Below are 117,445 nucleotides of genomic sequence, written 5' to 3'. Positions count from 1 at the left end.
ACAAAACGCAAAAAATGGATAACTGGGAAAAATAAAGAGCGTTATGTACTCGGTTCGCCTGACTCGATGTGGTGGGAGGTTTAGCGAACAAAAATGCAACTTCGTTGTTTTCTTTCGTACGTTTTACTAGTTGCGCTCTAAGTATTTTTAGCGCAGCATCTGTGGGGCCTTAAGAAAATTAACGATGTTTTCTCTGTTTCTTATTTCACATCAGTCTGAATATTCTTAGAGTCTCTAGAAACTAAAAACACCTCGAGTGATAAATGCAAACTAAACGTGTATGCACTGTTTGGATTTGCCACTGTATATAATACGTTAATCACCAAACTACAGACAAAGTCGATAACTCCAGCAATCACTCGACATTCTGCTCTGAGGCCAAAGTGTGAGTTGATGTTTGGAATAAGCTTAACATGAAGTGGCCAAGGTGGGATAGCTGTCATTAAAATGTCAGTTAGCTCCAACTTGTTTGGTTGACTGCTCTGAAAGTTGACACAGTGTCATCTAAAGCCGATACCGTTGTCAAACGTGATGAAATATTAAAATATGTTCGCATCCGTTACAGATACAAACACAATAACTACTGACGGCTAAGAAATATATATACTGACACAGATACGATGCTGCTGCATGCTGTAAAGTCAGTATGCTTTGGCGCTTTGAATTAAACCATTCACCCAGTCGCTTTATTTAAAATATAACCTTTTTTTCTTGTTGACTACTGGATTTTCAGTATGAGTGTAAATGCAACCTTGAAATATTGCTGTAATACCTCCTTTGAGTACGACATTGTTACCAAGAAGAGGGCATATATATGTTACATATACATAAACAATATACCAATATCAACCAATATATTCACCAGTCTATACTCATCCGCAAATAATAATATGCGTTTATTGAATATAAAGTCGTCTTTTGAAGGATGACTTTGGGCGGACATTTAGTCTTGAAATGTTTAATATAATTCATGAAAGACAATGGAGTGCTTATGATGTTTCTATTAGTATTCCGGTTTTCAAGAAATTCACCTATAACATATGCCCAAACTCTGGAATGCTGCTTAGTAGCCAAATTTATGATAACGTCGTCTCCTCGGTGTAGGCCTTAATGTTGAGGATAATCCATTGTTTTATATATCCTTAAAACTCAATCAAAACATCTTTTCAAGTCATATTAATAACATCCTAATAATCCTAATCTTAATAACACATTTCGTCCTTGAGAAACTAACACTTTATAAACATGGCATTAGAGGTTGTAAAAGTATTATGTTTTCCCATGTTCTTTTGTGTTGCATCTAACAGTCTGTGTATTAGAATTTATATTAAAGTCACTTTAAATGATTAACACCAGCTGCTTAAACACCTAACGGTCACCTATCGATCACCTGTCGGTCACCTATAGGGCACCTGGTTACCTATCATAAATTAAAAGTGTTATAGAAATCTTAGACTAATAGCAGTGTAATTAAGTAATAAGTGTTCCACATATCACTTATTTACCTGATGGATATATCAGATCATATTTATGTGAATATATGTACAGATATAACACAACGACCTTACAGAAAGGGTAAAAAATCATATTTAACAGTGCACTTAAAAGAAACGCCTATCAAATTGTTTGTAGTATTTCATTGGTAATTTAAAAAAGTTCTATTACGTAATCGCCTGAAGTAACACAAAAATCAATAGGAAAACGAAGACTAACAATCGACCAGAACTAATGTTATTAGAATTCTCGTATTGGATATTTGGGGTTTTCTTCATTATCCTGGCAATATAACAAATGTATTTTATTAGTTGTTCGAATTTCTGACACTATTACGCAATATCAGCCATTACGTTGTTCGAAGTTAGCCTAGTATTGTAGACTTGAAACTTCCTGTAAAGGTGAATATCGATTTCACAAACCAATAAAGATTGACAAAGATGCACACAAAATGCCGTTATTTCTGAATAGATCAGTTTTGTAGCGGCAATTGTGTTGTTCGTAGATGTTACATTGGCTATACACACTAAGACGAGATCAGCTTCTTTCAAATCTGCGCTAAACCCGAAGCTTCGCTATTGTGAGCGTTTCAACAGTTCTTTGAACACTGCAACAAACATTGTTCAACACTGCCCAGTAGATACAATGTTGTATTCTAACGCTTTCACGATGCAGTATACTTGGTAAATTCCTTTTTGTTGTGAATTGAGGAGCCCTTCCTTCAAGAATTCTGCTGTCTTATAGCATGTGTTTGAGGTTGTAACGTTTGCCAGAAGCTTCACTAAGAACTTTTAAAGCACTGAACAGGAATAAATTGGATGCTTTGATTCTGCGAAAACCATTTTGACCTGGTAATGTGACACATTTGAATGTTCAATCTTTCAACTCGTATGATTGATCCTATTGCTTGGCAAAAGAAGGTTTCAGTTTAAATGGATGCGTATCCTCCCAGACTCCACAACGCAGACAACAGCAGACCAACATGTTCATCGAAAAGAAACATAGGTTTGTGGTTATGGTTCAATCCTAAAAAAGAAAACGTTTGTTAATGTTTGTGAGTGTAAAAGTGGCGATTTTAGAAGAGAGGGGAGCGAGCGGGAGGAAATGTAGAGGGAGGAGTATCGCGATTTATTCAAATCGCAATTTATCATTGATAGCAAACTTGAATCTTGCCTTGCAGATTCATGATGACTATAAATCCTGCCCTCGGCTCTTCGATCAGTCTTTTTAAATCACGAATGTTCAATTGACACGTTTAACGCTTCGACACCATTTGACTATTTGTAACGCCCTACAGGCAAATCGCTGGACATCTTTCCCCTCGCCTTTTTGAATTTGAACTGCAATACCTGGAAAGGACATTACATCAAGAGGGCAGTAACATGACATAGCACCAGAGAAGTGCAACGTAGCCTGAGGTACATGTAGCCTAATTATAGATTCAAGAAGTGGTGAGGCACACGTCCGTCACCGAGCTGGTTGCATACCTAGCATATTTTCTGGATTTTGTTGTCGATTGTTGACACGTTGCATAATTTTAAGTACTTCTTAATGGGTCGTTGAAATTTTATGTAATAGATATTCACATTTGAATAAACATTTAAGCCTTAGATACGGAATCACATGGAGTTGATCACTCGGACATAAAAAAAATGCACCGAAAAACGCTTTTACGAGTAGGAAAACTGACATGGAAATCTCATAATTCCGGCATTTACATTCAAAGTTGACACTGATGTCATGTTCGCAACGTACTATATATAACACATTAACAATTTCGCCCAAAAAAATTAACAGCTATTATAAGTCTTCTTATTTCCAGTATATGGATACCAGTATAGGACTATGAAAGCACTTTTACCTAATTGATAAAGAGATGATTTTTTTAAGGAACGAAAAATTATTTATAATAAACAAGCAGAAAGACGAATGTTCAGAGCAACTGTTCGGAGCAACTCTGTGCAATACGTTTAATCGTATCAAACAATACATGCACCTCACTCCCAAAATGAAAAATACCATTGACGGTTGAATCTAACGATATGTCATCATCGAGTATGATGATCTCAAGACAAGAGTATCAGACGAGGTTCCTCTGACTTTGATTACATTTCAAAGTCAACATTAGGGTTCCAGATAAAGTTCATTTGACTCTGACTATATAGGATAGTCAATGATTATGATCTTAACATTAGATTTCTACAAAAGATTCACCCTATTATATGTCAAAGTCAAGTACAAGGATATTAACACCGGAGTGCTGTTACCTAACTACATGAGAGATACTACTTTGCTCTCTTCGGATATAATATGTGTGACAAAGTAATGAATAGATATAAGGTAAACGTTTCATGAAAATACCACATCTCTAGAATTGTCAACGTTTTCATTGGGCTTCGTTAGCCACCTGCGAAGAAGACACTTTAAATGCCCCCTGTGCTTTACCCCCTCTCCATGACTTAACGTTGTGACAAGTAAAGTTACTCTACTATAGACTTGTATAGTGACTCCGTTCTTTTTCCTTTAATCGTATACTCGCCCCCCCCCCTTAGATTTGTACTCGTACTCAGGTATGTGGACATATGTTAAAGGTACAAGTGTATAGCGTATAGCCTTCGAATCTTACTCATACTCATGTTCATATTCATACTCATACACATACTGTTGTACATTACCTCAGTATTAAGCCGAGCAGGCAATCCCGCTTGATCGCCCAACGATTTTTGCAAACCGTTTTGTTTCCCAGTAACCCAATATATATGTATGAACAACCAAGGGAATTTACACTGCCATATTCCGTAAAAGTTATTAAACAACATATAACTATAAGACATATTATGCCATTAACGTTTCTGAAGACATGATGTATAAATTGCGTCATGTCCATCATATAGATACCATCGAAAAGGAAACAAATGAGCACGACGAATCGCTTATTTCTATATGGCAGTTAACTACATCACAAACCTATACAGCTGTTCATACCAATTAACAAAGCACATAAGTTCACTATACACTAAGGTTGAGGCTTCGGTGTTTAAGTGTGGTCCAATAGTTTACGTTAACGTCTGCTGCTATATGCATAGCATCGTCATCTCAGCCGCAAGGAACACGTGTCAACAACTGTATATTCCCGGCTATATAAATAGCAATCGTCCGATCGTACTATCTGTGCAACAAGACACGCGTCACAACAACTTTCCATTCCAGAAAAAAATGGCGTGTGTGTGGGTGAACCTGTGTCTCTTACTGCACTCCCGAAGTAGTTGTATTTTCAACAGCATTGATCTTTGAAATAATTGTAATGGACTGCCGCAGTATACCGAGGGGAGCATTGATCACAATATGGTAACCATAATTCTCTGAATTTGATAATAAAAGGAATTACATGGAGAAAACTAAGAACTAAAATCTCAGAAACCGACAGTTTTGGAGTGAGACCCATACCAACACTAGCAAATGTGAGGAACATACACGTGGTGAAGTAACAATGCAATAGAATCTTGAAGTCTTCATGGAACAGCTTGGTAGGCTGCATCTTCTGCCAACACAGCCAGAGGCAATGCAAAACGAAATTAAAACTCTTATAGGAGCTGTTACGGACATGGCCGAATATGTAGACTTTACGGAAATGGAAGTAGGGCGAGTTAAAGAAATCGTCAAAGCGAAAGCAGAGAATGAAGAGATCGAAACCTTCTGAGGGTGGCTGAGTTATTGAAGGAGAATGGAGAACTTGGAAAATCGGTCCAGAAGACAAATACCATGCGAGTTATTGATTAAACGAGAAGTGTTGAGTGTATTCATGGGATTGAAAGAGGTCATCGGTCTCCGGGTGGTCTCGGTCCCACCAGTACCAGAAGGCCACGGTCCCATCTGTGTAAGTTTTTTGATATAGTGACTGGGAGAACGCGCAGCTCCCTCAAAACTCGAAGATCTTTATATCAGACGATGTAACACCATCAGCTCGCGAAGCTAGGTATGGTGAAGAGGTCAGCTTGCGGAGATCCAACTGAAAACCGATGTAAAATACGCCACAGTGCCTTGGTCGTTACCGGCTTGTATTGGGGTTGTAAGAAACGAAGGGTCAACAGAGAATATGCTTCAGAAATTTTAAGATACTGTACCAAGAAAAGAAATAAATCATTGATGAGTCCCCCCCCCCCAAAAAAAAAAAAAAAAAAAGGAAGAAAGAGAGGCAACCTCGGAATAATGTTCCAAGGTAAAGACAAAACCTGCTTTTACTACCTGAAGTGTTCCTTAAGTCAATGTAAATGAATAATTGAACCAGAAGTGCTGAGCATACTCTTCGATTTTGATGTGATTAGGATCGAAAATGGCCCTTGTCCATAGGTATTTTTGAAAAGACATAGGTCACTTTCTGGGCGTTCCTTAAATTATGGTTATGATAACTCTTGATCAATTACCCAGAGGTATGTCGTGATAACTCTCATTTCGAAGGGAAATAAACCAAGGAATAACTAAACAATTGAAGACCAATTTCTCTTCTCAATGTAACCTACAAGATAGCTTCTTTCTTGAACCGCAAATTGAATACAAATGTACTTCTTTATCGTCTGCAAATCAGAGTGGTTTCCTTAAAAGTCACTACATTGGCGATGGCAAACGTAACATACACGACATTATGTTTAGTTTTTTTTTGTGGGGGGAGGGGGAAGATAAAACCGGCATTCTGTTTGCAATCGATTTCGAAAAAGCTTTTGCCAGTATTTTTCCAGTTTTTAGTAGAAAAATATTATCTATTTTTAATTCTGGTCCATCTTTTCGTACTTGGTTTGACACTTTTTGACAACCAAGCCTTCTTATCAGACCTGGTGAATGGTATCTCACGCAAAGCTTCTCTGTTGAAGGAGGATGCAGCCAAGGTGATCCATCATCACAATATTTGTTTGTCCTATGTGCATCCGATACTCACAGAGAACGCAGTTACTACTGTAAGTTCTGTACCAAATTAAAAATGGATCGTGCAATGAATCGATTACAGTAAGAACTGAGGATATGTGTAATCCCAACAAATCCAGATTGATGCATTTGTTGGAATTACACATATCCTCAGTTCTTACTGTAAACCGAATAGCACATGCTACTGAATTATCTGATTTATCAACACAATCCAATTTTAACTGTGGTACAAAGTTTTAAGATTTACCGTATAGGTACTGTAATCTCTGTGTGAATCGGTTGCTATGGGCGGGGTTGTTACATGTAATCATTTGTAACGTTACTACCATTTGTGGCATTGGAATTGGTGGACTTGAGACTAAACTGGTTCAAAACGCCGACGACACAACCTTTACCAAAGCAGAGGAAGCATCATTTCGTAATCTTCTCCATCAGATTAACTATTTCGGGGTACTTTGTCTGGCTAAAACATGAATGTAGAAAAGTCTTTCTTAGTAGGTATCGTATCTTTGCGAGGAACTTCCATGAAAATTAAAAGTGAGAATAGAATTTGTTGGAACTGCGGTGATGATTTGAAACTATACTAGGCTTTACTTTTAACGTAGATATGTTTAGTATGATGATGATGAGTAAGAATTACGAAAACGCATTAGCAAAAATGAATAAAAAGTATGAAAATTGCTTAATAATAGTTTGTTAAAGCACATTTTAACTGTACTAGGTCATATTACAGCTGTCAAGTCGCTAATTCTACCCTTATTTAAGTATTACCTTCGTACACTACCATTAAAAGGCGACGACTTCATGACAACGATTAACTCCTTTTGAGATTTGTGTGGCGTAATAAATCTGATCATGTATTTCATAATCAGATAATCCAAGATTATACAGAAGGTGGTATTAAAATGGTCGATTTTTTTAGTTACCTCTTCAGACTTAAAACGAAGGTGCTACGCTGTTTTTTCGGAGGTGGGAGGGGAGGGGGGGGGGTTAGTAGGTTTCGCTAGATGTTTATTACATATCTAATCAAAGTTGTTAGCTCTAAAGTAACGAACCCCATCTGGAAACAAATATTTGGGTTAACAATGTGCATGTGCTTGACTCATTAAGTGACACAGAGATTTGCTTAAGTCTTCCTATATGGAACAACATGCTTAATTAGGGTTGGGAATGAGGCAGTTTGCTACAATCATTGGATTGATAAAGGAGTTAATTTTGTTAATGACCTCCTGTCTCATAGTGGTGAATTATTTACGCTCCATGAATTTGTTAATAGATTTCAGGTTCCTGCACTCTTTAGAATATTATGGCATTGTAAATTCGTGGCCAAAGTTACTTCGGAACACATATACATGAATGTGGATGCCGACCCGTTAATTTTGATAAAAAAGTGTTTTTAAAGAGTAATCATCTTATAGCAGCAACTTTTTATACACAAGATTGATAGAACCTTGGAAACACCCAAAATAATCCCATCTAAGTTGGTGCAAAATTAAATTAATTTCAAGCGAGGAATGGTATGTATATTGTCTTATACGTGTTCCATGGATGTGAAACCTTTGTTGCTTCCAGTATCAGCTACTTCTAACGTATACAACTTTTGTCTCCTTCAGGTGCAAATCAATTACACATTTATTTTTTGATTGCTACTATGCACAAAGTATTTGGCGTTTCCTACAAAGTATCACTTAGAGAGCTGGTGTAAATATTAACCGTCCACATGCGTAATTGCTTTAATTGGTGACTTGTCTTGGATTTAGATTTTAATTCTTATTTTAGTAAAAAGAAGTACTACATTTTCTGCTGTAAACGGCAGAATGTTAATCCTTCACTGGCCGGCTTTCTTCAGTTTTTTTCGGGATGATTTTAGTATATCTTTATTGAAAACAAGGATTATGATGTTTGGGCGAGGTATTGGCTTCCCTTTGACTTATAATTTTACTTGCATGTAAGTCCTTTTATTATTGAATGAGTGAGAAATTACTGTAAAACTATTAACTTATTTCTAACTTTATATTGACCTCTAAGAACTGCCGTCAGATAAAGAAAAAGAGCGAATAATAATAATAATAATAATAAAAGCTTTCCAATCCGGCTATATTCAGTACATAGCATCTTCTGATCGTACTATCTAAGCAGTGAGACACGCGTCACAACAACTTCCCATTCCCGGGCTTTTGTTTTGGTGACAGTGAAATATAATATCGTCGAAACATGCGTCGGTCCTTGAGGAACCCCATCGCGCAAGCATTTGGTTCTTGGGGAGAGAACCTTCTAAGCGCTACTCGAAATAATTACCAGGGAGACTCTTTGGCACACTGTCAAGATGTAAAATACGACAGCATTAACTTTTACGGTTTCCCTACTGAGTCCGTCAATGCTCTTTAGGCTTTCTCGTCAGTAAATCTACCACGTATATTACTGTAGTGGACATACCTGTTTATGTGTCGATGCTTGTCTGCGAAAAACGACATACACTACTATATACTATCAACGTGTTTAATGTACGTGTAATTGAAATACCATAATGAGGTACGTTTCTCGAAACAGCTGACCTGATTCGAGAGCGCGGTTTACACTTAAAGTGAACCTGTGCGTTTTGAAAAAAGGAAATACATAAAACTGTTCATTTGCGAAAAAAAAGGCTTAAGCTGCTTATCTGACGATTCATGAAATATGAGAAGTTTTCACCAAGCTAATTTTGCCAAAAGCGTTTCATTAATTAAGAAATTAATGATCGAAAGTATCACAAAAATTATCCGCTGAAGACAAATTTCATGCATGTATTATGTTACGCTGTACGTCTTGATCTGAACAAGCCATTGTAATGCATATTCAGTACCAACGATGCTCTCCTTGCTCGAAGAACAGCTGATGGTCGATGTGATTAGCAGACAGTAATAATTGTGCAAAACCTAGCCTTTGGTCCCGCATAATACTACACTTGTTAACACAGACCTTCGATCATGTTCACAATGTCTCTCTGACTAGACCTAATAGCGTAACATTATCAGAACTAGGTTTCTGATTAGGCTACTGATATTATACTAAGACCTAAGCTTCTACATCTAGTACTACGCCTACTAGCAGTAGCAGTTAGCTCAAGTTCCAACTGACGTTCGATGAAGCTTATCGAAGAAACACTGACTTACCATCTTTATTGTATACTCAATTCAGAAATAATCTCGCTTCTAAAGTCCTATGATATGAAATAGTTGTCCGGGGATAAAACAGAGGGAGAATCAATTCGAGGAGACTACAGCCTAGATCTAAGAGGATTAGCGAGTATTATATGCAGTATATATATTTATCAGTCCAAAATACTGTGGACGGAGATAAATAAATACAGGTCTTTTACGAGCACGAATCTGGGAGAAGCCTCGGAATACATCAATATGTCGGGTGGCTTCCAATTCAACATTTTAATATCAAAGTTGGATTCTAAACCTAAAACTTCTATATCATGCATTTGTGACACCGTCATTGTTTAGTTTGCATTTTCATTACTAAACCCACATCTAGGCGTAGTTTAGCTCTTATAAAGAGAATCGGGGTTTTTTCTTCAAAAATGCTGTCAAATTTAACCGTTTTTATGCCGTTGCCGTTAGTTTTAACAACTATCATTGTCAGTTTCCGTCATCAAATGCCATATTTCATGCATGACCAACACCAGTGGTACATTAAAACATGCAGGTAAACATGACAACATACATGATATTATGTTTCTTCCTTTTTTGAGTACGCACGTAATCACTTTAACATGAGCGATTTCAAATACTTGAAGGCAAGATTTCCTCTTCTTGGAGCTAATTAGTTTATTTATATGGTCGACACTTTGTGGCGTAAAGTTGGTCATTCTACCACTGATAATACTTAGACTAAAATATTATATATAGAAAGTATCAATACTGTCTACCAATAGCTTGGTCTGTACGAAATGGCTTCAACTATCAATGTTACGTTCCACCACCCGATACACACAGAGAACACAGTTACTACTGTAAATCTTGAAGCTTTGTACCAAAGTAAAAACTGGATCGTGCTATAAATCGGTAGCATGTGCTATTATGATTACAGTAAGAACTGAGGATATGTGTAATTCCAACAAATCCAGTTGTTGGAATTTGTTGGGATTACACATATCCTCAGTTCAGAATTAAAGTAGTTACTGTGATATCTGTGTGAATCCGCTGAATCAACAGTAAATGAAGGTTTTCGCGAGTTTCAATCGACACATTAAAAAACCTTTAACGGTAAGTAACTCATCAAGAACGGGTGTTCAATGTCGTTTCACAAAGGACCAGTTTACATAAAGGTGACTAGACAATCTTGTATCTCTAGAACAAAAGAACAAGAACAACAATTGTTGTAACTTGTTTGTGGGGGGGGGGGGTCATTGGGATCAGGGTGCGGATATGTTGAGGACTTATCCAATAAGATATGAATTTTGTGAATTATGACTATATCTTATCGAGAACGGACAATATTTGGAAGAATGTGTGTATATAGTATAGTACAGTTTATCATAACTGCCTAGCTCTGTCTTCAATGTACGTAGCCTACAAGCTGCATTCACGTTTCACTCCAAACTTTCTTCCCGGTGGCTATTAGATATTCCAAGAGTTATTTTTATTGTCCCTTAAAATGTCATTTATGTTCACAATATTATTGTTAATAAACGTGCGCTACCAATGGTAATTTTCTTATCGTATTACTGAAATGAACGTCTCTTTGACACGCAAATGTTCTTAATTAGTAGTTGTTTTGAAAAAGTAGTCCAATGAAATTACTGTTATCAGTTTTTATGACGGTTTTTATCATCAACATTTGAATTCTGTCCCACAACATACGACTCAACATGATGGTTATATCGAATTTCGCTTTCATTTGATATTCGTCTTGCAGAAATCATAAATCATTTCATGGTGACAGTCATATCTTATTTTACCTTCAGGGTTAAACCCTATTAACGATCATCTTAAGAAGACGAACATCTGCATTCTCACATACCAAGAGAAGAGCTTAATTGTTCTACATGTAACGTAAGATATTCATCGCAAAGAATTTCTATCGATCTACCCTCAGTGTATTGGGGAGAGAGCATATTGGCAATAAAAATAAATATTGTAACCCTTAATGCTCACCATGAACAGCCAAAGATTGAATGACAGAAATTACATAAATTTTTGGAGCATGATACGGTATACCTCTAATAACGAGCTACTGTAATAAGAAGGAAGAGGATGGTGAATTCAATTTTTAAAATTAAAGTTTAAACATGTCTGTGTATTCCATAGTCCACTAAATGCATGATACCTTTCGCGTTATTCTTATGCAGTGAACGACAGTCTCGTATATACTTGTACATGTATGTAGTTGGTATGGGAGGAATGGCACAGTGTGTCTCACATAAAGAACAGTTCTTTCAACACAGGAGTGCTGTAAACCAAGAGTGATGGAGCTTCCCGGCGGAGCTATGCTCATAGGGATAATTAAAGACATATTTTTAGTCTTCTTGAGAATTGCAAATAACATACACATGATTGTTGACTTATAGTAAGATGTCATAATGCACTTTTACTCATTCCATATGTTGATAAGCAAGGAAAGGTTTTGAAAAAAAAACTGGAATTGGACCAATGACGTCAGAATAAATTACTTTTGATGCACTATATAGAAAAACTAGAAAATCATTACAACAGATATGAAGTGTAACTTTCCAAAATTTTATGATAGAATTTTATGACTTAACATTTTCCCTTTACATTGGACTAATAGCTAAACATATTTTAACTATGTTGTCAGAGCGAGGACATTTAAGAGATGCCATAAAACTTTAACAGACAATGTCCATGTGGCTCGTGAGCTTCTCTGTGTTGATAATTCAAAAATAAAGAAATAAACTGATATTAATATAAATATTTTAAGCTCATTCCGTACGAATTCGCGCTTTGACGTCATCAGCAGCATCGTTGCTTGAAGGAGTCCATCTTATCGACCCTTAATACTTCAGTTATCCTTGCGCAAGATATATCTTGAAAACACAGATGATAACGGTTTACCATGGTAAACAGTCTCCACAAATATACATATAATCCGTAATTTCCAATTATCGCGATAACTGGCCTGTGGGAATTTCAAATATGATATAAGGTGCGAAGTGGTTGACGTATATTTTGGCCGTAAAGTAACTAATTCCCTGAAGTAAATGATACGGTTAGTTATTTTGTAAATAACATTTTTCAAGAAAAAGAGCTAAATTATCAGACAGTCAAATGGTTCATTCGAAATTAAAGTATATAGTTCATATAACAAACATGCTCATAAAAGTAATCAAATAATGTAAACATTATTCATTAAGAAGTTTTTGCCGTATTGCCGTATGGTTCATGTTATCACGGTGTGAGACGTTTATGTGAAAATGAGTTCAAGACAGCGCACTTTAAAACATATATATACATTTCATTGTTTAAACTCAATGGCAATCAATCTAAACTATGGAGGATACGCATTTAATGTATGTGCAACGTTTGTTAGTTCTTGCGTTTGTTAGTTCTACGCAGAAATAACTACAGTCACATAAATATTTTTTTCTTGGGGTCATCACAATACATTGGACAAACAGTATTTATCAGGAGACAATAAGTCTAGGCCAAAAGGGTAAAAGGCTCTAATTGATTCAAGTTAAAAAACAATATCTTTCAACTGTGCATACACGAAGGAAAGAAATTCTCTTTTCGATAACAAAATTATCATCTGCTTCTTGATTCAATTTGATTTGAGAAAATGAATTCCCTGCAACCATAAAGAGAGTAGAGTCTATTTATATAATGACCTGGGATAACTTTTTCGCCTCATTGTGTTCAAGTTTGACTCAGTGCTTGATATTTTCCTTTGGCCTATAAAATACATTGACCTGTATCATGTCAGTCTAACCAACCCATGTGAAGCAGCATCGGTGTCGACAATGCCCCCAGGTTACATTCAAGAGCGTGCACTACGGACGGTCAATATCATCATGTATAGAATATCGCTCAGTGATATAAGGTCGGACATATTATACTCTGCGTATATGACATCTTATAGGTTTAAACAATCTTTCCGTTATATCTTGACGCTGGAATGATGGATAGAGGAAATATTTAGTTCTTGGGTTATATGGATAATTGTGGTTAAAACATATATGCTTAAATATTTTGATGTGAAGTAAGGTGGTCTTCATAAAAATCAATTCAAAACACATAAAACACAAATTTTATAATATTGAATTTAGCTAATGGTAGTTGGGTTTGTTTCTTCTAAAACAGTTTCGTGTTTGTTTCATAGGAAACAAGCTGCTCAACAAAAAAGGCATTAACGTACCCTAAAAGTAAGGGAAATCATAATAATAACAAAGTTCCCCTCGGCATAGTCATTTTGGTTATTTCGTAATTCCTTAGTACACCACTCTTATCTGCTTCTGTTTACAATGCAGATTATGTAGTATTAGTTCTTATTATATTTGATTTATAATACTATTCAGTGTTTCCAGCGACTTTAGTTACTTATTAACCAATGACAGACATAATCATGTCATTAAAATTAAAAACAACTAGTATTAATGTTAACTATTAAATTGTAAGCTACATTAGATTAATGCGCTTTAGCATCGTCTTCCTAAACTCTGCCAATTCCATTATGAAACTTCATGCGAATCCAATCATTTACATCCGTATGGCTTACCTCGACAAGGGAAAGCTAAAGGCAATCTTCATTATGGAGATTTCCAATCTTGCATATTAACTTATAAACCCATAAAATATCTTTAGATGAGTCCATTGCCTCTTACTTATTAGTTTTAGCTATATTTTACGTTCAGATTGCGGTATCAATTTTCGGTTGTTATTAGCCATATAAATCAAAGTCATGTTTTACGGTCATTTTCCGTGTAATTTCAGTGGTGAGTATGTGGTTTTCTTGTTCTTGTTTTTTGCCCAAAAAAACTGGTCGTTGTAAAGCTTTGATGAGAAGCGACAGCTCATAGGCTAGTACGATATAGACGAACGTGCTCTCTTCCTATTTCTCATCACTGAGGGAGGAACGTTTCTGTAAATATCATAAATTAAAACAATATATCATTAGTCTTTACTTGAATTATATGCGCAACATAATCCGCTCTGCTAGGCAAACAGTATCGTTTCGTATACACTTTATGGAAACTACAAAGGGAAATGGAAATAAGATACGATTTAGAAAACAGTTCCGATAGCTATTGCTAAACCAATCTTGGGGCAAAAGAATATTTTTTCAAAAATGTATATGTTTACTTGACTAGCCTTTCTACATCTAAAAAGTCATAAAGAACCAAAGTAAGAAACTGAATGCAAAGAAAACCTGTTGAAAATGATCGTTTTCTTTCCTTTTATGCACATTTTCGTGGGGTACTTATTCAGCCTAGGGCACCACCGTATACGAATTTGTTTATCTGCCAGACAACCCGATGAGATTAGAAATAGGAGTCTGTGAAAATCGTTTACCAGAAAACGCTTCACAATTTGAAACAAAAACAGACGAAGAGGTGCAGACAAATCCATAATCATGTGGCTTTGAAATAAACTCTCCGTATCGTTTGGATTTACTTACGATTCTAAACCAGTGCGGCTTAGTTATCATTCCATCTCCCTCTTGATGTCATCATAAAATGGAGGAGCAAACATAACCATCCACCTCCCCCTCATTCTGTCCCCCACCACTCTGCGCCTCTGACACCAACTTCGAGGGTCATTATTGTATGTTTATTTGTATGTTTGAATATATGTACGATTTGATTGAAAGGAAAAACAATAGTTTAAATATTAATAATTAGTGAATACTATGACACCGGTAAGATGAATCATATTCTACTTTTCGCATCCTCTTGATATTTTTCGTAACACAAGTTTTTCTAAATTCCCCGTCAAGGTTATTCTTAACGTTTTGTTTGTCGTAAAGCAACTGATATCAATATGAAAAGAACGAATATGATCTTCTTCCGTGTATTAAAGGAAATGAAAAATTCATATGCAATAGAAAATGATTATATATTCAGTCTTTCATTGAACTATTTATTATCCTATAAGTTTTTTAAGGGTTAGCCTAAATTCTCCAGAAAGTGATTTAATTAATAGCACACATACATCTGATAAGGACACAAGATGCCTGTAATGCATCCAACACTGATTAGCTATATGTAGTTCAGAATGCACACTCAAGACGCCGAACATAAGGAACTTCAGCTTTAGGCAATGGTATTGACATAAGTATTCAGTTTCGTTTCTCTACGTTTTGTCAATATATTTACGAAATGCAATCATTTTGATCTATCTTCCTACGGTCTTTGTTAGAATTGTAGAGATAGAGTTTCTAGCCTATACTTAAATTAAAGGTGTAAGTTTTCTCAGTCAAGACAGGGTCGCGTGGTACCGTAATTGGATTGCGAGAGTACTTTAGGCAAATCAATGTAAATTCAACCTTTTAGCTTTCCAGGGACAGTCTGCTATATATGTTGAGAGAGAAAAAAGTGCAGGTTCTTAAAATGTGAGCTTACTTCGTGCGCCTGGCATAATTGTTTTCTCTTTTTGTGTTATAGATCTCGACGAACGCTCAACTCAAGAGCTATAGGCTGTCATTCTGGCCAATTTCTGTCTTTCACTCTGAAACATTTAAGTAGAGCCATGACTGTTGCTCTACATTCTCTTATTGGCTCTGGAATGCAAAAGTGGACGAAACAAAATATATTAGGAACAATTTGTTGCATTGATGTTAAATTGGAACAAGGAATCTCGTGTACTCTTCACATCAAATAAAACAATTAACATATAGGCTAAAGCTGTATAATATATTGCATACGGTATCAAGTTATTATTCTTGTAACCTGATGAGCATATGAAATAATCAGAACAACAATAATGCCAGTTATTTAAACGTTAAGGTTAACAACCCGCTGATTGACCGATTTGGGTGATGAGAGATGCTTCATATAGACAAATATTGGTACAATGAACTATTTTTATTTTTGAAATATTGTGTTCTAATTTCATTTATTAAGATATGTACTGTTTGTGATAATTGGTAAGTTATCCGTTATTTACAGTTATGCGTAGTAGACTGACATGGTGTTTTATATTCATTTGTTATAAAGTCTCTCAACTTTATATTCTAAGTACGATATATTGCACGTTATCCTGATATAGAGTTGATTTTCTGTTGAGAAAATACAATCTATTCCACCTTCTGGTAAATGAAACTTTTCTTTACATTCCATTCCTTAAAACAGCAAATATGCAAATATATATGGAGTAAAAAAGTTCCCGTGTACCCTTTTTCATTAATGATATGAAATAACTATTTAGTTCATAATTTAGTAAAAATAAATGCAAATTTGAGCATATTGCCTACCAGTTCAGTATAATACGCAAGAATTCCAATACATATATTGTATAATGATGTCGAAATCAATCAAATACCGTTATTTGTAGAGATCGTGAAAGATGAGAACGTCATTCAAATACGTTTACTGCTTTTCATTAACATGAACCAAGACGTTCTCAAATGTTCGATGAAACTCGACCAGTTCACTTCACCTCTCAAGGTCCACTCGTTTTATTGGGACCATGGGAATATTACCATTGCTAAATTATTCGAATGATGTATTTCGTAACTCAAAAGTACTAGCTTCTGCTTATGTACTCGTAAATGTTTCTTATACCATAGTGAGGTACTAAGAGGTATGAAATACAACAAAGTGCTTTCACATTTCAGTTATACTTAGCAAATACATAGCATAAAATAATCAGATCATGCGGCAATATGCAATCACATATATAATATGTGAACGTATGTGATACCTGTGTACAACCTGTGAAACCAATGAACACTGAAGAACTGAAGGAAATGTTCAGCTCATTTACGATAATGATAGCATTCGGTCTACTGGTGAACGATACATTATCTGTTTGTACATATATATATATATATATATATATATATATATATATATATATATATATATATATATGTAGATAGGCTAGTCAAGATATACCGCCAATCAATTATAGTAAAATCTCATTTATGTCAGATATAAGGATTAAACTGCTGGACCAGCATTATCGATTAAGAACCTGGCAGAATACATTTATTTGTTTTGCATAACAGGTATATGGATGAGTTAATAGATGGTCTACAACGTACTGTTAATGCTGAAGTTACTATTTGGTGAACAAGGATGGATGTGGTATTATCACGAACGTATGTACAACGTAGTTCGAAATTGAGACCGATAGTTTTGTTGAGACCAACCGTTATGACTATTGCCTAGCACAATTGACTGGGAAGGAGTGGTGGGTAGGATATTTCATTGGCTAGTTCAAAAAAGTAAAATTATGTTTATTAATCGCTTTTAAACACCAGCATTTCTCCACTTATATATTCTTACATTTGTTTTCAAATTAGCAGTGAATAAGTCTAAGGTATAGGTGAGCTTGGACGAAGATCATACGATTTAAATCTTGACAATGAATCTCTTTGTTTATTTAGATAATATTTCCATTATTGTTTTGTCACCTTCTATGTCTCATTGACTTAAACAGATGTTATAGATAACCATATCTCATGGCTGATGTAATGAACCGAAACTGTTTGACATTTTACAAACAAAATTCTATATAGCATATCGGAAAGATGACAGTATATAGAATGATGCGACGATTTCAACTACACAACTGGTTAAGTCACGCGTCATTGCAAATAGTGACTATCAAATTGAGAGTTGATTGAAAAGCTAAGAGACAAGATTAACTGACGAAATGTCCCCCAAGAGTTCAACTAAGAACGACCTTGTAATAGATATATACAGTTACATTAGAAGGGAAGAATGTATACAAAAGCTTCATATACGTTCTTATTAGACTATTGATACTTGAGATTCTATTGCCTTTCTGTGACAAACGTGACCATACCAATATTAAGGATATGTGTACAAGTTTCAAATTTTGAATCGTGGTTTATTTGAGTGACTTTTTTTACACATGTTTTGTCAATCGTGCTTTTGAATTGCGTCTATATATCAAGAACGTTAAATGTGACATGGTCGTATGCTATTGAAGAAAAAAAAATATGAATTGATCTTGCTGTGTATATTGAAACGAAACGTGTTATTAATATGGCTTTATGAAGTTGGATGAAATTAAATATTTTACACTAATGAAATATCTCGACTTTTTTTTTATAGCCTACGTGCTGTTCTATATACACATGATCTGGAAACAAATAGATATTAATTCTCTAACGTGCTTTATCAAATATGAAAGCAATAACACTAAACTCCAGGGATCACATTCACTTGAGCTTTGTAAACTAGAAGGCAAATCGCAAAGTGCTTCTTATACCCCTGGCTATGCCAATTCTCGTCATTGACAGAATGATTAACTAACCAGCCATCGTCACTGGCTTTCCTTCAGCAAGTCCTGAGAACCTTTACCCCGGGGAGACACTTAACAAATGCTTATAGAATGAAGACTGGATCTGGTGTTCCGATTGCATTTTCGTCTCTTAAAACCTTAACTAAGGACACTTCAGTTGTTAGCCTCGCTATATAGTGGTTCTCTCTTTTTAGGCGAATAGGATTCATCTTGGAGTGACTAACTCGTGGTCTTGTTTGAAAACTAATAAAAGGGGTAATAAATAATGTATCAATTTTCCAGTAGGTGAGGTATGATAACCACATGTTGTTTACGTTAGAGGATTCTCTGATATTTATATTTGAAACCTAGAATGCATATCAATTAATCACATGTTTCATAAAGTTTTGTCATTAAGGTAGATGAATCCAACAGCTATATGTACGATATACCAAATGAGGCGGAGTCGACTCTTTGCAGTATTGTTTGTTTACTCTTGTCTTGCTGATGGAAGACAACATAACATTCATTATTCAAACATTAACATTTACGACATAAATTTTCGGAACGATTTACAATACGTAGAAATCATTCATGTATGATTAGTATTTGGATATGAAGAAACAATTTCTGATGAGATATTGGTTGGTACCTCTCAGATGTGTTCTTGAATACATGACAGCCGAGACCGTAAAACACTACAATAATTAATCCACCATGTCCCCCCCCCCCCCTCTCTCTCTCTCTCTAAATCGATTTCCCTTATAATTTACTGGTCTATACTATTCCATTTCCGGAATACTAAAAAGCATTTTGTTTATTGCAGAGACTTTCATGTATAAGCCTCTATAAACAAACACACAAATAACGACATAACATCACCCCTTATATAAATGTCAATTTTTACATAATTATTCAAGGTAAGATAAATATTTGCAACTTAACTGCTCTTATAACTTTTGAAAATAATATTAAATTGAACAAGGAAAAAACCGCAAACAAGCATTTGTTTTTAAATGAAGACAAACACTTCAACAGTAGGAGTTATCGTTCAAAATACGAAACGGAAATATAAATGTTTGTGTTTTGAATTTGTTTTGAACAAGTACCTTTTTGGATGTCTGTTTTTTTATGTTTTGAACAAATGAAGTGAAAAATAATTTAGACAGTATGAGAAAACGTGGAAATATAATTATGTTGCTATGGCAACATACTGTAATTGCTAAGCACGCTATACGGTAACATGAAGTTGGCGAAATTTCACCTTGTGTGTGGACTGTGACGTCAGCTAGAGTAGGACAATAGACAACCTAATTAAAGCGTCAATTAGTGAGAAAAAAAATGTTCTTGAGTTTCGTCACAGTTATGGAATCCTTAAGCATAATCACCAATTGGATTATGTAGCACTAATTGCGTGGCACGTTCACAACGTTCTTCTAGAGAGGAGCACTATATGTGCAGTTGTAATTTACACTAAAGACATTAATGACCATACCCACAAGGTCGGGAGTAAAAGCTGGCTAATATTCCAGCTACAACTCTAAAAGTCATAACATATGATGCCCATGCCGGGCTTCCAATCAATCTCCTTTCCAGTCGTGACAGAAATGTGGGACTTACAATATTTTCGCGGAATTGGTCCGTTATGAATATCAGTCTGATATTTCGTACTGTACTCCTAGTCCTTTAGTGCATGTTTTCATACGGTTTCATACCTGACACGTGATGGCAGATGAGGCGTCCAATGACTTGTTATCACTCACGCAATGAGATTTTGTAATGATGACATTCATGCTGTTTATTACGCAGACACTGATGGATGTATGGTGGGTATTTAAATTGCTAGAATTCCTGTTCCGTTTCTTACTATGTTACTGTAAGAAAAGAGTTTCACTGCAGTACATTGCGTGAAATAACACAGTGCTGACTGCAGTCAAATAAATTCGTTTTGTTGACTTTGTTCACGTTGACGTGAAAGCAATAAAGTTATTGGTCCATCTTAGTTCCACTTTCTAAAAATTCACAAAATATTAATCAAAGCTCAATATGTTTCTTGACCGATATTTTGGTATATTTGTCACTTTATAATCCAAGAAGCAAGTGCGAAACGGGTGTGGCGGATGGAGCATATGCCTCATCAAATGAAAGTTAGGTCAGCCATAGATTAATCTAAACACTCGACGAAAATATTCAACATGAATATAATTCAAAAGCCGCAAAACATAGTACCACTTCGCATCTTAACACCCAGGCTCAATCATATCAATGTGTACCAACGGTAGCGATGAAGAAACGCCTTCCTTTACATGAATCATGTGGACGCAAATCGGTAACGGCCAATTAAGCCCCTCTAAAACGACAATGGATCCACGGTGTCTAGCCCCACCACTCTAAAACGACCATGGATCCACGGTGTCTTGCCCTGCCACTCTAAAACCCTTGAGGAGTCCATGAAACATTCGCTTTTCACCTTCAAAAGTTACTACTACCGTACTCATATTGAATTTTATATATAGCCGAAAATGTAGCTAAGCATAGCTAATTTCTCTCGATGTACATACTGTATGTGTGCGTTTGCAACCACATATCGTCACTCACTTTCACATCAAAATGCGAAGTTTCTTAGTTTAGCAAGACCAACAATATAGCCCTCAAACTTATCTTGGTCGTGTCTAGATTATTTTTGCATTTGTAGTCTGATGCTGTTCTCAGTAATGTTAGTCTTAAGCTTACATATACCGTGGAAAGTTTCATTAATTTATCACAGGCAATGCTAATCCGAGCCTCTCAAAAACTCAGCACGAAGGAGAAAATACACAAATATATTTATTTATATATATAGAAGCAATCATTATTAAACAGCATCATACACATTCTATTCATTCTTTTTCATTCTATTCAAAAACGAGACTTTCTCCCTATTGTCCCTTGCCATGCAGAATGTGTTAAGTTTTGAATCTCACACTACCGTACACGCTGTACTTTGCAGGTTTCTTTCTGAGGACATCATAAAAGCTACTGCGCGTATCGGTGTACAAAACCAAATATTGGATGTTGAATGCACGCTGGACAGAGCCCTCAATCTCTCCGTCAACAGCTCGACTCTTATTCAAGCCTTGCTATTGTGCATGTGTAGACAAACACTTACCGTTACGGGGGATTTGTGTGGAGAACCAAGGCTACAGTAACGTAAATCGAGAGAAATTAGTCGTAGTATACCACTTCTGGAACGGTTGGAAGTTTTAGGACTGTAGAAGCACGGCGAAAATATGGTGAGTGGAAAATATATATTTGTTTGATTTGTAGAGCGTTTAAAGACGATGTTAGATCGTCAGTAAATTCTACGGGAAACGCGACGGAGAGGAAGGTATAGCGTTTGGCTAGTTCAAAACATATATTATTATTCGTTGATAATGAAGGAAGATTATTAGAAGATAAAATGTGTTTTGTTATGAATTTGTCAATGTAAGAACTTGTGTGTGAAAACTTCGAAAGGTTAGAGAGTGAAAGCTAGCTTCGGTTTAATAAATATATAAATCTCTTTTGGTTACATGGCAGGTTATATAACCCATACAGTATAACCATCATTCATGGTGATCGATTATTGCCACACGTATAATACTACGTCTGTTACGTTATTATGAATGTGCTCTGTAAAGCTGGTTTGATATCATTCGAGTAAGAACGTTGAAGAAAACTTTCATGATGTTTCATCTTCGATTAGAAAAATATTTAAAAAAGGGAAGCATTTGAAGTGTTTCATGCGATGTTGCCAGGGCGATTCATAGATATTTCAACATATCTTGATTAAAAGGAAGGTGCAATAATGGAAGGAGATAATCTCCATTCCCTTTGTTAAATCGAAAATAAAAGAACAGAAAATAGTCGTACACTAACGACATAAGGCCTCCATACCCCTCCTGTGTCTACCTCCCTGCTTCCGATGAGGTAATGGTTCCACGATCTAAGCATACAATACGACGCATGCTTTGTTTTTGTTGATGAATCCGGAATACACCTAGTTTAGCATGTTGTAGTTAACCCCAACGCTTGTTTACCAAAGACAAACAGACAAATAAACTCTTCTGTTAATAAGTAAATTTGTTTTAAGTCAAAAGTAAGAAACAACACAGAATATTCTACACTTTACTGAAGAAGGTAGGCTAGTACACAGGATTGACCTTTGACCTTAAAGATAGAAGTGTCAGCTTAGACTTGCAATACTTTAACAAGTCTAGTGCATTTGTCAATCCTATTGGTTCTGTTCTAATCCCTAGCTATGTCTATATTTTCTATTGCCATTATGTTATCTTTTAATGCAAACTTTGAGTAATTAATACTGATAAACGTTATTTCTGAAGTTATTTTTGTTTTTGTGGTTGTTTTTTATTACCATGTTGCCTTAAAGCTTGCGTTGAGTTGATATTTTGTGTCACTCTGACCAAGTAACGTTCATATAATATTTGAATTTATAAACTCCTCGATTAGCTAATGGATCTTCAGTTACAACAATTTCGCTGCTTCAAATACACGACTAAATGGTACACCTATAACGTGTCAAAAATGTGTCCCACACATTTAATATCATATTTTTAAACCTTTGACGTTTCTGTCGGATTTCATCACTTGTGATGTAATTTCTGTAGACTAAAAAAACTTCTCTAGATACAATATGTATCTTTTACCCACTCTGTGTAATTTCCCAGAAGTAGTCAATACAACTGAGACCATTATTGTCGAAAACATTTGGGATATTCCGATCTTCATGTCACTGTATTCATGTATTTTGAACGTTCCGAAAGGTACATATACCTTATATATATAGATTCGTGTCTGGCTGTGCTAGGCAGCTCTACTAAACAGTGAAAGGATACATTCAAGCAAACAGGTCAATTAAGTTAATAATTAGTTTTCATGTCAGACTGTATTTCAATCTACGGTGCGAGCGATTGAATTATATTTATGTAGATGGCTCGCTATGACGTCAAAAAGGATACAAATTTGTTATACCAAAGTATAAAAATGAACTCAATCCACTGTCTGATAATTTAATATGTTTTATTTATCACCTATAAAAAAATTAAGAAGAAACAAAATGTGGAGAAACATTTCACAAAGGGTGCAGACTTCCATTAAACCAGTCCTTCAAATTTTACAAGAATACTTCTCTAGCGATCTACGTGAGAGAAAATCTCATTATTAGTGACAATTTTACGTACAGGGCTTTTTACGAAAGGTGACGGATCCAATTGGAGCAATATCATATATTAACACCAACAAAGAACCGTTGAAGGCCTTTCTGAAACGTGTAATCACCAAACCCGGAGTTATTTAGGCTGTAGTTCCTATAAAATACAAAATTGTCTTTCTATTTGACGAGAAATAATTCACAACCTTGAAGATTCCCGAATTTTCCGCTGTGAAGCTTTACTTGAATATATTTGTCTAATTGACTGCTAAAACATTGTCAGCAACTTCACAAAACATGGTTTGTCGTTGTAGGTTTTTCCTGATCCATTAACAGGACATTTATTTAGAGATTTGCTCAAACATCATCAGCGTCTTCAGAATATTATGATTTTCGTCGTTTGAAGGTCTTCCCTGATTCATTAAAAGAATTGTTATTTAGAGATCTGCTAAAATATTATCAGCGTCTTCAGAATATCATGTTGTTGTCGTTTGTAGGTCTTCCCTGATTCATTAAAAGATTATTTATTTAGAGATCCAATGTCCTACCATTTCTTTGCTGTGCTGGGGTGTAATGCTATAGGTTTGTAGGTAACACAACATGAGATTTAGTAACCACTCTGTTTGTTACAGTTTACGCTCAGGAAGGTCAGTTAATCTTCAGGATCCTTTATTTTATTATTATGCTGCCTCGACCACTCATAGGCACTTATTCCACTACGTATAACGTAAAAATAACCCGTACCAGGCTGGCTTATAAATATTAATTCATGTCAGATAAGATTATAGGGATCCACCGGAACAAAATATGTTTGTGAAGTATATCTTTGATATTTCATCTCAAGTACAACGTCAACATATTTTGGTCGATTAGAATTTTGAATGTATGACCTATTAAATTCGATACTTCACAACCCTCTTCGACGCATCTCTGATACAGAACTTTATCCCTTCAAATTTCAGTAAATAAATCAGCTTCAACCTGGTAAATTATTGTTATGGGTTACAGAATTAGTCGCCTTTGAATCTTAGTGATTTATGAGTAAAAATAATAGTTGGCATTAAATTAAACATGGATTTATATCCGGGCAGGTTTCCAAAACTGACAGAAGCGATCCTGCATGACATGGTTTCCAGCTGTATTTCTGACGGGTTACGTCATAACATGTATTGTCATGTAGATATGTGTAAAGATTTAAACTGGTCATGATTACTTGGGTGAAGTGAACCACTTAACATACACGGTTCCATATCAATCATTTCATGTTCCAAATTGTGTGAGGACTGAAACAGACGGAGGAGGCAAAGGAAGAGGGAAGGCACTATTTTTTTACCATACATGTAGAGTATGCAACAGTATGCAACAGTGTGCAAGAGTATGCAAGGGTATACAAGGGTATGCAAGAGTGTACAAGCGTATGTAAGAGTATGCAAGAGCATGCGAGAGTATGCAAGAGAATGCAAGAGTATCAGTGACAGACCTCAACAGAACTAACCCAACGCTTCAAGTCTGACCTTGCTGATTGGAATAAAAAGATGAGAAAAACTGAATGTTATTTCAGTCATGTCAACAAAACACTGAGTACAACAACAATTCTTAGATATTTGTAGCGAATGGTCCTTAAGCTTCTTTCTTTCTTCAGACGGTTTATAATGTTCAAGGATGCAGTCGATATTTACTGATTCATGGAAATTGATCGTAGAGACATTTATTACTAACATATCTAGGTGGCCAACATGCACTGTCGGTTTCATTTCCAATCAACGCTTCTCTATAGTGTATTATTCATATATTATCATCGCTCACATTGCCAAGGTTGTCTCTCTTTCGCCATACTAATATAGATCTAGATGTTGCTACTCTCTCTCTCTGTCTCTCTGTATATACGCAATCCATATACTGTGTGTATATATACAACCATTGCTTCAGTAAATTTCCTTCATAGTTGAACGTAAACTTTGGCCTTATTTTCTGCGGAGCTGTCTGCCTGATTGCAATTTCCCTCATTTTTTCTAATTCTGTCATTAATATTTTGTTTTATTATCTTTTAATACGTCACCGGAGAAATCTGGTCATTTTATGTAGGTATTAAGGTAAGACTTTAGCAGCGAAGCGGAGCGATTTCAAATTGATTATAGAGTTCCATGACCTTCTTCCCGTCTTGGGAGATTAAAGCAAAGGTGAATCAAGCGAAATCAACGGGCCTTTTTCTGCAAATCTACCTTCAGAAAAAAGTTCAATTAACTAGCTATTTGAAGACCAGAGCAGTAGTGCGAGTCATACAGCGTTATGATTCGTGGTCTGTATTCTTTATATACCAACGTAACAGTTTCGACATAACACACACACGTACTGGTCGAGACGCGACGATGTATATGACATTAATACAAGTTGTCAGTGAGGGAAGTTGAAGATCAGTTCAACCTTAAAATTTAATTTCTGAAACGTCCACTTTAGTGATGGTATAGCTTTTCGGTCTAATAAGAACTGTTGGTAGTTTGCTCCATCAGTCTTAGAAACATTCATATGAGAAAGGTAAATAGGAAAAGACAATCGTTTGTATCTCTTAGAAAGATCCATTCATTTTCTTAGTTTACTCAAGTTTAACAACGAGGTAGGGCTATTCCTTTCCTGTGTGTTCTGAGACAGCGATGACCATTCAACAATTCCGGTTTCTTAGACAAAGTTTAAGATTTCATTTTGTAATATTAGCTTTAATCCACAATAGCTCATGATGTCAGGAGATTAAAGCTATATATATATATATATATATATTATATAAACAGGATATACTTATTATGATTATTATTATACATGACAGTTATGAACATCTTAACATATCACAGAATGAATTTGCTTTTCGTATTACGTTTGCATAAGATGTGCCTGCGCATTTGTAAAACAGCTATTGCTTTAAGACATCTACTGCCTTGACAACAACGTGACATTAACTGATTTACGAAAATAATAACAACCGAAAGTTATCAACAGGTTTCCTTTAATATTACGATATATACGTTTCATAAATGACATTGTCTATTTATTGCCCCGTTCAATTCTTTTATTTGTCTTTCTTCCATATCAAGTGAACTTTAATCAGAGTTTTATTTTCGTTCCGTGTTTGGCATTCATTGTCCGTGAAATTGTTTATTAAATGGTGTGTATATCATTTAAGCTACTGTACGCATTTGTGTCTATATATCACAGAGTGGATCTGTATACAGAATGCAATTTCATTTCTGTATATGACTATAGGCGTATCACTCTTTTGTAGCGTTCACCTGAAGGTTTCTTCGCCTTCTTTTTTGAATATTCAATGGACTAACTGACTGTCGGTGTATAGAAGAACTTAATTTAGACATGTTTATAATATATCTGTTATGTCGTAGCGGCAAAAGGATATTGAGTATAATAAAACTGCTCCGTGCATATTAGAAAAGAATTATCACCTTCTTCAATGGGGATTTTGTTCCAACGCGAGGTTTGTTCCAAGTCGGCAGAGAAAGTACACAACTTACAAAAGCAGTTCTTAGATGAAAAACATCAACAGGATGGCAGTTACTGGCGCTGCAAGGCGTAAGCTGATCAGGTTTCATCTCGGAAAGTCCTATATTCAGCATGAAGACGCCCACCGATGTACTCAGCACAGCTTTATAGAATTGTTACGCAGATTGGGGTGAGATGCAAGTCTCACGTCAAATGTTTGGATAAGGAAATATTTGACAAGGAAAACGGGAAAGCTTAGTTTGTACTAGTCTGCAACATTCCATACTGTATAGTGTGGCACTATATGTGGTTAAACACCAACTTGCAGGGTAAAGCATTCAAATCAATTCGTGAGACAATAAGCATGGACGTGATGTCGCGGTTTTGCAGTCTTCAATACCGCATTGAACTATTTGTGTTCAATTTTAAATTCAAGTTGAAACTTCCAGTACACTGCGCGTGGCATTGTTATTTAGCACAATAACATGTAACATGGAGTCCACATGCAACCACACACGTTGTCATGTGTGTATTGCCCACGAAAACTGTCTTACACTGTATATGTGTGTTCATGCGTGTAAAATTGTTGTTCATCAAAACAAAATGATGGAACGTGAATTCCACACACTGTCATATGTAGAACGTGTACAGATTATCACGAATACTGCATTGGATTGTAAGTGTTCAAACATAAAATTCAAATTAAAACTTGCAATCCAATGCGTAAGACATTGTACAATAGTAATGGAATAAAGGAATCCACTTGCTCATAGCATGTAATTAGCTGCAAAGCCACACCGTAATATGACGAGATGAACTTTCACCTTTAAGGTATTTGCAAAATCTAGTAGAGATTGTTTCTAACTATAGATATGAAATTAATTAACCTTGGGAACGTTGAAATAATATGTCTGCCAATTGGGTTTATTCCTGTGTTTGTTTTACGGGAACATGATCGTCTGGCCTGTTAATATTACAGCAGTGTGTCGAATCATATGTATGCCCTGTGGGGATGATTGGTGTAAATGATCAAGAAGCTTAATGGCTAATAGGGTGATGATGAAACCGACCGAAAATACTAAAAATTTATATTCAGATGAGCTGGTTACAATTGGTTGGCAAATTGCCATCATTTTATCAAAATGATCTACCACGTTACCCCGGGGATCAAAGTTGTTTTCCACATAATTAGCGTTAATTGGTGGTTTATTGATTAGACTAGACTATTCTTACTCTATTTACAACAATTCGTCTTGAAGACGCTTTTCCCAATTATAAGTATGTATCAATGATGTAATTAAATCAAACTCACACGTTGGTGTGATTTTTAAATACCGTTCGGTGACATTCTGCTAAATAGAGAAAAGTCAGACATTTTGTTAAAAACAATCCAATACTCTATTTGATACAGGTGGGATGTCTGAAAAGGTAACCTGAAAAGGAGTGGGTAAGGATTTAAAATAATGTAGGGGTGGGGTCCTATGGTTGTTAACGCCGAGGTTCTGGGAGGATTTTCCCCGTTAAAAAAGCATACAATTCACACATCAAATGTTGCATTTTGACGCATATTTAGATCACACAGTTTTTGTGGGAGGTTTAAAAAAAGGGAGGGGTGGTAACCCCTCTGGATTCGCACCTGCTGGAAATGATAACGAATTGGCGACACGGTTTATACCTATATAATATATGGTAACAGAAACAAGAATATTCCCCTTCGCTTTTGAATAAAACTCGAGTATGAATTAATATATAGTCTGAATGAACCTTTTTTCAACCCATAGTTTTGCGACCTGTCTTTTATGAACAAGCACGTCCTTTGTGTCAATATAGATTATATCAGTAAATGTGTCTTTGTCATTCTCTATTTGCCTCCCAAGTCCGATAATCAATATCATCTGTCAAACCTTTACCAAAACAGTTGTTCTCAGCAGTTTGTTCATTGTCAGCCTAAGAGATGGGAACGAATATATATATATATATATATATATATATATATATATATATATATATATATATATATATATACTACGATTTCAATTATTTATATATATATTCATTAATATATATATATATATATATATATATATATATATATATATCATCATCATCAGCATCAGCATACCCGAATGAAGAATTTCATTGCTTTCCGTAAAATTTTGGAATGAATGAAAACCTGATCAAAACATTTACTTTGTCTACCATATTAGTTTGGGCCCAGGATAGATGTATTTTTTATTATTGAATTACTAAATTTTGCCAGCTGTCTTTATTTAGTATGTACTATGTTTTTTTTCGGTATATGACAAGCCCCTTATCCCTGTAGCTAAAGCAAATAGACAGGAAACAAGATTATTCTAAGCAGCATATAAAATGAGGCCAATGTTCAGTTTTGAAATCTCCAATCGTTACTGGCGTTTACTTTATAGTATACATTTATGTGATGCTTAATTTCAGTGTAAGCATTACAATTCTCTCAACAAAAAAACCCCCGGTTGTTGTAACCATACCGTTATCTTTCGAATAATGAATCTTACAAACTGTTAATAATGATTCTCACTCAACTGTGTCAAAGAAGATTTAAGTCAGTCTCGAGATATAACCTAATCGAAGAAGAATCATTTCGCTTCAGCGATTCGATATTCCGTGTCACGTTGACATATACATATACTTCTCAATTCCTCACTTTTCGCGAGACTGGTTTGACAAATTAACATGATCTTAAAACATTCTAAACTTATACATGTATTCCAGAAAAGTAGGGTAGAACACGTTTTTTTTTGTCGCTTAAAATTATAGGCTGTTTTTCAGTGCAAGTGAATCTATAATTTATTAAGCAAAATGGAAATCACAAGCGTCAGTGTTGGAACTGCCAGACTGGAGTGTCAATATTAAATCAGAAAGCCAATAATAAATGTATTACGTCTTGTCAGTTAGGTACGCATGATATTGACTATGTGCCATGTCTTCAACACAATGTCCAAGCATTTGTACTTCATGGCTCGTGGTTCCATACCGATCAGTTTATAAGGTGGATGAAGTAATATTGGTAAAGAATCCCTTAGTCTTATCCCAACGCGGATTTTGATAGTACATTCACATACATTTGAGTAGAAGATATGCCAGTGAAAGGTGAGATAGTTTCCCTTTATTATTCATCCTGCGTTATACACGGATCAAAGTACCAAAGCAATGTCATAATCTTAATGTGTAATCAACAACGACTTTTCAACCTGTTTAAACTTATTCAATGGTAATCTCGAATGCGCGTCTACTTCACATAACCATATAAGATAAAAGTCACAAGTTTAATAAATACACCTGTGTGCCATATGTGACCTATATAAGTGCTTTCCCGAAGAAGATATAGATAATATATTAAACAGTAAGACTATAGGCCTAATGCTTTCATTTAATGACTCTTACGAAATATGCATAAAAATTGGCCTTGGCGTCATACCCTTGACGTCAGACAATGCTATTTACGACACGAGAGATATTTCAAAGACTGGAAAATGCAAATTTATTTACAGAAAGGTGTAATTCATGAAAGTAGATTTTTTCTTGCATAAATTAAAGTTTTCAAGAATGCTTCGAAATAATGCTCATTTCATCAGTACTTCTGTGATATATGTCATAAAAACATATACGTTATATACATTCTGACTGAGGAACAAAGGAATCCCAAGTCCTCAGACGTCATTTAAAAAAATTCCAATGTCCTCAGAAGAATTATTGTGTTCAGGGGTATTGTTAAGGTTAGGGTACGTGGATTAGAATAATGGAAAAAAGAAGGGTGCATTAGTCTGAATGTAAAAACACACCTGCGTATGTTTGTGTGTGTAATAAGCATACCTATAGTGAGTGGTATGCTATAAACATCTACAACAGTCTGTACCACGCAATGGATTATCATAAAGCACTAGATAACTCTTTCCCTTCCAAAATGACATAGTTCTGTGAGACTCGATTTAATCATTAATAATGTTTCAGATCAAATGCCTCAAGCTTCAAGATATCATCTTTCGTTGCCACAGTTATTATATTTTTCACTTCAGTGTGAACAATACAACATTGGAGATTAATGAAATTACGTTTCTAAAAGAAGTTTTAAACTTTCGACATATGCTAAGATTCTTGCATCTTAACTCAATGTCATTTCTCGTTCGAGTCACTTTTTTTGCAATGTATAGGTTAGTACTGATAACAATTATTAGTAGAAAGATTATGTGTTAGGTTATGAAATATTTCAACAGTGAATAATATTAAACCTTCTCCTATTTTTACTGTTTTGGTTAGACTATATACATAGTATAGTTTATATGGTATGCTTGTCCGCGTATGGATATGTCCCAAACAATCCCACTGTTTACTTGATTGATTTTTATGACTTTCAAAATTTATCATTGCTATTTTTATTCATGATATTCATCGTTTTGAACAAGGTGTGAACTATGGGGACTATAGATATTCGCTAACCACATATATCAGTCACACATGAATGAAATCCTGTTACTCTATATATTAAGCTAGCACTACTCAGACCTAACAAATAAAATATCAGCTTCTTGACTTTTATAAGACAAGTCTTTGATATCATTATCCTACACCAAACTTTATCTGGTTACGTTATATTACCGACATTATATAACACTGATTGCGCATTGCTTCTCAAATCCACTCATTGTTTACGACAAGGTGAAAATATATAGGTTCTTGGCCAAAATAAAATAATCAACTGATGATTAGTCGAAAAATATCAATTAAAAAGACAGCTTTAGCCCAGATTGTCATATTTAAATTAGTCTATTGATCTATATTCTTCAGTTACGATATATGTGTACATAGGCGTCGGTGTCTTCATGTTACCTTCAGTATCTTATAACACGAAAGTAAGAATACCGTTTCCTTTGTCCAGTACTTTCCGGACTTTCTAATTGACTCCTGGCCCCGAGTCTCAATGTCACGACTCCTCCCTACCCCCTGCCCCCCCCTCCCCCCATCCAACACACGCACTCCTCTCGTCAGGCCTGGTCTTAATTCTTAATTTACAACTTGCTTTAGATGTTTTTGGTTTGGAACATCGCAGACTTTCTAGAGGTATTAAATAGTCTGCTGAAATACTGATGAAGGAAACAGACTAGCATCATATATCGAGGTCATTTAAGACAGTTGCTAAGATACTTATTTTGCCTTCCCAAAAACAGAATAATGCAACAGAGATATTTTATAAATGAATCTTTTCCTCACTTCGAGGCTTAGTCATATTGTTTCTACCATCGGTGTATGTGTGAGTGTATGTGTGTGTGTGGGAGGGGAGGGGAGGGGTGGGGGGTCTGTGGGTAGGGCGATTAACGCAGGAACTGAAAAATTAAATGGGCCCTTGGTTGTATATTCTATCACTAGGACGACTTATAAGTAGCCAGCTATGAGTGTTTAGTCGGCTACACGAGCCCTGACTAAAGTACCTCCCAATGTTTTTATGACTCATGACTATATATCATCTTATTAAATCCATTCTTTTTTACTGCTCACTGTTCTACTTTCATACTAGACAAAATCTCGTTTCGTTCAAGATAAGAAACAGGCCCCGTACTGCTACATTGAGTAGGTCAGAGTACTGAATTTGCAAAATACCCGCATTTTGTCTCTAAATTTAAGATCCTGTCACTCTGTGAATGCAGCACTGCGAAGCACACGTAAAAGGAATGTTAATATATAAAGCTGTTTAGGGTATTTTGTTCTAGCGTTGTATAGTCTTAATTTAATTTCCAGCCTACTGAGAAACCTCATTTCACGTAACTATGTATATATATATATATATATATATATATATATATATATATATATATATATATATATATATATATATATATATATATATATATATATATATATATATATATATATATATATATATATATATATATATATATATATATATATATATATATATATATATATATATATATATATATAGCGGAACTGTGACCATATGATCATGTATACGATGATTTCTGTGTCTAGTCAAGTATTTCGATTCTAATATCGGTGACTTTAGGCACAAAATTATTGTTGATATTCTTTTGAAAACACTGTTATATATATTATTACGAAGCAATTAAGATATTTTGGTACATTTTTAAGATGAGTACCTAGGAAACCTTGCAATAAATATAAAGAAACATATCTAGCCGTTACATTTTGTCTGTGTTCTTGAATTATGACAAATAATGACTCAAACTTGGTAAATTCGTCCTTTCAAGGATAGATATTTCAACAAATACTTTTGCGAACAGACCTAGAAATCACCAATGATGACGAGCTGCTTTGGTATTCTACAGTGCATTTGTTGGACGTTGACTGTCAAATTCACAAATAGCAGATACATTCTGTACACAAAGCACTCTACAAAAGAGTCCGGATACAAACCAGGGTAATACAAACAAACAATGTTGACAATAGAACAGACGTGTGTCTTATCATAATTGATCAACTTATCTATAGGATTACAGCAACCATCAAAATACCATCGTTGGCGAACAGGTATAAAAGAATGATTACAGAATCGGACACTCTCTTGTACTCAATTCTGTCGGATTAAGCCTTTAGAATAGGCCTAATTATGGTTGGAAACAGATAATGAAAACATCGTGGTACTATTGTTGGGAGGCGTCATAATACTTCCATAGTGATAAAGTTGGACGTTTCTTTGAAGACCTTGCTTTCAGTTAGGACACTTTTGTGAGTGATGATTCACTGACAAGATGTTAAATTACTCTTCCTCGTCGCCTACCACGAAGAGGCTTATCTAACTAACGTATTGAGAGAAGTTACATCTAAATCTCCTTCATTTCCTTCAAAGTTGATTAGGTTTGACCCCAAAAATGGTAGACAGTGAACCGGTGCGGAGCCGGTTTGGAAGTGGTGTACATGCATCTCCCCACCACCCCCACCCCACCCCTCCCCCTTCAACCTCAAGTGAAACATCCAGAGCGCTTATTGGCACAATATTGCGTTTAGACATTATTAATGCACCATCTGCTGTCGAAATATCATTTGGTGGGGAGGAGGGCTACAGGGAAATACGTTTTAATGACCCCAGGCTCACACCACCTTCTGTCTTAAAGCATAGATCCGACCGAAGTCAATAAAAGAAGCATTGTTAAGCAATGGCCAACCTTCAAGATTTGTTCACCATGAAAGTATATTACCCCGTTATCCTGTCAATTATATTAATTTAATTTACTAATTTAAAGCTCCTCAAATAATGATTGAAGAGAGGGACCAGGAAATTAAGATAAATATTGTTTCCTTCTAGATTTTAACAATTTGTAGCATTCTAAAATTTCTAGTCATCACTAATTTCCCTTTATATCACGTTATTTTGGGTCCTTTAAAATGGGAAGCTATAAATCGCGTTAAAGGTGATGAGAATTTCAGCAAAATAAATAAGAAATAAATATGAAGCCAGAATGGGATTCAAAAACAGTGACCATAGGTTTATATCAAACGTCCAATGAAGGCTGTCTCTGTAGATTCCTTCCCTGAATTAGTTGTTTCAAATGTAAATTAGTTTGATTATTGTTTATAAAAGGCATGCAATGTAATTCGGGTTCTGTTCGGCAATTTTTTCACAAAGACGGGTTCTAATTTTGTCAATCGGTATAGCTCAGTTGGTGTAGTACGGGATATGTTCGAGTTTGTTTTATGGAATTTTAATTACAATTCTAAAAAACTACGCATGTTTTCATGAGATGTATCACAGACTTTTACAGGTAACGACCACGAAATAACTTGACAATTTGAAGAATAATGGATTTTTTTGACTGATATTTTTATTCTTGGTTTTTAACAAACTTTTAGGAGGTTTAATTCCTCCCAACCCACCCCCTACTCCCTTCTGTTACGTAGGGTAACCAGCGGGAATGTAAACATTGCAATATGTTTTTAGCACTACAAAGTTGCAGAAAGATACGAAGTTGTCTCATTTGCGCACGAAGCTCATCGACAATATATCTTTATGTATGCAAATATTGCTCGTGTTGTAATACTTTATGACTTTAAGAAAGTGTCGTAGCTATTTTTAAAGGACCGTTATCTTTTGAAGCAAATTCATCATTCAAATATGATAAATCCTCTAATATTTCAACGTAATTGCGACCTAAATTGCACACCAAAAGTTTAAACGATCATACATCTAGCACATACTACTTCGTTATCAGTCCATGAGTGATTCAAGTGCTATTAAAGATTTAAATGCAAATCTGTTTTTTCTTCAAACACAATTATATTATGTTTTCGATTTCGTCCGACTTGTATCGTCTGTGGTATTTTCACATGCTTTGATAGCTACACCACCAAGTTCGTAGCAGTCATCCCGGTACAGCTTTTACGTTTTGACCTATTCGTAATAAACATACATAATGAATTTGTCAAACACTTGCCATTTCTATATATCCTTTAGGACTCTGAAACTGTTTGTTTTCCACTTAGATCAGCAAAGAACGTTTGCCGAGTTTGTTAAGAGTAGAAGTAGATTGTTTGCTCTCCCTATTGCAAACTCAAAAAAGTCTCAATAGGCCTTCCTTTGTCGACAGAAGAAAAGAAACATCTAAAGATTTACCTCTTAGCGAACATCTTAAACTCCTCTCGTTGCTTTTTTATTGTCAGATTAAAATGGATGTTCTATATAACAGTCGTAAAGGAAACAGCATATTCTGTAAATACATGAAGGATATAAAAATTCTCACGTGAAAGATCTTTAGACAAGTTAAGGTGGAAATAAATTTAGTAACAGTCTGTATGGTATATTATACTATACTGGGATAAAGATATACAATCTGGTTTATGCAATCTAACGCAATATCAAAATTAACATTTAAATTGCAGTTTAACTATCATATTTTAATGTTGAACCATTTACGGAAAAATTATAATTTCAAGTTTTCTATAATAGTATTTCTGATGAGTAAGGCATTGCTTACATAATTCGGATGACGGCGTTTTTCATGTATTTATGCATCAAAGACCGTGAGCTGATATGAATAGTTCATTTGTGATACATTTATGATACAATAGCAGAGAATTGAGAAGACGTTACCAACGTCAATAGCTGCTGGGATAAGGCTCTCCTGAATTTAAACACAACGTAGCGTCTGAAAGATTAACTAAATGAAAGCATAACCTAAAGCACAACGTCCACTTAGATAAACAAGGAGCACGATATCCTTTAGGTATTAACTTTACAGATATTTACAAAGGTAATGAAACAAAACAGTATGACATTTTATTTTATGGGACACAAATTTTACTTGTTATGGAATCAACTGCAGGTAAACGGTAATAAGTTGCCACCAACTGGTAGAACTTGAAAGACTTGTTATAATACGATTAAGGGGTATATACATTAACTTGTGAGGCAAATTACAGTCTTTCTTGGTCCAGATTTGTCCAGCGTGGGGGAGAGGGGGGGGGGTTGTTAAGAAAATAGTTTCTATGGTTCATGGGTACAGTATGACGCTGTACGTATAGTTTCTCACGAAAGTTTTATTAATAAAACGAAACGATTGAGGCATTGAAACGTAAGGCCAAAAAATCTGTGTCATATCATAAAACACGATATATTATTTACGTCATCAATAATGTTCAAACTTGAAGAAATGCATTTCACAGCCACATTCAAATAATTTTGTTTCCTGATGAAATATTTAATTCTTTCATTGATTAATCCTCAGAGTATGTGCATGATACAGAGATTCAGAAGCTCCCAACAATTACTTTCAAAATTAGCTAGCTAAACTTTTGGGGCCACTACTGTTATATTGTCATTCCATATTGTCAAAATGCTGGCATTCTCACTAGTGCTCACGTGATCAACACTAATGAACACATTTTGACAGTATCACATAGGCTAGTTTATTAGTTACGTTAGCAATCTTTGGATACACCAAATATGATATGATTCATATATTCTCACTTTGATCAGTTGTGGCTATACTGTATCAATACTCTCTCATTTTAGTAATATCTCTATAAATCAATCACGTTGCTTGAAATCAAGCCTCGATGTGTTGGTAACCACAGCAAGGCTGACAAATTCCAGTCAGATGTAACAGAGACACCTACAGCTTAAAGTTATCCTCCGGTTCCTTCAAATGAATACCTCGAAAACTTTCCTGGAAATTGTTAGAAAACTGGCGGCTTTCTGTAAGAATAAGATCTATAACAGTTTCATATAAGAATCCCAATATCGGTTTACAATGATGACGCACATGTATTTATGCTATCAGAATTCTGGAAATTATGATGATGATGTCGTTATAGGACTCAGAGTCATAGCAGTCATGCTGTCATGATATTAAAAATTCATTCTTTATCACTCTCTGTGTATATTCATGCGTTAATTTATTTCAGATTGAAGTTTAGTAATGAGCTCGATCGATATCAACAGACTCTTAGGCTGAGTTTGTTGACCGTAAGATTCCACGAACCGCCATTTCCATTTTTCCTTATCCAGGAAATTTATAGGTGTTTATATTCGTTACAAATATATCACCCTCAGTTAAACTCTTCATCGTCATTTGAAAATGTCTAACAGGTAAACCTAATGAGCAGGTCTATTACACTTCTCTTTACTACAATCCTAGAAATGTCTCTATGGATACATATAGATATGTTCCTTCTCGTGAGGTATGATGGTATATCACATGATTCTTTACTATCGTACAAATAGATACATAAAGTACAGCCTAACCTTATATACTCAATATAATACTTTAAGTACCTTTATGTTATAGCCGTTGTCAACGAAATGTCTTTATGGTGCGTACAATTTCATATCCTATACACTAATTGACAAACCCTAATGATTCCTGTTAAATACAGAGAACGTTATGATATAGGCTATGGAAGTTGTGTTAATGAGTGGATATTTTGATGTAACCATGATATGCACCATTTACAATATAGTCACTCCTTAGAAACAGAAACTAACCCTCGTATTTTACACATTTCCTGATAAAATTCATTTAAAAAGGGAAATGTCATCGCCATCTTCAAATTTTACATGTATAGTGAATACTGTCTGTGTTGGAAATGTTGCTTTTATTTTATTCTTTGTCTGGATTTACATTCATCTCATACGTTTTCTGATGTTTGCATGCAATGTATTTTATCATGTATCATTTCTCATGCATATCAAGGATTGTTTTTGTATTCCTACGCAAGGTTAATCATCCATAAGACAACATTCAGCAAGACTGCTAAATTTCAAATCATCCGTCTGCATTGAACAGAATATTTTCATATTAAAAATCTACAGCAATATGGTGTTTGATTAATGGTGGCATCTGCCTATACATCTTAAGAAGAAGAAAAATGTCTAATCACGAAATATTTTATGTGCAACGTCTAATGTTGCAGAAACTGGCGATGAAGTAAAAATAAGCAATCTTAATTTGTGATTAATGATCTCGTAATACAAGATCGGTATGATTGTGCGACATTTAAAGACATCTTAAAAGGGGATTTTTGGGGGGTAAACCTTTCAGGTTTTCCCCCTCTTGTGTTCATTTGTCCAACCTATAAATGTCGTTATATCTTCTTGTTACTTCCCTGATATATTTACCTTTAGTGCTCTAACGTTTACATTTACTAATTTAAATATTGCCCATGGTCGTTGTTTCAGAAATTTTCGAACGACGTTTACTGAAAAGATACTAAGTTTCAAGCGGAATTATACGAAAACGTGATTTTTATAAATAAGATAATAATCTTAGACAAGAAAGAAAGTCTCAAGACTATAGAATTCAACTTTGAAATGTCACATATTAAATATTTATCTTATTCTATATTTTTATTTTTTGTTTTTTGTTACGTTTAATGCCTTTACATTATCTGAAAATGGTCATGGAAAACTCTTTGAAAGTATCAACATGATGACGTCAGTTCTCGGTTTAAGTTGTTACTCTCGCTTCATTTTTTAGTCTCATACTAAGGAATAAAAAGCCGAATTGATATATTCTTATTGTTTGTTTTGTTTTTAATATTCCTTATACCAAAGTCCTGAAGTGCTTACCATGTCTTTGCTCTAGGCTTCTATATAGAATATGGTTCGATGCTGGTAGTTTCTTCATAACTTTGATTTCCCATGATACGCTAACAGAAACGTCCTCAAAGATACAAGGTGTATTGTCCGGAAAGTGCAATAGGTGTGGAAATGAACTGAAAACAATTCTCATTAATCTGCCATATATGTCAAGTTTTGCAAAAGAACCAGTTTTATTATCACATTCAGTAACAGACACAGGTTATCTAAAGATAGAATGGGGGGATTCTAAATTCACCTAACTGATGTAGGCAGGGGCATGGACCTTATGGAAGGGTAAGATGCATGAGGCGGTGTGGCCCTGCCGTCACTGAAGCCAAACTTCATGTAGAGGGATGCGTGGGTTCATTCATCGTAAAATGAAAGTCAACAGAAACAAAATATGAAAGTTCAGACGTCGAATAGTGCATTACGAGGCATAGCCTATATAAACTATAAATTATGTATATAACGATGGTTAGGTTGTGCTTATAATTGTTTTTCAATTATTGTGTGAGGATGAAAATAGGGTACACATCCCAACCGTGTCACTCCGTGGATCCACACCTATAAGGGATGTCATTCATCCCCGACTGAACCCACAAAAGTCCCCAACTGAAGAAAGAGGCTTCCCTGCTGCCCCCCCACACCCTCCATCACACAACCACACTCCCCCGCTCCGCGCCCTGATTTTGAACACAGCATTAATCACATCAGTATTAGGTCCATTAAACATGTTACCAGTATTGATTATTTGGGACTATCTTTGTGAGCCTCCTCCCAATTTGACCGTTATTAATTAGATCTATATTAACTGTTTGTGTTCCCATAGGTCAATCTCCTACCACGGAATGCGATCATTTCGGTTCTTGGCATTTTTAACATACTTCACTTAACAGAGGCTTCTTGGTGCATGATCCTTCATACTATGGCATTTGCTTCTCGGTATTATTAGGATAACTGTTTTGAAATGATTTATTACCCCTGGGAGGGCAAAGCAAGTAAATACGAAGCAGGGAAATATTAAGGTTTATATTACTTTAAAGTAAACTGTGCTCGATGAGGTATAATACTGTTCGAGATAGTCAGAAAAGTCCTAAGATTAAATGATACATTTATACTATTTCTGTTTGCAGTATAGAAGCAAACAGTCTCTCCAAACGTATCAATGTTTGTATTACTCCCAGTATGTCTATAGACTGTTGTTAGAATTTTTAACTAGCATTATTCTCAAAGTATTAGAAATAGGTTTTATTCGTTTCATTTTGATAACTTTATTTGAGTATAATCATTTATGAGGCTGAACGTAGGCCGACTCGCACATATACTTGAGTAAAAATGTGTGTACTCATAGGGTACTCATGGGTATGTACCCGTACTTGTACTAAGCAAAAAAGTCGTGTACTCGTACCCATGGGTATGTACACGTATTTGTACTAAACAAAAGGTCGCGTACTCGTACTCAAAAATATGTACTCTTGTACTAAACAAATAGTCGTGTACTCGTAATCATAGGTATGTACTCATACTTGTACTGTTACTCGTGTTTCAGACTTGTACTCGCAAACTTACATATACTTGTGATGTTATCCTCACGATACAAGTGTAGTGTATTATACAAGAGATGATACAGTGTACAATATGCAGATGCGAACTGAACACATGTGTGATATATGGATTACAAAATATATATATATTATTATCACTCCAAACACGCACCGATTTACATCCGCATGTAAGGCAACTTATCTCGGAATATCTTTATAAATTATCCCTCATATTTATTACATTTATTTTAAGGGACCACGGACAATAAACATCGCACCCTAGCCACATGTGGCGAAGGTGAAAAGACAAAGATATTCTAATGAGGGCAACTTTTCGTCACTTGAGCTAGAAATAAGTTTTTTACCGGTATAGGTAAATCTCCATACGATTTAAGTACCGCTGGCAAGAGGACGTGAACACATACTCACAAACATACAAAAAAAAAATTAAGTCTACATCTCTTACCAAATGGTTTGCCTCAATCCTGCCCCAATAATACTTGAAGTGGCTTCAGACACTAGTGCCGTATAATATAGTAATCATAGAAAACAACTGGTGAAGCAAGTTAGAACGGAAGGAAAAGAACCCAAAACGTGCTTTGCCGTCTTTTTCGTGGAAAATATTGCTTTACATTATGGGTGGAGGGACCTGTCATCAGAATAGCACCTGGTAAATCAAGGAAAGAGTCTGGTTTCAGATTTAAAACACCTTCAAAATCCTGTCTTATAATGACGGATGGAGGGAAAGCATGATAGTAATTAAGATTTCCTAATGACATTTAGCTGATCGCATAGCAGGCGCTGCTCCCAGAAGCCACTTAAAGAGGTATACTAACTTTTGCTAATATTTTAGCAATAGCTCATTATTGAACACGTACCTTTTGCGCGATTTTGGTCACACTGTTATTGCAACGGATGGAACACAATATACTATGTACAGTAAAATCTCAATTACCCAATCCTTTATTATGCGGATTTGGGATTTACAAACCCCTATCAAACCATTAATTAGTGGAAAATGTTAAGTAAATATTTTAGTCTGGAGTTCATGCATTTGTGAGAAAACAATTATAGCGCAAAAGTGGAACTTAAAACAAAGGGGAGGGGTGATGCTGAAATATATTTCGCCTCGCTATATTTCTCATCGAGGGTCAAATTGTCACTTAATTTTGTACTAACATTCGTGTTGGAAGAATTTTGTTTAACGCCTAACCCCGGTCACTCACCCTCCCACCCCCACCCCCAACCCCAACCCTCACTCCCTTCTCAAGCAACGCGACCTCGTAAACTGTATTCAAAATAAATGAATTACATTGGAAAACCTTCATCCTGACAGCAGAAGTTTGAGTATATTTACTTTATCACTTATCAAACTGACCGACATAAAAATTGTCGATTTCATGAAATCTGTAATTGATTTATTGGTTGACATAACATACTGATATAACTGACACGTAGGCCTAATTGCAAATAATATGGAAATACATTTGCAGGTCAAACTTGAAAACGAAACATTAGGGCAAGGTAGAGCAAACTAGTGCGATGTTATTTTAGCGAAGAGGGGTACCACGGCTGGTTATTGTGCTGCCTTTCTTTGGCATGGGGTGAGGGGGGGGGGCTGGTTTGTTATGCTTGGTGTAAGATTCAATAACCTTACCTAAAAAAGGTGTAGTATAACTTAACAATGCTCTACGACCCCGACCAATTCAAAAACCAAAATCCAGAAATGTTAGCCTCTTACTTTCGTCACTGTAAACTTGCTTATATAGGCATAGGAGACGTTTATAAAGGCCTACGTATCGTTAACCCTTTTGGTCACGTTCTTATTTTGACCATAACAATAACAAATTCTCAAATTTGTCATCATTGTTTATCCGCAAATTGACTAAAAACATACTCTTCAGCTTTCTAACATAGCAAATCTATTAGCTATGTGTACCAAACAACCATCAATCACCACTAGTATTCCAACCACAATATACATCCCCTCCACCCCAACCCCCCCCCCCACCCCACCCCTCCCCTCATCATCTCGTCACATTTGTGCCACTTCGATTAATACGTATTAACAGCATCGTTAGTTTTTACATTACATCATCTGTTTTTCTCCATGCTGGGTCTTTTTTTCTATCCTCGTAATCAACATCATTGATGAATATTTATAAGTTTAATCCAACCAATCAAATCAATCAATCAAGTTGTTCAAACGATGTATACCTGGATATTATGATCAACAACCTGCCACAACAATGTTCATCGTGATTGGAACTCTGATCGATAAGGATAGAACCTTCACTGCGACAACTTGTGCTTTGGGGAAAGAAATAAATATATATAATAAAAAAAAAACGAAGAACGAAACTCAATCCAAATTATTGTCCAAATTATAAACATTCTTGAAAATGAAAATGATTAATTATGAAGGCATGTGTGATGATCAATATGTTTAGTAGGACCGACAAGCTTGGGCGAAGAATATTATCTTCCATACGAAATACACCCACACATAACAACTAAATAGAAAAAAAAGTGATAAAAAAATAGAACACTGCAACGGAGTCATCTGTTGTCCAACTAGTTAGTTATAGTATGCACTTACCGCGTCCCGAAAGACTATTAAAACCCTTCTTGTTGCCGAGAAATTTTGACGTCATCATTTTATGACGTCAAAGTCTAACTCCTGTTCTACATCTGTCTCCTCAGAGCTCTTGTCCTTCAGAATTCACCCAGAAATGTGTTTTCTGACTGAAAATCTAATAAGGGATTTCTCTTAAATTAATTAGACTCCTGGAAATGCCGTGGCTTCTTTGGCCTTTACTCCATTATGCATCAGGGAGTCAGGGTTTTATCGATTTCAGCCATAGCTCTGCGTGTATGTAGAACCATCAGGGTAACAATCACCGTGAATTAATGCTCGTTAGTGCAAGCAAGGCAATTGTGATTTCAACGATAAGATTTTTAACAATAAGTACATATATGCGTTTATATATGGAGACACAGGTGCACATACAAATGCTTTAACGATGACAGATTATTTCAGTAATGCCACCTTAGAATATTTCAGTAATGCCACCTTAGAATATATGTAATACAATGGATTGAAATTCACGTTGACCCTCGGAAGGTGACCCTAGAGAGAAAGGTCGGCACATCTAGAGAGTGAACTTATAGAAATACAGAATTCAAATATTGTGATGTTAACTTTTCTCTACATACATACATGATTGCAAAAACGACTGTCATATAAGTCTATTCGTTCCATTTTGCTCAACTTGTACTTTTTTTGGACATGAACGGTAACTCTTCTCGATGTCAGCTTGTATGTTATGAAGTCAGCTTGTATGTTATGAAGTCAGCTTGTATGCTGTGAAGTCAGCTTGCACGTTATGAAGTCAGCTTGTACGTTATGGAGTCAGCTTGAACGTTATGAAGTCAGGTTGTATGTTATGAAGAAATCATGTATGCTATGAAGTCAGCTCGTACGTTATGAAGTCAGCTTGTATGCTGTGAAGTCAGCTTGTATGTTATGAAGTCAGCTTGTATGTTATGAAGTCAGCTGGTATGTTATGAAGTCAGCATGTACGTTATGAAGTAAGCATGTATGCTATGAAGTCAGATTGTACGTTATGAAGTAAGCATGTATGCTATGAAGTCAGCTTGTACGTTATGAAGTCAGCTTGTACGTTATGAAGTCAGCTCGTACGTTATGAAGTCAGCTTGTATGCTGTGAAGTCAGCTTGTACGTTATGAAGTCAGCTTGTACGTTATCAAGTCAGCTTGTATGTTATGAAGTCAGCTTTTATGTTATGAAGTCAGCATATATGCTATGAAGACAGCTTGTATGTTATGAAGTCAACAAATTAAAAGCAGTTAGTTGATATTGTATAGCATCATTTCTCGCAGGTACACGCTGGTCGAAAAATAAGACATTTAAATTTCTTAACCGACTTGAGAAATTCTGTTGGTTTTATTTTATATATCAAACATGAAATAATGTACCATCTTTATACTATATATATCCCTAACAGAAGAGGTACCTGCCTTAAGTTCTTCACATATATGAACCTGGGCTATCTCCGCTAGGACTATCTATATGTTAAGAAAAAATCTTACATCTTACATGACTCTAATAACATAATTGAGTGTAAAGAACCTTTGAATTATGATTGGAACTGTACCATTTCAGTTATACTTGGTAAAACCAAACGTTTTAATGGCGAAATATTGTCTTATACACCTTACAGTAATGCAGAAATAACACAAGACAAAGCTGCAATGTAAAGAAAAGAACATTTATTAGACTGGATGATAAATGATTTGGGCAGTTTTTTTACATCCCATTTCTTTCCGTCTGTATGTCTTCGATAACCAATTCATCGTTCTATTAAACTGGCACAGCATACTCATGATGCATTACATTATTCTTATTCTTTTTTTTTTCTTTTTCTTTTTGCGTAAACCACAAATTGTCTTAGTTAAACAAGAGACCGACCTAGGCAGAACCTTGGTTCTTGGATACTGACATTTGTGGTACAAAATGTTTCCCTCTGTAAACCAATATATAACAGCATGTATCTGAAATTAGTGCATGTTTGGAAATTAGAATAATTAAGAATGTCATCCGAAAGGGACATTTACGCTCTCGTGTGGTTTGAACGTGCATCTAAGTGGAATAACGTTGAGTTTGGACTAGTGAACACATCTCATGCTAGACTGACGTTTGCAAATGTCAACATGAATTTATACGACGTGAGATATGAAATGGAAGCTAACAATTTCTTTGAAAACTCACCCCCTTCACTTGTCAGTTCTAATACCCAGAAATCTTAGACTTAATACTTCAAGATGACTTCACGGTTCAAAAATATTTGATGTATTACTACTGCAGCTACCACCTTACCGGATTGACACACATCTTTGAGATGTTAGCTTGTAGGTCTTATCTATAGTCTAACCAAGATTGCGTTTTAATCAGCAATTTACCAGTAACGCGTGTCAACTTTGAAATGGTCAACAAAAAAACAAAACATATCCTACTACGTAAAACGCCGGTGCGAACCTGTAGTTTGAACATATGTACTTTTATGTGTTCTACATGTGAGATTAGGGAAGAAAGCCAGCGGCACTCGAGACAAAAAGTGGACTGACGCGCGAAGGCTTAACTGTACAAATCAAAAATATAAATCAAGCTTTTTATAGCTTCTACTATCAACAGTTTTTCACCACATAAGCCACGGGCTTCCACGATGACTGGCGAATAATTCATGCTGTCAGCAAGCAGCGGCTGTCGTTATTAGGAGGAGATGTGTAGTTCAAGGCTTAGCTGTCACGGATCGATGAATGAGGTCTCTCCAAAACATGAGAGGTGTTAAATGGTTCCTACTGGGTTCATCTGGGTACGATGGATAAAAATGGCGAATGTGCGGCGTTGCACGTAGCTCTAAATTTTAATATCTTGAGCAGATCGTTTAAGGGGATTTTGAAGGGATCGAGGGGAGAGAATATTTAAGCTTAAGTGGGTTGAATACAACCCCAAAGGGGTCGAATGAATAATTCGGCATTTATGAGTTAGCGTGCGAAAGACACATGGATTTGATCATAGAGGCATGCTATGACGTAAGTACGCAAACCAACTATGTAGCTTGAATACGTGTTGCCTGTTAACAGCTGGCTAAGCGTGTGTAGCCTGGTGCGATGAAACGAAGAAACTAAAATAGGCGGTTTCAGTTGGGAGTTCTTAAATATGACAAAACCAGTAATATATTATACCAGTGGAAACCAGTAATACATAATATATAAGCTTTAATATCTAATTGCTGTATATATATATATATATATATATATATATATATATATATACTGTTACAATACTTATATGAGATGAGTGAAACCTATATAACTTATGGAGAACACAGTAACAATGTACAGCAAATGGTAGGTTTATGGAATTGAATAGGATGGCATAAAGACTGGTTACTTGGCAAACTTAAAACTCCACTATTCGTATGCAGTTGAAATAGCTTGACTTAACGTGATAGTAAAGTAAAACACTAATTATACTTTCTTTAACAACATGTGCGTTACATAGCTCTGATGTCATATCCGTGCTCAGACGTCCTGCTGAATCGCAGTCTATGACATGTAGCTATAAAGCACAACGAGCATCACCAGTCATGCAGTGTGTGCAGAACGTTTCATGTTATATGTTAAACAACAGCTCAACCACTTCCACAAACTATCAAGGAAGACTTAACACCACTATGTATACGATTCAGCAAGACGTCTGAGCACGGATATGACATCAGTGCTATACGTAATGCACATGTTGTTATAAGGAAAGTAGAATTCATGTTTCTAAATCGCCATCAGCAATTATCTAAGAAAGCTTTTGCGTGGGGGGGGGTGGGAGATTCTGGACAGGGATCAATTATTTTGTATACATTTTCTATTGAAAATTCAATATATTTGTCTAATACTACTCCCTAAAATATTTTTTGCTTTAACTCTATCCGAATCAACACATCTGTCATTGACTCGCAGTGATGCAGTAGAAAGGCTAATACAGGGTAGTCTCGTGGAACAGACTAAATTGGTTATTTATGCATATTTGTTTCTAAATCTCACATTACCATGATTGAAGACGAGTAAAAATGGGTATAAGAAGTTTAACCAATAGGCTCTTGACCCCAGACTCCTCACACTAAGGAAATTCTATCGGTATTTGTTCTCATGCTGTTGTACTCAAACTTAATAATCAATAATAATAATAATCAAGCAGTTATTTTTACAACGCTTACGCGACCAAGAATGTGAATTATGGATTACAACTTTCCACATCGGATGGCTTCCAATTCAACATTTTAACTCAAATTTGGAATCTTAGAAAGTCATTTTGAAATGGGAAAACCGTAAATTGCTTTTGGATGAAAAACCCAACATACTATGACCCGGCCGGGGATCGAACCCCGAACATACCGATTGCTAAGGCGTATGGCCTCAAATGCCACCGCCTTTATCTACTCAGCCACAGCACAGGTATCTAAACAGTGTGATGTATGAATGGGTCTTGTAACTTCGGTAAATGCAAACGTGTACCTTTCCTTTGCGCAAGTATTTAAACTGAAATTTTACTTTACCATAAGAGCTGTTATACTGATGGGAGTTGTATATACCTTTAACACAGATGACAGTAGCTACTGTAATTAACCTACATCATTATTCGACTTGTTTTCATATTCGCCTGGAGGTTTTTTCTTTCGTTTTTTGGAAACCCTGAGTGTTGTTTTCTTATTCATCTGCTTGTTCATACAATTGTATATATACACGAGGATAATGGAAGCAGAAGAAGAAAATGCATAAGTGCCAGCGGGTCTTTATGAAAATGTAAACTCATACAGACAAATTGCTTAAAGGGGTCGAAGAATTCACAGGCAATGCTTTCACAGAGTAAAGACAAAATATGCATTGTGATATCCCGGGTTTTCTTTCTCGTCTTTATTCATATATTGGGAAGGATTTTTTTGGGTACTAAAAAGACTGCTTTCCGGTACAACTTACACTGGATGCCTTTACAAATGCATCACGTCGTAACACGAACTTTCTCTGATATAAATGTTGATGGTAATTAGATATATATATATAGTGTGGGACTGTTGAAGGGTCACCTTGAAATTGTCAGAATACCAACAAAAATTTGATCAACTATTGTCATCTTTCATCCTAAGATGTTACAATCAGATGTTTCAAGTTATGTTCATATTTTGCCAGTTCTGTGCAGCCGAAATGTTATTAGAATTAGTGTACATGTTTCTTAATGGGAGTCTGAGACATTTTCTCGAATCTGTACAGTATATTTGAGCCCAACCGAATCCTCAAACATTTTTGTCAATATTTTTTTTGGCGTTGAACGAGAGTTATACAGTTAGTGGAATAACTGTTTACATAATTTATCTTTACGAGATGTAAATTGAAACCAAAATAATATTATCCATTTTATTTTAAGTAAAATGACGGTTTTTCCATTTTTATTCTACATTGTCACCAATGTAAACAAATTTAACATTAAACAGTAATTCGACTTCTTTGCGATTAAAACGAGCATTCTTAGGTCCGAACGGTGTGAAGAACAGTTATTGGACATCGGTTGTCACCCCTGCCTATTGATCTGATAAATTATATCATGCCAGGCTCCCTTTTGTAAAGCCTGTATTTTTATTGTTAAGTCAATGATGACAACAGAAACACATAAATGACATAGGCACCGGGTCTGTAGCCTACTGACACCCCCCCCCCCCCCTCCTCGCCTTTCACCAGGCCTGTCTGTAAGAACCAATAAAAAACCGGGCATAACATTCCCCGATGGTTTTCGTTATTCGGAATATGTAATCTCTCTTCCATTTGCAGCAGTAAATTGTTTAAATATCATTTACAGAGACGTTTCCCTTTAAACCTATAGACAGTGAGTCGAGCTCAATTAAAATCAATTCGGCGATTTCGTGAATGGGAATCGACGTAAAATATGATTCATGTAACAATTACTTTAACGAAAGCCTCATTAACCCACAGAAAGTATCATTTTACTTTCCACCTTTTAATTATTCTTTTATTTTCTAAATTAACATACTCTTGATTATTAATGTCTCTCTTTCTTTTATCGTCCTCCATTTGTTTCAGTACGGGTTTGTTAATCACGCTTTGGAGCTCCTGGTACTACGGAACTATGGAGAAGAGAAATGGGAGGAAATTAAGTAAGTATCGATTAGTTAATTAACGCATTCTGCTATCAAATATCCATTAAAAATCCATAATTGACGTTACCTTCATCGCATCATATAGACGGTGAGAACAATACGCGAACTTTCTCATTACCGTGTGCACAATTAAAAGGTATAAAGAAGGGACTTTCATTGAGAAAGTCGTAGTTTACAGAGCCGTCACTACCCCCATCTTAATTTTCACGTGAATCTGAAATCTCCACTGAGGCTATGGTATACTCATTGTCGTACTATGTGGGGGCGGGGCGGGGTGGGGTGGGGCGGTCGGTCGGTCCGCCCGGGTACCAGTCAAGGGGTGCGATGCCACATATTGATAGTACAGTCAGTTCATAGCTTGCCAAAGATAGCACCATTTTGCATCTAAGCCACCTTACATAAACAAAAATTTATCAATGGGGAGTAGGGAAACCCCTTCTCTTATACCCCTCCCAGGATGGCATGCCTTACATGGAGTGACAAAGGCAGGATCCGCCCCGGGTGCCAATTATTAGGTACGCCACTGAGAATATGTAAAGTCAGTTAGCAAGCGGTTAAGAAAAAATTGTTTCATGAAAATTTATTGAATCCCGAATTCCTTCCAGATCTTGCACTTAACCTTCGCAGTCTGCATGCCTACGTACAATGGGGCTCAACTGGGCTCGTTTTATGCATGGCTAATGTGATGTGTGTCACATGGGACTCAATTGTGTGAAGTCCATCATAAACACGACACCTTAGCTGAATCAAGTTCTTGCTTTTCCTCCGCAGTAACAATGAGGTCCAAAATGGTTAGCATAAATAAGGCCCAAGTGATTTTGTGGGCTGTATGGCCAGAGAGGTAGCCTAGATAAGGTATTTACAGAGTCAAAAAAGTAAATCCTTACCTCTGCACTGATGGTTATACATATTGCCATCTTTTATTCGATCCAAAAAGACAATATACTGATGTAAGTTCCTCAGTCTCTGTTGGGTTATCTCCCTCCCATACTGAGCTGGTTTAAGACTAATGGTGTTGTACAAAGAAGACAATTTGTTTTAGAATTGATATTAAGATGGCTCACTCCTAGCTGTTCCCATTATAATTATTATTATTAGTAGTAGTAATATCATTATTATTATTATTTACAATACACTCTTCTACATCTCCACCCCTCTCCTTCCTTCAAGGAATAGCATTTATGCATACACGTGTCTTAAGTGTTACTTCTGCTTACGCTATGAAATATTGACTGGTGTGAAACGTGCATTTACGGCAGAAAATGACGTCACAGATGTGGGGAACCAGGTCGGACCCAGGAGACGGTCATGTCGCCGCATTTTACATGTTCTTCTGAAGTGACAATGAGGCCTGACTAACATATACTAGTGCTGTAATCGCCCATGTTGAATAAAAAGAGAAACTCACTCCTATCGCAAACTATTCCCTTGAGAAATACAATATGACCATGCACACTTTACCATTCGTTTATATTCCCTATGTGTATATGGATTCCTTGTATGATCCAACTTCAATAGTCATTCTCAGAAATGGAGGATTAGAAAGGTTTTTAGGGGGAACGGATTTGCTTATCGACTTTTCTTTTGAAATCCCCTTTAGAATTATATGGGTCTCTGGTGGGAAGGTGAAGAGTTTAAACAAGCATAATTTCGTTCTTTTCATACAATTCTTGGAGGTCAAATTACACTTGTTTTTCTCGTTATTTAGGTTTGATTAGTGTTTTCCAAACACCGATGATTTACTATGGAGAATGTTTAAAGTAACTAGTTTTATTGCTGTCACTCTACTAAAACTTCGGAATTAATTTTACCTCTTGCTTTGAGGTTTCATTGCCCTTTGGGAGGGGAGGGAGGGGGCGTTTCCATGTCAAATTGGAATCATATCCTTACAAGATGACAAGAATGAGACAGCAGTCACTTCAGTATCATAATCATAAACTCTCAGACAGTGGCGTAGGAAGGTACTTTTGAGTGGGGGGGGGGGGTTGAAGACTGATGGCCGGCCTGGGGGAGGGGTCTAAGGGGAGGGGTTTTTGCATTTCCAGGTAGCCTCAGATGCAATTTGGTGCAATATAGCACACTTCAACACCCACTCCATTTTGTAAACTTAATTTTGTATTTTCACCAGGCCTTAGATGCAATTTGGTGCTCCAAATGAGATTTTTTTTCTCATTTGGAAATGAAAAAGGGGTTTTCTGACTTGCGAAGCGGGGGGCGGAATGATACTTCCGCCCCTCCACATTTTTCTCTGGGGGGGGGGGGCTGGCGCCCCCCCCCCAGCCCCCCGGTTCCTACGCCCTTGCTCTCAGACCAATATCTATATTTAAAACTTGATTTGGTAATGGTGCTCTTTAGCCCTGCAGCACACATTTTATTTCACTTCCTTTCTATAAAACATTCTCACATATAGTATCCTAGAGAAAGGAGATGTTGATATGCCTCAATGAAAGCTGAAAATGAGATAAAGTCATAAGTCAATATACAACCGGTGCTATATACTTACTTACGCTTGAATAATTGGCTTTCTGATAGCACTTTCAATAATGTATAGTATGTAAGTACTTAATCTACTTGTAAATTGGGGTGACGTGACACGTCTGCAAGTAGGCATTAAATTGTCCATTATCAAAGTATCTAAGCATTGAAAAAAAATCCTCTTTTTGTCAAAGTTATCGAGGCCACTGACATGTAAATCGAACAGAATTAATGTACTTCAGAAGTTTTACTAAACATGAAGGTTCTTTTTTTATAATGAGATCTACTGAATAATCTTGGGGAAGGGAGGAGAGGGGTAATGTGCATGGTACATTCGCCCCAAGGATCTGTGCTTGTTTTGGGAGCGACAGGTACATCAGCAAATAAACGTTGTCTCAAAATCATATGGACATCCATTAATATCTATGGTACTCAATTTAGTGAAATTGTGGCATCACTGACTTTCAAATAATATAGTGCCCTGACTGCATTCTCTCGCAAGAGCCTGCGAAATTTTCTTCATAAACTCAGATAAAATGTTTAAAAATACTTGGCTCAGTCGGCTATTTCACGCTTTCGTTTTCTCTGAGGTATTTGAAATGAAGTCTTAAGTAGTTTTGGAATAGTTTATTAAACTCAAAATAAATTGTCCTGCAATGACGACGCAAGAAAATAAAGAAAACAGCATGAAAGTTAAGAATAAGTCTCGTTGTTCCGCTTGATGCAAAGTCAGGTTAATTAATTCGTTATTAATCGTTTAGATATGAAATCTGAGAAAATACTAAGGAGGCCATATCATACAATTGTCTTCACTCATCGTCAACCTAAATGTTAATTTATTGACGAAGTAGAATAGTACGGATGCTACAAGATTAACATTGCACCATTCCCTCCAAACAATATCGCTATAGAAGATGTACAACAACTTATGCAGTAAAATCAAACTTTGAATGTCTGGTTACAATAATAGCTATCTAAAACTTGAACCGAAAAAAAATATGTTTCGTGTAGATTGTAGCCCTTATGGCAAATACTAGCAAGCATGCCATAACTCATATAGTCTTATAACTAATGACATCAAGGTACGCTATCTACGTATATATGAACCATATAGCTTTATTCGCTGGTATGGCATGTACAGTTTACAGTCTCAGAGAGCGTGATCACTCAATAATGTGAACAGAAGCGAAATTCGATCGCTACCACCCATAAGCTTTCCATCTTTGCTTTTCCTTCAGTTGATGTCATAGGGATTGTTTTCAATGATAACAAAAGTCGTCATTACACCGACGTGTAAGGTTGCCATTTGCCTGGAAGTCTTTTCTCATATACCGAAATTATCAATTACTTGATGATGTTGCCTCCTGAATGATAATTCAGGACTGCCTGTAGTAGTTTGTGAACAAATCGTTTTCAATATTCGAGAAATCCATTATCTACAGGACCTTTCTTTTAAGCAAGTGGAAGCTGATGCGATTGAAAGCTTTTGGTATGAACATGTATGTGTCTAGACTGAATATTTATATATATATATATATATATATATATATATATATATATATATTCATATATATATATATATATATACAAACATACATACATACATATATAAATAAATATATATATATTTATATATATACATACATACATACACGCATACATACACACATACATACACACATACATACATACATACATACATACACGCATACATACATACATACATACATACATGCATACATACATACATACATATACATATACATATATAAATAAATAAATAAATAAATAAATAAAGATCAACGAATATCTATTATAAAGCAGCTTCTAATGAAGTAGAACTCCCTGTGAGGATAATGCATATTTGTATTATATCAGCATAAAATAATACATATCCAGAGATATATCATCCATTAGTTTTCACTGTGGGTTTTGTAGTCTACGTTCAATAATGTTTACAGCGCCCAGCCCCTTCCTCATATTCTCGACTTTGATAAGCCAAATTGCTATGTCATTTCCTCAGAATTGTCATATTCAATGTCAGCGTACTCGTCGATTTCATAAAAGCTCATTTCAAATATTGAACTTAGTTGAATTAATTCACAATCACACAGTCAATATTTCTCACATTTCTTATGATGACGACGTTGTCCAATGCTTCGAGAATTGCTTTTTCGAGAACTTTCAGAAAACTATACAGTAGTGATAACCTGTATGCATTTCTACACGATATCAATTTATTCATTCTTCTCACACAACCAAGCCATTTTAATGATTGATCGTATTCACTTAAATTACCCTCTTTGCACTCAAAACTCGATCCGGTATTAAAGTCACGCTCTGGAAACAAGAGAGATCCATAAAGGTAAGCTAACCCCGCTAAGACATTCATTCTCAAGGTATATACATACATGTTCGTATGACACTTTTATCAACGATGTACTTATGTATGATAGAATAGGAGATGTAATGTTGACTGAGAAGAAACCTGTTTATGTATTCAAGTCTATTACTTAGGTAGATGTACTATGCAGTCTTTTCTATCGTAATTCAAGTAGGATTATGTTTTAACCTTTCTTTGAGGCAAAAATTGCCAATACAAAACAAAGCTTGCATGCAGAACATTGTAAAAACAAGGCACATGCGACAATGGGATTACGGTAATGATAGCTTTGAACGAGAGTGTTGTCATGGATACCTTCAATATTTATGTTTTGTGTACTTGAAAAAGGCTCTAATCCCTTCACATCTCTTAAGCTTTGTGACCGAGAAATATTCTACGTACGAGTAAGAACGAGAGAATGAAATCATATTCACGTATGAAAATCACTGAGCCTATAAATAACCCTCAAAGTTAAACTCAAAATTGCCGAAATCTAGGTTTTATCAATTGAAAGCAATTTATTTAATCGTTCTTGGTAAAGCAGTTACTCCATATAAGTGAACACGTTACCAAAACTTTTACCAAGCAATAGATTTACAGGCCCAAATTACTACAGTGATTTTTATTGATCATTACTTATATGTATCAAGTTATTTAAGTTTAGGACTTCATATAGCATGACTTAATACTAAACTTCACATATAAATAGTAAACAATACTACTTCATATACTTTTACTTAATACTATACTACTTCACACCATTGCTTAAAACTTAATACTCACTAACCGTTACTTAATACTGCTACTTCATATATACCGTTAGTTAACTTTTAGTGTCCCTTCATGCAACATTATTGTCATTACTTAACACTATTACTTTGTTCTTTCATACAATGATGTAATACAACGTTACGTAACACGACATTACTTCATATACCGTTACTCAATACAATTGCAATATATTCTGGTACTTAATACTACTTCCTCAAATCACGTTACTTAAAGCAGCTTTCTTGATTTTGGTCAAAAATTATATCAAATTTAACGATTATTTTTAAGATAAATATGAAACTGAGGCATTGTTCTGCAGGATTGTTCGACCTATTGAATTAGTGACTATTAACGAGCAATAATATGATTTGATTCCAATATTTCATTACCCAGACACTGTTTTAACATTGATACTGGTAACGCGGTACTGCGAACTAGAAATGCTTGAAGAGTTCGGAATTTGAAGTAAAACTTGACTTATCAAGGAAATGAATTGCAAGTTTCAAATAATATGGAAAGATTCATCAAGTTTATCTGAATTGGCTGTTAAAAATACTACACAAGATACTTATCTCTTCTGCCGTTACTTTAGGAATGACCTTTGGCAGAAATTAAGTTATGGTGTGTCTTAGTCCAATCAGCCAAAAGAAACATGCGAGTTCTATAATAGTGTTTTTTTATTTTTTATTTAGCTATTCCGGTTATCAAGGTTTAAAATATGCTACATCTCTGCAATGTTCATTTAAGGCTAAATTGAGGGTGACGTCGTCTATTCCGTGCAGGCATAAATGTTAATGTTAATACATTGTTTTCTAAATTCTAATAACTCAATCAAAACATGTTAATTTAGCTTCATTTGAGCAATAGAGCACATTGTGGATGGCAATCAACATCATTTGTCCTTGACTAATTTGTAATGCATTGTAACACATGTTGTGCTTTCCATTGGATTTGTTTTATATCTGAAGTGCTTTCCTAATGGTCTGTGTATTATAATAAACAGTTCAGTCACTTTGGTTAAAGAAAACCCAGCTGTTTAAAGAGGCATTTCTTAAGAAATAAAAGTTTACAATCTGGACAATGGCAGTGTTATCCAGCGGTCTATAACAAAATCAGAATTGACTTTGTGTCTGAAGTGCCATGCTTTAATACCATTACGCAATACTGGTACGTCATATAATCTTATGCAAGTGATGTTAGCATCAAATCCGTTATGATCTTTTAGCAGTGCGCGGGAGGTTGATTAAATTCTGTAAAATTGCTCTATGTTAGAGAACAATTATAACTCAGACTACTGATTTAATTCCTCTTTTGCATTTCTTCTTTTCTTTCGATAACAGAGTCGTTGGCATATATATACAATGAAATTGCCGACAATTTCTGAAACGCAACTTTGTAAGAGTAAAACCGAAGCCTGGAAGTTAACCCAGTTATAAATCCTACAAAAATCCTTTGCCTGTGTGATGGCGTAGCTATCTAAACAACGGGTAACAGTTCCTTGCTTTGTCAGAAAACAAAGGAGCCACATACAGACTAAAAGGCAGTTAGTCAGCAATCGTTGGGAAACTTATTTCACAATCTTCTGCCAGAGAGGGTCTGTAATATTTCTACACAGCTGTCAAAAATGGCTCATCCTTTTAGTATTTATACAGGATTACATCCTGCTTTGACGTCAAAGCACCGTTGCCGTGTGATTATATATATATATATATATATATATATATATATATATATATTTTATATATATATATATATTATATATATATATATATATATTATATATATATATATATATATATATATATATATATATAATAGCATAAAGAAATTCCACGTGTACTCCAAATAATATTAGACAAATAATATTAGACAAAAGCAGAAAAATAAGATATGACTTAGAATTTGCAAATAAACAGTACGGTTTTTTTAAGTGTGTGTATGGGCGTGCGCGTGTATGTACATCGTCCGAAGATGTGCACAAAACTAATTCCACTCTGATAGAGAAAGCCATACTCATTTATGGCCCCAACTAGCTTCGGTTAGTACAGATACATGATAAGCCAGACAGCTGGGTATCTGTTTCAGTTCTCTTGACTTGTGTGTATGTTAGGACTCACAGCAGAGGGGGTATAGATGACTGTTAATGGAAGAAGCACATGGTGTGACCACAGTCGCGAAATTTAAGCTCTTGTAATGATCAGGGTAGACTCAAAGAAAGGAATTGGGCAAAGGCATGCATTTAACTAAATGGATTAAAGTTAACCAGCGATATCGATCTATAATGTAATGTATTGGCAGATGTCAAAGTTTACGCGAACCCTCTAAGTTGAATGTGAAGAACTAGACTTAATTGTTTAGCTCTTATATATATATATATATATTATATATATATATATATATATATATATATATATATATATATATATATATATATATATATATATATATATATATATATACACGTATGTATCAAAATACAGCATGTTCTTACCTTATTTTCACGCCTGTGCGGGGATCATCAGACAACTGGACGCAAACGATCGTGTAACCTTATTTCTTCATAGCACGATTGGGCGCTCTGTTACCATGGCGACACTTTGAGATGGAGCTCGGTTCTTTTTATTTTATTTTTTTATTCTGTCATTTGTAGGAAGGATTGTCAACTTTTCTTCTGCATTGAGGTTGCAATGGCCCGATTCGCGTTGTGTGTGCTCAATTCCTACACTATCTCCACCTTTAACTGTGGCTAATTTCCCCTCTTTTCAGGTTCCATACATACTTTGACAGCTGTGTTTCTCTTTGGTACTTTTCGTGCCTCAGAGATTTTGTGTGGCTGTTGAATCTCGGCTTAAAGGGTCCTCCTGAAATGTCGATGTACGACCTAGATTCTGTCACTTGGGCTTTGTTAAATATACGCTGGCTAACATTTCCAGTGTAGGGGGCAGCTTTTGATAGATCTACAGTTACATGATCAGTGGTCGAATTGCTGGTCTCCTTGGTGATATTTGAATTATGGGAGTTGATGATTGACTCCATATTTCCTGCAGCTGTAGCTGACTTTCACGACGTTTCTGTTGAATATTTTGTGGAAGTTAATTGTTATTAGCTTGAGGAAGGTACCTCCCTACATGGATTTTTACATTCATACTGAATGGTGGGGGGGGGGGGGGTAGACCAGATGATGTTCCTGGTGCGGGCTCTTTTTTGTTAGCTGGGCATTCACTACTCTGTTTGGGTTGGATGTACTGTGTGCATTCTGTGTATCCCCTACATTGCAGGGCTTCGTCATTCACGGAACGGCAGCATTGAAAACGTCTCGGTTCGATGATAGCATAGATATTCTGTTGCTTACGGCGACGTGGATGTGTCTGATTAAAGGTGGTGGGTGGTTGGATTTCGCGTTTATGTACATGAATAGGACATTGGGCTTCCTATATGGTTGGTGTATGCCGGATTCAAGGTTCATGTTGATATCTAGGTAGTTGGTTGGTTGGATTTTGCGTTGATGTACATGGGTAGGTCATTGGGTTTCCTGTATAGTTGGTGTATGCCAGTTACATGGTTGAGGTTGATGTCTAGGTATTTGACTGATTTGTGGTTAGTTTGGACGGTTATTTGCAGGCCAAATGACTGGAAAATCAGGATATGATGATTTCTTACACGGTCTGCTTTGGGCGTGGGTGGTTTTTCATGACAGCAATCATCTAGCGTCATTCTTTCATTGTATTAAATTTTGTACTTTTCATTCTACTGCTAAGTATTGCGGACGAAAGTCCTAGGGGGACAGAAAATTCCAATATATATACTTTCTAAAAAAGTTTGGTATATATATATATATATATATATATATATATATATATACTACATATACGAATGCGAAATGAATATGCATTAATCCGAAAGCAGACATGTTTATTCATGAACGATACGCTGTACATCGCAGTCGACGTTTACACACATTATTTCTTAGACTCTTTATTATATACTATGGACAAAATATTTCCCCGTTTTCCCTCAGTTTAATATCTGACTACAAGCAAGTTATTAAAGTGATTGTCTGATCATATTTTTCAATGCTATTCAATTCTTAAATCCTTATGACAATGCTTAGTTCATTAGCATGACTAGTCAGTCTTACCTTCATTTATCATACTTTATAAATATAAAAGAAAACATTCCAATTTCTTTGTTTTTCCATCTGGTATCGTTTATAAATTGCCAATAAACATTTATTTGGTGGAAAATCTAGACGTACGTGTATTATTTTCATCAACTGAGTATAGAAAACTCGGTTGGTTTGGGTATTAGTCCATTAAAGTAAACAAAAAGTTACTCTCATGAGAAGGTTAGCACCCCTTAACTTGCACACCTTCATTTTAGACTGCCATTTCATGAAGCGCCTCTCAAAATCTGCGATTAATATGTCTATTTTTACCACCTAAGAGCGAACACCTGTCAGTTCAAACCTAGTTGATTGATTGGAAAGCTTTTCTCTCTACACATCAGGACTCTTATATCTTGCAAGATGAGTATAATAACCTAATCAAGATCATTTACCTTCTACTTAAAATGATGAAAATAATTGGTTATTTTCAGAAGTCATCTAAGGTTTCGATGATTCCACCTGAAAAATATAAGAACTCCATTTCATTTAATATTTTAGAGTTTATCCGTTGATTGGCCACACTGAACAGAATCTAACCATATTTCAAATTTAAGTTCATGGATGCCATAAATATGAAGAAATTCTAAGCTTTATATGTTATCTGCCTTACCTTTGAAATGATCTGCCTTGTGTTATCTCTAACTACCTTCATGGATGTAGGAAGACGATATGTGAGTCAGAGGGTCTACACGCCCTCGGCCCGTGGTCAGTCAGAGAGCCTTAAATATATGGTGGGGGTCCAGGGACATATGAAATTAAGAATTATTCCTCGAAACCTCTACTTGGATGTCTAAGTAATGTTTACAATTATTTCCTTCTTGATATTGATCGGGCTTTTTTCAGATTATTGAATTTCGTTTTATTTGTCAAATTTGACCTATTTTAAGCAATCAATCAGTCAATCAGTAATTCAACCAATCAATGTAACCAATCAATGAATCGATCAATAAGGCAAGATTATTCACAGTTGCATACATCTTATACAATGCTAACAGTATGCTCATATTATATTACTTTATTACTAATGTTGTTGTTGAGGTTAAGTTTTCTTGAGATACTCGGACATTATCATAATACTGAGCATCAAACAACACGTTACATTTATTTTCTTAAGTAGACAAAATCAATTTATGGTGTAAATGTTTGCATTAAAAAAAAAATCGGCGTTGATTCATTGATGCTAAATTGCCTCTTTTTATACCCCTTGACAGTTATCATAATCTCTAACAGTTGAAAGCTATTTGATGAAAATTCCTGAATACTAAAACCAACAACATTTAGTTTTCAATCATCAAATTGCAAAGTCCATGTGTCAATATATTCATTCATTTCACTTAAACGTTTTAAATCTATTTTCTTAGCAAACTTTGCCAGCGGTAACGGTCAATCATAACCCACACGCAAGTTGTTTATACATACATATATATATATATATATATATATATATATATATATATATATATATATATATATATATATACAAGGAAGATATACTGACTAAATCAATTGAAACTTTCATTGCGTATCTGTCTCGCTCAAACAATTTCAAGGTAAATTGGTTGCGATTCACCACTGCTCTTTCCTTCTTACTTCTTCTTTATATTCCTCCTTCTCTTCCTCTTCCTCCTCCTCTTCTTCGTCTGCTTCCTCTTCTTCTATTCCTGTTATCGTTCGGGCTTCTTTTACTCCTCGGAGGAGTAAAATTTAAACGGTATATTTGAGCGGGTGGGATTTACGAATCCCCCGTTGGTGTGTGTTAATACCGTTTATGCCAATTGGGAGTTGGTCTGTCATGGTGACTTGATTATCCCGGCGATGTTTTTAATGGGATCCCGTCGCTCGTATTAATGGAAGGAACTTGAAGCATCCATTTCTTTAATCTGCAAAAGGATCGAAATATCTTCTCATTGATATAATATCTATCGACGTTTTTCGCTAGGTGCGGGATCTGCTGGTTATATTTAGGCTATATACTGATGGGGTAAAATCGCCGTACATCAATTCCTTGGCAACGGTAGAACGGTAGAAAAATAATGCCCGAGGAATTTTGACGAGTCGATTGATTTGAAGCAAAAAAATCAAATGGTATCAGGACTTGCCAAAGACAAATAAATTCCTTTATTGTGTATAATTAGTAAACCAATTAGGCATCGCATCGATGTCTTGTATAAAATTAATTATAACTGATTAAAATTGCAAGAATCTGAGGTTGAATGAGGGCGTGAAAAAAAACGTCTATGAACTGGTTTTCGGGTAATTATTTTTGATTTTAGCACTTATGTAAAAATAATCGGCTTGATAGAAATAATAATAATTATAATAACATTTGATCATTTCATTCATATTTTTATTTGTATGTGAACAGCTGGTTAAAATAAGTATGCTTAATCAAATTAAGTAATTTGCCCGAAAGTATTTCAATTTGTTCCATTTAAGTTTTCTTTTGTCAAACAATGTTATATTTTATCACACTGCCTTCTAACCCATGTCACAAACACACTTCAACAATTTGTACTTTCGTTACTGAAGCATTAAAGCCTTTTTATATTATTACTTTATTATTATATTAATTATATATTGTTATATATTAATTTAAATTTATTTGTTACCTTTTGTTGCTTTTCATATTTGTATATCGCGCGTAAATTGTTATTTAAATTAAATTAAATTTAGTGAGGAAGGGATTTAGTCGACACTCAAGACACCCTCTAGCCGCCCCCCACCCCTCCCCCATCTCTAGCTCTCTCTCTCTGTGTTTCTTCAGTTCCTACTATATTCCAGTATTCAACACCCATCTTTCTCTCACAACTACACATGGCACATGAGCTGTTATGCTGGCGAGTTGGACTTGAATCAGTCGTTTTCTATATAGTCTCACCAGTCTAGATCAAATTTGATTCTCACCAACCATGACTGGACAGACATTCTCTAAATATTTTACCATTAACCGTGAAGTACAAACTGTCATTGTTAAAAAATATTACACAGAGAAATCGACACGACTTCAAGAAAGAAAAAAAATCCCACGTTTATAAGGAGAATTATATTATGAAACCTACATTCCTAGGATAGCTTTACCTCCAAGCAGAAATCCGATATGACGCCCATAGGCTGTAGGTACTTATATACTATATATATATATATATTTATGCGTGTGTGTATACATATATATATATATATATATATGCGTGTGTGTGTATACATATATATATTTCGAGATGTATGTATGTATATCTAATACGTATTTATCTATTTATTTACTTACATATGCACACACCAAAGTTGTACATCCCGTGCTATCAACGCTACAAAGGCTGAGACCAAATCAGTGAAAAAGATGCTTATTATTCATTCAGCTAAGCGCTTAGCAAATCCGTTCTGGAAACACTTGCTCTGTGCTTTACCCTATTCAAGAAAGATCTGCCCTTGGGTGTTTCTTCCACGACCCTTTCTTTTTTATTTTGTTTCATACGCACATCGGGAATTTATTCCTGGAACTTTACTCCTCTTTGAAACTTAATTTAATTTACTCGTTACACTGGCTTCCAATGACCTTAATCCCAGACTCATGTTATAGTACAGCACCAAAGGCAGTGTTGGTGTATTACAGTAGGCTATATACCACAGTACATAGACGTACATATATAGCTATATATTTAAGCGACGGTTGTAGTAAACAACGGTAGGCTAATATTGCAAGAAACAAACTTGTGACTGAGACATATCCTTACTCATATTAGCTCTAACATTAATATGACTAACGACTTCACGTTTAAAGCAAAATCTCTCGCTCCGTCATATTTAATGCCTATATATATATATATATATATATATATATATATATATATATATATATATATATATATATATATATATATATATATATATATATATATATATATATATATATATATATATATATATATATATATATATATATATATATATATATATATATATATATATATATATATAGGCATTAAATATGACGGAGCGAGAGATTTTGCTTTAAACGTGAAGTCGTTAGTCATATTAATGTAGTAAAGCTGTATTGACAGTTTTCCCTGGGGAGGGTGGTGCCAGCCCCCGTGAAGTTTTGTTATCGCTGCCCATATTAAAATTGTTACCATTTTCATGATCATATCGAGTCCCCCGACCCTGAAAAAAAAACCTTCCCCTACCAGAAGGGGCTTCAAATGGTGCAGCTCGAGCAGGATGCCATCCCTAAACAAGAGTGTAGTAAGGTGATAGCATCTTCGTCTATTTTGTTAAGGTTCTATAAATCTACATCGGTTAAATGAGTTTCGTAAAATTATAAGTTTACCATTCATGAGGCTATGCATTCACCTGTAAGTTTCAATTAACCGTTTATATAATTTATGAGATACTGACGTGGTGGAATGAAACAAACACGACACCCCTTGCGTTCGACATTTACAGACCTTCATACATCCTCATGGAATGACATTTGTACTTATGACTTCTGTATGATATTTATTGTTTTTCCGCTGATAACTATTTCGCAATCAATGATGACGCTTATTCTGATTTTCGACTCAATAGTCTGTGGTATCTTTTTAATGGTAGTCTTCAAAATGTCACAAAGACATTTTTTTTCTTTTTATTAAAACGGAATCCATAAAGACATACTTAAAGTATTATATGATTAATATTTGTGCCTGCGTAGAGAGATCTAAGAGAGTTATCCACTTGACAGCTTTCAAGACCACCCATTTGTAAAGCGACTTTGTTGAAATTGAATAAGGTTAGGTTGATGTACGGTACATATTTAGTTTACATAAGCAGGTGAAACCCATCTGAAATCAAGAAGTACTATGCAAAGGCATGACTTCCTTTTTTTTTGGTATTTATCGATTATGAAACATGAAATCTTCATTATCTTACATACTTTCTATGAAAGTTAAAATTTTTAAATGTTGCCTTGATATCTGAAGAATGTTAAATAAGGTTGGACTCTCATGAGGAAGAAACTGGAGTATTTTGAAGAGGAAGAAGAAGGGTAAAAATCACTCGTCATTGACATTGCTGACGAATTGGGCACTATGGTGGCGCTATAACAAATTAAACCGTACGGAAGCATATTACTGGAAAATGATCAGCAAATAACGCATTCTTATGTTATAGGAAGAGATAGGTAAATTTAAGAAAAGTCCAGGTTGGCAACCCCCCCCCCACCCCACCATTACACCACCCACCCACCAACCCACCCAGCCACACACATACACGCACCCACACACAAACACACCTTCCAAGTTGCTTTCTTCTTTCAAAACTTTCTAAATGCGCTTGAAAAATAATTTACAAACATGTTTGAAATAATATGTAAATTTTATTATGGTATTTGTGTATTGGTGCAATGAACAAATTCATAACATCGATATCGAGTAAAGATTATTAATACTTTGCTATTCAAAATATTTAGAATATGCCTTTCAATTGTTCTCCAACCAACCATTGTAACTTCTGTTTAATTTTTTGTTCCATATTTTAAGATAACTGAGCATTCTTGATTAGACGTGTAGGTGATTTGCATTCAAACCAAAATAACTGGAATTTTTTCATCACCAGAAAAAAGGACCAACACAAAACAGATTACAACGTGAAAATCACTTACATAGTATTTCCGTTTAATAAATCGTGCGGTTACCAGGGTAACTTGGAATGAATGTAGCAATTTTCAAGGTTGATCGGTGATAAAGACTACATCGTCCTGAGGGGAAACACAAACTGATCTTCATGTTCTTCATTCAATAATGTAAGAAGCAATAATTGCCAACTTAAACATGAAGAAAAACCACAAAATCATAAAGGTAACTTCAACACTGAGCCAAATAGGAAATGTTAACAAAACTGAAGTAGCTTACGGGAGAGGATGATCGGATAATCTCTGGGGATTAACCTCGCGATAGTCATTATAGGCGTGTAAGTAGTAGTGACGTCATGCAAGATTACTTGATACAGTGACGTCATTCAAAACGTTAGTCTACCTCCTCTTCAGGTTATTAACATTTAAAAACATATGACTTATAAAATATCACTGAATGTGGTCCGAGTCAGAATAATGATTTTTATCTAGGTTTCTATTTTTTCTTCTTGTCTTTACTTTTTCTTTCATTTCCTACTTTTTGACTAGAATGAGAGTATTACAAATGAGAGGATATAAATGTTTACAGAGGGTAGGTTCAGAAAACGGAAACATATGCCTAGTAGGTTATACTTGTATCGTTCGATGGAAATACATAGATTATCCGGACACCTTTCATCCTGATCTTGGATTATCCGGACACGGTTCATCCTGATCTTGGATTATCCGGACACCTTTCATCCTGACCGTGGATTATCCGAATCCTATATAAGACCATCCATAATAGTATATACATAACACTGTACGGACATCGTCAATTCAGAATTAGATGTACAAATTGTCATCGAAAACAAGAATACCAAATAAAACTTCTCTTCAAAGTCACTTGTATGTTGCTATAGACATGTTACTGTAGACCTAAGCGTAATTTATTCCACATTATAAACCCATTATGATATGTATACAGAAAGTAAGAATCCGAGTTATATAATAAGGTGTATAAGAAACATTTTCGAACATCATTCGAATTTTCTATTTCCTTGTTCTGTTTTTATCTATTTATTTTACGACTGTACTGATAATCAGAGTTTTGTTCACTCTATAGATCAACGTCACGTGATGCATATTTTAAACATACGACTGTTTGTTAGACCAATGTGTTCATTTCTCTCGTCAGTTGATCTAAACCAGATATAGTCTATCGAGTATACCTTCACAGATATCATCTTTCGTTTACGTTATTTTGTCATCGCATATCACCTGTTTCACTTACGATAAACAGTTTGATGTTTCTCGTCCCTCCCTTCCTTTGTGTATTTAATCTATTACTGATACCGTAGCAACGACCATAATAAAATTAGCTGTTAGGGAAACACAGGCGATTGGACAAGGCTTTTAGTTAGTCATTGACATTCACAACCTCTTCACCAAATCATCCGGTCCGTCTAAACACAACAAAAAAGAAAATCCATTGGCTAGATTCGATCTGGTATTGATAATTTTATACTCTACGAAACATAGGAAACGGATCACTTAGTCAATTGAATAGAAATACTGCATTTCGTAAAATATTATTCTTTTTGTTCACATTTAAATATAATACCAGCAAAGATAAAACCATGAGACTTTACTTGTTGGTAAAACATGAAAGATAGGTTTGATGAGATCATTATTTCAATTGAAACAATTAAAATAATTCAAAATACAATGCAATGATATTGATTACAGATGAATTAAATATTCAAAAAGGTGAAATATATGTGTATTTCATTCCCACCGGAACACAGGTATTAATGTTAACGCATTTCAATTTTCATGCCTGGAGGGATATTTTATATTTAAGTACATTCTATATCCAATAGGCTCAATCAGACTACCCACACATAAACATTATCTATTTATACTTTTCCTACCCTCCCCGGGGGATTTTTTTTAATAAAATGTCCAATCTTATAGCAAATTCATCTCATCATACAAGATGCTACCCATTCCTCTCTTATTCTTGACCTAATCTTTTTTATTATTCTTACTCTTCTTTTCTTGTTTGTTTTGTTTTGTTACAAGTGATACCATTTCTGCACCACTTATTTCATACACATCAACTTGCACATTAATCCAAGCGAGAATTCCAGGGCAGCTGGATCTTTTAACAGACTAAAATAAAAGCGTTAGTAATATTGCACGTGCTATAGTTGTGTGTTTCAATTGATTCATGCTCCGATTTTCTCTGTGACATGATGTATGTATAGATATAGATGTATATATAGACACTGAGTTACAGAGTTTGTTGTGAATGGAAGAAAACCACGATAAACAGCCCTACACGTATCACAAACCTACTTTTAATACAAAGCACAACGTGATGATTTGGGAGTCGCTTATTTGGACAACGGCTGTCTAGAGTTTGCATTGTTTCCACTCAGGAGATTCTAAGCTCATTTTTTTTTTTAAATAATCAAGTATGTAAAGTGAAGTGGTTATGTATGTAACGCGGATCATTAAGATATACAATATCATAAATGATTTCAAGGACTTTGCATTGTACTTTGAAAGACAACACACGGTTTGATAACAGGTGCAAAAATAAAAATTAAATGTGACCAAAAAAAAGTGAAAAGGGTGTCATAGAACGGATTTAAATGGCAGCTCCACGGTTCAACCAATATTTTCATACTTTGCTCCATTACAGTGCTATATGATCAATGTTAATTAACGTTTTAAAGTATTATTTTAAGTCATCCGATACGCTGGTCAGCATATGAACCCAATAATGTTACTATCAATGGTAATAAAGTTACAAATTATAGCCTATTTAATCAGTTTCATACTGGTCAGTATAGAAAGTAAACTCGTAAAAGCTGATTCATTGTTCAGTATATAGTTCATATCGGTTTTCTAATCAATCGATAATTAATCCATTTATTGGGCTCATTAAACGATAAGAAACCGACGGGTGAGTCCATTATTGGCACTTTAAGGTATTGGTAGTATGAAATCTTCAAGTTGGAAACTTGAAACGCTTACTTGCCATCAGAGATGTTATAACACATCCAGGCCTGGTTACATAGTCCCAACCATGAGCGGCATCCTTTTCTTCCCCGGCAAATAAGGGCACTCCCTGGTAAGAGTCGAAAAAACGTAAACATGGGGAAAGTATTAAAGTCAATGTTAAGTACCCTGATTGGATATAATTGGCTATTAGTGTACCATCAGTACTGAGTTAAAGAATACATGATGTTCACTTGTCTAATGAAAACAAATTATAAATTAACTAAAATAGAATGTTTCGTAAAACATATTTTGTATATTTTGATAATAATTTGTCTATGCATGTATTTGGGATGAAGTACACTGATTTTCATTAAATAATACATTCAGATGTCCTTAAACAAGCCTTCGATCCATTCCCTATACCCCTTATGAAATAATTGGCGTAAAACACGCACCCCGTTTATTTGACTAAATGCTAACATCAGCGCAAGCATAATGTTCCAATTTACGCATGCAGAAAAAAAGAAAAAAACACGTGTCATCTTAACTTTACTACGCGCAAAAAGGCATAGCCCTACTTAACATGTTAGTATTGTTTTATATTAACTCACAACAAACAAAAGTAATCAAATTACTTTTACAATTGGGACAACAGTTTTGATAGTGAAACACAATCGAACGAATTGTGTACCAGAAATTTCTATAAAGCAAATATAATAGTTGCAAACAATATTGACTTTGAACTGTCGTATTTCTTCCTCTGCTAATATTTAATCAATAAATACCTAAAAGAATGACGTTAATACTATGAAATAAAACCTTTCCATCATATTGATGGACAGAATTGTATTGATTCATCTATTTTTAACTGGTTTGTATTTGTTTTCGTAAAGGAAACATTATCAACGTTAGTGAATACGTAAGGAAATCTCCATTCATGACTTTTCGGGGGGTTTTGTGTTTTGCGTGTTTGTTTTTTGTTTTTTAATTGGGAACACACCGACTGTATCATTACATAAGCACATGCCTGTATAATTAAACGTTACAGCTTAATACCACAAAACAGTTTATTGATCCATATGTGAAATAAAGTTTTTACTAAGTTTTCAAATTTGTGCAATCTACAAATTGTAAATACTCGCACATATTCAAGAAAATCAGTCGCAAGATGAAAATAATGATGATTGCTTTCAAATATGCAGACTATGCTATAATGTGATAATGAACTTGTACAATTATTCCCATCAATATTGCTTTAATCCTTATACTCATCTTATGACGTCAAGGTGACGTAATTCTGTAGGTTCTTTGTTTATTCTGACCTGATTTTTGTGTTTTTTTGTTGTTGCATAAAGTGCAATCATGTGCTAGCATCTAGATACGTTTACATGTAGGGTTGTACTTGATTGGTATTAGCTACGCCTGAGCATAGAAATAATATCGTCATCTGTTTTGGTTGAATAAATGTAGAGAGTTTCAATCTCGATAAAGATTGCTGCATTTTAACAGAGGTTTTTTTTAACAAATACAGGACTAACCGTACCTTTAATATAACATGTCTTTAATGTATTTGGCCGTATAAACTTGTTTTATTGACTTGTATATATTTTTTTAATGACGTTTCTATTTTAGGAAATACTATCAGGTCATACTGTTTACCTTTCCGACAAGATTACAAAAAAAACGTTAATACTCTCACAGTATATTCAACACATATTTTAAAACGAAAGCATAATGGAAAGTGTGATACGTTTATATGAATGCAACCAATTACTATAAGATATGATGCAGATGATCCCTCGTGCTATCAGAAGAAGACGTGTCAAAGGTTAATTTTATTATACACGTTAGAAGTAATTTTAGGTGAGATACATGACGCATTTCGAGCAGATGTGTGAATACATCTGGAATATTTAAAAAAAAAACACCCAAGCAAAATTAAAATTAATAACAGCTGCATAAGAAGACAACATCAAACACTGCCTGACATTTTTGGATCCGATTATTTGCCAATTGAACAAACAAACTTTCACGCAGCTGCATATATGCATAGGAATTATTCATGTTAGTTTTTATTTTGTAAACATTCGTAATTGCATTTCTTTTTTACTCATACATATTTTCTCTTTGATGATGTTTTTCTCTGATTGTAGTAAAAGTCATCTTCTAGTCTTATTAACCGCAATCAACTTCTTCAAATCTTACCCTCGATTCATTTCGTCAAAAACCACAATTACCTGTAATAAAAATATTACTCTAAGCAATCGAATTGATTGCTGTTTCAGCAAATTATATCCACCAAAACAATATTTTTCACCGATGTTTTGAGATATTCAAGGTATCTCTAGACGAATTGTCTATCATGGCGAGAAGACAAAAAAAAAAACACCCGCATCCCCTTTTTATAAGTTATAACCTATTTTCTGTTCCTGCCATGAATCTGTATATCTCTGGAGATAATTGCCTCTCTCCCTCTCCCCCCTCTCTCCCTTGAAGGTCAAACACTTTCTTTGATAAATTTAATTCACGATGAAATAAATATGTGCGTTAAGTTAAATCAACAAAAGTGATTCGTTAACCCGATTACTGGCTTTTCCGAAGCCAAGCCGTGACCAGCTACTCCGACAGTTTATGTGATAATAACATCGTTATCTACAGCGGGAGGCAGCTTTTAGACAAATGACTTCGGCAGAAACGAAAGGCATAATTGATAAAAAGAACGAACAGGATAGATAATGTATATCCAAGAGAAAATGTAAAAGAAAAGGGTCAATTTTTATATCATGATTTCTATGGGTATACCTTGATTCTCTGCACATCATTGACAGAGCAAACCCTCGAAAATAGTATATTTGAATCTTATTTCCTTTCTTGGTTTTCCTTAGTTTTTAATATTTGGATTTTCTATTTCTTATTGATATGTTTTCATGGATTTCTGTTTAGGGATACAAGCATATATATAAAACTGGAAGAAACTTTAATTAAAACAGGACATATAACTGCTATATACATATGTAAAACTTTTGCTGATGTGGGTTTAATGCATTCGTCACAGGATAAACCAAAAGTCAATAAAATACATAGAGTTTTAGATAAATGTTCTGTGTAATTGGAGGAACCCAATAAATTCTCAGTATTTTGAAATAATGTTATATTATTTTTCCCTATCCTGCTCCCGGAATTACCTTACATACTTTAGAAATATTCAGACGTAGTAATTATTTTTAAGTTTATGAGAATCGTCAATTGTAAAAGAAGTCCCTTTTTATAGCACAGCGTATACTCCTTTATGGTAATTTTAGTTGCATTATTGTAATGTTAGTCAGTCCTTTCACAATAGCAAAGGGTAGATTATACATGAAAATTATTAAAAATTGATAATCTACCCAAACGAACACTATTTTTGGTAAATATTCTGATTTTGCATAACAAATATCAATTTTTGTGTTCAGTTAAAATATAATTTAACTTAGTAAGCGTGATGAAGAGTATGTAAATATTCCCCTACTTTATATTTCAATAATGTTTTTATAAACTTCTTCAATCTTAATGTTCCAGTCGTCAAAAAGTTTCGTATTTCTGTGTTTCTTTATCTTCATGCAGGAAAGAGGCTGCCGTGGACATCGAAGGGAACTTTCTTGTCCGATGTGTTTATGATGATGTGCTCTCTTACGATCTAGTAGCAGCTGCGTCAAAAGTACTAGGTTTGTGTTTGTCAAAGCTTTCATTCGAATACGTTATAATCTTCTACTTTGCGACTGAAACACGCATGATTAATAGAATATAAACTACTAACGACAATCAAGAGTTATCGAGTTATAGATTCATGTTTGGTTGGCGCTGACCATCATAAACGTGTATAAAAGTACATGAACAATTTGTATATATGTGTATAAATATATGTATAATATGTAAAGAAGTATATATATATATATATATATATATATATATATATATATATATATATATATATATATATATATACCCATGTATATATATATATATATACCCATGTATATCGTATATATATATATACCCATGTATATCGTACCTGATATATAGCCTCACATATTGTGCATCCTATAACATTTTTGAGATTATGGGGTTTCAGTTTTCTCGAATAACAGACAAGTAACTCTAGCTCCTAATTTCATAAACACGTCAAGCTATATTCTCCTCTGTCACTTAAGAGTAATTCCTAACAACAAAATATTTAAAACCTGCCTGTGAAAAGGATTATATCTGAGGATTCATTATTTTGTTTCCTTTGTATTTAACAAATGTATCTCTAAAGGGAACAAAAAGTTAGGCCACTTGTCTCTCTCCTTGGTTAGAGGAATCGAGTTGCTCCCGTGGGGTATTTTTTGTTCGTTTACGTGCATCATGCATCTAGCATTTAATAATACTCACGCACTGAAAGATACTCTTTCATGTTAACGTATTAAATTTTCCAGAGATTGGCATCACTTCGAATCTTGAGTCGTATTTTTAAGATTTATCTCTCTCTGTCTCTGTCTCTGGGCTGTCTCCTTCTATTCTGCTAACAACATTTACATGAAAAACGCCTTCAATATTGTTAAACGGGAACGGTTAAATGTATAACGAGAATTAAATTGTTATAAAAAAAGGTCGTACTGTGACACGTGCCCTTCAGTTAAGAAACAGAAGTGAATTCAATTGATCTAGAATAGGTTATACGATAAGTGCCTAGCCTACTTCGCTCTCTCGATTTAGAAGGTTAAAATTGAATGCAATGATGTTGCCAGAAGCTTAAAGGGAAAGAAATGTTATTTTGACTAGAAGAAAAATCTAGAACAACAGTAACGAAAAAAAACTCTTTTTTCTTTGTAAAGCTGAAATATGTTCTTTTCTAGTTCTATATAAGAAATGCGTTCATTGGTTGATTTTAGACCTTTGACTTCTAGTTCATAAAATACCCAATCTAATGTTTTCATTCAGACGTCAAGACGTCATGATCAAAACATAGCACTTCGACGCCAAACGGAGCATATCATTCTACGTTTTTCCCCCTGGTCTATACCTCATATATATTACTTCATCCTACATACTCTACTTATTTATTGCGACGTGCTGTCCATTTGTCACAATGATTGACCCGTCTCATTAGGGCCAAAACAAGTCGGTAGTGTGTGGTTTATAACAGAACGAAATCATTCTTGACGCATGCAACAGTTATAGCTACATACAGAACGACATAGTTCTGGAGGACCTTCCAGGAAGATTTGAATCATCACTGAAACTAAACGAAGGTGAAGGTTTACATCCGTTTCTCACGACGACTGATAACTGGACTGATAAAATAACAGAAAAGTTCCTCGGCCTGCCTAACCTGCTTCAAGTTGTTCTATTATATCGATTACACTGAATTAGTCACAGCGGTATATTTGTCTGACTGAAACGATAGTCGAGGCATTGATCATACAACAGCTTCTCGATGGAATTTGCACTAACCTCCATTGCTACTAATCTGTCATTCCCCTCATGTACTGATAATGACCCCCTTCCCCTCCCACCCCCACCCGCCCCTCCCTAAGCCTTCCTCTCACTAACCTCTCTCCCATATCTCTCTACCTCTCTCTCCCTTTCCAAGCACCCAAAATCCTAGGTTTCCTATTCAATAACTCAATTTGTGTCATTTTTTTCCGATTTGTGTAGGTAAAGTGATTTCTCTTTGTTCGTTACACAATACGAAATTATTGGCTTGTTCACTATATTTGTCTGATACTTCTTGAAATTTTGTTAGTACAGTATGTAAAAATATGGTCCGAAGAACAAGCGTTATGATCATGAATTTTTATGGAAATTGATCCTCTTCCTTGGGTACATGACTTTACATAACAAACAAATTTCAAAGCAGGAGTTACTGACGTCATATACCTATTGAATGCGTGTACTCCGCGTTAGCTATCAAAGTACACAATAGTAAACATAACACTTAACTTCAAATCATCATTTAAATTTCCAATAAAACATGCCATAGGAAATGAATTTCAATTCTGTTGCGGCAGAAAATTCAATCATTTATTCTGCCAGCGAATACATCTCTTTAACAAAATGAAAATACGAATTGGCATTGAAAGAGGCAATAAAATATCAACTTAAAGCAGTTGCTTGTTGCATTAAGGTAACAAAACGTATATAAGTTACAAGAAAAACATCCACTGATTAACTCTAGCCTACCGCACATTTGATGTATAGATACACATCCTAGCTTGTTTTTATCTGCTTTGTAAATGCAAATATGGAATTATATTGGCATCTACTTTAAATGACAATTAAATGCAAATGCCATCTTTAAGAATAGGACAAAATACATCATGATGTTGGCACAGAACTATAGCTACTTGTAGAAATTTGATGGGTGGTGAAAATGTTTGGAAATTTTAAGAAATGAACGAAAACACCACTTGCTTTAAGTGTGCTTATAAGATTACAGTAAACTAGCCATGCTCTTGACCACCATGCTCAACGCCACTTCTCTGTTAATCATAAATTAACATCACTCAGAAGTTCACTATATATATATATATATATATATATATATATATATACACTATACTATACGATACTATTGTATACTATACTATATCAGTGTTATGTCTGGATCAGTTTGCTATATATCTTGTGAAGCAGGGGAATAATTCCATTGAAACTACCCTGTTCTTTAAGTATGACATAAATCAATTTATATGACAGCTAACGCAATCATTTATTTAAGCTTGAATGACAAGTAAGTCCTTCTGTCAACATAAGTTATATGGGTTTTTCTTTCATCAAAATATTTCTTGTCGTTGTACTTTGTTCCACACAGATTTATCGAACCCAAGTCTTATAGTATTCGTTTGTGGATAGAGTTGGCACGTGAAAATTCCTAACTCTATCACTTGCGTTGTACGTATTACGCCTTCCACAAAGGGCATTCCTTTGTAAGCAAAGCTGGAAAGAAGGTTTTAAGACCAGGTCTCCTAATAAATTACCTAGAAACGTAATCCACTTTCAGAGTCTTGCTTGTATTAAATTATTTATGAATATTGATTAGAGCAGAACTATAACATTATCAAATGACAAGGAAACTTTTATTCCGAAGAATTAAATAAATGTCTTAGAGGGTGCACTTTCCTGGGTGTCAGTTTAAGTAACACATTGTATTTGTTGACCTACGTGTAACTTCATCAACTCACTTTATGTTGTTTCCTTGAGCTGTACTGAACCTGAGCTAATCATGCCATTTACACAATTTCACACTTAAGAGATAACTCTCCACTCGCACGATATTATCAACGACCTTGAATATTGGTGATTGTATTTTATTAGGCTGCAACAAAAACACATCCAGACTGGTTTGTTCTGATTGCATTCATTGAAGTAACCTTTGTGTTTGTAAAGTGCTTATGTTCATTTTGGGTAACCGACTAACAAAATCTCAAATAGGCCTACATTTCCTACATGATTAAACTCTAATTTTGTTACCAAAGGAATGAATATGCAGATTAGCTATTTTGCATAACTTTCAACGATGTAACCTTTTAAATATTACCCTTTTATAACTATAGTGCCTTTGGTTATTGTGAGGACATATTTGTTTTTTCTATTCTACTTTTCCTATTCACACTAGTCTGGTCTTGTCAATTACAAAACTACCTTTGCAGTATCACGTTTACACTAATAGTGCAAGATAAGTCAATTGCAAAGCAAAGCAAAGCAAAGCCAACCTTGAATAAGCAGAATTTTCCATTTCAAAAGTATAATTTATTAATATCTTATTGATGAGTTGGCGACAGTCCTTACTGAGAAGCTACACTCATTTACACTGTACAAGTGCATTCTTACCAACCAACACACATTTTATCATACATTCGAAGGACACAAAACGATAATATCCAAGCCAACATCCTTTTAGCTGTGGTGATTTTTCTATATTTCAATTAGTAAGAAAGGGAGATTTCACACTTTTTTTCCCACTCGCTTCCTTGAAAAAACATGACAATCCTCTCTGATTCAATCAGACTTTATTTTGACCTTGGTAATTGTATAGTGCAATCTCTCCATCTGCCCCGAAGTATTAAAAGAAACACAACTCTCTGTAATACGCTAACTATTTGTTCTAATCCCTGTAATACAACTACAGCTGTAGGCAACATGTTGTTAAATACGAGCCCGCTTAAGCGATGAGAAGAGGCTAGTTGTCTTAATTCACCTGCACGTTAGCCCCAGGTCATGTGAAATTTGTAATTTAAAGGAATACAGCTGAAATTTTTAATAAAACATGATGACGCAAACTAAATTTGTCTAGCTTTTAAGGGAGAATTCTGGTTCCAATCACTGCTTACGTAAAGATTACAGTTTTTAAATGACGCATAGTATGTCAGAGACTGAGTGTCGCTTGCAAATGATAAGAGCTTCTTGAGATGAACAAATGTTGTGCTTGACAAATGTACAAAATAATATTATGTTGCTGTTAAATACTGTCAACCGTGTAACACTGGTGTTAAAATATGTGCATGAACAATTAAATGTACTTTAAGACGATTTATGAAACTTTTCGAAAGATTGTCTGGTTTTTGTTTAGAACTACTTCCTATGATGTTTTTTGTATCTTAGTTGTAGCCAAGCATGACATGTTTTACGCTTACGCTTACAGGCATGCTAGTATTATTGGCTACCACTACCATACTGCGATACCATATCTGGCCTCCTCCGTTCCATACATGACTGAGCCGCGAATAACATAGACTGTACATCTGGAACCAATGAATGTTATATTCTCTGCAAATGCGTGACTTGTACATCACATTAGGGTTATCAAATAACACAAATTCAACAACGAAAAACTTCCCCCCAAAACAACAATAGTAACAAGAAAATGGGTCATTCCAATGAATAAGAAGCTAACGCAATGGACCACAACATGGGGGTAAATTAACACCAAGAGGGAATTTTTAGTATCGGCGGAGGGGAGGGGGCGAGGATGGAAGGGGTTCGGATACCACTGCTGCTGACAGAAAATATATATTGAAAAAGTTGAAAGACGTGGATTCATCTTTTCATTGTTTTACACAGATTGGACACAAGAAGTAATGAGTCAGGGGAAAGAGGGTGTTCCAAAAGGTTGGGAACCACTGTATGAGAATCACGTCTACGAATTTGCAACACTTAGGCCTATAAAAAACAAGATTGTATCGTTTATCGGAACGTACCTTCATCTTATGAATGATAATCTGTACGGATGTGACTTAAGGAAACATAGTACATGATAAATGATAGTCCTGACGTCCTTGTATTACATGATAATATGTACAGACGTGTCTGATATAATGGTATTCTGTTCAGACGTGTCTGGTCTAATATTATTATGTGCAGACGTGTCTGTTCTAATGGTATTCTGTTCAGACGTGTCTCAGCATCGATAATCTGTACAGACATGTCTGATCTAACGATAATATGCACTTGTCTGGTCTGATAATAATCTAATCATAACATAAATAATTATAACGAATATGATAACAGATGATACTCTGTAAAGACGTGTCTGAGCTAATGATAATCAGTAAAGACGTGTCTGAGCTAATGATAATCTGTACAGGCGTGTCTGATTTAATGATGATCTTTACAGACGTGTATGAGCTAATGACATCTCTACAGACTTATAGGATCTAATAATCTCTATTGATGTGACTCCGTCTGATCATGATAATCTGTACAGACGTGTCTGAGCTAATGATAATGTACAGACGCGTCTGAGCTAAAGATAATATGTACAGACGCGTCTGATCAGATGATAATCAGTACAGACGTGTCTGAGCTAATGATAATCTGTACAGGCGTGTCTGATTTGATGATAATCTTTACAGACGTGTATGAGCTAATGACATCTCTACAGACTTATAGGATCTAATAATCTCTATTGATGTGACTCCGTCTGATCAGTTGATAATATGTACAGACGTGTCTGAGCTAATGATAATCTGTACAGGCGTGTCTGATTTGATGATAATCTTTACAGACGTGTATGAGCTAATTACATCTCTACAGACTTATAGGATCTAATAATCTCTATTGATGTGACTCCGTCTGATCAGATGATACTATGTACAGACGTGTCTGAGCTAATGATAATCTGTATAGACGTGTCTGAGCTAATGATAATCTGTACAGACGCGTCTGATCAGATGATAATCAGTACAGACGTGTCTGAGTTAATGATAATCTGTACAGGCGTGTCTGATTTGATGATAATCTTTACAGACGTGTATGAGCTAATGACATCTCTACAGACTTATAGGACTAATAATCTCTATTGATGTGACTCCGTCTGATCAGATGATACTATGTACAGACGTGTCTGAGCTAATGATAATCTGTATAGACGTGTCTGAGCTAAAGATAATATGTACAGACGCGTCTGATCAGATGATAATCAGTACAGACGTGTCTGAGCTAATGATAATCTGTACAGGCGTGTCTGATTTGATGATAATCTTTACAGACGTGTATGAGCTAATGACATCTCTACAGACTTATAGGATCTAATAATCTCTATTGATGTGACTCCGTCTGATCAGTTGATAATATGTACAGACGTGTCTGAGCTAATGATAATCTGTACAGGCGTGTCTGATTTGATGATAATCTTTACAGACGTGTATGAGCTAATTACATCTCTACAGACTTATAGGATCTAATAATCTCTATTGATGTGACTCCGTCTGATCAGATGATACTATGTACAGACGTGTCTGAGCTAATGATAATCTGTATAGACGTGTCTGAGCTAATGATAATCTGTACAGACGCGTCTGATCAGATGATAATCAGTACAGACGTGTCTGAGTTAATGATAATCTGTACAGGCGTGTCTGATTTGATGATAATCTTTACAGACGTGTATGAGCTAATGACATCTCTACAGACTTATAGGACTAATAATCTCTATTGATGTGACTCCGTCTGATCAGATGATAATATGTACAGACGTGTCTGAGCTAATGATAATCTGTACAGGCGTGTCTGATTTAATGATAATCTTTACAGACGTGTATGAGCTAATGATATCTCTACAGACTTATAGGATCTAATAATCTCTATTGATGTGACTCCGTCTGATCAGATGATAATATGTACAGACGTGTCTGAGCTAATGATAATCTGTACAGACGTGTCGGATCTAATAATCTCTATTGATTTGACTCCGTCTGATCCAATGATAATTTGTACAGATATTTTTGGCATTTTGATAATAATCATCTATGACAAAATATGCAGGTAAACAATACTTGCATTGTTTGCCCCCAAGATTTAGATATGATAAGATTTAAGAGTCTTAGAATCTAAAAACAATACTCTAATTAATGCTTCCAATGTTTTGAGTTAAAACTCAAATAAGAGCATCTACAAATGATATAAAACTATAAAGAGCGTCCTAAGCGGTTTGAAAACTTCAACTACCTCCCTACGCCTCCTTCCCCCTCAGCCAACCCCCCTCCCCCCATTTCCCCTTCACTTCCATCCCTCACTATATACATGCATTACTCCCGATACTGCTATCTGAAAAGCCGGAGACTAAGTTAACTCCACGTTTGATAAAGCAGACAGGTGAATTAACAGCTGTCATTTAATGGATTTCCCTTGTACACTTCTCAAAAAGTTTCAATTCCGGGCCGTTGAAAACTGCTCACTTTGTTCGAAAAGTAGCACGGTTGATTAAGATATAAACCTAACTTGTTCCTCATTTTCACTCAACACTAGCAACATTCATTACCTCGCATCATTGACAGATACTTCCCTCAAGTTGTAATGGTACGAATCACAGAGGCGTGTAACCATGACTGCGGCAGTGACTTTGTTTCTTTCCATGATATGACTTTAAACGTGCACTTTAATTGCTATTTCCGAGATGTCCTTTTGAAGTGGGCTCTTCAAACTGATCTTTGCAATCCGGGCATAAAGGGGCGGAATAGGGGGCTTTTAGACAGGTACGCTTTTCTGTTCTGAACACACATACACAAAAAAAAGCGAGAATTTCTCAACCAATTCATGAAGTACCATTCTTTAAATGTTTTATGAGTGTTTTTAACTAAAACCCTGTGAAACACCTTCGTGTCATTTAAGCTCAACTTTTGTTTGTTAATTAGTCGAGAGCATGGGCGGCGATCCTGGGGGGGAAGGGGGGGATATATCCCCCCCATGAAAATGGGTGGAGGGGATGTAATACACCATATCCCCCCCACCAAATGCCAGGGATAAGAATATTTTCATGCCTACATTTATGCATCATCGTGAATGTACGGCTCTTTTCTAGCTTCATTTCTCGCCTACCATAAACGCAGTGTGATCTTTTCAAATAAACCGTCTTTATAAAGCAAGAATAGTTGACTGTAGGTTTCATTGGCCCTATAACAACAAAATGTATTATTGCGCCCACGGTATTGATATAGTACATATATGCACCCTCATAGTATTCATATAGGCCCTATAGTAGGCATACACACGTACATGTTCCCTCGAACAGCTGAGAATCTCATGTTACCAGGGTAATGCTTAATACACGTTTCACCTGGATGCCCTAGCAATCGGTACCTAGGAATGTAACTATGTGTAATTGTGTATTGCATGTGTATAAGCCTATAATAGCCTGCATGAGGCCATTTTCTTCATCGAATAATATAAAAGAGCTCTCGAACATCTAACGTAGCGCCTGAAACAAGATTGACAGGGGCAATTTTCCCAAAATAACACCCGAAATTAAAAAAAGAAGTATTTTGGATCCTGATAATGAGATATTTCGGACATGATATCCCTATTTTAAAGTTGGGTATATGCCGCTTGGAAACCTCGGGAAGTGCCGTTTCCGGCCATCTAGAGGGTTTGTTAATCCCAAAATTTTCTTGTACGCTTCGCGGCAACTCATGGTGGCGCTACGCTTAGATAGTCAACAAGGTCATATCCCCCCCACTCGGAAGTACGGATCGCCGCTCTTGGTCGAGAGTCATTAACATCAAACACTACGGTCCACATTTAAACATGTTGTTATTACTGTAAGTACGTATTCTACTATCTGCTAACATTACTTATAGTTTTTGTTGGAATATGTCTTTACTATTTAACTTTAAAACAATAATGTCCGGTATCAATAATAAAAAAACAAAAAAAAAACAAAAAAAAAACAATACTGCGATGAGATGTCAAACAGTTTGTAAGCCCTCTGAGTTTTCATTCCAATGTACAGGGTTTATACATCAATTCAATGGCTACAAGATGGTTTACTTTTCTACGGGAATATTTAGTACAAATACCTGCAGTTTATGAATTACTCATATAGATACAGTTTACATTGCTACGATCCAGTCATATTGGCATACTCGACTATTATAAAGTGTCTGAAAACGGAATGCGTGCGCCAGAAACGTTAAGAGCATGAAACTTCAAATCAAATTATAATAATAATAATGATAATAATAAATCTCTAATATTTTGGGTCATTCCTTTTCTGTATTAGATCAGATGGTTCATAAGTTGATGAACCCTTGATAGCTGTGGTGTGGCCAAACCCGCCGTTACTTATTTCCTAGGGCCTCGGATTGAGTACAGATGCAACATATGATAGACTTGTATGTTAATGCCTTCTACATGCGCGTTATCTCCCCCTCCACATATTGTATGACTACCACATACGTCGGTGGGTAAAAATATCATATCACTACAACCTGAATCAATCGGCAATTGACCTAGAAACGGTCAACATATTCTGGTATTAGATTAAAGAATACTGACCAACAAGTTTAAACTGCTGAGTAATTGTCATACATCGGTTCATTAGCATCAGTCAAAGGACGCCGTTCATCCGCTTTATGTTTCTATTAACATTAATCAAGACAAAAGCCTATCCAACCTCGACACAAACCTAAATATCTATGTCCATCTACTATGGATGAGCTTCACAGTGTTGTAGGTTCCATAGCCTATACACCTCAAATTCGGTCAGTTACTATTTGAAATGATTTCATGCATACTACACACTCATATTTGAGACATCGATTCTGCGACATTTTCACTTTGTTTACTGTTTTAAGGATTATCGATTCCCCCGGCTCGTTTCCGACGATTCAACTGAGGGCAGAAACTGCACTTTATGCTGTTGGAGACACCGATTTAAAATCAATTCTCCTTAGGCCTGCTTTTTACTCCTTACGAATCGATTTTGGTTTTGGCAAAACACTTGACTTCCTCGAACAGTGTCAGTAGCAACTCGTGGATCTTGCATTCTTATGCATCATATAAAGGCCATTGTCATGCCGTAGGAACATTTTTCAGACAATAATACAAACAATCAAGATAAATTGATACCCAGAGTATCATTAAAATTCATTCCCCGAGACCTGATACGAAAGAAGACATTTCCTTCTTTTAGTTTTACTTCAATGTAGTCTGTACGCTTATCACATAGCATGTTCAAGCAGCATGAGGCTCAGGAAATGGACTGGAACAAAGTTGGAGTTACAGCTAGAAGACGGTACATGAGTAATTCCTCAGGGAGTAAAAACTGAGTTACTATACATAATATATTAGTGTTCACTGCCCGGTAGGTGGAGGGGAGATAACACATAGTTCTATTTTTCATCTCTGAGCATATTCATTGTCTAATTTTCTTCATTGGTTTACTCATTTGCTAGTGACTGATTCTCTAGTTTAAAATTTTGTGACAGATGACAAAGAAAATAATGTTCAATTCAATTTGAATTTGAAATTAATGAGTGTGTAATACAGATAATAGGCATGGGTAACAACTCGTTTGTTTGTTGTGAAATGTTCAAAGACTTTCTGGGTCGTTATTGGGAAATGATGCATAACCGTAGTAACCTCTGGGAAAGGAACTACTTCAACAAGAGAACTCTGACATGAAAAAGAGTTCTTTTCCCTCACCTTAAGATAAAATGAGAGAAGGGAGCTGCTTGTCCTTCCAACTTTCACAATAACAGAAGTCAAATATATTTGTCACAAATTGCCAAACCTTCCCTTCTCCTCCTCCTCCTTCTCCTTCTCCACGTATTGAGATCATGCTGATACGTAGCTAACACCAATCACGAATCCAAGAGATTTGTCATCCCTCCCAATCAAATTTAGGCAAACTTTGAAAGGTAGATATAAATTTACATTTCTCTATGACATATGTTTACCCTAGTACTTGATTGATGACATTTAGACCAAGTCTGTCCCTATTTCCTTTTTCTTACCTTCTCTTTTTTGAGATTTGTATTACTTTTTTCTCTTCTACTCTCAAATGACCCGTCGATTTTTGTTTTCACGTGTTATGAATACGTTAAACATTGCTTGAGATAGCTTTTATAACTAACCAGCTATGACAGGTTCTTCTCTCTGCGTCGGATTGATATTGGATTGATGATCGAAAATTTGAAGTGAAACCTCAACTCGGCGTAAAAGCGAGCAAATACTATATAGAGAGATGTCCTAAATGATTACGGTCAACGTTGAGACATGTGCGTGTATCGAGGGATAATCATATTTAATAGATACGTGTAACCGAACCAATCAATCTATCAATCAATCAATGGGTTTATTAGATCATATAGTAAATGTTTTATAGATACGTGTAACCGAACCAATCAATCTATCAATCAATCAATGGGTTTATTAGATCACATAATAACTGATGAGATACAACTTTCCATGACAGTTTTATAGTTCACTTTTTTACTTTTTCTTGATCTGATTTCGTGTAGTACGTCCTTACTCCTTTTCGTTTGTAAAAAGACAAACTCCTATATATTCGCCCCCGTTAACTTTATTTTCGTACTCAGGGAGTTTTGGAAATATAGTAGGAAACACTGATGCAAGATTATGTACTCTTATTTGGCGCTTAGATCCTTGTAATCGGGCTCATACCGATGGAATTAATCGTACTCATATTGTTCTATTGGTATACTACAAATCTGATATTGATATTGGAAAACGAAAAACATATTTCCATAACGGAAAAAATATCAATGCATCAGATTACTTAAATTGATGACAAAAAAAGGTTTGTTACTGCATTGCGAATCTTTGAAGAGCATTTCCCTGAGTCATGACGAGAACAAAAAAGGTCTTCGCATCTAAACCGGTTTAAAGATGCATGAACGCATTTTTATCGAGAAGATAAACACTAACAAATTGGCCATGCTCTGCGTTTCATTACTCGTGAGCGTTTCGTTCGGTGGTATTCAGTATTGGTTGCAGAAAATGTGGATAATAATCGCAAAATTATGTGAGAAAATGGGACAGAGTTAGAAAAGCTTTCAATTATGAATTTTAATGTGCCCTTCACATTCCACAATAAGGACAGGACAAAGAGGATAAAAGGATCAAAATTAGTTGCCACCTTTATCATATTTGTAATGAACACAAATTTTTAATTTCATACTTTCAAACTTGTCTATTTATTCCAGGTTTGAGCGTTAACATCCTGTTAGAGGCATTTGGTGGGATGTTCTTTCAATTCTGTCAAGAATCCGGCTACGACAAAATTCTCGGCGTCCTTGGCTCAAATACTCGAGATTTTCTTCAGAACCTCGATGCACTCCACGATCACTTAATGTCTATATACCCTGGAATGAGAGCGCCCTCCTTCCGCTGCAGTACGAGACCCAGTGATGGCGCACTGGTGCTTCATTACTACTCCGAGAGACCCGGTTTAGAGTACATCGTAGTCGGTCTCATCAAAGCTGTCTCCTCTCATTTTCACTCCGGAGAGGTGCAGGTCGAGATTCTGAGAGGCAAGGATGATGACCACGACCACGTTCAATTTGCAATCATCCAAAAGAAAGAGGAAGAAGAGGACAGTAAAGAACAAAGCTTCAACGAAGTCCTCTCTCTTCCGCCGATTCCGAGAATCAGCCCTGCAACATTTTGCGCCATCTTCCCCTTCCACATGATGTTTGACAAAAACATGAATATCCACCAAGCTGGTAATTCTGTCAGACGCGTAATCCCAAACGTCGGATCTGGTAAGTGTAAGATTACCGATGCTTTCTACATGGTCCGTCCTCATATGGAGTTTACCTTCCAGTCGATTTTGAGTCATATTAACACTATGTTTGTACTACACACACGGTCCACCATCTACCGCAAGACCAGGGATAAAGCCAACAGGGACCAACCATTGTCTCTCAAGTTGAAAGGTCAAATGTTGCATATTCAAGAGACAAATGAGATCGCATTCTTGTGCTCCCCGAGCGTAACCAACCTTGACGAGCTTCGAAGGTGTGAGCTGTTCCTGAGTGATATCCCTGTACACGATGCTACTAGAGACTTGGTACTCATTTCAGAGAAATTCGAAGCTGAGTACAAATTGACCAAGAAGTTAGAAATCCTGACAGAGAAGCTTCAGCAGACTTATCGAGAACTTGAAAATGAAAAACAAAAGACTGACAAGTAAGTTACTCTGCAGAATCACTGCTACTCATAGGCGTAGGAGGCGGGGATGGGGGCTGGGGGCTGCAGCCCCCCCCCCCCAAATATAGCTCATACGCCTATGCTGCTACTTACGGCTTAGTTATCACTATCTCGTTTGTTCCCTTCTCTAGATTTGAAGCAAGTGACTTCCATTTCACGATCGGGTCGAGTCATTACCAATAAATTCTCCCTGCTCGGTTCGAGTCATTGATTCGAGTCACTTTATTATTTCTATGGGGAAACACCTTCGAAATAAATTGTAATCTAGTGTCATTGATCGTTAAAACACTGCCCTCTTATCATCCATGTTATCATGCCTTACACTTTGGCTTCAATATAGAACCATTCCACATCTTTAGGCCTGATGAAGGAGGGGTGCCAGGGGCTACAGTCACGGGCCTCAATTATGGGAAACATGGGATAAAGCATAGTATACTATCATTTTCATAATTAAGTTAAGGAAACAAATTTGAACCAAACGAGCTCTCGACGCGTCCGGACCTCTCCACCAATAGTAAACATCTTTGCAAGTGATGAGGGGATTCCTTGCTTGTATGCAATCTATAAAAGGTTGGGCAAAAATTTGATCCATCACGTCTTGGTACGCATGTATCCAACCAAAGTTTTATCACGTTTTGCCCATGAAAGGAAAAATTTTGACCAATGAATCACCTTTTGGCAATTAAATTGGTTAAACTGTCGTAATTTTACTTGATTGGGAGCAAATGTATACCCAAGTTTTGTTGGATATACATACGTACATGTAGTGGCAGGGAGTGTACTATTGCCATGTTGTGTTATCATGTTGTCTGGTCAGTTCTTTCCACGGTGATAACTAAGGGCATGACTTTAAATACATTGAAGTTAAGTACAAAAACCATCGAGGCAACAATCACGCTCCAGAAGTCATGTTATAACATGCATGACGTGGCCCTGTCATGCTAAAGAGAGATATCACATTACGTCATATCATATGATATCACATCACACCATATGACATGACTTTATACATGACACAACATTTTAATCACATCACAACATGAGATAAGAGATGACCTCACGTGACAGGACTACAAACTGAAATGTATGATACAACATAGAAGCGAGGAAAATAAGACAACATGTTTAAATCGGATTGTGATCAATTGGTATATCACATTAAATCCTCCTAAGTACACGACTAAACCCAACACAATGAAACTATTGACAGTGTGACTCGCGATGTGCCATCTTTGTATTAATTCTTCTGTCCAAGAAATCTCTAAAAATAAAACTAATAATCATACAGTTTCAGTTGATAAGGTTCATTCGATAGACATGTTGGATTTATTGAGTGTATAGCGGACGGAGGTGTCACTGAAAAGCCTCTTATGGTGCTTCGGTGCCATTGATCGGGATACAAATCAATTTTTAGAGGTTCTTCACAGGAAACGTAGGTCAACGACCAAAGCTATATAATACTGCACTTGCTTAAAGGATCATTGTAGACACAACATTAGTTTTAATATCTTTGCAGATCGTTAAATTGGGATGATAAACTTTGTTAAACATCTGGGGTTCATTAATTGAAAGTGACTGGCCTACTTAGGGTAACACAGAGACCCATTAAACCAGTTCCTTAGGTACAACATAAACTAAAAGTAAAGGCATGACAGTTATGACCACACATAGCATGAAGTTATTTGAAATAATTGTAAACTATAGACCAAACATATACTGATCTCACATTATGTAATTTTGAATTGAAACTTTTCTCAACGGTTTGGATTCAATGATTGATTTAGAGGTTGTGTTGTGTGTCTATATCCACCCCCCCCTTCCCCCACCCTCAATTTGAAAATTTCAAAACAGATGTCAGAGATCGCTGGCTACCAAATCAATATCAAAAGTTTGCCTTTTTAGGAATATTCTTCGTTTTCTAAAACGGTAACGTTCCTCCCCCCCCCCCCCCCCCCCCTTTAAACTCCTCATTAGAACTTTTGGTGACGTAACATCATTTCTCTAAGTGAAAAATTGCTCAGTTCCGTCTCGAAGCTAGTTTTTGAAATCAAGATATAGAAGTCTCTATGAACTTCTCTAGTCTAAAGTATGATGAAATTTAAATTCTCCAAAATATAGTCAATTTCCATATTGATCACCTTCGGTGGTAATAATAGATATTACGACTTTGTCTATTGAGTGAGCATTCTGACACAGAAGAATAATTATTCGTTTCTAAAACAATAGCCTCTCGTCTACTTATGTAACACTAATAATCCATTCCAAAGGCTCTACAGGGTTAATGTCGTAAAATACGACTTGGCCTACTGTAATCCTACCAAAATTTCATGGCATTTTTAGCCTTTAAAATTAACGATCGTTTTTCCTCGACAGCCTTGGTCATGTTAAAATTTGACTTTTGTGAGCCTATGCGTTGATAAAATAGTCGATTTGAGGCGATGCGTTTGCTACCATATTCCTCCCTAAAGAACGACAAATTTAAAAATCCGTGTTAGTCTCCTCACAGTGGAAAGTAATTCGAATCACATCAGAACAATAACGAACAGATATATTTCGAATATTTATGTCAATTAAAAAGCTGAGACCATTCTAGTTTGTTCTGTCTATTGAGTGTGTCAATCACGCCAGTGTGTTCTACGCATGTTTAATACCTAAACTACTCCTTTGTCTAAAACGAAACCATATCATTCGTGGAGAAACTTACTCAGAGCAAGAGGATTTCAACGTATCGAGTTTTTTTGTTGGTTGCTGCAGTGATATTCCCTTCTCTTGGGCGTCAGTCTCTAGGGAGGGATTGCAATAACGGAAGATAGCTCGTATTACTAAGATTTGGCATAGCTGTGACGTCAAACAAGGAAATCCGAGAAGCTCGTCCAAAATTGGACGTTAAATTATGAAAAATTAATATCATGATATTCAATGTTCACTTTAAAGCTATAGATGATGTGTATATTACAAGTGATTGTAACATGCAAGATGTTTATAAGTGATGTTTGAAGATGATGGTTCTAGTCAGTGATCACGTGATAATGAATGAAATCAGTACTGGGCTTATACATGTAGGGTAAACAATTAGTTGTATTATCAGTTATATGTTTAGCATGCTAATTTTAATTTTTAATATTTGTCTAGAAAAGAAGATATTTCAGACATTACGTTTAATCGTCACTTTCCTGTTAGCCAAAATTTTATAACAGCTGTTTATATAAGTCAGAAGTTAAATATGGAAAAGTCGTAGGCCTACTATAAACACTTCATAAACAATCTGTGTTTGCGTTGGATTTACTATTATAAAAAAAAGTCCACAACAGTACGGTTGATTGGTCAACTTTCATTTTGTAATTGAACATTTTTTTCGTCTGACCAATATACTAACAGCTAATAGATTCTGGACGGCGAAACTATTAGAATATAATTCGGAGTCATTCAGTGCACGCTAGCTAACGTTGGGTTGACAAGAAGGGTTGGGGGAAGGGGGCGGTGTACGCTTAGCCTGGTTAGTTATAAGCTTGGTTTACATAGTATACAGTACAGGTTTGGGATAACTTGGCCAAACTTTGCAAACCAAATACGTAAGGTACTTTTCAAACTGTGCATCTATAGTTTTACGGATATTATGCAAAGGTCGTATGAACGACATCTCGATTTTGCTCTGGCATTTATCGACGGCCTACGGCGTGCCATAGATCTTCATTCTGTGGATATAAATCAGAGAATCGGTAGACGACTCTCTCCATTTCAAAAGAGTGAAAGTGGTCGAGGCCCTACGGGGACACCGAGTGTAATTACCAGAACCATCATTGTTAACCTTTGCTTAGCAAGTAATTTACGGAGGTGACGGTATTCTGTCATGGGTAAGGGTCATATAAATTAGATAACACTTCTGTAATATATTAGTACTTGGTAACTTTCTTTTCAAAGTCACATTATCTCTTAGTTTATCGAATTCTAGAAACGTTTTCGCTTCAAACACATTTCTTACAAAACTGAATCGATGCCTTTATATTCACACTAGGGAAAGTTTACCCCTGTGATTGTCCAAATATTGATGCTTTCTACAAAGGATTATTTATTGCGTTTCATGGAGGCGCCATTTCCTCCCACACAACATGCAAGTAATAAAAAAACGAAAAAGAAGGGGGAAAATCTGAATGTATTCCACACTTGAAACATCACACAGTGTGAACACATTGAATAGTCTCGAGTCCTCTTCATTCAAAACTGAATAGTCTTTCTGACGCTCTCTAGTCTTTTAAAATCCATATCCTTTCTCGTTTTCTTTCGATTGGCAAAATGTTTTGGCAAAAGAGATGATTAACGAAATGGTGTAATTTAAGATTCAATTATGAAAGTGATTCCTAGGTTAGTCACACCATGTTCTCATCATTGTTTGCTTATCATACACATGAACCATGGCAACTCTATGTTACGGGATATGTGTCCTCAAACAGCTAGAATGAAAAGAAAACCTCTCTCTTAGAAATAGGCTATAACAATACCGATTTGTGTATATACAAGACCATACATCTATATTTATGACAAAGTATATATATATATATATATATATATGTCTATATATATATATATATGTCTATATATATATATATATAGACATATATATAAATATACATATATATATATATATATATAAACATATATATATATATATAAATATATATATATATATTTATATATATATACATATACATATATATATATATATATTTATATATATATACATATACATATATATATATATATATATATATAAACATATTTGTATCGTCGACGACTATACGTATACCATTGGTGGTGTTACTTTAATAGTCTCCAATAAAGCATTATAGTCATCGTTGGATGCTGTGCAGACTGACTCAGATCTTAGTTTATTCAATTCGGCAGCAACTAATCAATGATATATCTATGGATATGTCATATTTTATACTGATACAAATTTACAATACAAATATGCATTATCCTCACAGGGAGTTCTGCTTTATTAGAAGATGCTTTATAAGGGGTATTCGTTTTCAGGTCATTCTTCTTAGCACAAATGATATCAACACAAAAAATGACAATTTATATAACTGACCTTCGGAATTTCCATAGAGCGGAGTACTAAATAGATCTAGCGTTTATATTAGGCCTGAGCTTTAACACTCCACCAAGTTTTAATAGGGTGTTGTATGACATCGAAACATATAACATCTTACATTCTTAAAAGACTTGCGAAACCTCAGTATTTACCGATGAATTTGTTTTACATTTCGTTACTTTTCTAGCATTCTTAATGCAATACTTGTAGCAAGGATGTCACCAAAGGCGCCATCAATCAGTAGACCTATTCTTCTCCTCTTATATAATATCATATTTCGGCTAATATCTCATCTAGTAAATTTGAGCGAAAACTCAGTTTTGAAATACTCGGAGCACTTTACAATACAGAAGACATGTGTTATTGAACGAAGCAATGTTGAAATTGTATAATAAACAGGGCTGCTGTATATATGCTACTAGATTGTATGTGTATCAGAGAAGAGGGGAAGGGGTGAAGGGGTTTGTTTACCATCAAGACCGTTGATGTACAATACAAGCAAATACAAACTGGTTAGCTAATCAGAGCACTCGTTATCCTTGTTTAACAGGCAATTTACCGCTTATTTAGTGTAAATTGATTTTCAATGGTGGAGGTTGCGTGTGTTTGTGTGTTTTTTTTTCGCTTAGTGGGGGGGGGGGTGGCATCGTTACTACGTCATCATAAGTCACATCTCTTTGTGCATGTGCAATCCATTATGAATTCATGTTGTAGCGTCTATAATTGGTTAGATGAATTCGCGTGGATCTAATTTTCTGGGTTAGAAATGTCAGTATCATGGTATGCTATATAGACACTGTATGCAGAGAATGCCTACATACGGAAATGATATGAAATGAAAATTTGACATGGAATAAGAAAAATTTCAGACATGAAAATGAAAATTTGAAATACAATTTGAAAACGACAGCTTGTTTCAAGAACCATAATGCATTCATTCTTATGGAAGATTTTGAAAGCATTATTAGGTATGTGTGATTGAATCTTCGACAGAGGTCATGCAATGAGTATAACAGCGTATATAGGTCTCCATTTAGCGCTGCATGTAAATATGCATACAAAGGTATAGTGTCAAATAAAGGCGATGAAGAAATGTTTCGCTTTCCAAAGTACAGGTAGCGTAACGGTTTATTCTTAATTTCTCTGCGTTCGTATTATTTGCATAGGCTGTTGAAGAGCCTGGTTATTTCTTCATTCCCTACGGTATTCCTACTGTGAGCATGCGCACATGATGTGTGTGTGTGTGTGTGTGCCTTTGTGGCTTACATATACAGAAATGAGTTTATATAATAGTTAGAGGATATGACGCTTCGATCTTAGCAGGATCTGCTTCAAGGGCTAACTGAAACAGATTAAGGACATATTTTAAACGGACAGATGAACAGACAACTAAGTTGGACCCTAGAACAATGAATAGAGCAAAAATAGACATTCAAAAAGGATTTCTGAAACAAAAGAGGGATTAAAGATCTGGAGAACTAACAAATGAGCTAATCTAGTTTTCCTCCTTTGTTTCCCTTCCTCTTCGCAGATTGCTGTACTCTGTTCTTCCTGCTTCCGTCGCCAACGAATTACGTCACCGAAGACCCGTTCCGGCTAAGAAGTTCGATCACGTGACTCTCATGTTCAGCGGTATCGGAGGATTTGCAACCTACTGCAAACGGAACTCTAAAGATCCCCTCAAGATTGTTAGTTTGTTGAACGATTTGTACACGAAATTCGACGACGTGGAGACAAAGTACCCGAATGTTTATAAGGTACCCGTAGCCTATACGCATTGATACATTGTTGTTATCTTTATATGTATACATACAGCCAAATAAGATAAATGCGGAATAAGATGAGGCGTAAACAGTATAGTTGATTGTAACCTATGATCTCATAACCGCGGAATAAGACAACTGAACACGACGGAAAAAGTTAAACAGTAACATACAGACACATAAAGGTCAGTTATACAGACCATTTCTAGGTCTTCCCCACCCCCCCCCCAAAAAAAAATCATATGAAAAATAAACTCCACCGGGACACTCAGAGGAATTCAGAGACTTGCGTTTCTTTCTCAGAGGCCTGACTGACTCGCGATGCATGTAGAGGGTTTCTTTTCTTTGGGGGGGGGGGGGGGCGTTGTTTCGTTTTGTTGTTTTTTATCTTTATTTTTCTTTTCCTTGTTTCATATCTTTCTAATATGTTGCAATGTTTGGGGTTGTCTGTTTTGTGTTTGCGTTTGGCGTTCACTGAACTTAGGGCGAACAGCCTAAGCCAATATCGTACCATGAGTAAAGGGGAAATGTTCCGGTTCGAGCCGATATTGGCATATCGGTTTCACGTAGGAAATAAAAGATAGCTGACCTTTAGATGTTCGTAGATTTGCATATTCCTCCTCAATCCACCTAACCCCCCCCCTCCTTTCCTCCACCCAATGCACACACCTTCTTCAGTTGTAGACTGGTGACAAAATATGTCTCTTTAATTATTTGAGGTTGAATGTCATACAAGGGTGCTCTATTGTTTATATGAACTCCAAAAGAGTCGTATTGATTGAGTTATTAGAATTCACAACACAATGGATTTGTATTAACATTAAGGCTTATTATTATTTGTTTTTATTTGTTGTTTTTTAACTATTAATATTATGTTTTATCAGGTAAAATGAAGGACAATTCAATAAACAGTGATTAACCTTGATATGATATTTACCTAGTTGAACTGATTTAATATCATGATCTCAACAGGTAGAAACAGTCGGTGATAAGTACATGGCAGTTAGTGGACTACCGGAAGTGTGTTCCAGTCATACTAGATGGATTGCAAAGATGGCGTTAGACATGAAAGATGTCTCGCTAGAAGTGTATATGGAAGGAGAGCCTATCGTGGTGAGTAAACTACATGTATCAATTGTAAAGAATAAATCAGACACTAGGAATTGAGAAACCATTCCTGAATGGTGAACAAACCGTGCATTGATCGCATAAATTATACTAGAATTAGTATATAGTTGGAGGATTAGGTGTTTTAGGCGATTTGTTAATACAAAGTTAATTTTAAATAAATATAAGTTGGTGCAGGTAAATGCAGGTCACTGCATTTCATTGCAGGTGAATGTATGTCAAGGAGTTCATCCCAAGGTAGATCAATGCAGGTTGGCGTAGGTTATTAAAGGTCTGTGCAGTTCAATGTACGACAGGTGTTCGTCAATGAACACTAACGCAGGTCAATTACGTCAATGCAATTCAGTGTAGATCAGTCTTGATTAATGCAGGTCAATGTAGGTTAATGTAGGTCAATGTAGATTGGTCAATGAATGCTAATGCAGGTCAAAGGAGGTAAACATATATCGATGCGTATCGGTATAGTTCATTGCATGTTATTGCAGGTTAATGCAGGTCAAGTAAGGTCAATTCGGGTCAATGGACCAGGTCAATGCGGGTTAATGTAGGTCAATACACATAGTGCAGGTCAATGTATATTAATGTAGGCCAATGTAGGTCAATGCGGGCCAATGTACCAGGTAACTGCAGGTCAATGTAGTTCAATGCGTGTTAGTACAGGTCAATGTAGGTTATGCAAGTCAATATAGGTCAATGAACATCAATATACGCCAAGTTACGTCAATGCAGGTAATGCAGTCTTGATGATATAAAGGTCTTCGTCTTTTCATTTACATGTATATTTCATTTACATGTTCATATTGCTGCTTTGTTCTGTACTTCTCTTCTTTATTCTTTCCTTCTTCCACACTTGTTTTGTTTTGTTGTTCATAGATGTGCTTTGTTCTGTACATCTCTTGTTTTATTCTTTCCTTCCTCCACACTTGTTTTGTTTTGTTGTTCATAGATGTGCTTTGTTCTGTACTTCTCTTCTTTATTCTTTCCTTCTTCCACACTTGTTTTGTTTTGTTGTTCATAGATGTGCTTTGTTCTGTACATCTCTTGTTTTATTCTTTCCTTCCTCCACACTTGTTTTGTTTTGTTGTTCATAGATGTGCTTTGTTCTGTACTTCTCTTGTTTTATTCTTTCCTTCTTCCACACTTGTTTTGTTTTGTTGTTCATAGATGTGCTTTGTTCTGTACTTCTCTTCTTTATTCTTTCCTTCTTCCACACTTGTTTTGTTTTGTTGTTCATAGATGTGCTTTGTTCTGTACTTCTCTTGTTTTATTCTTTCCTTCTTCCACACTTGTTTTGTTTTGTTGTTCATAGATGTGCTTTGTTCTGTACTTCTCTTCTTTATTCTTTCCTTCTTCCACACTTGTTTTGTTTTGTTGTTCATAGATGTGCTTTGTTCTGTACTTCTCTTGTTTTATTCTTTCCTTCTTCCACACTTGTTTTGTTTTGTTGTTCATAGATGTGCTTTGTTCTGTACTTCTCTTCTTTATTCTTTCCTTCTTCCACACTTGTTTTGTTTTGTTGTTCATAGATGTGCTTTGTTCTGTACTTCTCTTCTTTATTCTTTCCTTCTTCCACACTTGTTTTGTTTTGTTGTTCATAGATGTGCTTTGTTCTGTACTTCTCTTCTTTATTCTTTCCTTCTTCCACACTTGTTTTGTTTTGTTGTTCATAGATGTGCTTTGTTCTGTACTTCTCTTGTTTTATTCTTTCCTTCTTCCACACTTGTTTTGTTTTGTTGTTCATAGATGTGCTTTGTTCTGTACTTCTCTTGTTTTATTCTTTCCTTCTTCCACACTTGTTTTGTTTTGTTGTTCATAGATGTGCTTTGTTCTGTACTTCTCTTGTTTTATTCTTTCCTTCTTCCACACTTGTTTTGTTTTGTTGTTCATAGATGTGCTTTGTTCTGTACTTCTCTTCTTTATTCTTTCCTTCTTCCACACTTGTTTTGTTTTGTTGTTCATAGATGTGCTTTGTTCTGTACTTCTCTTGTTTATTCTTTCCTTCTTCCACACTTGTTTTGTTTTGTTGTTCATAGATGTGCTTTGTTCTGTACTTCTCTTCTTTATTCTTTCCTTCTTCCACACTTGTTTTGTTTTGTTGTTCATAGATGTGCTTTGTTCTGTACTTCTCTTCTTTATTCTTTCCTTCTTCCACACTTGTTTTGTTTTGTTGTTCATAGATGTGCTTTGTTCTGTACTTCTCTTCTTTATTCTTTCCTTCTTCCACACTTGTTTTGTTTTGTTGTTCATAGATGTGCTTTGTTCTGTACTTCTCTTCTTTATTCTTTCCTTCTTCCACACTTGTTTTGTTTTGTTGTTCATAGATGTGCTTTGTTCTGTACTTCTCTTCTTTATTCTTTCCTTCTTCCACACTTGTTTTGTTTTGTTGTTCATAGATGTGCTTTGTTCTGTACTTCTCTTCTTTATTCTTTCCTTCTTCCACACTTGTTTTGTTTTGTTGTTCATAGATGTGCTTTGTTCTGTACTTCTCTTGTTTTATTCTTTCCTTCTTCCACACTTGTTTTGTTTTGTTGTTCATAGATGTGCTTTGTTCTGTACTTCTCTTCTTTATTCTTTCCTTCTTCCACACTTGTTTTGTTTTGTTGTTCATAGATGTGCTTTGTTCTGTACTTCTCTTCTTTATTCTTTCCTTCTTCCACACTTGTTTTGTTTTGTTGTTCATAGATGTGCTTTGTTCTGTACTTCTCTTGTTTTATTCTTTCCTTCTTCCACACTTGTTTTGTTTTGTTGTTCATAGATGTGCTTTGTTCTGTACTTCTCTTGTTTTATTCTTTCCTTCTTCCACACTTGTTTTGTTTTGTTGTTCATAGATGTGCTTTGTTCTGTACTTCTCTTCTTTATTCTTTCCTTCTTCCACACTTGTTTTGTTTTGTTGTTCATAGATGTGCTTTGTTCTGTACATCTCTTCTTTATTCTTTCCTTCCTCCACACTTGTTTTGTTTTGTTGTTCATATTGCTGCTTTGTTCTGTACTTCTCTTCTTTATTCTTTCCTTCTTCCACACTTGTTTTGTTTTGTTGTTCATAGATGTGCTTTGTTCTGTACTTCTCTTCTTTATTCTTTCCTTCTTCCACACTTGTTTTGTTTTGTTGTTCATAGATGTGCTTTGTTCTGTACTTCTCTTGTTTTATTCTTTCCTTCTTCCACACTTGTTTTGTTTTGTTGTTCATAGATGTGCTTTGTTCTGTACTTCTCTTGTTTTATTCTTTCCTTCTTCCACACTTGTTTTGTTTTGTTGTTCATAGATGTGCTTTGTTCTGTACATCTCTTCTTTATTTTTTCCTTCTTCCACACTTGTTTTGTTTTGTTGTTCATAGATGTGCTTTGTTCTGTACTTCTCTTGTTTATTCTTTCCTTCTTCCACACTTGTTTTGTTTTGTTGTTCATAGATGTGTTTTCTTCTTTCATTAACATCATAAAGATACAGATCGGTGTATGTATACCGGTTGACTAAGCAATATAACTTATACACGTAGATTACGATACTAACCTGAATGGAATTTGTACATTGCTGGCCTGCTCGTATATATATACAAGTCAAACTAATGTGTGACAAAAGGCCTATCTTTAAATTTTGCTTCCGTAAATCAAACATGTCCATAAACAAGGGCGTAGGAACCGGGGGGGGGGCTGTGTGAAAAATATGGTGGGCGGAAGTATCATTCCGCCCCCCCCCCCCGCTTCGGAAGTCAGAAAACCCCTTTTTCATTTCCAAATGAGAAAAAAATCTCATTTGGAGCACCAAATTGCATCTAAGGCCAGGTGAAAATGCAAAATTATTTACAAAATGGAGTGGGTGTTGAAGTGTGCTATATTGCACCAAATTGCATCTGAGGCCACCTGGAAATGGAACCCCCTCCCCTTAGACCCCTCCCCCAGGCCGGCTATCAGTTTTCAGCCCCCCCCCCCACTCAAAAGTACATTCCTACGCCACTGTCCATAAATGTATAGTAACACAAGGATAATAACACAATGTATAGTAACACATGTATAGTAAATGTATCTATAACACAAGCCCCGGTATATCACACAGTCTTGTGGAACTTTTGAAGTCTTCTGTAAAGAGAACTCAACTAGGCGCAATAATAAGGTTTGGCTTTTCATAGTCGAGTGTGGTACGTACGTATCATCATATGAAGTCACTATATACAGAGGGCGAAGATGTATATAGTTCCAGCGAAATTGGCGGAAGAACTAGCTGAAAATTAGCTGAACCAGGCCAATCATGATCAGGCCAGAAATTCACCTACATCACCATTGAGTCACCAAGAGTACTATACGTGACAATCCAACTCTCCTTCATTTCAGCTCAACAAATAAATCATGGCTGCTTAATTGATTTGATTTTATAGCCCTCGTTGATGTGTACTTGTACCCGCCCTCGTGTACTCGCCCTCGTTGATTTGTACTCATGCTCTCCCTCGTTTGATATGTACTCGTATACACACCTTCGTTGATTTGTACTCGCCCTCGGGCCTGTGTGAGATCTTGCATAGATGCTTGTCCAATATTAAGTACTCGTACTCTTGCTTAGAGTCTTGAATTCGTGCTTCTACTCATACCAAATGGAATTCTATTTATACTCGTTTATCAAGGGGAATTATATACTTGTAATCCTGCTCACGATGGTGTAATCGTTGTCATGCTGGTGTACTCCTAGTCATGTTAGCGTACTCGTAGTCATGCTGGTGTACTCGTAGTCATGCTGGTGTACTCGTAGTCATGATATAGTGTACTCAAAGTCATGCTGGTGTACTCAATAGTCATGATGGTGTACTCGTAGTCATGCTATAGTGTACTCAAAGTCATGCTGGTGTACTCATAGTCATGCTGGTGTACTCGTAGTCATGCTATAGTGTACTCAAAGTCATGCTGGTGTACTCATAGTCATGCTGGAGTACTCGTAGTCATGCTATAGTGTACTCAAAGTCATGCTGATGTACTCATAGTCATGCTGGTGTACTCGTAGTCATGCTATAGTGTACTCAAAGTCATGCTGGTGTACTCATAGTCATGCTGGTGTACTCGTAGTCATGCTATAGTGTACTCAAAGTCATGCTGGTGTACTCATAGTCATGCTGGTGTACTCGGAGTCATGCTATAGTGTACTCAAAGTCATGCTGGTGTACTCATAGTCATGCTGGTGTACTCGGAGTCATGCTGGTGTACTCATAGTCATGCTGGTGTACTCGTAGTCATGCTGGTGTACTCGTAGTCATGCTATAGTGTACTCAAAGTCATGCTGGTGTACTCGTACTCATGCTGGTGTACTCGGAGTCATGCTGGTGTACTCGTAATAAAATTTGTTGCTAATTCTTTAACTATTCTAATTTATTATCGTGGTTGTCCTCGACTTCCGATTTTGTGAGTATAGTTCAGCACTTCGAACAAATCGAATAAAAGGTCATTCTTACTAGAATTGAGCGTTAAGGTCGATGTAACTATGGCAGCAAGTCATGGCCCTCGGTGTTCTTCAAATTTGCCTTGTTTATTAAGTTGATAGCCCCTAGACTAAGGAACAAGATATATAATAGGTAAGATACGTATACAAACCTACAGACCTCACCAGAGCCCCCATGTAATTTGTAAAAGGTGTCGATTCCTTGACGCAAATGTCTGGGACAAAGAGACAACGTATACAGACAATATTCCCAAAACTTTCCAAAAATGACCGCAAGGTGTTGTTTAAATGAAAAAAGTGTATCTTTAGATATGTTATACGTCCCCAAATATAGCTTTGCTAATTTAACATGAAGTTTCCTATGTGCCCTCCAAGGGGTTTGGTTTATATTATTAGTTTCTTGCCGAATCTATTGATATTCATTTTCTCCTGTTGCACCTTCTATATAGTTAGGCGGCTTGCAGCTCCCTAAGAGTAAAAGAGGGGCTACTTACTATGTTTTGATGTTCACGGCCAGCCCGCTGTTTATACAATGCGTATAGATGTTACTGCCTTCCATATTCTGTAACGGAGTGAAGCTACCACGTGTTACCCTTATCAATTACGCATTGTAGCACTAAAGTTACCATGAAATGTAGAAAGAAGTCTTAAAACTTTAAACATAAATACAAATCAATAGAAACGTCATGCAACGAAACACATTGATCCAAATTCCTATTACATACGGCTTGTTCCGTTTTTCTTCTCTTTTTTGTATTAAATACCTAAAATCATTCATTTTATTGAATAATATGTGACGTCTTACATGGACCACACCAACGACTGCCTTTTGTGTATTCGTTAAGAACAACATAACCTTGGAAAATGATTCAACTGTGTGATTGGCTTGTATATTTAAAACAAAGGCAAAGAAAGGAAAACATAGACACAGTTATTGCATCTCTTAATTGAAACAGGGAACTGCTATCCAGCATAACCAGTGCCAGTGTGTGTATTGTAGATTCAGCTAAATATTCTGATATTGTCCGGTTAAGTCAGCTGTAATCCGGAATAGCCGCTCCCTACTTAGTAAGAAATCGTTTGCCAATGAACCTATTGAAAGGATTATTTCCATTCATGGGAACAATCTCATTGGATTTTTTTAGTATATTCCATATCTCTTTAGGGGCCTTCAAATGGGATCTATAATTTTTTTTTTTATATCCTATACACCTATAGTGTTAGATATAGCCTATACTATTATGAAGCTGTTTGACAGGCCTATACTGAGCATGTGGTTTGATTTTCACATCCCAATCACGGGGTTTCACTTATCGCAAAATAAATGTATATGCATTTGTTGACAATTTTTGTCAGAGTAAATTCAAGAGGAATAATTTTGTCGAAATGAATTAAAGAGGTATTTTCCCTTTGCATTTGGGATGCCATATTCCCACCCCCCCCCCACCCCCTCAAATTCACCTACTCAATCGTAACTGTATTCATAATATTGCTTACCCTCTATTTCGATTCTTTCTTATAAGCAAAAGCGCGAAAAGTTTGCATAAAAATAACTACCTTGCATCCGCTGTCTTAGTAATGAAATTAATCAATTTAATTTTTATTATGGTAGCCTACTACCCCCGAAGCAGCTGCAACGCCAATACGCACAATGACTAACTAAAGCGATGTATATTTATATTTAAATTGTTATTAATTTGATCTAGATTTTTGTTTTAATGCCTATAGCTGACAAACATCACCGACATCTGATTACCATGTAAACATTCCGTGAAGCTATTGTCCATATGTATTTAATGATCAGCCTGTCAACATGAGACAGATGTTACAGTAGCATAACTTCAATCTGACAGCAGTTTCCTTCCTCGTTTTTTTTTTATCTTTTTCTTTTATCGTTTTAGAGTAAACTCTACGATGACGCTTGAAAGTGAATATGTTGTTAACCTGGGTTCTCTGCTTCATCTAAATTCTCGTTTAATTTTATTGTTGACTTAAATTGATACTATCGTATTATATTAGTATATTACCATTGTTAAGTTTATATCTTTTGTGATATATAAATGATTTAAAAACAAAACTCGTCGTCGCTTTTACATGGATCTTGACTACAAACTGCAATGACGTGTAAGCAGATAAATAGTCACTAGAGCAATATCGTGCACAGGATTTCAAGGTAGGAGGGGGGGGGGTGGGGGAAGCAAAGTAAAAATGATCCTACTGTCATATGGTCGTGCATAATTGGACTAAAGACCTATTACCATGTGTAGAACCGAACTACAATATCAACCACAATAGACATATTGTTTATGTATAGTTAGTTGTTTTATATGCTCAAGCTATTTATCCACTGTTGGTGTAAAGTCTATAGTGTAAAACATATACATATATATATACATGCTCACCGAACGCCCTAGAGAATCAGTTTTTTTTTATCTGTCTTAACTGTTCCGGCGATACTCCCTGATGCAGTTTTGCCTGGTCTATTCTATCTCTCTAACTCTCTCCTTCGTTTTAGCATTCTTTATTCACTCTAATGGCCAGCATACAACCACAAAATCATTGATTGGTAAATAATCTAAAGAAATATTCGGGCTTCTTTTCGTTTTCTATTTGCCGTAAATTACATTATGGTTTCAGAAAATTCGTTTGTTACTCTGTCTATTGGTAGCTTCAAATCTGGGTCATATCAATATGGGCAATGGAGAGCCTATATATTACTGCGCCGTATATATAGCTGAGTTCACTATAGATGATACCGTTGTAAGCAATGAAAGATCACCGATAGCTTATGACGTCACAGGATGATACATACTAAGTTAACCCCATTAGCTATATTGTTTTTAAACCAAGTGGTATCTACATGAAACGATACTAATTTTATTTTATTTTTGTCTGTGTGCTGGTTACAATTACTTGACCAGGTAATATATTACAACAACAAAAGAAAACTGATTATATGAAGGATAGAAGGCTGAGATGAAATCTCGAAATGGTTTTAACGTTTTCTATTGACCTGATTGGTATCCAGTTTTGCGTGGAAGTGTAATTACAGGAAAGAGTTATTATTTAAATAGATTACCTGTACTAATTATGGAGATGAGACTATATGCGCCCGCATTTGGTACATTATTTTCATTTTAAATTGGCAAACATTTTAAGTTCTCTAGCCGATCCAGAATTCGTAGGAGGATGGGGCCCGGTAAAATACCGACATTATTAACGAAACCGCGGTGCATGAGAAAACATAAATGAGATGGTAAAGAAAGGCCAGCTCGTGAAACGTGCTGATTTTGATTCACTTTGTGCCCTTTTCCCCTCAAAATTATGTTTGCAGCTAAAGATTATGGCAGGGCCCTGTATCTTGACAGGAAGTTTAATATATTAAATTCCGAGCGAAGTGGAACAAACGCGTGCCAGAAAAGAAGAGTATAAGCATAGGTGGGTGAAGGCTTTTTGAGAGAAAAGGTATGACGCAGGGGTTGTTAAAGTTGTTTATCAATGCAGGGCGTCTGAGAAAATAAAATTATCCTCCAGACAAAAGGGTTTGTTTCATTTGAACATGTATGTATGTATATTAGATCCTCCTGCAAGCAGGAACTCGCGAAGAAGTCTCATAGGCTTATTAAAGCCGCAAGCTGACCGAAGTCAGTCTCTTACATTCATATTTAACGTCCATGATTATGAAATGTTAATTTTCAACAACTCTGTAACTGGACGACAAACATTAATCTGGGAGTGATTCGAACCGGGGACCTTATGATTGACAGGCACCGACGTTAACCACTGAGCTAGCACTCCAAAGTTACTCATATCGTCATGTTGGTTCCAATGGTCGCGTGTAAAATAACATATTTTTTTTATCAGGAGTCTACATGCATGTCTTCTTGTTGAATATTTACAACCAGATTGTAACAAATTCAACACGAAATGTAGACTTAATTAGACTTTATCAAATGATATGGTCAAACAGAATGACAAATGGTCTCGCGATCTAAGGATTTCAGGTTCAAGTCCTGGCCAGATCATTGTGTTGTGTTCTTGGCAATGCACTTAATCTACATTGCCTCTCTTCACCCAGGTGTATAATTGGGGACCTGTGAGGTAACTTCTAAATATATAGTTGTGTGCGTCGGATTGTGGCTGCACCCTATAGGGGACTCTGCCCCGGGGGGACACGTAGATGTTGCGCACTCTCGCCCGGGAGCGACTGTTTGAATTGTGCACACCTGAGTGTGTGGTCGACCAGTTACCAATGACCAGGGGTTAACTGTTGTAAAGTGGTGCGAGAAGGCCTTGCCTTGATACAGGCTGTAAACCTAAAAACTGTTGACGTCACGTTTATTTAAAGAACACGGCTCGCGAGAGGAGACATCTGAGTATTCTCTACCTGAAGCTGATCTTAAGCCGATGAATGACCTAACAGAGAGAACAGTTCGATATTGTATAGATAGCGACGATGCTGGTTGGCTCAAATATTGACAAAGAAAATCAAATATTAGATTTACTACGGAACCAACCGAACAGTGGTAAAATTTTAACTAAACTATCTAACAAGCATTAATAAAAGGCATTGCAACTTATCAGTAAAAGAAAAATCAATAACACTATTAGTATGTGAGATTGGTGTATGCTCTTGTTACTTTATTAAAACACAGCAACAAAAAGGTCAAATTCGCAATTCAGTCGTTTCATTTGAAAGTGTACATCACTGGATTGAATCTCCTTTGTAAGTATATTGCACGCCTCTCAGCTCAGTGCTTAACAATTCAAGCCGATGGAAAGAAAGACCAGGGATGTATAGGATAAACGCGATGCGCTAAGCGCTAAGATGATATGCGCTACGCGCTATGCGCTACAAGTCGATACGTTTGTTTTCAATTACAACTTTTCCTTCAAGATTTTTAAAGTAGGCCTGGTTGTTCTCTTCTTCAATTGCAGAGTCTTACCATACAAATGAACAGAAACCTTCGGACACCAACACTACATTATACATTTGCTTTTCAACGTCACTGAACAGGGTTTCTCCCTAACAAATATCATTGATGGTAAAAGTTTGGTTTTAAGCCATCGTATCTCTATTCAAGTTCAACAGTGTTAAGAGCCATTGGCTACGGTATCTTGTAATAGTATAGGGTGCTTACGTTTGCAAACCTTGCATTATATAGTATAGGCCTACTTAACGATGGTGTGTTGTGTCGTGACGTCATAATTTTGTATTGACATGCACACATTACTTAGGTAGGTGTAGGTGTCGTAACACAATTAATTGTTCTATCGACTTACATGCTTTATTCGTCACTCCCAAGCCCCTAAAGCATAGATAGAAGGTTTTAAACTGGCATATCCATCCCATCACGTGACAGTTGATGGCTTGAAAAATGTCCATATCATGACCAATTAGATTTTGAGCTCGAAGAGGAGCAAGTTTACCATACTGGGCCCCCTGCCCTTCCGACTGCCCGCTAGGAGTAATATCCACATTTAGAATTTCTAAAATGCTTTAAATCACCGTCAATTCTCCTTATTTTCACATCATCTGTACTTTGATTTACGCTCTTTCACATAAAGGCAGAGAAAACAATGCCTTAGGCCTTATCTTTCGAGCGGATGTGCATTACTGTAATTGTGGTATGATACCTGTAATGAATGACCTATTGTCTTGTGCGAACTAAATTTTTCTTGCAAGTATATATATCTGTAACTTTCCATATTAAGTTGGAATACAATGTCTTTGCTTTATTACTGACAGGGTATATTAATGCAGAATATAAGTATTTATATGTTAAAGGCAATACAGAGGACAATATGAATGCTGGTAGTCTTTCTACGACTGGTTTTGGTTGCAAGTTATTCACCTTTAAAATATGTTAAATCTCTGGAATGCTTCTTTAAGAAAATAGCTGATGTTCATATCGGCTCGTTAGTCGATGTCTAAACTTTTGTATGTTAAATCCATTGTTATGTAAATTCTCATGACTCAACAAAAAATTAGTTCTTTTAACTTCAGTTAACATCAAATTTGTATTACATTGAAACTATGTCATTTGAAGCCATCAAAAGCTGATTTTTTTTCATATAGTGTTGTGTTCCATCTGAGGAAGTGACTTATTGGTCAGTAAATTATAGACTTAATTGCCCAGTCACTTTAACTGATAAACCTCAGCTGTTAAACTCTGAGTAATATTCAAAGCTTAAAAGTGTTATGGAACTATATATAATCTTGATTGATAGCAGTGGTTTTAATAGTTTAAAAAATATCAAATATTATTATCATTTAAGTAAAACTGAAGTAACGAAACCAAGAATCTCTTGTTGGCTACTGAAACTGGAGAGTGTGTCGCCACTTTGAAACTTTCTTATATTTTGCCGATATCACCGTTGCTCATTCATGCGTGCCTCACAAGACATAGCAAATTTGATTTATAACATCAATTGTGTCACAAAATGAGATCTGCTGGAGATGAAATCAATCACGGGCGCAGATGGTGTTTATTATCTGATGATAAATTCAGAAAATTAACAAATCAGTTTGCCGTTTGGGAGATGGAATTCAAAGCTTAATTTTACTTTAACGGTCACTGTATAGCTTTGATAATTAAATTTGTCAAATACTCGAGCCTATATTGAGCCCAAGACTTGCATGTCGAATTAGGGATGTCTTTTGGACTTTATTCGGATTTGGATAATCCGAGTGACCTTGAGCCTGAGGCCGAGTCCAGGTCGGTTCACTCCTATAACTTATATCCCCTCTAAAATGAGTAAATTATCACTTTAGAGGGATAGTCCTGGTGACAAATTATATTTGACTTTAAGAGGAACGTATTCTGAGGATCCTTATGAAGTTTGCATTCAAATTGCTATGTAACGTTTCAGGAAATAACAACATTTGAAGTGGCGCCTTTCTCTACCCAAAGTGAACTTGAAGCAAACAGGTGTGATATCATACAAGCACACTGACAAAATGTATTTATGTTTTCCTGTAATATTTGCATCCAACTTTCTCCTTCAAAAATTGGATACATCTCAATATGAATACATATCAGTCGTTGGAATATTTTTTTTTTTAATTTGATATCCCCTTAGGTGAAATTGAACCCAATTTAATCCAAAGTCTAAACTATAAAGTAAAACAATAAGGGGAAAAGACAAAATTGTTGTCAGTGAGCAATTATGTCGTCACACCTTTTTGCTTCAAGTTCACTTTTGTAAAAAAACCTGTGACAATTTTAATAATCAATATATTCATAACGCGGTGTAGACATTCTTTGAAGGTTGCTCCACGATGCTTAGAATATGTTCCTTTTCATTTGTCTAAAATAATATTGCCGCTGGACTTAATTTTAACATGATCATGAAAGTCCCGTACTACCTCTTCATGAGGGAGGGAAGAGGAGGGGACGGGAATATTGCAATAACGATAATCTTCAATTAAGGCGCATATTAATTCTAGTCTGATCTCACTCCGACTCAGGGCGTAGTATGGATTAAAACATTAACGGGCTAGGATTAGTTCGCCCCATACTCGGACCATAATCTCTGATCTATTTTACTCAAAACATCGCTGTATGTGTTATTCTTGTTGTTTTTCTGTTTTTGTGTTTTGTTTTGGTTTTAGAGGGTGGGGGAGGGGGATATACGTCATTACATAAGAGCTAATTTTGGCTACGTGACTTTTGTTAGCTGCGGTAATGTTTGCATATGCCGTATATTTGGCCGACTTTTGAATTGAATTACATTTATATAAGACCAATCGACCATCCCTCATTCATTCTCTTTGGTTACAGGTAACAATCGGCATACACAGTGGTGAAGTAGTGACGGGTGTCGTCGGCCACAGAATGCCCAGGTATTGTCTGTTTGGTAACACTGTTAATATCTCCAGCCGTACAGAGACCACTGGCATTAAGGGCAAGATCAACGTTTCTCAATATGCATATGCGTAAGTAATCATTAACGCTTTCTGCAAGTCTTTCTGAAATACGGTGGGTTGAGTGGGGGAGGGGTGATAGTTGGGTGAAGGTTGACGGTGGGGTGATGGTGGGTGAGGGGTGGGGGAAGAGGGTGTTGTGGGGTTATGGTTTGGTGAGGGATGAGGGAGATGTAGGGTGAGGGTGGGGGTGATGGTGGGGTGTGTTGATGGTAGGGTGAGGTGTGAGGTGGGGTGCAGAATGAGGTGTGAGGTGTGAGGGTGGGATGAGGGATGATTGAAGAGGGAGAGGTGGGGTGATGGTGGGCGTTATTCCGGATTTCATTGTGGGAATGAAATATAATGATCCATTGATTTAGAACTATGCATTTCTGTTGTTTGGGAAAACACCTTCTTTGTTTTCCTTCACCACTGCCATATGACTTCGTTACTGGTTTCATGTAATTATTGATGGAACGAGTGACGTTGATGCATTATGTCGTTGCAAGTTCCGAATTGCAAGTATCGAGTCTTGACCATAGCTTTTACGTAACATGAATGTGATACACGTTATCCAGTCTAAAGAGCCGATGTGATATCCGTTTTAGCAAGTGTGATCCTTGGGGTCGATTTTGGTCAGACACATGTGGAAGTTAGGTGGGATAGGGGGAAAGGTTATTTACACTTTTGAAATTAGGTGCACGACATACATTTGGCAAACTCGCCCCCCCCCCTTACTTTGTAATAAGTAATAAGCAACAAAAAAACAATTTATAATTACAAAACGAGCCTAGGTGGCAAGTGGTATTTGTTCCCTACACAAACCCCTCATTGGTTCTCACCCCCCCCCCACACCCCTTCCCCCGTCTGAGTTACCATGCGTGTTGTAGTGATAAATTGGCAGTAAAATAATGTGCCAGAATTTGACAAAGTGTAGAAACTAGATTCATTTGCTATGCGTCCATATTTTCGGAGGAGGGGAAGGAGAGGATCCGGCAGAGAGAATGCACTTTACTGGGAATGTCATCTGCTCTAAGTTATCAACTGCTTCAGACAGATTTTGATTGGAATCCCGTCTTTAACTCTGTTTATTGAACCTTTACGATAAACCTTCAACAGCCAAAGTAATTAGTTTACCAGAATTCAGTAAGGTTTTATGAAACCCCGTTCTCTCTCAAAAGCAAAAGCGAATTTTCTCCAAAATGTCACGATTTCCATGACAGATCTAAAGTACATGATGTGATCAAGGGACATTTGATGAGCATTCATTCGGCCAGTGCCTCTAAATGTATGGTTTAGGATGAAGTTCATCGGATTGGCATAAAGCATTTCCCAAACGATATCACTTATCCGGTGTTTATTTTGTGTGTGTGTGCGGGTGTACTAGAGGTTAAGAAGAAGAAGTTAAGAAGAAGAAGGGGGGCTAACGTAGTATACAAAGAAGGGCATAAAAAGAATATGCATAAATCATGCTTGGGGCGCTTTTATGCTTGGACTGAGGAGAAGGATGCACCTCCCCCCCCCCCCCCTCCACTTCCTCATCGTGACCACCCTTGCCGTTTTGGAAATAACCATTTAGTTTAGAGAGACGATATGGGGACCACGAAAAATGTAAGGTATGCTGATATATAGACTAATGCCTAAATCACTATTTATGGAACATATTAATTCACCCTCCCCCATATGATATGGATATTCATTCACAAAGCAGTTCCAACAGGACTTTATGACCACCCTCAGAATATTTTTAAATTTAATTGTCTTAAGTTAATATTCATTTGTTCATAAGTTGGAGGGTTTAAGCGCCTCCACGAGAGCAGTTTTTAAACCTTGTATAGCATTTCCATATCATTCAGTTCGTATTCCTTTTTTATTCCGTTTATGGTTGATTTGAACCATAACTCTCAGCGTTTGTCATTCCCTACGGTCCCTTTAAAAACATATTAAAGACTGATTCAACACAATATTATATTACATATTGGAAATAGAAAAAGAGTAAGGTCTGTTTACGCCCGAACATTCTTGGCGTTGATAATGGTTGGTTAACGTACGTCCCACTTATAACCTAATGCGTCAATGAATTGTAAACACTGCCATCACATTCTTCAGACAAAAAAAACATCAACTATTTTTTTAATTTTATTATGTTGATAATGGATGGTGACCATGTTGATGATCTTGATACGCTGATAGTCCGCGTCCCCTCAAACCTTTGATAAGCCTTACGAACATCGTTAATATCACATTAGAACGATCGTGTACTGTGTAGTTTGTCCCATAATTTCAGCTTCTTACTCACAAAATATATTATCAAATATTTTCTTATCCCATAATAATTTCAGCCTCAATGATATTTCAAGCTTTGTCTGTGGCAACTCCTTCCCCTTCTACTACCCCCTCAATATTGCCAGTCATTCTTTTCATGAGCTTATGTTACCAAGCTGGATAATTCCCGATGCCTATGTCTGTGATAATCATTTGGGTATATACACTTTAATACCATGTACTATAAAAGAGTGTATAGTTTTCTTATGAATTTTGGAAAACATGAAATATTCGAGTTAAACATAAAACATATTGATGTATACATTCACCGATATGGAATTTATATGATAACTTACGGCTAGGCGTGCCCTTGTAAGTGTTGTAGCCTTCAGGATAATGTTTTGTCATATAAGAAAAACTCCTCTAAGAATAAAGAAATAGAAATGAAGTAGCTAAGTTAATTAGCGGTGTCTCCATGTGACATTACCATTGCCTTCGCCATAAGGGAATAATGAGGAAGGTGTCTGTGTGTGCGTGTACGTGCGCACGTGAGAGTGTTTGGTATATGTAGGGGGATCACCTTACATATACGTCGGTTTAATTTACAAATATTTAAGAAAGAGTCTATTTACAGTAGACAAGAATTCTGTTGAGTTTTCTTCTCATGGCTTTTTTTTTACTGTTTTCGTAAATTCATATCATAAATAATACTCTTTTATCATACATAAGATGAGTATGTTCAATTGATATCTACTGACTAGCCAGCTCCGAAGATGAAAATGGCGGAGTCACAGACGGATCGATAAGTGAGGTGACGGCCTGGGACCCATCATCAGCCCCCTTTCAGCAAAATGAGCAGAAATAAATAATTGAATAGCATCAACCACCCCCCCCACCAACCCCAATCCCCCTTCCCCAACTTTACTTTATATGACAATCGTCTTACACGTATCTTTAAAATACTAAAAACGCCGTTTGACAGATATTAGAAGACAATATATATTCTCGATTGTTAATCTTTCAGATTTCTTCAAGAAAAGGACAACTGTGACAAATGTTTCCACTTTGAACATCGAGGCCCGGTTGCCATGAAGGGTAAAAAGGAACCAATGCAGTGCTACATCCTGACCAGAAACCCAGAGGCCTAATCTACCTTGTACTACAGACGCCTTCCTTCATACCACCGCTGACGATTATATTGGGGCGGGGCGAGAGGGAGGGCGGGGTTAGCAAGATATAAAGATAATTAACTGCCACTATTTAATTTAAAGACATATTTAACGATAATTGTATTTTGTATTTTTTCTCCCCAAACCCAAAGCCACCCCCCTTACCCCTCCTCCATAGGAACTTCTAAAATAAATGGCCGAACTAGGAACAAGCAGAGCAAATAGTAAAGTACACATTTCGTTCGGAGCGCTACCTATTTTTGCAATAGTTTTACAATTATATTGCTTGTACAATGTTCTTGCAATTGATATCTAAGGGGACTGACTAAATCATCCACAAGATGTCACCATATTCTATCTATGACCGATTAGAAGTACTCAAAAATGACATGCATCTTATAAATTAAATATGACAGCATGAAACACAAATTAAATTATAAGTGCTGATTTCGTTGTAAAGTTTGCTCAATTTTTGATCGATCACTTAGATAAGTAATGAACTGAGTCGTGTATCATGTTTGCTATCAAACTGAAGATCATTTTCAGCTGCATATTTGACCTGGATGAGAATCCGAGGAATGATAAACCTATTTTTGAAAGTGATTAAACTGAGGGGAAAAAAAGTCGATTAAAAATTATAAATGAAAAGAGCAAAGAAACAAGGTCTGCTTTATAGAGCGAGATTTATAACTGGTACATATGTATATAAGTCAAGAACGGATAACCAAAGTTTCTCCTGAAATCTCTGCCGCTTTCAACATGGGTTGTAGAAACTAATGACAAGCTGGTGTGTCATCTCTGGTGACAAGTATACAGGGAAATGTATTTAACTGTCACCGCTCAACAAAGAACACGGTATACAGGGGAATTGGTGTCCCTAAATGCCACTACTCAACAAGGAACACTGTTAAGCATCACCACCAACCTAAGGCATGATAAGTCAGTTGGTGAAGCTTAACATAATTTCAATTCTGCAGTCCCTGGTTAAAAAGTCTTTCTATAACCAATAATCTCTTCGCTTCTAAGATTTAAAAAAAAAAATGTTTATTAACCTGTTAAAAACCTGTTCAGTTTACGCGTCATTCAAAACTAAATACATTGTTGAGTAAAATTCTTACTTAATCAAAGAAAAGTTTCGAATTTTGATTATGCCTTTCCCGTTGCCAGTGGTCTTCCGTTTCACATTTCACTCTACATTTTAAAACAGATGGTAAGCACTGCGGTGGGCAAGGGAATCAGCAAGACTGTAAAAAAACTCCTAAATCATGTATTTATCCGTGTGTACCGGACAATATGCACGTGTTCGATGACAACGTTGAATGAACGTTAAACGACAATATTCAGACGTTATGCACTTTATTGTTTCGCACAAAATGCCCCCCCCCCCCCGACTACATATCTGATACGTAAACATCCCCATACCCCCACCCCCAACCACCTCCTATTCTCCTCTATTCTTTACTATCTTTCTTTGGGGACAGAGTTGTATAGATCTCTATGTACATATTAATACAACATTAATCTTTGCCGTATATGCGTACACAGAATTAATTTGAATATAAGGGGTGTTTAAAACGGGTTCATCGAGAGAAAGTAATCAGATGTTTCATTATATTAGAAAAATATTATTTCATCATGTTAAAACATTTCATCTTTCCTTTCTCATTTTATAACTTATTTAGAGATATCTTACCGGAAATTGTCAATATTATCTTTAACCTTTAATGTTTGACTAAGAATTTACACGATAATTCGAATAGTATAGCTTATAATATGTAAATATCTACCACATGTAAATGTAATGCAAAAAAAAAATTAACATAAATTAACACTTCAATAAAATACTAGTTAGGTTTCAAATTAAGACAGATACAGGCTTGTAGCAAATATATCATAGCCTATCTAGTTACATTTCCTTTCATTTTGTCTGTATCGCTTCGGTCGAATTGATTCATCGTATATATGAACAAATTATATTGCTCACTCGCGTTGGACAGTGGTTTGTGGACATGTTTGACGTCATGTTATTGCACGATCTCAAACGGATCGAATCGGGTTTCTTTTTTCATGCTTAAATAATCCAACCATTACCAGTTCTCGTTATTTTGTGGGCCTTCATCAAAAGTATATGGTTTGATATATTATTTATAAATAACTGGAGCAGCAAATGACGTAATGGAAATGCCATATTTATTATCTTTGACTACACTTTATTATCAATCAATGCATGTTGTAAAGGCATGCACATTAAAGATTACATGTTTATAAATCAATTAACAAGTAACATGTTTTTCGTTCCCGTCCTCATCCTTTCTTTTAAATGTTCGAAAAATGCCCTTTCAAACTTAACTTGAAATTCTTTGAACGTATATAGTTTGAACGAATCACCTAACAACTACTCCATATGTGAGGATTGAACATAACATAAGGCAAAGCTCCAAAGACTAAAATAATCACATGAATATTTGATCTGATACAGTTTCGATGTATCGATGGGGCAGGGTGGGGTGGGAGTGGGGGTGTGAGTAGGAGAGAGGAGCATGGCCATATTAGAACATCCCGTCATACCTCGTGCACGTACGAAGCATACACGCTTGAAACCGGAAATGACATATGGATAGTTCAATTATCTATATTTTCCCTGTCATGTTAGATATTGATTTTGTTATCGAAAATGATACAGAAAATCTATCTAAGTCACTGTTCGGCTTCCTATTTTGTTTTAAATATCAACATGCTGTGGTAAAGAATTATGATTGTTTGGAGAATAGCAATAATATAAATACATCTTTGAAATTATACTAATACAATTATTTTAATTTACCTGCCTTCGTTGCCTATTTTCTGTCATATATTCCCTTCGAAAGAAAAGCGTTATAATTTTTATTGTAACTTATTTTGATTACCAGAGAGAGAGAGAGAGAGAGACCCTTAGGCTGATAATTCTTTATTGAATATTTTACAAGATGGATTAACACAAAACTGTTTTATGCATTTTTTTTTAAATTCAGTGCGATGTTGAAATACTTGTGTCTTCATGCATCTTCCGTGCTCTCTACACTTTCTTTATAAAATGTGATGACCAGGTGATGTAAGAACCACAAGGTGTGCAGTCTGAACGATGGGGGCAGGCCTGGTGGGAAATGGGGGCCACAGCCCCGTAACTCGGGGTAAATTAGAGGGTAGAAATAATGGATGAAAAATAATATACTACTATTTCAATAATATCCTTAAGGAAATATGAAACAGAATAGGACTTGACTTTCTATGCGTCCGGATCTTAGTCTTGACGCCACGGGATTGGAAATATTTCCGGGAAGGTGTTTCTTCTGCTCCAAACGTTCTATGTACACAGTCTAAATAAATTATCCCTTTTATAGTATGTAAGTGTCGGCTTCTTAAACCTTCTTCAAGCCTATAAAAAAGTCCACGGCATAGGAAATTCAGTACAAAACTTTATGCTAAAACATTGACCTCGAGAAAATTATGATTAAACACTTCCAGAAACAGCTAAAAATAAAATCCGATTGGAAGATATTATTGTTTTAATACTCCTCCATAAACTGCTATACAGAAGACTTAAAGCAAGTCTACAAATGAGGTCGCAGGGTCACAGCAGTCCTTTCTAATTAATATTTGTCTTAATTCATTATTTTGCCTTTCACTGCATAATAATGGTATTTTAAATTGTTGTTGTTACAACTAAGTTCCAAACTTACTCATAACTGCATCGATGTTAGTAATAAATACCGTACTGCTTACTTTCACCATGGCAACATGAATATAAAAAACAACAACAACAAAAACAAAAACAAGAGCATCAATGACGCAGTATCTCAATACTGGAAGTTTTAATTTTGATTCCTAATTTCAAATCTTTGCTCTGTCTCTACAATTATCAATATCAATCATGGTACAACAAATATATAACTTGCATTTTTGCTACTTTGCCACGAATAGTTTCTGCAGGTTACACATGCTAGTCTTTCCTTTAGCGCTCATTGCCTGTTAGTCGAAAGAACGACGTTGCAAGGTTTAGTAATGTCATAGAATATTTAAGAACTTGTTTTTTATGTGGTATCCTTCATCTTGGGTCAGTCTCTGTTGGACTTTTTGGTCATATAGTTTGACGTCAATGACAACGGCCAAATTAGAAGAGGCGAACAACTCGACCATATATATTCTTGATGCCTGCCTTGAGAGCTAGGCCTATTGACCTACTGTATGTTACTGTAGACTGTAGTGGTGACTACCATCAAAACTGTGTCCACTTCTAGATATCAAAACAACCCACGTTTTTCCATCTCAATTTTTCTTACATGAAGATTTCATGGATATATGACTTGGAAAAAATAATGTAAAAGAAGATTACAAGTTTTTATATGCAAGTGATGGGTGGCCCCCTCCTCCCCTAATAGCCACCTCAGTTCCTCTCCATTTTGTTATTTTATTTTAATTCTTTGTACATTTGATGTCAAACATTACAGGTTCAAAAGAAAGCTAAACATACTTCTTATAACCTTATACATCTTATATCCTTATAAATAAAACATAACCTTATACAATTTTTATAGTCTTATAAAAGTTGTGATGCTATGGCCGGCTCCTCTTTTATACGTACCCATCAACAAACTTACCCTGGTCCTTCCTAGGGAAAGCTGTCTGAACACCAGTACAATGCTAATGTGGCTATCACTGAAAGCCTAATAGATCTAGGGGGCCTAGGCCTATATATATATTTTTTTAAATGCACTAGGCCTGCAGTAAGTAGCCTTCAGAAATACAAGAATGTGTATACGTAATTATACAAAATACATGAAGGGCAATCAAACAAACTTATCATGGCCCTTGCTCTGAAAAGCTAGTACCTGAACACCAGTACTATCCTTAAATGGATGTTACAAAAACGAAGGCCTAATATAAATTGAATGCACTACGTAGAATTCAGCAGTACAGAATTTGTATATGTAATTAGCATGCAATACACTACACCTGGCGAACCTAACTACTAGTACAGACAATTGGTCGCGAGGGTAGCCATTTTCGTATATCTAACATGTAGCTGCCATGACTCATAGCCAATCTGCTACAAAACAGACTTGGGGGCGGGGCTTAATCATCAAAAACGGACCTTTTTACTAAAAGTAGGGGCGGCAGCTCAGTATTGTTTTAAGAAAGAAAAATCATTTAAACATCAAATAAAGCAAATAAAAGCCATAAAATGTCATATACAGCTAGTAAAATTCTTATTAATACCTACCTGTAAACAACAAATGAAAGTTTAAAATGTTAATAAAATATATAATACATAGGACCCTATCTTAGACGATACCACTGTTGACAGACAATTCTATTCTAGTCTCTTTCATAAAACATAAGTTTTGGAGCGTGTGCAAAAATGGGTTGTTTCAACTGTATTTCGGTCCAAATTGGCCCGATTTGGACATAAATCGGTGAAAAAGTCATAGAATGAGATAAAATTCTCGACTAAAAAATAGTAACTTTTGTTGGCCTATATGATATATGCTTGCTCTGAAAATTCCAGAGAAAAAGAACTTTATATGAAGACGCTGAAAAATTTTTAAGAGAAGAGAGAGTCCCACTTACTGTTACAATATCTCTATACATGTAATGTATTGAGATAACAAAACTAAAGGGGAACTATGTCGCTCTACCTCCTTGTGGCACTATGACATCACGTTGCGTCCCCTGTCATGATATTTTAACCAATATATCTCTCAAACAGAACAAACTCTGTAATAGCCGTACATATACGGGGGACTTTGTTTTCACAATTGTGAACTATGGGGAACTATGACGCTCTACCTCCTTGTGGCACTGTGACATCACGTTGCGTCCCCTGTCATGATACTTCAACCAATATATCTCTCAAACAGAACAAACTCTGTAATAACCGTACATATACGGGGGACTGTGTTTTAATGGTGAATTAGGCGGAACTATGACGCTCTACCTCCTTGTGTCACTATGACATGACTTTGTATCCCCTGTCATGATATTTCAACCAATATATCTCTCAAACAGAACAAACTCTGTCATATACGTACATACGGGGGAGTTTGTTTTCACAATTGTGAACTATGGGGAACTATGTCGCTCTACCTCCTTGTGGCACTATGACATCACGTTGCGTCCCCTGTCATGATATTTCAACCAATATATCTCTCAAACAGAAAACTCTGTCATATACGTACATACGGGGAAGTTTGTTTTCACATTTGTCCCTATCATATCAGGTAAATATCAAATATAATGATGGTTGGTTTTTTTTTTCTATTTTAACAACCCATTGCGCATATATACATATACATATATTTGTGAAGCGGGAGACGTTTCAATGGTAACAAAAACGGCTGATTTCACTCAACTGAATTAAGTTTAATAGTCAATAATCAAGAAAACGAAAGCTATCATGTTTATCTGTTCGAGTAAATCATTACGGGGCTGCACCAGTACGGGAAGCAAACCTCACAGCTATATACATGTGCCCTACAAACAGATACCCACAGAAGGTAAAACCACAAACATGAAATATCCACGTCCACTGACGTCAACCCGACCAACAAATCAACCATCCACAACACAAACGCCTAGTATAGGCTCTCGACAAAATGGCGAAATTCACCTCAGTCAGAAATCGTCAGTTTTCATCGGCGTATGGACTGTCCCTCAGAAAAATAACATTTTTAAATAAAATATAATTTGTTCTGCAAAGCTAATAAAAAAAAATAGAATGTAGACCAAACCTTCGGCCTCAAACTTTTCTTGCCTGATAATAACTTTACACTTACTTCAAACAAATTTTAGTTTCAAATGAGTATGGACAAACTATTTGTGAAATATACCCATTTTTTTTAAATATCGAGTTGCAAGAGAGACTTCTAAATGTAGTATCATTCCGTCCATATTTTTGCATTTTACTGGTGAGCAATGAC

At 35.8% G+C, this 117,445-nt stretch overlaps 1 protein-coding gene across 1 annotated transcript; it reads left to right on the top strand.

The window, feature by feature from the left end:
- The first annotated feature begins 21,845 nt into the window (after window positions 1–21,845).
- On the top strand, window positions 21,846–113,312 carry LOC139979535 (guanylate cyclase soluble subunit beta-1-like). The gene is made up of 8 exons (XM_071990450.1): window positions 21,846–22,102; window positions 49,810–49,883; window positions 71,880–71,980; window positions 84,740–85,724; window positions 92,372–92,597; window positions 93,576–93,716; window positions 106,934–107,088; window positions 110,345–113,312. The coding sequence occupies exons 1-8, from the start codon at window positions 22,100–22,102 to the stop codon at window positions 110,466–110,468; spliced, it is 1,809 nt and encodes a 602-aa protein (XP_071846551.1). The 5' UTR covers window positions 21,846–22,099; the 3' UTR covers window positions 110,469–113,312.
- The last annotated feature ends 4,133 nt before the right edge of the window (window positions 113,313–117,445 follow it).

This window comes from Apostichopus japonicus, chromosome 14 (genome assembly GCF_037975245.1).
Source record: "Apostichopus japonicus isolate 1M-3 chromosome 14, ASM3797524v1, whole genome shotgun sequence".
NCBI lineage: Eukaryota > Metazoa > Echinodermata > Holothuroidea > Aspidochirotida > Stichopodidae > Apostichopus > Apostichopus japonicus.
This window is presented reverse-complemented; position numbering and strand designations above follow the sequence as displayed.

Coding starts and splice junctions, on each gene's coding strand:
- LOC139979535 (XM_071990450.1), top strand. Junction 92,598..93,575: donor AGTACCCGAATGTTTATAAG/GTACCCGTAGCC, acceptor TGATCTCAACAG/GTAGAAACAGTCGGTGATAA. Junction 107,089..110,344: donor GTTTCTCAATATGCATATGC/GTAAGTAATCAT, acceptor TTAATCTTTCAG/ATTTCTTCAAGAAAAGGACA.